Below are 106,100 nucleotides of genomic sequence, written 5' to 3' on the forward strand. Positions count from 1 at the left end.
TTTAATTATTGTGTAGGCCTAGACAAGACTATTCCAGTAATAATCCATTTGGTTAGAACAGGTTTTATTACAGCCTACGGTCAATTGGTCTTCCAACTGTCCTTTGCGTTGGTTCCCAAACCTATATTTAACCAAATAACATACTAAACCATCTTCGGAATAACTGTAAACACACACAAAGCGCTCCTCTGGCTTTGTTCATTCTCATCCAATTTCCCTGCCTCCTCATTGGGGCTAAGAGGATGCGGTGACTTCTGATTGGGTGAAAGTTTTTCTTCTGGCTTTAGCACTTGTGGAGTCGCCCACACCCCACTCAAAATATATCCGTGGTCCAGACGCTCTATGCTACCAGTTGTTTTTACAGCCAGTCAGTAACATACTGACTAAAATAAATCCTTTTTGTAGACTATTTGTAGCAACTTCCTAACTGAAGATCATATATCCTAAAGCGCAGCATCCAGATTGAGACGCGTTGTTAAACACAGAGGACAAATATTATTCTTTTTAAATCCGTTAAAAAGGAGCGAAGATGGTGTCCGCTGGACTGGAGATCCTTGGACTGGGACTGTGCGTCATTGGTTCGCTCCTGGTGATGGTCGTTTGCGGGCTGCCCATGTGGAAGGTGACGGCGTTCATCGAGGCCAACATTGTGGTGGCTCAGACCATCTGGGATGGGCTCTGGATGTCCTGTGTGGTGCAGAGCACGGGCCAGATGCAGTGCAAGGTGCACGACTCGGTCCTTGCGCTCGGCCACGACCTGCAGGCGGCGCGAGCCCTGACCGTCATCGCATGTGTGTTTGGCGTGCTGGGGCTAATGGTGGTGATCGCCGGGGCGCAGTGCACCAACTGCATCAATGACGAGAACGTCAAAGCCCGGGTGGTGAACGCCGGAGGGGTTATCTACATAATCAGTGGCCTGTTTGTTTTAGTCCCTCTCTGCTGGATGGCCAACAACATAATCTCGGATTTCTACAACCCACAGGTGCCCGCGTCCAAGAAGAGGGAGATTGGGGCTGCGCTCTACATCGGTTGGGCGGCCACTGCGCTCCTGCTGATCGGGGGCGCGCTCCTCTGCTGCTCCTGTCCTTCTAACGGGAATTCCGGCTACTCGGCGAAATATGCCCCGACCAAACGGGCCACACCGAACGGGACCGTGGACTATGACAAAAGGAATTACGTGTAGCCCTGCGTCTCACCCTCATGATGGGGTGGCTAGGCTGTGCTTAAATGTGGTCTGTGGTTTTTTGAAAAACGTATTTTTGCACCTGCAGTTTACTCTGAACTTTGAAATAAATGAAAGCGTCATTCCCTTTTGTAGTAACACTGACTTTAAACTAAACACAATATTGGAGAACATATTCATTCATCCTTTTTTTTTGCAAACAGAAGAAAATAAACGTTTGGAGACTATGCGTATAGCCTAAAGTGATAGCCAATGACAAAAAGGAGCGTCTTTGTTTTAGGTACAGTATTGTTTTAAATGTCCAAGGCTATATTTTCTATAATTGCTCATAAACCTTTGCATTTAGAAATGTTTACCGGAATTTGTTTTTCTAAAGGAAGTTCTAATGACAATATATCTGCTGTCTTTTTACTTCAGTGTAGGCTACAGTGACTTCAGAGTGGTTTAACTCCAAACCACTTAAAAGGTTTTTGGACAATGGATTTTTGCTGCATGAGACTGTGTGAAGATAGACGAAAACATGTTGGCCTATTTTCAAACCAATACACAACTCAGGCATTCTTACATTTGTCTATAACAGCGAGAAATCACATATTACACAAATTAGGACCATAGATTTAGATGTCAAATATAGGATGTCCACAACACCTGTTCTGGAGTCTAAATTATTTTAGGATAAAACAAAACATTTAGCAAACTTGTGTTTTATATATGTACATATTGTGCCGGATGTGTTTCTTTTCATGGATTTTTAGGAATATACTGCTGTTTTACTGACTGGTTTTGATGTAAAGATCCATTGTGTATTTGATGCAATATTCTTCTTTCCATTGTTACACTGACATTAAACGGATATTGTTTAAAGTATTTGTTTACGTGTTTATTTAAACTGATCGAAAATGTAGTTGAATTAATAGAATAAGGTACCAAAACATCAGAACATGTAGTTTGTAAGTCCTTAATATTATTTCTGGTTGGGCCTGCATGCAATGCATCCTGTTCCCACTGTGGTTCCCCAAACCCCAGCCTGGCGGTTGTAAACCCCCACAGCAGGAGAAAGTACTTTGGTGAACTATAAATCCAGATGACAATACCTATTCAGCTAGAATGGGGCTCTGCTGTTCAGCACACAATACTCCCCGACCCCATCCCCCTTTCAGCCAGCGCTCCCTCTACCCAATGCGCTGTTTAGCAGGCGTGTAAATTGAAGCTCGGGAGAATGTGCTAGAAACGTCTCCCCGCATGTCTGTCTTTCCACCACTATCACTCTTTCCCGCCAATGGGTGGGTTTGGTTATGTAGGCCCGAATTGTGATTGTGTGGTTTAAGAGTGGCTGATTGGGATGGCAAAACACATTTCCTGGTGGGATTAATATCACCAGACTTCATCAAAGAAATTGGAAATACAGACATAGAGGAGATGGACCCACTGGTTGCGCTCTAGGTTATAGAAAGCTAGTAGTCCCATCTCCTAAACGACCAAGTGTGAAACTGGGAAGAGACTCAGGGGGTATGTTAATTTGGTATAGAGCAGACCTAACCCACTATTAAATTAATAAAAACAGGAACATTTTATCTCTGGCTACAAATTAATAGGGAAATTCTCAGAGAAACATTTCCTCATGCGTGCAACCTATATCCCCCCCCAATAGAATCCCCATACTTTAACAATGACAGCTTCTCCATCCTAAAGGGGGATCTCAATCATTTCCAGGCCCAGGGACATGTACTAGTCTGTCATGGTGACCAACATGCCAGAACTGGACAAGAACCTGACACTCTCAGCACACAACAAACACTTACCTGGAGGTGACAGCATTCCCTCACAAATATTCCCCCCCTTGATACAACTATCACAAAACAACCAACAAAAACAGGTCACAACTCCTGCAGCTCTGTCACACACCTAAGAAGGAAATTGAGAAACCTATCCAACTGAAAACATAAAGACCCAGAAAACCTGAGTCTAGGCCTTCACTATGGTGAATCACTAAAACAATACAGAAATACACTATGGAAAAAGAAGGAACAGCACATCAGAAATCAGCTCAATATATTTGAAGAATCCATAGAATCTAACCACTTCTGGGAAAATTTGAACACACTAAACAAACAACACAAAGAGTTATCTAATCCAAAACAGAGATGTGATGAACCACTTATCCAAACTTTTTGGCTCTATAACAAAGAACAAACAGCAAAGGCATATACCTGATCAAATACAAATCTTAGAATCAGCAATTAGAAAGACCACCATAATCCACTGGATTCTCCAATTACATTGAATGAACTACAGGACAAAATACAAGCCCTCCAACCCAAAAAGGCCTGTGGTGTTAATGGTATCCTAAATTCAATTATAAAATATACAGACCACAAATTGCAATTGGCTATAAACATCATCCTCAGCTCCGACATTTTCCCAATATTTGGAAGCAAGGTGTTACGCTCGTCGTAAGGAATAGTGGACCAAAGCGCAGTGTGCTAAGTGTTCATGATTTTTATTTATCAAAACACTCAAACAAAATAACAAAGTGAAAAAACCAACAGTTCTGTAAGGCAAATAAACTATACAGAAAACAACTACCCACAAAACACAGGTGGGAAAAAGGCTGCCTAAGTATGATTCCCAATCAGAGACGACGATAGACAGCTGCCTCTGATTGAGAACCACACTCGACCAAAAACAAAGAAATAGAAAACATAGAAATAAAGAAACTACAATGCCCACCCTAGTCACACCCTGGCCTAACCAAAATAGAGAATAAAAACCTCTCTATGGCCAGGGCGTGACACAAGGACTGATCACCCCAATCCACAAAAGTGGAGACAAATTTGACCCCAATAACTACCACGGGATATGCGTCAACAGCAACCTCTGCATTATCATTAACAGCAGACTCATACATTTCCTCAGTGAAAACAATGTACTGAGCAAATGTCAAATTGGCTTTTCACCAAATTACTGTACGACAGACCACGTATTCACCCTGCATACCCTGACAAATAAACAAACCAAAACAAAGGCAAAGTCTTCTCATGCTTTGTTGATTTCAAAAAATCTTTTGACTCAATTTGGCATGATATTCTACTATACAAATGGATGAAAAGCAGTGTCAGGAGAAAAACATACAACATTATAAAATCCATGTACACAAACAAGTGTGCGGTTAAAATAGGCAAAAAACACATTTCTTTCCACAGGGCTGTGGGGTGAGACAGGGATGCAGCTTGAGCCCCACCTTCTTCACCATATATATCAATGAATTGGCGAGGGCACCCGGCCTCACCCTACTAGAATCTGAAGTTAAATGTCTACTGTTTGTTGATCTGGTGCTTCTGTCCCCAACCAAGGAGGCATACAAGAGCATCTATCTTATCTTCTGCACAGATTCTGTCAGACCTGACACTGACAGTAAATCTAAGTAAGACAAAATAATGGTGCTCCAAAAAAGGTCCAGTTGCCAGGACCACAAATACAAGTTCCATCTAGACACCAATGCCCTAGAGCACAAACAAAAACAAAAAAAATTATACATACCTCGGCCTAAACATCAGCACCACAGGCAACTTCCACAAATTTGTGAACAATCTGAGAGATAAGGCAAGAAGGGCCTTCTACGTCATCAAAAGTTTGACACCCCAATTAGAATCTGACAAAAAAATACTTGAATCAGTTATAGAAACCATTGCCCTTTGTGGTTTTGAGGTCTGGGGTCCGCTCACCAGCCAATAATTCACAAAATGGGACAAACACCAAATTGAGACTCTGCATGTAGAATTTTGCAAAAAGATCCTCTGTGTACAATGTAAAACACCAAATAATGCACGCAGAATAGAATTAGTATAATACCCGCTAAGTATCAAAATCCAGAAAAGAGACATTCAATTCTACAACCACCTAAAAAGAAAAGGTTCCCAAACCTTCCATAACAAATCCATCACCTACAGAGAGATTAACCTAGAGAAGAGTGATTGTAGGATCCCCTAAGCAAGCTGGTCCTGGGTCTCTGTTTCAAAATCACAAACATCCCCAGGACAGCAACACAATTATACCCAAACAAATCATGAGAAAACAAAATTATAATTACTTGTCACATTGGAAAGAATTAACAAAAAAATGGAGAAAACTGGAATGCTATTTGGCCCTAAACAGAGAGTACACAGTGACAGAATACTTGACCACTGTGACTGACCCAAAATTAAGGAAATGTTTGACTATGTACAGACTCAGTGAGCATAGCCTTGCTATTGAGAGAGGCCGCCGAAGGCAGACCTGGCTTGCAAGAGAAGACAGGCTATGTGCACACTGCCCACAAAATGAGGTGGAAACTCAGCGGCACTTCCTAACCTCCTGGCAAATGTATGACCATATTAAAGACACATATTTCCCTCAGATAACAGACCCACAAATCACATATCTATTAGGTGAAATACCACAGTGCCATCACAGCAGCAATATTTGTGACCTGTTGCCACAAGAAAAGGGCAACCAGTGAAGAACAAACACCATTGCAAATACAACCCATATTTATGTTTATTTATTGTTACAACACTGTACATAGCCATAATATGGCATTTGAAATGTCTCTATTCCTTTGAAACGTTTGAGTGTAACGTTTACTCTTAATTTTTATTGTTTATTTTACTTTAGTTTATTATCCATTTCACTTGCTTTGGCAATGTAAACATATGTTTCCAATAGGGTTGAATGGAGAGAACCCGGTTAAAAAGATTTACCAGGATTTACTGCCCAAAACCACTCCCTTTTCCCAGGATACATAACTGAGAGAAACCGGTAAATTATAATAAATTATTTATATGAACAGCATGGCATGAAATGGAACTGTTACATTATATGCGATGTCTAAATATGGTAACTCTACGGCCTCTGCATGACGAATCATCAACGCTCAGGGTGGGGGACAGACAGCCCATTTTAGTACGGAGAACAATTCACAATGCATGTAGATCTATCATCTCATCATGGTAACTTTTTTATTGCGACAGGTAGCCATGCATTTGCTGCAGCATAACCTATGCTACAGTAATATAAAGACAGAATTTAACCATCTACATCTGGTTTTGGGGGGTCATCTTATTTTTAAATTTGTTTTAAAATTGCATTTGCAGAGTTTTAAAACAGCCTATCACTCGAATATAGCTGCTTTAAATCAGTGCATGTGCGAGCACACGCAGTCTTTCTCTTTATACATCAACTTCATTAAAATTGCATCCAAAATAGATAATCGTGTTCTAGATTGATATATAGCCCTATATATAAACTCAGCAAAAAAAGAAACGTCCTCTCACTGTCAACTGCGTTTATTTTCAGTAAACTTAACATGTGTAAATATTTGTATGAACATTAGATTCAACAACTGAGACATAAACTGAACAAATTCCACAGACATGTGACTAACAGAAATGGAATAATGGGGGGGACAAAATCAAAAGTAACAGTCAGTATCTGGTGTGGCCACCAGCTGCATTAAGTACTGCAGTGCATGTCCTCATGGACTGCACCAGATTTGCCAGTTCTTGCTGTGAGATGTTACCCCACTCTTCCACCAAGGCACCTGCAAGTTCCCGGACATTTCTTGGGGGAATGGCCCTTGCTCTCACACTCCGATCCAACAGGTCCAAGAAGTGCTCTATGGGATTGAGATCCAGGCTAAACACACCAGCCAGCTGGACTACGCATGCTTTGTGAACGAGGCTATGGATACCATCTGGGCCGGCAGCCCTGCGAGGGTTAACACTCATAAATGACTTACTCAAGTTGGTCAAGGAGGAGGAGAGCCCACAGTCCTTGATAGCGGGCCGTGTCAGTGCCACTGTATTATCCTCAAGTGAGTGAAGAAGGTGTTCAGATGCAAGACGTCGGTCTCCGCGACGTGGCTGGTTTTCCTTTTATAATCCATGATTGTCTGTAGACCCTGCCACATACGTCCCTATACCGACGTTTAGCCTTTGCGGAGGCAATAAATACACTGTTTGTATTTTTCCATATTCCCAGTCTTCTTGCCCTGGTTAAATGCGGTTGTTCGTGCTTTCAGTTTTGCGCAAATGCTCCCATCTATCCATCCATCCACGGTTTCTGGTTGGGGTAGGTTATAATAGTCACAGTGGGTACAACATCTCCTATGCATTCACTGTATCGGTATATGTGTCGATATTATTTTCTGAAGCTACTCTGAACATATCCCAGTCCATGTGATAAAAACAATCTTGAAGCGTGGATTGCTATTGGTCAGACCAGTGTTGAATAGTGCTTACCACGGGTGCTTCCTGTTTGAGTTTCTGCCTATAGGAAGGGAGGAGCAAGGCGAGGGCAGGCGAGGGCCTTATATGCATTCTGGAAGGTAGTATAACAATGATCGAGAGTTTTAGCAGCGTGAGTACAACAAACAATATGTTGATAGAATTTCGGGAGCCTTTGTCTCAAATTTGCTTTGTTAAAATCCCCAGCTACAATAAATGCAGCCTCAGGATATGTGGTTTCCAGTTTGCATAAAGTCCAGTGAAGTTCTTTGAGGGCCGTCGTGGTATCGGCTTGAGGGGGGATATAGACCGCTGCAAATTCTCTCGGGAGATAGTACGGTCGGCATTTGAATGTAGGATATTCTAGGTCGGGTGAAAAGAAGGACTTCAGTTCCTGTATGTTATCACAGTTACACCATAAGTCGTTAATCATAAAACATATACATCCACCCTTCTGGTTCCCGGAGAGATGTTTGTTCCTGTCGGCGCGATGTACTGAGAACCCAACTGGCTTTATAGAGTCAGACAGTATATCTCGAGAAAGCCATGTTTCTGTGAAGCAGAGTATGTTACAATCCCTGGTGTCTCTCTGAAAAGCAACTCTCACCTTGAGTTCATCAACTTTATTATCCAGAGATTGGACATTAGCGAGTAAAATACTCAGGGGCAGTGGGTGGTGTGCACGCTTCCTAAGTCAAACAAGAAGACCGCCCGAGTACCTCTCCTGCGCCAGTGTTGTTTTGGGTCAGCCTCTGGAATAAGTTCAATTTCTCTGGGGAGAGCAAACAAAGGATCCGCTCCAGGGAAGTCGTAATCCTGGTTGTAATCCTGGATGATGCTCTAATATCCAATAGTTCTTCCCGGTTTTATGCCACAAAACAATTCCTTAGCTATTAATGTAAAAAAATAGTACATAAACAAAATACTGCAGAGTTTCCTAAGAGCTAGTCGCGATGCTGCCATCTCCGTCAGCGCCATCTGTGAAGCATGGTGGAGGTAGTGCTATGATGTGGGCATGTACGGCTGCCAATGGAACTGGTTCCATTGTATTTATTGATGATGTGACTGCTGACAAAAGCAGCAGGATGAATTCTGAAGTATTTAGGGCTATATTATCTGCTCAGATTCAGCCAAATGCTTCAAAACTCATTTGACGTTGCTTCACAGTGCAGATGGACAATGACCCGAAGCATACTGCGAAAGCAGTCCAATACTTTTTTAAGGTAAAGAAGTGGAATGTTCTGCAATGGCCAAGTAAATCACCTGACCTGAATCCAATTGAGCATGCATTTCACTTGCTAAAGGAAAAACTGAAGGCAAAATGCTCCAAGAACAAGCAGGAACTGAAGACAACTGCAGTAAAGGCCTGGCAGAGAATCACCAGGGAAGAAACCCAGCATCTGGTGATGTCTATGGGTTCTAGACTTCAGGCAGTCATTGACTGCAAAGGATTTGCAACCAAGTATTAAAACTCACTATTTAATTTATGATTATGTTAGTTTGTCCAATTACTTTTGAGCCCCTAAAATTGGGGGGCTATGTATAAAAATGGTTGTAATTCCTACACAGTTCATACAATAATTTTGACAAAACCCTTAAATTAAAGATGAAAGTACACTTAAAGCACTTGATTGTTTCCTTTCCAATCCATTGTGGTGGCGTACAAAGCCAAAATGATTCAAATTGTGTCACTGTCCAAATACTTATGGACCTGACTGTATGTATTGGATAAGGCACAATCATTTGGGCTTGGGCTCATAAAATGCTCATCGGGCTCAGGTATCATCAGGGTTTCATTTTTTTAATGAAAGCTCTAATCAAATCCAGACAGGTCTATTTACAGTATATGCTTTATAATACTTTTGAATGACACTTTCAGTTTTGGCGGTATATACTGAGTTACCGGGATACAAGGAAAATATTCAACCCTAACCCAGAAGTATAGCGATACCGCCAGCGTTTGGATTTACCAATGTGTTAGGTTGTTAAAATTAGCCCTTAGTGGGTCATACGCCCACATAGCTAGGGAATGTAAAGGCCATTCACGAGAACAATTCGGTCGAGGTAGCTATATGAGTTGGGCTGATTATTCTTTGGTGAAAAAATAACTATTAGCAGAGAGAAAATGTAGGTTCAAAAACGGCATGTATCCAATTGATAGTTTAGCCAAACGTGGCCAAGAGCCTGCCCACTTGATAGAACTCCATTTTGAATCTATGCATTGATCAACTTTCATAGTAACGTTTAGTCATTTTTCGCTATGACGACAAGCTAGGCATTGCATCCCTCCCTCTATTGGCATTCAGACTGTGGTGTGTATCTGGTGTTTGGGCACAAAGAAGCAGTCCCTGCTCTGTTGGAAATGGGCTGGCTCTCTGGGCTGTTATTGTGGGACTGTTAGTTCCACTCCTCCAGCCACCTCACAGAGGGCGACGAAGCCAGGGTGTGTGTGTAAAGTTGAGGGTGCACCTTTAAAATACCCCCATTCCAGAGAGAAAAGAAGCAAACAGGGCCAGCAATGTCACTCAATGGGCCCTTGCCATGTAATGGTTTAGGACCTGCAGTTGCCTAGCTACAGGATCTATAATGTGGTGGTATGGATGAGCCTAATAAAGGCCCAGCCTGTGGACACACACACACACACACACACACACACACACACACACACACACACTCCCCTGTCTGGGACAGGGAGAAGGGATTTACGAACAGCCAGTGATTCAGCAATGAACAAAGCATGAGTAACTATGTGTATGAGATGTAAGAATGTTTCTTTCTGTGTTTATGAACTATCACAAATGGTTTCTCTCTAAAAACGTTTTTGGAATGTCTTCACATGGAAAAAACAACAATCCAATCTGATCCAAAATGTTGATGATAAAAGCATGACAAGTAGGGATAAATAATGTAGATTAACTTTATTGAATTTTTCATATTGCTTTTCCAATATCCTACTCCATCTCAACACATTTCATTCTCAAACAGGTGACCAATGTAATACAATGATACAATATATCTATAATAATCTCAGTAGCATTGGGATCATCATGGTTTCTGACACATGGAGAAGCCATTTTAGTGAACAGTAAACTTGACCTAGTTGAGGGAGAGCGATTGGACCCGAAGAGAAGGGGGTGGGTTCTGGGAGCTAAAGAGTCCCCTGATTATTTTTGCACCCCACCCCCTGGTTAAGGTTAGGATTTGGGGAGGGTAAACCGATACAAAATCTGTGCTTTAAGGTAACATTAACCCAGTATGGTAGTTGGCAGTTGGGCTGGGTTGTTGTTTCTCATGACCTGACCTTTCACCTCTAACCTTGGCCTGTGGAGTGAGAAGTCACTTCCCTCTACTGATCACGCATGAGCTCATCTCCCTGGAACCCCCCACGTCACTGAGGTCACAAACCCTCTGACACCTCACATCTGCTGGAGCACTCAAAGCATTAAGGTCAGGTGGTCACTGCACACCTTATAGTGAAAAATAGACAAAGACTGAAAGACAGATACAGCGGGAGGGGAAAGAAAGAAGGAAAGATAAAGACCACTCACCTTCTGAATAACAAAATATTATACTTTATGTCATATCAAGCCTCTAAATCCCAGTTAGGGAGTTTCTATAAAGGAGTCTGGTAGGAGCATACTTTCTCTCTTAGTCAGATCTTTGATAAATAAAAGGTTAGGTGATTTACTTTAACAAGGTGATTCAGACAAAAAAAGAGAGAGTAAAATATGACTCAGTCAAAGCAGGTGCATCCAGACAAAGAGTCTCCAATAAAACAGAGTTTCAGTCACTCCATTCCCATGCTTACAGTAAAAGGACACATGGGAGTTTATCATCTTAACTGATGAGCAAGTACATAAGCTATTTTTAGAAGTGGTAAGTGGCACAATTCATGGCTAGATAGTTGTGGACCACTGAGACTTAAGCCAGCCCAGTAGCACGATCAAACTTCCTGTCGGACAACGGAACAGGGAGGGACATGTGAAATATGGGAGAGAGGGGGCTTAAACACTGCTCCATCACACATGTGAAACACTCCTTGTTATGGGCTCTCTAGTTGTTGTCTCACACTACTATCCCTCAAGCATGAACATACACACAGATGCACACACACATGTCCATGAACGTGCGCAGAGAGAGAGACACACACACACACAGTCTTGCACAGCTAACCTTGTTGGGACATACAATTCAGTCCCATTCAAAATCCTATTTTCCTTAACCCCTAACCCTAAGCTTAACCCAAAAACCTAACCTTGACCCTAAACCTAACCCTAGCTCCTAACCCTAAACCTAATTCTAACCTTAACCCCCAAGAAATAGCATTTGACCTTGTAGGGGCCAACAAAATGTCCCCAGTTGGTCAATGTTTTGTTTGTTTACTATTCTTGTGGGGACTTCTGAAACACGTCCACACACTTCCATACACACACGTCCACAAACACATACACACACACACACACACACACACACAAAAACCTGGGCCAGACAAAGTCACTCATTCCAAATCATTAATCTCATCTACCCTGCACTACACCTTCCTAAAGTGGTTGTGTTTGTGTTGGAGATGTTTTTGGACTTGTCAGCAAAAAAAACAGAGGCTACTCCCTCTGACATCCCACCCAAGACATTCCTGCTTTTGTCATCTAGATGGAACAACATGTTGTTCCTTTACACTAGAATGAGGAATCAAGACCCCAGTGAGGAGGTTATCAATTGCATTACAAAATATTAACATAGAGTGAAAAGATTTTGAGAACGGGAGTTTTATCCAATTTTCCACTCCACCAATCATCCAGAATAGATGAACAGATTCTAAACAACAGTCTGCCTACTGTATAGTACACCAATACAACACCAGTCTGCCTACTGTATAGTACACAAATACAACAACATCAGGCCACAACACAAAAAAACAACCCTGTTAAACACTGAAACAAACATGCCACAGAACAGACAACACATCCAAGAAACCACAAGGCAGCCGAACCAGACAAATTCCTGACAGCTCTCTGCTGAGATGAATGAGAGGGCCTGCAGGTTGTGGAATGTCAGAGTCGGCTCAGGAGACATTTTCTGAGTCTCTCTTCTTGTATGTCTGTCAACCTTTTCAGCTAAGAACCCACATTTGGGGGGAGGGGGGTTGAAGTGACCAATCAAGTAGACCAAACTATAACCCAGGAATTACATACAACACATCATTTGGAGAAACAGTGAGTATCCTAAGGTGTGAGTGCATGCCATGCCAGCGGTCCTCTATCTACTCTGTCTACATTCATGGCCAAATGGTTTGAGAATGACACAAATATTAATTTTCACAAAGTCTGCTGCCTCAGTTTGTATGATGGCAATTTGCATGTACTCCAGAATGTTATGAAGAGTAATCAGATGAATTGCAATTAATTGCAAAGTCCCTCTGCCATGCAAATGAACTGAATCCCCAAAATCATTTCCACTGCATTTCAGCCCTGCCACAAAAGGACCAGCTGACATCATGTCAGTAATTCTCTCGTTAACACAGGTGTGAGTGTTGACGAGGACAGGGCTGGAGATCACTCTGTCATGCTGATTGAGTTCGAATAACAGACTGGAAGCTTCAAAAGGAGGGTGGTGCTTGGAATCATTGTTCTTCCTCTGTCAACCAAGGTTACCTGCAAGGAAACACGTGCCGTCATCATTGCCATGCACCAAATTTTGCCTAAGAACACAGCCATGAATAAAGAATGGTACCAACACATCCTCCGAGAGCAACTTCTCCCAACCATCCAGGAACAATTTGGTGACCAACAATGCCTTTTCCAGCATGATGGAGCATCTTGTCATAAGGCAAAAGTGATAACTAAGTGGCTCGGGGAACAAAACATCAATATTTTGGGTCCATGACCAGGAAACTCCCCAGACCTTAATCCCATTGAGAATTTGTGGTCAATCCTCAAGAGGCGGGTGGACAAACAAAAACCCACAAATTCTGACAAACTCCAAGCATTGATTATGCCAGAATGGGCTGCCATCAGTCAGGATGTGGCCCAGAAGTTAATTGACAGCATGCCAGGGCGGATTGCCCTTGAAAAAGAAGGGTCAGCACTGCAAATATTGACTCTTTGCATCAACTTTATGTAATTGTCAATAAAAGCCTTTGACACTTATGAAATGCTTGTAATTATACTTCAGTATTCCATAGTAACATCTGACAAAACCTTGTGGAAATTAATATTTGTGTCATTCTCCAAAGTTTTGGCCACAACTGTAGTCAACCCAAGGTCTTTGTAATTAATGGACAAGGCTGTTTTTAGTATCAGCTGGGCCTGTTGGCCCACATATTTACATGGGAAATGGCAATCAGTACAAGGGTAAATAAACAAACAAGTTACAACACACACACAGGATCCTGTGGAGAGCATTGTTTTGACACTAATTGCGTCTTGCAGGAAACTCTGTGTTGCTTATTCCAGGCACTGGTGTGGATTTTCTCTGTTGACTGATGCTCACAACAGCACAGCTTGGGAAAAATAAACAACAAACTATTAGTTTAGGATTAAATTAGTGTTTAGATCATTCCTATGAGTGTGTGAGCCCCTATCAAAGTTTATCTTGGTACGAAGTAGCAGAAACAGTATGGTTTGAAACCCTCCCACTGGGCACAGATGTTAGTTCATGTCTAGTTTTGATTAACATTTGGTTGAGTTGTCAACTAAAGTGAAACCAACAAACAATGTCACCATGGCATATAGGTTATAAGTTGGGTGAAAGGAAATATGAAGTTCCCTTATGTTGATGACTTTTAAAAAAATATTTTGGGGTTGAAATGACATGGGCACAATGTTGACTCAACCAGTTTTGGCCCAGTGGATTCTGTTTTGAATACCCTCAGGACTTTACTAGGATAGTGTAAAGAATGTCCTTCCCTCTCTGTGAGGTTTCCAGGAAGTGCAGTGTGTCCATTCTCGTGAAAGGCTTTAATTGGCCTCAGGTCTGGCCTTCTGTGAGGCTGCCCAGTCATCTAAGACACTGGCCTCTCCATGCCGTGTATGTGTCTAAGCATTTGGTATAGTCACAGATCCATGACGGTGGGTAGGTGGTTAGACTTTCAGAAAGCAGTAGCAGTGGTAGGTCCTTTGTTCCCAACATGGTCTGTAGTTCGATGGCATCTCGGTTTTAAGAAGGAAAGAAAAAAAGCATGCACTGTAGTCAGGTTCATTGCTACACTACCAAATACAAAATAAGAAAAATGCACAACATTTATACTCTGTTTCAAGTGTTTGTTTAGAAAGAGGGTAGTGATGCCAGCTTTCGAGGCTGAACCTATAACTGTGAGAGGTCAGAGGATACTAGGATTAAGGGTCAAAAGGTAAAGGGCATTTGTAGACCCCAGCTGAAGTTTGAGGGAGCTAGTGACGATTGGCTCAGTAAATTCAGCACTGGGGAAGAGCAACTTATTTGTGTGTGTGTGTGTGTAACCCACTCACCCTCCTCAGCAGTGACTCGGTGAGACGGGCGACAGGGAGTAGGAGTCAGCTGTGGGCTTTTGTCCCTGGTCGTCCAGCCTGGCTAATCCCATCAGGAATCTGGGATTGTTAAATCGAGAAAGAAAGAGGAAGAGAAGTAGTGAAATGGCTTTAGATGGAGAGGGTTATGTGTGAGAAGTGATTGAGACATGCTGTACATATAATGTGCCTGAATGCTTCACAGCCACTGTAAAATAAAAAAAACAGTAAAGTAAACTGCCGAAGAGACCACAACTCATCTCCTTCACTTTGAAAGTGAGTTTGTTTGAGAGAATGTTAATCATTAAGCAACATTTTAAGTTTGAAAATGTCTTCCCTAAAACTTTCAAACATCTCTTTAAGTCTTTCTAACCAATAAACAAATATGTAATACTATATGAATAAAGAGGTAAAGAGCTGCAATGGTATTGACACAGTGACCCATACACACAATCGCACACAGTGCTCTTGGGTAAAGTAGTCACTGGGGTCCTTCTGTGAACAAAGTAGCAAAACCCTAAGGAGTAAAGGCGACACAAGTGTGTGAGACTGTAAGGTCATCTAATACTTTCTGTCCCACACCCTACCCCTCTCCTGCCGCGTGTGTGTGTGTGTCGTGGCGACCCGACCAGTGGAGTGTGTCATAATCCTCTGGAACAGAGCAGCGGAAAGACCAGTGGCTACACATCACTGGGGGTTGGATGGGTGGAAGATGGTAATCAATAAATATGATGGGGTTTGAGGGGTGAGGTGGTTTGGTTTAAAGGTGGAGTGAAATTATGGCGAGATGGAGATGAAGTAAAGATCAAATCAAATCAGATTTTATTTGTCACATACACATGGTTAGCAGATGTTAATGCGAGTGTAGCGAAATGCTTGTGCTTCTAGTTCCGACAATGCAGTAATAACCAACAAGTAATCTAACTAACAATTCCAAAACTACTGTCTTATACACAGTGTAAGGGGATAAAGAATATGTACATAAGGATATATGAATGAGTGATGGTACAGGGCAGCATACAGTAGATGGTATCGAGTACAGTATATACATATGAGATGAGTATGTAAACAAAGTGGCATAGTTAAAGTGGCTAGTGATACATGTATTACATAAGGATGCAGTCGATGATATAGAGTACAGTATATACGTATGCATATGAGATGAATAATGTAGGGTAAGTAACATTATATAAGGTAGCATTGTTTAAAGTGGCTAGTGATATATTTACATAATTTCCCATCAATTCCCATTATTAAAGTGGCTGGAGTTGAGTCAGTGTCAATGTCAGTGTGTTGGCAGCAGCCACTCAATGTTAGTGGTGGCTGTTTAACAATCTGATGGCCTTGAGATAGAAGCTGTTTTTCAGTCTCTCGGTCCCAGCTTTGATGCACCTGTACTGACCTCGCCTTCTGGATGATAGCGGGGTGAACAGGCAGTGGCTCGGGTGGTTGATGTCCTTGATGATCTTTATGGCCTTCCTGTAACATCGGGTGGTGTAGGTGTCCTGGAGGGCAGGTAGTTTGCCCCCGGTGATGCGTTGTGCAGACCTCACTACCCTCTGGAGAGCCTTACGGTTGAGGGCGGAGCAGTTGCCGTACCAGGCGGTGATACAGCCCGCCAGGATGCTCTTGATTGTGCATCTGTAGAAGTTTGTGAGTGCTTTTGGTGACAAGACATTTACATTTAAGTCATTTAGCAGACGCTCTTATCCAGAGCGACTTACAAATTGGTGCATTCACCTTATGACATCCAGTGGAGCAGCCACTTTACAATAGTGCATCTAAATCTTTTAAGGGGGGTGAGAAGGATTACTTTATCCTATCCTAGGTATTCCTTAAAGAGGTGGGGTTTCAGGTGTCTCCGGAAGGTGGTGATTGACTCCGCTGTCCTGGCGTCGTGAGGGAGTTTGTTCCACCATTGGGGGGCCAGAGCAGCGAACAGTTTTGACTGGGCTGAGCGGGAACTGTACTTCCTCAGTGGTAGGGAGGCGAGCAGGCCAGAGGTGGATGAACGCAGTGCCCTTGTTTGGGTGTAGGGCCTGATCAGAGCCTGGAGGTACTGAGGTGCCGTTCCCCTCACAGCTCCGTAGGCAAGCATTTCTTCAGCCTCCTGAGGTTGAAGAGGCGCTGCTGCGCCTTCTTCACGATGCTGTCTGTGTGAGTGGACCAATTCAGTTTGTCTGTGATGTGTATGCCGAGGAACTTGAAACTTGCTACCCTCTCCACTACTGTTCCATCGATGTGGATAGGGGGGTGTTCCCTCTGCTGTTTCCTGAAGTCCACAATCATCTCCTTAGTTTTGTTGACGTTGAGTGTGGGGTTATTTTCCTGACACCACACTCCAAGGGCCCTCACCTCCTCCCTGTAGGTCGTCTCGTCGTTGTTGGATGGGTTAGGACTGGAGAGGTCCATTTGAGGTTGCATCCCACGACACCTTATTCCCTATAAAGTGCACTATTGGACCCTGGTCAGATATCAGGGGAAGCTCACCCAGGTAGATACTTTGTCTTTACACAGAATTCTGCTAATTCCCAACTTTTTGCAACAGAGACCATGAGTGATGTTTCCCCCGAAGAATGGCCAGTGGGAGGGATACCATAATTGACTGGATGGAATTCACAATCTCTTCACATTCAGTGGCATCTGAGAGATGTGACCTCTGTATAGATTGGGGTGAGGCTATGAGAAGGTAAAAGGGTATGGGGGTGTTGAGATGGGGCACAAACCTGTTGTGATTTGGTGAAAAGGCAGACAGGAAAATCTCCAGAACATTCCTTGATAAGGATGAAGTTCACAATGTAAAGGAATAGTGGAATAGTGAAACCAGACCCTGACCAGGGTAGTCATGGCAGCTAAGTCCCACATCACAGTGGCCAAGTTCAAGGGACCATCTTCTCCCAAAGTAGAAGTAAACAATAATTTGTCCCTGTAAGCTCACTTTAGGTAATAACATCACTAGAAAATAAACAGGTTCCACCCAGTAATTGGTGGGGTGGTGTATGTGTGTGTGTGTGTATATATATACAGTTGAAGTCAGAAGTTAACATACACCTTAGCCAAATACATTTAAACTCAGTTTTTCACAATTCCCGACATTTAATCCCAGTAAAAAATCCCGGTTTTAGGTCAGTTAGGATCATCATTTTATTTTAAGAATGTGAAATGTCAGAATAATAGTAGAGAGAATGATTTCTTTCAGCTTTTATTTCTTTCAACACATTCCCAGTGGCTCAGAATTTTACATCCACTCAATTAGTATTTGGTAGCGTTGCCTTTAAATTGTTTAATTTAGGTCAAAAGTTTTGGGTAGCCTTCCACAAGCTTCCCACAATAAGTTGGGTGAATTTTGGCCCATTCCTCCTGACAGAGCTGGTGTAACAGTCAGGTTTGTAGGCCTCCTTGCTTGCACACGATTTCAGTTTCAGAATGTTTTATAGGATTGAGGTCAGGGCTTTGTGATGGCCACTCCAATACCTTGACTTTGTTGTCCTTAAGCCATTTTGCCACAACTTTAGAAGTATGCTTGAGGTCATTGTCCATTTGGAAGACCCATTTGCGACCAAGCTTCAACTTCCTGACTGATGTCTTGAAATGTTGCTTCAATATATCCACATAATTTCCTTTTTCATGACGCCATCTATTTTGTGAAGTGCACCAGTCCCTCCTGCAGCAAAGCACACCCACAACATGATACTGCCACCCCAATTCTTCACGGATGGGATGGCGTTCTTCGGCTTGCAAGCCTGCCCCCTATTTCCTCCAAACATAACGATGGTCATTACGGCCAAATAGTTATATTTTTGTTTCATCAGACCAGAGGACATTTCTCCAAAAAGTATGATCTTTGTCCCCATGTGCAGTTGCAAACGGTCGTGTGGCTTTTTTATGGCGGTTTAGGAGCAGTGGCTTCTTCCTTGCTGAGCGGCCTTTCAGGTTATGTCGATGTAGGACTCGTTTTACTGTGGATATAGATACTTTTTTAGAATCTTCACAAGGTCCTTTGCTTTTGTTCTGGGATTGATTTAGACTTTTCGCACCAAAGTACATTAATCTCTAGGAGACAGAACACATCTCCTTCCTGAGCGGTATGACGGCTGTGTGGTCCCATGGTGTTTATACTATTGTTTGTACAAATGAACGTGGTACCTTCAGGCATTTGGAAAATGCTCTCAAGGATGAACCAGACTTGTGGTGGTCTACAATTATTTTTCTGAGGTCTTGGTTGATTTCTTTTAATTTCCGATGATGTCAAGCAAAGACGCACTGAGTTTGAAGGTAGGCCTTGAAAAACAGGTACACCTCCAATTGACATCAATTAGGCTATCAGAAGCTTCTAAAGCCATGACATCATTTTCTGGAATTTTCCAAACCGTTTAAAGGCACAGTCAACTTAGTGTATGTAAACTTCTGACCCACTGGAATTGTGATACAGTGAATTATAAATTAAATAATCTGTCTGCAAACAATTGTTGGAAAAATTACTTGTGTCATGCACAAAGTAGATATCCTAATCGACTTGCCAAAACTATAGTTTGTTAACAAGAAATGTATGGAGTGATTGAAAAACAAGTTTTAATGACTCCAACCTAAGTGTATGTAAACTTCCGACTTCAACTTTATATACGGTCGTGGGAAAAGTTGAGTATGACACAAATATTAATTTTCAAAGTCTGCTGCCTCAGTTTGTATGATGGCAATTTGCATATACTCCAGAATGTTATGAAGAGTGATCAGATTAATTGCAAAGTCCCTCTTTGCCATGCAAATGAACTGAATCCCCAAAAACATTTCCACTGCATTTCAGCCCTGCCACAAAAGGACCAGCTGACATGTCAGTGATTCTCTCGTTAACACAGGTGTGAGTGTTGACGAGGACAAGGCTGGAGATCACTCGGTCATGCTGATTGAGTTCGAATAACAGACTGGAAGCTTCAAAAGGAGGGTGGTGCTTGGAACCATTGTTCTTCGTCTGCCAACCATGGTTACCTGCAAGGAAACACATGCCGTCCTTGCTTTGCACCAAAAGGGCTTCACAGGCAAGGAGATTGCTGCCAGTAAGATTGCACTTAAATCAACAATTTATCAGATCATCAAGAACTTCAAGGAGAGTGGTTCAATTGTTGTGAAGGCTTCAGGGCGCCCAAGAAAGTCCAGCAAGCACCATCTGCATGCACAGTGAGGCAAAGACTTTTGAAGGATGGCCTGGTGTCAAGAAGGGCAGCAAAGAAGCCACTTCTCTCCAGGAAAAACATCAGGGACAGACTGATATTCTGCAAAAAGTACAGGGATTGGACTGCTGAGGACTGGGGTAAAGTCATTTTCTCTGATGAATCCCCTTTCCGATTGTTTGGGGCATCCGGAAAAAAGTTTCTCCGGAGAAGACAAGGTGAGCTCTACCATCAGTCCTGTGTCATGCCAACAGTAAAGCATCCTGAGACCATTCATGTGTGGGGTTGCTTCTCAGCCAAGGGAGTGGGCTCACTCACAATTTTGCCTAAGAACACAGCAATGAATAAAGAATGGTACCAACACATCCTCCAAGAGCAACTTCTCCCAACCATCCAGGAACAGTTTGGTGACGAACAATGCCTTTTCCAGCATGATGGAGCATCTTGCCATAAGGCAAAAGTGATAACTAAGTGGCTCGGGGAACAAAACATCGATATTTTGGGTCCATGGCCAGGAAACCCCCCAGACCTTAATCCCACTGAGAACTTGTGGTCAATCCTCACGAGGCGGGTGGACAAACAAAACCCCGCAAATTCTGACAAACTCCAAGCATTGATTATGCAAGAATGGGCTGCCATCAGTCAGGATGTGGCCCAGAAGTTAATTGACAGCATGCCAGGGCAGATTGCAGTAGTATTGAAAAAGAAGGGTCAACATTGCAAATATTGACTTTTTGCATCAACTTCATGTAATTGTCAATAAAAGCCTTTGACACTTATGAAATGCTTGTAATTATACTTCAGTATTCCATAGTAACATCTGACAAAAATATCTAAAGACACTGAAGCAGCAAACGTGAGGAAATTAATATTTGTGTCATTCTCAATACGTTTGGCCACGACTGTACACACGTGGGTTCAGAGGAAACTAAATGCTAAAGAATAGAACTATACACTTTCTAACATTCAGTTGCACTGCACCAGAGCTCAGTAAGCAAGATGCTCCTTCTGGCATGTTTCCCTCTCACTGTGGAGAGCAGGTCAGCCTTTCCTGTGAAACTGCCAGCACCCTCTGCTCTGTGGGTCGTGGCTGCAGATTGATCAGAGAGAGAGGGGCTCACAGAGCAGGGCTTGGAGCACACCCATCCATCCAGCACAGTAATGAACAAAGCCCAAACTAAAACCAGGAAAGTGGGGTTATATTCCGCTATGTGGGCCAACGTGTATTAACCCATGCTCCAGATCAGTAGACTGGGGGAGATGGTTAAACCATCACAGTTTCTATGGTCCATATCACATACTGAGAAATTTTATTACACACCCTACTACAATGTTTCAAACGTATCCTTCCCCTAGTAGATGGTAGCGTCAACAATTATATGTGGATAAAATATAGTGTTACGTAAAATAAAAAAATAAAGACAACAGAAGAGAAAAAAAACTATTTACATGATTAAAAACATTTTAAAAAATAAATTTAAAAAAACTGTACAATATACACATGGAATTGGCATCAAAGTGTCCAGAGCTGAATAGACAAAACATTGGAATTACTGTTAGCTGAATAAAAGCGGTGAAGCACACAATCGAGATGTTCATCACATCGGGCATGAATCTAATTGTAATGTCAGTCTCTTCCAGCAGACAGCTTTCATATTTCACTTTCAGGAACTTTACCCAAACAGTGTGCCTTAGGACAGCAGGGTGATGAGGGCATTCAGAAACGTAGTCCCGTCCTCCATCTTTAGCTCAATGACTGCAAAGGGAAAACACAGGTAAGGATGTGTGTGTGTCTGTTTCCATGGGGAAATGGTTAACACCTGATGATGTAATGATTACACCTGTAAGAATGACTTGAGGCATTTGATGAGATCCAAAATCAAGTATTGAACTGTGTGTAAGAAAAAATAAAAAAAAGTGTACAGCTAACAGGTTCCATCTGTAATGTCTGCTCTCTTGTGGCCAATATATACAATGACAAGAACATTTTACTTACTAGAGGTGTCGAAGTGGTTGTGGAGAGTTCTGGAGCTGGTGCTCTCTGCTGCCTTATCAAACGCACAGCCAATGAAACCATTGGAGGGGGATAGGGTGAGAGAAATTAGAGGCAGAGTAAATGAAAGGAAACAAATTACAATGGTCATTTTTGGTTCCCACAAAATACAACCAAGAACATTCAAGTGCTGTAATCTTGCGCACGACCGACACACGTTATGGACTCACTTCTTCTTGTCGGATGTCTCAGACTCAGGTGGGATGCCCAGAACGATGACAGTTCCCTTCAAAATCCATGGGAGCAGCTATTACCAAGGGCAGTAGCTTACAGCACTTATTCCTTGTCTTTGAACAGGCATAGGCAGACATAAGCAAGAGCGATGCAAAGGACCCCAAAGGAACATCTAAAAACACATTTTCTTTTGAAACTAATTGAAGACAAGGGGCAATAAAGCTAGACGGGGTCTTGGACAATGGGTAGGTGAAACACAGTGAGGAACTCACGGAGTGTACGAAGGCTTTGAGCAGGTACTTGCAGAGCAGAGTCAAAGCCATGGGCTTGGAGAACAGCTTCACATCAGGAGTGCCATGCACAGAGATGGAGAGGAGCGTTAAAGGGGGGGGCATGTCACTCACACACGCACCTCCAAGAGGAAGCAGTAGAGGAAGGGTCCCTGTGACAGTATGAGGTTGGTGCAGATGCAGCTCTGTTGGATGGCTTTCAGCTTCTTCTTAGCCAGGTCAATGCCACCATGGAGACACTCAAGGTTACCCCTATCAGGATGGGATCATTCTAACACCTAGGGTGCATTCATTAGCGCACAGCATAGCAAAACATTTCGCAATAAATTAGATTCTATTGGACAAATTCAGGTAGGTCCTCTCCAGTCTCATCCCATTTGTATGGAGATAGAAATCTATTGAAATGTTTAATATAACCTTACTATAATACCTCCAGCATCAGCACCATGCAATGCACCCTGGATAAAAAAATGTGCTGGACTCTGCGTTAAATTACAAATTTCTCGAAGTAGGAATATCACAAAAATGTATCAATGGCTCATTCGAGAGAAGACATCCTCCTGAGTTATGACATCAGTCACTATTGAAATCTGACATGTACGATAGACGTTTTCACAATCTAAAAGTCGTATTATATTAACTTCCAGTGTAGTGAGAGAGTCTATCACGGTGCTACAACATACCGGGCAGGATTTCTGTCTGCTTGAACGCCAATACCTCAGATACACATGAAAAGACCCAGAGAAATCAATAAAACAAAAACAACATTCAAGATGGGTGAACCTTTTCTTTAATGATATGCATCCAGATGTATTAGTTTTATATTCATGTGTGTGTGTGTGCGTGCGCGCATGGATGCACGTGTGTACCTGGAGAGGAAGTCAAGGGCCTTGATGAAGTTGTCACCAGGGCTCTCATCCTTCTCAGTGTTCTCCAGCAAGGCGACAGCAGCGTGTACCACATTGGCCAGGAAACTATTCTTGAAGCCAAAGTGAATGCCGAACGTCTGGACACCGATGTCCTTCATACTGAAGGAACAGTGACAAGAGAATTTAAAATGATGGTTTTGGGTATATTAAGAGAGGAGAATATTGTATTCATAATATACAGAGTCAGACGACGGAATCCAGAGTCATTGATACCGGGGATTATTTACAGATACAGGTAACTGGTCAAATAAATTGTATAACACCACGTGCCAGAACAGCTTCAATGCACCTTGGCATAGATTCTACAAGTGTCTGGAACTCTATATGAGATGTGACACCATTCTTCCAAGAAGAAATTCCATAATTTGGTGTTATGTTGATGGAAAATTCTGTCTCAGGCGACACTCCAGAATCTCCCATCATTGGGTTGAGGTACGGTAACTGGGACGGCCATGGCATGTGTTTACATCATTTTCATGCTCATCAAACCAATCAGTGACTTTTCATGTCCTGTGGAGAGGCAATGTCATCCTATGGGGACATAGCTATGGTAGCCAAAATAATGGTATGCACAGGACTTTTATACACGACCCGAAGCATGGGATGTTAACTGCTTAATTAACTCAGGAACCACACCCGTGTGGAAGCACCTGCTTTTAATACACTTTGTATCCCTCATTTACTCAAGTGTTTCCATATATTGATGCACTAAAACAGACACTCTTACCTGTATTTCTTGGACAATTATTCTATGACTTCTCGCAGATTCTCTTTGATTGACATGTCCATGGAGTTGAACTTCTGCTTCACCTGCTTCAGGGGCAGGCTGGACAACACAAACAGAAAGAATCTTTAATAATCATTCAAACCACCCATCATCATCAATGAATCAAATGACAAACTGCTGCTCATTACTCTTGATGAAGTGACATTTGTCCTTCAGAGGCCACTGACTAATTGATTAGTAAATTATACTCAAGAATTTGAGTCCCGCATGTCCCTAGAATGATAATTTGCTTATTTGACAGATGATTCTAGTTGACAGTCAAAACTTGAGGGTAGCATACCCCATGTCAGCAAGGAACTCTTGGAGTTTCTTCTGGCCGTGCATGGACCAGAGCTTGAAGTTGCAGGAGGTATGAGTTACATATACTCTCATACAGAGACCAGTGTTGGTACAGGGCCAGACGCAGACTGAGACAGTGTTTCAAGGAGTTAACACACAAAGAATGCAGGACAGAGAGCAGAGGGTGACAAGCAGGCCACTTCACTTTTTCCACATTGTTATGTTAGCCTTGTAAAATGTTCCTCAAAACTACACATAATAGCCCATAACGATAAAGCCAAAACATGTTTAGACATTTTAGCAAATGTGAAATGAAAAACAGGAAATACCTTATTTACATAAGTATTCAGACCATTTGCTATGAAACTCAATTGAGCTCAGGTGCATTCTGTTCCCATTGATCATCCTTGAGATGTTTCTACAATTTGATTGGAGTCCACCTGTGGTAAATTAAATTGATTGGACATGATAATTTAGAAAGGCACACACCTGTGTAAATAAGGTCCCACAGTTGACAGTGCATGTCAGAGCAAAAACCAAGCCATGAGGTGGAGATGGGAGAACTTTCCAGAAGGACAACCATCTCTGCAGCACTCCACCAATCAGGCTTTTAATGGTAGAGTGGCCAGACGGGCCTTTTACAGAGGAGTGGCTTCCATGAGAGCCCGCTTGGAGTTTGTCAAAAGGCACCTAAAGGACTCTCAGACCATGATAAACAAGATTCTCTGGTCTAAGTTGAAGCATGGTGGCAGCATCATGCTGTGGGAATGTTTTTCAGCGGAAGGGATTGGAAGACTAGTCAAGATCGAGGGAAAGATTAATAGAGCAAAGTACAGAGAGAGATCCTTGATGAAAACCTACTCCAGAGTGCTCAGGACCTCAGACTGGGGCAAATGTTCACCTTCCAACAGGACAACAACCCTTAGCACATATCCAAGACAATGCAGGAGTCGCTTCAGGACAAGTCTCAATGTCCTTGAGTGGCCCAGATGTCAGTTTTTAATAAATTTGCAAAAATGTCTAAAACCTGTTTTTGCTTTGAGTCTTCTTGGGTATAATGCTACAAGCTTGGCACACCTGTATTTGAAGGGGTTTCTCCCATTCTTCTCTGCAGATCCTCTCAAACTTTGTCAGGTTGGATGGGGAGCGTTGCTGCACAGCTTTTTAAAGGTCTCTCCAGAGATGTCCGATCAGGTTCAAGTCCAGGGCTCTGGCTGGAACACTCAATGACATTCAGAGACTTGTCCCGAAGCCACTCCTGCTTTGTGCTTAGGGTCGTTGTCCTGTTGGAAGGTGTACCTTCACCCCAGTCTGGAGGTCCTAAGCGCTCTGGAGCAGGTTTATCAAGGAACTCTGTACTTTGCTGCGTTCATCTTTCAGAGTAGGTGAACTGATGATCTCTGCATGCGTGGTTCCCACCGTGAAGCATGGTTGAGGTGTAATGGTGCTTTGCTGGTGACACTCAGTGATTTATTTAGAATTCAAGGCACTCTTAACCAGCATGGCTACCATAGCATTCTGCAGCGATACACCATCCCATCTGGTTTGCGCTTAGTGGGACTATCATTTGTTATTCAACAGGACAATGACCGAACACACTTCCAGGCTGCGGAAGGGCTATTTGACCAATACGAAGAGTGGTGGAGTGCTGCATCAGATGACCTGGCCTGTACAATCACCTGACCTCAACCCAATTGAGATGGTTTGGAGTGAGTTGGACCACAGAGTGAAGGAAAAGCAGCCAAAAAGTGCTCTGCATATGTGGAAACTCCAAGACTACTGGAAAAGCATTGCAGGTGAAGCTGGTTGAGAGAATGCCAAGTGTGTAAAGCTGTCGACAAGGCAAAGGGTGGCTACTTTGAATTATCCAAAATATATTTTGATTTGTTTAACCCTTTTTGGTTACTACATGATTCCATGTGTTATTTCATAGTTTTGAGGTCTTCACCATTATTCTACAATATAGAAAATAGTACAAATAAAGAAAACCCCTTGAATGAGTAGGTGTGTCCAAACTTGACTGATACTGTGAGGATTAGATAGAGGACCCAGTTTCAACATAATCGATATATAATCCATACTCACTGAAGTTCCACGGTATTCATATTGGTCATAGTCAAACAAGATCTCGCGTCTGAAATGAAAATGTTTCAAAAAAGTCACAATCTGCACAACATCATTACTATTTAAACTTTTAAAACTCTAAAGAACCATCCCCTTTGTGCCTCCCACTCTTTGCTCTATCCTTCTCTCCACTGCCCCCTAAAACATGGGAACATGTTGGTATAAATAGCAATACATCACTGCAATATGATCGGCTTTGTCCGCTATTTGTGGAATCATCATTGTCATACACACAAATCAAATTACACCGGACATTTTTTTAAATAAGAACCATAAATATGAGAAAGATCCACCTTGGCTCAAATGGTTATTTACGTAGATGTGGGATGGGATAAATAGAGGGTATATTTTCTATGTCATAACTTTTGTTACATCAATATGGTAATACCTCATCGCATCGTCTCCGTTTCCCAGAAGGCACTGAGCCTCCATCGCTCTTATTCCCAGTCCTCGCTGCCTTCCTTTTCATCGTGGAAGATGTCATCATAGGAGGGCATTCCAAGGCCATCATCCTGCTTTATCATCAGCTTCACCTTGGGGGGGGGGGGATTGTGGGAGATTGGGTTCAGAACACTGGTTGATGGTGGTTATGCCATCTGGACAACAATTTCTTTGCTCTTTATCATCTCAAAGGTAGTATCCTCAAGGACTTTTCTCCTGTGAAGTCACCCAACTGCTGCCAAAGTCAATCAACCACTTGTGAATGACTAGCCCAAACTTAGACCTCTTTATTAATAATAATACAAGGTCTAATTGTATTCCAATAGCAAATGCTTTCGAGAACTCACAATCAAATGACTACCTGTATACTGGCAAATCTTCCACGTTGGAATGTATATCCATAGTCAGTTCTTAAAAAGCCCTCCCTTACATGACCACGTAGTGCACAAAAAACAATTAAATCCAATTGTTAGATGCTATCACCGCCCTCCAAATCAAAACATGCATTCCATGTTGTGTTCTCGCTTTGCGTGCACACCTGTCTGTTCCTCACACTTGTTTGTCCTAGCTAATCAGCCTTGCAATATAGGAGCCATGATGCCACAGACAAGAAGCAGAATGGGGCATGCACACACTGACATCAATGTTTTGATTTGGGGGGGGTCAAAAATTGGATTTAATTATTTCCCGGGCACAACAAGGCGATGCAAACAACGCATTATGAATCGAAACCGTCCACCAAAGAGCCACAGACAAACGGAGGTAAATAAGTGGGCTAGTGTTATACGGCTAGACATAGAATATAATCTTGGTCTAGAAGCTGGGCTAGTAAAGGACCGGTGTACCCTAAATAACAGACCTTGACTATGTCCCAAATGGCACCCTATTCTCCACATACTGCAGTACTAATTTGGGAGATAGACATTGACTGCTCACCTGGGTGTCATTGTAGACATTGACTACATCCACAGGTCTGTGTGTGTCACAGATGAAGAAGATGGAGTCTTCCTCTGGCTGTAGGGTTTCCAGGAGATCAACATTGGCTCTACAGTTGATCAGGACAAAATAGTGGAACTGAAATTAGAGCAAATAACACACCTGTCATAGATGTTTGTGTTCTTGATAGTCATATTTGACACCACAAGATTAACTCCAGGGCTATCAGGACTGGACAGGAGTGTCACACTATCTGCTCCTTGTGCTCTAGGAAGGCAGTACCAAGGTCTTGCCACCCTGTCACTGGCACCAAGGTGTACTGGACCTGGTCACAGTGAAACAGTGCCTGTGTAGAGGGTGGTGTAAGAAGCAATCAGAATACATTTGAATTACACAACTATGCAGCAGAACAGTTGACAACAAACAGTGCAGCTATGTCAGATAGTTAACTTATTTGACAGCAAACGAAAGGGCTCTAATTTACCTGTAACATCTTACAGGCGCAGAGTGCATCGATATCCGATGACACCAGGAGAGCAATTCTCTGAAAACAACGCAATTGAGAAACATAACAATATTCAAGTCACAGAAGCTTGTAAACATCGTATTCACTTGTTGCAAAATAGCAAAATTAACGCTACATTAACGTTAGCCGACTGAAAAATAGTCCTCTCCTCTCTATTGTTAGCTAAGTACGTTAACTAATTACAGTAGTCAACGTTATCTAACTAGTTAGCATGCAGGAAGCTAATTTCAGTTTCAGAAGCTCTCACCTGGTTGACAACAATGTCGTAGAATTCCTTTCTTATGTCCGTAATAAACAATTCACACTATTTTCGTGAGGTTGCATAAAAAAATATATATATATATATCTATGCGCTATTTGTTCTTTGAGCTCAAGTTGCAACACCAGGAGCTTTTTTGTTGCATGCCCAAAATTTCCTTGAGGAAATATCACGCCGAATTCGCACGTCAGCTGACGAAATTTAAACAGCCAATAAAACTCTACCTACCAGCATGCAATTTCTATTGTTCAGTTTTACATTAACTCTACAAAGTGGAGTTTTATTGGCTGTTTAAATTTCGTCAGTTGACGTGCGAATTTGGCGTGATATTTCCTCAAGGAAATGTTGGGCATGCAACAAAAAAGCTCCTGGTGTTGCAATTTGAGCTCAAAGAACAAATAGCGCATAGCTATAGGGTATCTATCCATCCAGCTCTGTGAGCCAATCCCGTAGGATGTGATCTTGTTTTCTGGATTATTGATTGCTGTTCATGCTTTGTTTTGTGATATTCGTCACTTCCTGCTGTCATCGTGGCTAAGCGGAAAACAACATTGGAGTTTCAGCCAGCAGTTTGCCGGAGCAGTAATAAGCTATTTAATAGAAGAAGAATAACAAATAAGCTATTTATTATAGCTTTATTCAATACATTTTGATATATAACGTTTTGGCGTACAGTAGCACATCATGGTAAGTACTCAATAACATTGGTTTTGACTGTTGCTTTTGTCAAATAGTACCTACACTAATAACATCGCATTCGAAATTCACTAGCTAAATTAACTACCGTTAGCGAGTAGGAAATAGGTAACGGTAGCTAGCTCCCTGGCTAGCCATTTAACTCAAATGACACATTGTCTCTATGCGATTTAAGACTAAATGAATAGCTACCTTGCTCAGATACTTTACTACTTTACTTGGGAATCGTACTGTTTTAAAACATCGTTATAGGGTGTCACTTGTCATCTAGTTTTACATTACGCAGGCTAGCTAGTAGTTATGAAGATGTTTGAAATTAAATATATATTTTTAAATAAATCAGGGTAAGTTAGCTGCAGTAACCAGCTGACTAACTGTCTCAAAATAGCTAATTGTAACCTAACAATACTGTCTAATTGTTTTTCGAAATATATGTTACAGTTTTCCTTCAACATGTTTGATCACCCAATCCCACGGGCTTTCCAAAACCGCTTCTCCACTCAATACCGCTGCTACTCTGTGTCGATGCTGGCGGGTCCCAACGACCGGTCGGATGTGGAGAAAGGAGGAAAAAGTAAGTAATCTATGTGATGGCTGTTCTATAAATGATACATTCGAATTTATTGTAACTATACAAGGAATGTATGGAGTTTAACACCTATGATTTGCACCAGTTCCCCATACACAAGTGAGAGATTGCAGTTACCCTCATCATACAGTCAATGTAGTATGTATTATCCTGCTCTAAGTGTTCTTCAGTGCTCATATCACTGTAATGTTTTCTCCTTATAGTTATAATGCCGCCATCAGCACTTGATCAACTAAGTAAGTATACTCTTCCTACATTATCCAGATTTAAACTCTAATCTACAAATGCCATTTACCCAGCAGATGTTTTTTTTTACCCTTCACTCTTTTCCCCCAAAGGCAGACTTAACATTACCTACCCCATGTTGTTCAAACTGACCAACAAGAACTCAGACAGAATGACACACTGTGGTGTCTTGGAGTTTGTAGCAGATGAGGGTATTTGTTACCTGCCACACTGGGTGAGCAGGGTTGTTTTATTTCAACACTTGTTTTTTATAAACTGGTGAGGTTTTAATAAACATAGTCATAGCCCCTGGCATATATCTAGTGCCATATTTCAGTTTTCTATCAAAGGATGTTTTAAATTAGGGACACACAGTGTAGGTTTATAAGTCACGCTCATTAAAACCTTTGCTCACATATAACCAGCTCTCTGTGGTCATGACCCTTTTTGTGTAGTGTGTCTGTAGTAACATGGCTGTTTGTGTGTTTCGCTGTAGATGATGCAGAATCTCCTGCTGGAGGAAGGGGGCCTGGTCCAGGTGGAGAGTGTTAACCTCATGGTGGCAACATACTCCAAGTTCCAGCCTCAGAGCCCAGACTTCCTGGATATCACTAACCCCAAAGCAGTGTAGCTACAGTTATAGACATATCTCTCTGCACATTTAAGTGCCATTGAAAATAGACACAAAAACTACTCTACTGAAATTATTCTCACATTCTGCTTGTCTGTCTCATAGGTTGGAAAATGCCTTGAGAAACTTTGCCTGCTTAACCACAGGAGATGTTATTGCAATTAACTACAATGAAAAGGTAACTATTTAATGTTATTGGTATGATGACTGGGTTACAAGGCAAAACTGTAATGGAATTTGACTTTCCAGCAGAATGTTGCTTCTAAATTGAAGGTGTGGCATACAGTTGTGCCTGACCTGTATTATCTTTCTAACATCTGTTTTTTTCTCTCTATACTGATTTCAGATCTATGAACTGCGAGTGATGGAGACTAAGCCAGACAAGGCCGTATCTATCATTGAATGTGATATGAATGTAAGATCCTCTGTACTGTCTATCATACCATAAATGGAGACACAACACTGTAGCTTAGATTATGGTACTGAATAGCTCTACCTCACCCAGCCATACCTGTTGTTGTCTCTCAGGTGGACTTCGATGCTCCGTTGGGTTACAAAGAACCAGAGAGACGTTACAAAGCACCAGAGGAGCCCACAGTAAGAACCACACATATTTAATATTTCTAATCTGGTCTCAGTGTTTATACTGTATGTTTGGATGAACTCTAATCACTCCTCACAACAGGAAGAGGAAGGAGACCCCAGCACTTGGACTGACATGGACATGAGATTCAGAGTGAGTTTGCTTATATTTTTCATACTTACTGCAGTTTATATACATACTGTATGGTTCACTTTCCTTTATTTGTATCTCATACACAGTCATTCGCAATTTAACCCATGAATGAATCTATGAATACTTATTCTCTCTATAGGCCTTTACTGGTTCAGGCAATCGTCTGGATGGCAAAAAGAAAGGCATTGAGCCTAGCCCCGTCCCCATCGATCCCAGTGACATTAAAAGGTTGGGAGCTATGACCAGTCTAAAACCAATCCCTAGCCCTTTCCCCATATCCTGTCACTTTTGTATTTGCAGATCAGATCTGCATTATCTCCCTGAATGCATATGTGACTAGGGTTGCAAAATTCTGGGAACTTTTAAAGTTCCTGGGATTTTGCAAAACTACATGTGACATGCTATGATGACACCGGCTCTGGTCTTAACCTTTAACCCCTCTCTGTCCCCATACAGAGGGATTCCTAACTACGAGTACAAGGTCGGAAGGATCACCTTCATCAGAAACTCCAGGCCTCAGCCCAGGAAAACAACAGAGGATGTAAGTACGATGGTCAAAAAAGTAAAATGTAATAAATCGCTCAATCCCTTTCCTGCAAAACTGATATTCAGAAAGGTATAAAAGCCATATTTAGACAGTTTATATTGGATGTGCCAAATTTGAATGCATTAAGCTAAAGCTGGTCTTTTATATTTACAGGAGGATTCAGAATTCATCGCCTTTTCTGGTGAGGGACAGTCACTACGCAAGAAAGGTGGCAGAAAGCCTTGAGGCACTACAGTATTCAACTGCAGAGACTGACTGACTTACTGTAGACTCTACATACCCACACATCCATCATAAGAAACCAATAAAAGCAAGTCATGAAAAGAGCTGGGTTCATTTTTCTGTCCCTTAGCAGGAATCGGCAAGGTTTTACTTTCTTTTGATGATATTGTAACGGTCTTGTCCATGGTCAGCATGTTAAAAGCTCTTCTAAAAAACGGAATGCTATTCGGACTGAGGTTAGTCAGTGGAGACTTCTGCGGGGAGAACGGCTCACAATAATGGCTGGAGCGGAGCGAATGGAATGGCATCAAACCATGTTTTTGATACCATTCAACTTGTGCTGTTCTAGCCATTACCGTCGTCCCCAATGATGGTGCCACCAACCTCCTGTGGTTAGAGTAAAGCCAGCTACCCTTTCCTTTTGCTACAATATGATGAATATTTTTAAAAATCTACCTTGTTTTCTCATAATGGGATTACCCTTGTTGATGATGGAGTGGGTTAGATTATTCTTTGAATATGTATCAAATTAAATAGGAAACGCTTCTGACATTGGAACCTGTTGAACTCGAACTTTGAGAGTGATGAGTGGCGGAGGTGGATAAGAGCCATTCCTTTGTTTGTTTATCAACTCTGAAATAAAGTACAGCGTTTTGAATAAAGTGCACTCTGTATAAATCTCTGTTTATTTTTGTCTTTAAATAATTGTGTGTGGAAGGATTTTAACATTTTGGTTCATAGAGCCCAAAGTTAATGTGTATCAGCAGGTATTGAAATGGCTACATATTGTAATTCATACGTGTGTAATAAGCACAGCAAAGGGATAGAGCAATTTATAGATGTGAATAATTTTCTTTGCATACTTCTGAAAATATCAGCTTCTTGTTCTCGAGTTCATTCATTGCCGGAAGTGGGTGGGTGGGACTCCTGCTTTTTCAGTTTTCTATTAGTTACCACAGCCACAAAGTCGTACATTTTTTAAAAATGAAAACAAATGTACTTGTTGCTCTTAATTTAGGGTTATGGATAAGGTTAGCACTATGTTTGAGGTTAAGTTTAAAATAACATTTTAAGAAGGTGAATTACATAAATAGGCGGGGTTTATGAATTTTTGGCTTAGGTAACTAGTGACGACCTTTTCACAGTGCTTGATTGGCTGTTTTCGTCCTCTTGTCAAAAGTCAAAACAACGGAGGTGATGATGGCAGATTCTGGAGCAATGTGGAGGGTAATGTACCAAATTCATGTATTGTTTATGATAACGTAAGGTCACCGTATTTCACTAAAGGCCCTAGTCACCAATGTAACTCGTTTGTAGCTAGCGAGCGTTATATGACTCGATAGTGTGCTCTGCTGTTCGAGGCTAGTGTAAATGTTAGCTAGCAAGCTAAAACCACATTGAAAGGGATAGCATGAATTTGAGGAAAGGTTTTCTTCCCTTGACTGATCATCCGATTTGAGAGAATATCGATGCTAGATAACCAATTAACCATAGATGAGTTAGTATCTAGCAGATTGGCACTTTGATAGGTGTTGTTTAGTGGACGGTCAACGCCTCACCATTATGTGTTTTTCTTGAACTCTGATTATACTGGAACGCCAGCTAGTTTTTCAGTTATCAAATGGCAATACAGCCATAACACAATGAAATGCTGCTGGCACATTTAGGAAATTTAGAACAATGCTCGAGGAATTGATTCATACTGTACATGTATCATCCTATGTACACAGAGCAAAAAGTTTAAAAAATGCAACAATTTCAAAGGTTTTACTTATTTTTTATAAATAAAAAATGAAATCAGTCAATTGAAATAAATTCATTAGGCAAGAATCTATGGATTTTACACGACTGGGAATACAGATATGCATCTGTTGGTCACAGATACCATTTTTTTTTAAAGGTAGGGGCATGTGTAATGGGAATTTTAATGTTTGCTTTTCTTATAACCAATTTCTGTGTTCTTGCAAGTGGCTGACAACAAATCACACCTATCAGTAGCTGCAATTTGGCAGTATGCCCAAATGTTGTTTTGAGAACGAACTGAAGATATCTCAGTTTCAAGGTCTCAGCTTAGAGAGGAGAAACCTCAAGAGGTGTTGTTGGTCTGTCACATGTTATGAAATCGTATTGTTCGGTCACATGAAACAAAATGGTAATGATTCATGAATTATTCAAAATCTTGCAAATATTACTTGTCTGTGAATAGCTGTATATAAGAAAACCGCTGGGTCTACCCAAGGAGAGCTCCTGATTGACATGTGTACTATGGTGTATTGAGTTGGTTGAAACCTCTCCAGTGTGATGACAATAAACAATGATTAATTTAATATTGACTTTAAATGTACCTGTGTAAGAATTGTTCCACAAAACGTGGAACAGAAAACCAGACAGTATCTGATGTGACCACCATTTACCACATGGAGCGCGACACATTGGAAGTTACGAATGTAACTATGGTTCTACGAATACCTGGAAGACCGTCAGTACGGTTGAAAGTATGGATTATATTCCTCGCGCTCTGTGCAGGTCGAGTAATAATAACAAAGTCATGCCGGTGACGTGACGGTGTGGGAGGACGTGCTCCCCGCGGTTCATATAAAATTGTACGTCAGACCACGCACCGTCTCAGAGAATCAGTGGAATTGTGTTGTGACAAAACTCCACATTTTAAAGTGGCCTTTTATTGTCCCCAGCACAAGGTGCACCTGTTTAATGATCATGCTGTTTAATCAGCTTCTTGATATGCCACACCTGTCAGGTAGATGGATGATCTTGGAAAAAATGAGAAATGCTCAATAACAGGGATGTAAACAAGTTTGAGAGAAATAAGCTTTTTGTGCATATGGAACATTTTTGGGATCTTACAACACATGTTGTTTATATTTTTGTTCAGTGTAAATATGGCAGAAGTATTAACCTCGATCACGTCATATGCTTATGTCTATTTACCTGTGATATGTGACCGCCATAGCCGCCCCGGACCTGTGATGACTACTGGAGTGAATTCAGACACTGCAAAAGCCTGTGGAACCGTTTCCATAACTACTATGCCCATGGCACATCCCCCTCCTGCGGGCAGTGGAAAGAAGACTACTACTCATGTAGAGAGTGGGTGAAGAACCCAGGCCCTGAGACCAAGGTACAGTTTAACACTCAATCATAATTTCTACTGCGAGGGGAAATGGCCTAATCAACGTTGGAACAGCAATACTGTATTTACAGGGAAACTGCAATCAAGGTCCAGAAATGTTGGCTACAGTTTGCTTCTGTACAGGATACTACATTTGTAATGTCTCAATTGTGAGAGATCAACCAACCAACTTGGTCTGTTCTCTCTCTTATGCTGTCCCTACTGCAGGAGTCTTTACAGCAGAGTGAGAGGAACCGGGAGGCAGAGCAGAGGAAGTTCACCCCTGTGTGGGACCTGAGACGAGATCCGCCCAGAGACTGGCACATGCCCCTGCACCAGGGAAAGTCCCCAGATTCCCAGTCCTAACCATCCCCTGGGTCAATACTGCCATGGCCCTAAACATGGGCAGACCAAGGTCAATGTGGCATCTGAGATCTGTTTCACTACACAAACTTAACCAATTATTCTAGCTTTAACTGTAGAGATTGTGGCTAGGGAGCCATGGTCCTGGGGTTATTCAGAGCAATCCATTGACATTAGAGCTAGAATTTTAAAGTACAAGTATTTTTGGAACAAGTCATAATTTTTCATGGCAGAATGTATGTTCTACACAGTGTATTTTTACTTTATGTTCTTGAACTTTTCTGAATATGCCCCTTGTAGAGGGTGTGAAGGCTTTTTCCCCAGCTAATATGCTCTTAACCACCTGACTCTTATTGGTTCAGTTGAAACCATGTTTAGAAAGGTGTTTTAGTGCTAGGCTTGGTTGGGGAAAAGCCTGCTCTCCAGGAACAAAACCACTCTGGCGCAGATTTTTTTTCCAGAGGTGTCCAATTCTCTTCACTGGTATTAGGGCGGTGTTCTCTACTGCTAGAAAGTTATACTCTAATCAAAAACACAATTATTGATAGTGACAGAGTGTTGTGCATTCTTTCCATACATTATGTGTGTACTGGGAAATAATATTTTGGGGAACAGCTAAAAGAGATACTGGATTAGGAAAAGGGTAAGCACACCATCCAGTATTCTGGCTTCCACCAGTAGTCTGACTGTTTTTGTCTCGTCATTGTGTGGAAAGAGACTCTACCTATTGCAATTGAGGCCAGTGTTTCTGTAACACCGTTACACAGGATCTTTGCCTTTTATTATTTCACATGATACCTTATCTAGTGTTACATACATAAAAATGCATTTCAAATAAAACAAATGTGAATCCTTTATTTTAACGCCCTGGTATGTTTTACTTACAGACTGTATTTAAACCTATGAGATCTATGAATGTAACATTACAGAGCACACACACTACAGAATGTGAATCACTTCATGAGTGTGAATAGAAACTTCTGTATCCATGCTTGGGCAGTTGTCAATACGATGAATAGGTCATGGTCAGTAAAGCAGTTAAATTACCCTTACTTTGAACGAGACATACACCCACTAATGGTGCCCGGGCCGTTGTTCTGAGCAAGCTTTAATGTCTCATCTTTTTTCATGAACATCCTTGTCAAATATTTTGTCTGTTTGTTCAAATCATGTGAAAACATGGATGAACATCCATGTCAACACGTATTACGCCCACAATGTGTTACACTCACTGGGTGTAAACTTTGGTGATGTTGCATTTGCTCTCAGATGCCTCGTGAAGCTGAATCCCTGGTGGTTGAAAGGGAAGAGCAGGGGGTTTGGCCTCAGTGATGCCTTGTAGAGCTCCTCTCACTCCAGCCTCAGCTCCTCCAGAGCATCCCACTTGGCCTCCACAGCCAGACTTACTGCCTCCATCTCAACCCGGTGCTGGGTCTGCTCATAGAGGGGCAGGGTGGAAAGAAATTCAAATGTGGCACAGGAACTGGTTATAACAAAATGTCTGCAAAGAAGGTACAGTAAATTGTCTGCTCACTGTTTATTGGCTTCTAAATAAGGATCTTTAACGGGGCTGTGGTGATGAAGCTTCGGCCAACATTGGCTTACAAGATCACATACCTGTTTGTAGCAGGACCACTCCTTCAGCAGTAGAGCCCGTTATTCACTCTCCTCAAAGGGAAGCTGAGGAACACAGCACACCCTAGAGGAAATGAACAAATAGAGTAAGGACCTGTTCAGGTGTACATTAGGACAGAGCAATGCATTTGGATTGCACTAATAGTGCTCTTTACGAGGGTCCACTTTCTTCTTCGACTCCGCCCTGTAATGGCACACATAGGCAGAATGAGTGAGAGTTGAGCCTGTAGTGCAATTATAACAAATGGTGCCAATAGCAAACAGAGTAGACGACTGAAACTAAAGTGCACCAGAGAACAAACTCTTTGTAGACAACAAGGACCTTGTCTGACTTGACCATTCACTCCAATCAAAGCTGTTCAGAACATAGCAAGTCAGAGGAAGGGGAGTACTAGTTAGCTCAATCTAGCCATTGTAACAGCACTGCAGTGAATAGATAACTTAGCTAGCTAACTGGCTCAGGTTTTAGCATACAACTGGACAACAACCATGAGAGAATTAAATACAATATATAGCTACATGTAGAATAAAGCATGTTCAACTGCTGTAACAACGTTGCTAGCTATGCACACGGTGCATGTTACAACTCACCTTGCCCCCGCAGTCTGTCGGGACAATACCTTACACAGCGTACGCGATACAGCCAGATACATGATTGCTATACTATATGACTCGTGTTTAAACACGTCAAATAACAGTTATTACCGTGTATCAACAAATGTGATCATTGCTGCCTCCTTGCTTGAAATGGAGAGAATGACGTACATTCATCTCGAGTTTCACATAGAAACTTTCGATCCCATTGTTGTAACATTGATCTGGTTACGTCAGATATATAACATTGGTAACATTAGAATATACATAGCTATATCACGGAATAAATATTCTATCAGTAACCATTTAAAAATGTCCTTCCAGTACCATCTGAACATGAAACGTTCGTTGTATCGAATGTTGTTGTCTCAATGATTAGTTACACATTATTTAGGTAAAAGGTCAAGATTTGCCAGGGTTTGGCAGAAAGCGCCCTTAAATTCACACAGATTCACTGACCTTCGTGGACGTGAGGAGGAATCAATATTATGTCACTTATCAGAAGTAAGTTATATTTTGATATTTAGCATAAATCACGCACTCACCACGAAATGCATGCTTTTCTATGAACATGCTTTTCTTGCTCTGCAAAATAAAGGCAGCTATGCATACTGCGTGGCACACGTTAACATCTGTAAAAATAATAACCAGGTGACTCCTGAAAATTGGTAAAGTATAGCTAGTGTTCATAGATTATCAAAACAATCCATTTTGAGCTGATTAATTTGTTCCTGTTTTTGGAGCTGTTGCTATTCAATGAACGAATGACCGCTGTCAGTCTGTCTTTACATGTAAACAAAGCTATTTAAGTGTTGTCTTGCCACATAGTTTAACAACTGTCAGCTATGCCTCTCTATCGTTAACGTTACATTTCTATCGGCTAGGTGAGTTGGAGATGAATGTAGGGTAAAGGTGACCGTGACATATCTTAGTTACATGATAATTACAATGGCACTGCAGTGGATTATGATAGGACTCTAAAGCAGTGAATCTAGACAAGGCAGCACTTTTCAAGTCAAATATTTGTATTGCTTTAGATATTCACATATATGATGTCATCAACAACTCTAAAGCTGCAGTAAAGCTGGATTAGTCACCTCGCACCCAAACCCTCTTCTTTCTCTCCATCCAGGTGTGTTTATTGTGTCTGCTAAGCGGACCCCATTTGGCACCTACGGTGGGGTTCTGAAAGACCACAGTGCAACAGACCTAGCAGAGCATGCCTCCAAGGCTGCTCTCGCCGCTGGGGGAGTGGCACCCGAGCTTGTCAACAGTGTCATCTTTGGAAACGTCATGCAGGTGTGCTTAACTCCAAAAAGCAAGCAGAGGCAAGGATAAACTCAAGGAAGGAAATGTTTGAGCTGACTATACCTCTCTCTCCCAATCTCTTCCCTTCAGAGCTCTGCAGATGCTCCATACATCGCCCGTCACGTGGGCCTGAGGTGTGGGGTGCCCATCCCAGTGCCTGCTCTCACCGTAAACCGCCTGTGTGGATCTGGCTTTCAGTCCATCATCAATGGAGCTCAGGTATAGTAGACATATAAACATTGAGACTCTACACCAGGGGTGTCAAACTCATTTTGCTACCGGTGCTGCATTAGGTCTTCAACAAGGTCCGGAGGGCTGCACTGAAAAAAGGTTTTATTTTCTTGCTGTCAAAATGTGCTAAACCTAGTCCTCTAGTGCTTTGGGAGTTTTCTATGCTCCCTGAGCTGGAGAGCCAAGAAACTTTGAATGTAGTTCCATTGACTGTGCACAGTGATCATTAGTGATCTACACAGTCAATAAACGGTATGAATATAGGTCCATTATCATTTCTACAAAGTTTTGAGTTGTTTTTGTCATTTTAAAGTATATTGAGGTCACCCCACGCCCCCATGTGTTTTTTATTTTATTTTTTAACTCAAACCACCATTTCATTGTTTGTAGGTCAATTGTAGGTGCATTGTTTCTGCTGATGGCATAGGAACATTAGCAGCCTTGTACCATTTGTCTTCTTTAAGACCCTGTCTGTGTCTGTAGGAAATCTGTCTGAAGGACTCAGAGGTGGTATTGTGTGGAGGCTCAGAGAGCATGAGCCAGGCGCCGTATGCTGTCCGCAACGTCCGCTTCGGAACGAAGTTCGGACTCGACCTGAAGGTATTGAATTAATAAATGAGGAGGGATAAAATACCAAATGGGTATAGATTTTGTCACTTTTGACCATAAGGGTCCTCTAACAGCTGCTCTGAACCAATGCCAAGGACTAAGCTAACGTGTTCTCTCTTTCCTTTGTCTCAGCTGGAGGACACTCTGTGGGCGGGACTTACTGACCTGCACATTAAGATCCCCATGGGCATCACAGCAGAGAACCTGGCAGTGAAATACAAGATCAGCAGAGACGACTGTGACAAATACGCACACCAGACACAGCAGAGGTGGAAGGCAGGTCAGAAATCAACCCTTACCCTAACTAAGCTCACATGTTTACAATCTCTGCCTTGATTAATCAGGGATTCCTGATTATCTGCCCTCAGAAATATTATGACAGTGAACTGCATATTACCATGACAATAAACTGTTTTTCCAGATTTCCATCTGAATGCTGACCACATCCCTGAGTTTGTCTGTGTGCTCTCTAAACCTTAGCCCATGAGGCGGGCCACTACACGGCAGAGATCGCGCCCATCGATGTGAAGGCTAAGAAGGGCAAGGTACCCATGACCCAGGACGAGCACCCTCGCCCCCAGACCACCCTGGAGCAGATGGCTAGGCTACCTCCTGTCTTCAAGAAGGAAGGAACGGTCACTGCTGCCAATGCATCAGTGAGTACTAAATAAGACCGATTCAATTCTGGACCCAAGCTCTTCCACCCAGTTCCTACCATCTTCTGCTAACAGAGTATCACATTCAATCTGTCCCCAAGCACACCGGTTTTAAATGGAGTGCAGACCATTTTAGTTTGCTGGGTGTAAATCCTGTGTGCTAGTTTTGAATGTACTGATCTTCATGTTCTGTTCCTATTCCACAGGGCGTGTCAGACGGAGCTGCTGCCGTGGTGATAGCCAGTGAGGAAGCTGTGAAAGAGCACAAGCTCACCCCATTGGCAAGAATAGTGGCATATCACGTCTCCGGATGTGACCCAAGCATTATGGGAATCGGTGGGTGACTGACAACAAATGGCTTATGTACTTGATGAAAACATGATACATCCCAATATATAGGCCTTTCTAGCATGGCCATCAAGTGATTTCTGTTTGTAAGGTTCTGTAATTCTCCCCCATCAGGCCCAGTTCCAGCCATCACTGAAGCCCTGAAAAAAGCAGGTCTCACCCTCCAAGACATGGATCTGGTGGAGGTATACTCGTCTGTTTAAGGTTCATAAATAGGAACTGATGCAGAAAGTGGCAGATATTTGGTTGCTCTGTTTTGGTATACTCTGGGTCATGCAGCTTACCTGATAGAATTGATTTCTTCCTTTTGTCTCCTTCTCACTTGCTCTGTCTCTCCCTGTCTTTCTCCTGCTCTGTCTTCTCCTGTCCTTCTCTCTATCCCCTCTGCTCTCTCTCAGGTGAATGAGGCGTTTGCTGCTCAGTACCTTGCGGTTTCCAAGGTGTTGGGTCTGGACCCAGAGAAGAGTAATGCCGATGGGGGGGCCATTGCCATCGGGCACCCCCTGGGAGCCTCAGGAGCACGCATCACTGCGCACCTGGTCCACAAGCTCAGGTAACCCCACCACACCAGTAGTCTTCTTACTACTCCGGATCACTTCTTATCACTCTGTATATATGTAGACAAAAATTGTCAAATAAAATCAGAACAATTCATTGTTGTCTCATGTGAAGTAACAGGCAAATGCTTTTAACTAGAAAAAAATAAGACACAATTCAATGGCTGAGGTATTCATGTTATGTCACAGAGAAGTGGTCTAATGATTCATTTGTGTTTTTCTTTCTCTCAGGTGGATTGGGGGAAAGTATGCTGTGGGATCAGCCTGCATCGGTGGTGGACAGGGCATCGCCATCATCATAGAGAACACTCACTGAGGAAGAGACCAAACCATGCACACTCAGAAGTGTACTACTGTACCATCCCCACTCAAAAGTGTACTTTCAATACCATCCACACTCGAAATACACCACACCCTACATACCCAATAGAATACATGCCATATACACACTCGAATGCGACTTAAGATTTTTGTCCGATGTGGAGTTTAAACACCGGATTGTATCGACTTGAACTGTAAGAATATCCACCCCTCAAGATTTTTGTATGTTTGATGCATATTTTGAAACATCCCAAGACTCTACCACCTACACTCGAAGAAATACACAAGATCTCATCAATTACTCCAGAAAATGATTGCTGTTTACCTAAACACAGAAACAAGGGTGTTTTGTGTATTTAGTAACCCACATGTCTGTGATAAACTCCCTTGTATACTTCATATTCCTTTTACCTTTTCTAAATGTTTATGTATGGAAACCATACTGTCTGTATCTGCTTAAAGAGGCCTTGTGAATCTGAAGGGCTAAATCAGTTTCTTTTTGTAAGGGACTGTCTTTGTGTTTGCCTTGATAACAGTGCTAGCTCATTGGATGTACTATTTACCTCTCGCTGTAGCATATTAACAATTGAGATGAGAAGTGTGGTTTGAGTTTGGGTGAAGTTGCTTTCTGTGGAAGGAGAGAAGCATCTCTGCCTCTTCCTTACAGCCTCTCTCTTGCCTTGCATTTTAATATGAATTATCACTCCGCAGGGATCACCATTGCCCTAGATATGTACGTGTGCTAACATGTAAAACTGCAAGGTTGCATTTAAGATCTGTTAGATTTTTCAAAATAAAAAAATTATCAGTACATTTGTGTAGGATTGTTGTTCATATTCTTTAAATAATATTAATGACGAGGCCTATTGCAATAATACTCCCATTTTGGGATGTCATAATGCCTGGAGAAGTATTTTTCTCAGGAACCACATCAGTATAGCAATGTAGGTGACCTGGAACGCCACTGTAATCTGGGTCCTGGAAACTGACCCTTTGAGAAAAACTGATATGAGTCTCTACAGATTGGTATGGATACATACAGTATATTTTCAAAGGCAGCTCATCATTATTTTATCATGAGTGCTAAAAGCGAACATAAAATGTACTCTATAAATTACAAATACGACTCAGTCATTAATCATTATTTTATCATACAAATACAGCATTTACGTGTTTTAATTAAGCAATAAGGCTCAAGGAGGTGTGGTATATGGCCATATTCCACGGCTAAGGGCTGTTCTTACTCACGACGCAAAGCGGAGTCCCTGGATACAGCCCTTAGCCGGCTATATCCAGCAATAATGCACGAGGGGGTGTGGTGTGGTATATGGCCAATATACCACGGCTAAGGGCTGTATCCAGGCACTCCGATTTGCATCGTGCGTAAGAACAGCCCTTAGCCGTGGTATATTAGTCATATATCACAAACCCTCGAGGTGCCTTATTGCTATTATAAACTGGTTACCAACATAAATAGAGCAGTAAAAATACATGTTTTGTCATACTCGCGATATACCACGGCTGTCAGCCAAGCAGCATTCATGTTTGATCCCTGAATGCTGATTGGCCGATATCAGACCGTATACCACGGGTATGACAAAACATGTATTTGTAATGCTCTAATTACGTTGGTAACCAGTTTATAATAGCAATAAGGTACCTTGGATGTTTGTGGTATATGGCCAATATACTACGGCTAAGGGCTGTATCCAGGCACTCGGGCTTTGCGTCGTACATAAGATCAGCACTTAGCCGTGGTATATTGCTTACATATTCGTGCCTTATTGCTTAAATATTTACTAATTACAAATTGTTGTATTTTATTGATTCTCTGAACTACAAGCCCCCAATATTTTTTGCGTCGTTTCTGCATCCTTACGTCGACGTGACATGCAACGTAGATATATACGTACCTTCCCCGGATGTCGGTCTTTTTTTCATAGCAAAGGTAAGATTGGTTTCTCCCCACCCAACTTCATAAATAAAATCGGTGTTCATCTGTGCAAAATGGACTAAATAACCATTTCCCATTCGCATGGGAATGTTATTTGTATCCTAAGCAGTTAATATGTATGACAATTGTTGTGTTTTGTGTGGTGACTTGTAAATAAATTGCTTTATGTTTCCGAAATTTAGGCCCACGGCTACATGCTAGCGCAACGCGTTGTAAACTTGAGCAGATTTCACGTTTGACCAATATTACGTTTATGTATCCTGGTTTATACGTTAGTGGCTTGTCAGCGGATATTACTTATCTATGTGTAATGGCATATTATAGAGAATTGCCGAAATAGTCAAAAGGTTAGCCAGCTAGACTGCTAGATGTAGCTACCGGCTAAGGTATAACGTCATGCGTGCGTGTTCACTCCCAGGTTTGAGGTGTTTTGGCGAACTCTGGCATATTGACAAGTCTGTCTGTTTAAAATGTCAGAGTTTTACCTGCACGCTGGCATGTATTTGTTTCTGTTATGCTAGCAAGTCGCAGATGTGATCTATCGAAATGTTTATGGCAAACTAACTACTTAATAACAATGGTTAAAAGGCCACCTGGCCTGCTGGTTATATTGTATTGGAATATGACAAACTAGTACTTTAGTTAACTGTTATTGAATATCTGTAGCCACAAATGTGCTTAACATAGTTTGCTAGCTCTCCTGACCTATGACCTGCAACCTCTGAGCATCATACCATCAAAGGATCTAGCTAGCCAGCATGATCAGTTCATGATTCACCAGTAATGCACCCAGTGATTTATATAAATATTGTTCAATAGTATTGTATCCATGTGTTTTAACCCATTCGTGTCCCCTGGTCTGTCCCAAGATGGCAGAGGGAGACAAGAAGAAGGTGGCCAAGAAGGCTCATTGCAGCCGGAACCCTGTCCTGGCCAGGGGCATTGGTCGCTACTCCCGCTCCGCCATGTACGCCCGCAGGGCAATGTACAAGAGAAAGACCAAGACCACTGAGACCAAGGTGAGAGAAGGGAGGCACAGTCTGGGGAAAGCTGTCCCCTTGGTTCTCTACATTGGACCTGTTAAGACTTCAAGTTTGTATGTGTAGTGTACTGAAGTGTCTTGCTTATTTCAGATTGAGAAGAAGATGGTCAAGACTCCATCCACAATCACCAAGACTGTTGGTGGAGACAAGAATGGAGGCACTCGTGTTGTCAAGATGCGCAAGATGGTGAGTCATTGGCTCAAACAGTTTTCCTTAATTGTAGTTGGTGTCATGTTGCGCATGGATCGATGCAATTGCTCTTGGATCGACAAAATTGTCTTGAGTTTTGCAGCGCACAATCATACAGCAGATTAACTTTTCACCATTTCAATATACTGCAGTGAGGTCTAATTGCGAGACATGGCTGGTGGTGTTAAATGGTTCTACACCTGTGAAGTAGTTTGATCCCCTGACTCTGTGCCCCCCAGCCCCGTTACTACCCCACAGAGGATGTGCCCCATAAGCTGAAGAACCATGGTAAGAAGCCTTTCAGCCAGCACAAGAGGAACCTGCGTGCCACCATCACCCCAGGAACCGTGCTTGTACTACTCACTGGGCGCCACCGTGGAAAGGTGAGATCACACACAGACTCGTGCGTGCACAAACGCACACATCACCTCTGAAACACTCATGCACCATCCCCGGAAGAGTCCTTGTCCTGCTCACTGGACACTAGTGCAGGAAGATGAACACTCACATGGCTACACATGATACTGCCATCACTCATAAATATACATAGCTTGAGCATGCGAAAGCAAACTCGGTAGCATTATTTAGCGACCTATTATATTGCTGAGATGGCGTGCTGTGCACACTATTCTAAACACCCTTGTTGCACTGCTACCCTCCTTAGAACTGTCCTTTGCTCTACATGCGATAAGCTGCACAATACTCCCACACTACCAACTCAGTTTCCTTTTTTCCCACAATGAAAAACACACGTTCAAGCCTCACACAGGCATATTACGGTAGTGCCCACACATAGGACTGCGCCCACACACTGAATGCACGTAGCAGGGCCTGCTGCTATGGTTTCAGCTTTAAGTGCTGCTCAATTGGCAGAGGACACTCACAGCGTTGTATTAGAAGCACATAAATGTGTGAAGTGGAGAATTTCGAGTTGATAAACAATATCTGAACAGATTTGTTTGATTTATGTATGAGTTTCCCAATACATTTTTAAAAGTCAGTGGTCTAGTACAATTGTGTTATACTAGTGTTGTGGATATTTTTCTTACTGTAACAAGTAGATTGATCAGCTCTACATTCTAGAAGACCAGCTTGTTTGGTTTAGGCTATAGCACTATTACCATTGGTTTTTCAAAGTCTTCATAGTTTTTCAGATCCAGGATTGGTTATCACTTCAGTAGCATGTACATGTGGTAGATGTTGCCCTGTGCAATGCAGTAACTGACTCTTCTCTCCCCTCAGCGTGTTGTGTTCCTGAAGCAGCTCTCCAGTGGTCTCCTGCTTGTAACTGGTAAGAACAACCAGTGCTTTGAAACATTCATATTAATCAGTGAGTTGGCCAAACAAGTGTTGCATAGAGTAGATCTGGTCGGAATGTCCAGTGAGATTTTATAGCTCACATTCACGTCTGTGCAGTTGCAGTAACCCGTTAGGTAGCCTTATCTTGATGTGATGTTTGGAAAAGTATGCTGTTCTTGCGTTTTCAGTTGTAACTCAATCACCCTCTTGCTTTCTCCATCCTCTAGGTCCCCTGGCCCTGAACCGTGTTCCCCTGCGCCGGGCACACCAGAAGTTTGTCATTGCCACAGCAACCAAGGTTGACATCTCTGGCATGAAGATCCCCAAGACTCTGTCAGATGCCTACTTCAAGAAGAAGAGGCTGAGGAGACCCCGCCACCAGGAAGGAGAGATCTTTGACACAGAGAAAGAGGTCAACCCCACACTACTAGATATACACAAGCTATACACACTTCCAAACCCTCCTGGGATTTAGACTAGTGGGAGTGAGGAGTAATGGTTACTATTGAGTGCTGTTATTGGACAAGTAGCATAAAAACCATGGTGCATTAATCCTACATTCCTTCGAATGTTATTTGGAGAATGCAGTCATTAATCACATTTCCATCCACTAGTAAAGTCATACCGTATATTTTAAAAAGGAATCATACAAAATCAGGACTGCTGTGATAGGAAACAGGAAGTGTCGGCACAATTTTATAAATGCCAACGTTTGTTCGAAATGGTGGAAGCAATGGCACAATTATTTATATAATAACATGTCGAAGAAAACTGAGTCACGCGTTGTCATGGTGTGTCGTCCTCCCACTATGCCTGTTAGGCTCCAGATAAATGTTGAGGGTCCTATTCTGCTGACACGATTGATGCATGACAGCCGTCTGACACAAATATCCTCGCTCTTATCCATAATAATCTCGTGTTGTAGACTAACCTTACCTGTATCTGTCTGTGAGCTGTTGGCTAGAGCGCACTTGCCAAGACCAGAGTTGGCACATTTGCTATTTAACGCAAGCAATCGTTTGGTAGAGTTGAAAATGCGATGGAAACACATTGAACATTACATTTCTTTCGGTACAGGAAAACTGAAGTGAAAAAGTAAATTTTGTGTACACTGTCATCACGCAGTGATTTTTATCCGCTGCAATTCAGTTTGGTGGAAAGACCGCTGGTGGGGAAATGTGCATCATTTATGCATATTTTTTAATATTCACATTAATCTGCCCCAATTGGTTGGAAATCTAGCTAATGTCCTGACTGCTCAAATCTTTTGATGGGGAGTGGGTCTTTTGCTTAATATATGGTGAATAACGGTTCTTCCCTCTGGTTGTGGCTAGAAAAAATGCTTTTAACTGGGATGTCACAAGCTATCTGAAACTCTTACCTCTACCTCCCCCCTACAGAAGTACCAGTTGACAGTGCAGAGGAAGGAGGACCAGAAGGCTGTGGACTCTCAGCTTCTACCCCTCATTAAGAAGGTTCCCCAGCTGAAGGGCTACCTGCGATCCTCTTTCTGCCTCTCCAATGGGGTCTACCCTCACAAACTGGTTTTCTAAATGTGTTGTAATAAAGAGTACCACCACAGTCCTATCTCACCTTGTGATTGTGTGTAAATGGGCTGATTGAGTTTCAAATACACAAAGCATTTGGGGACATTGTAGTTCAGTAGCTCCCCTGTAACTCAAACTCTTTAATGGGGTTCTATTGCAGGCTGGGCTGTCAAAGGCATTCAGGACACATCAGGTGTTTGGTTGCTGCTATTGTATTGACAAATCAGTTTCCTATTGGCTCACATCCACCCCCTACACTTACAGAATGAGTCGGTCTTCACTGACATTTAAGCTTTAAGCCATTCGGCTTGTATTTATGGAACAGTTTGGTAGGTTGTGCTAGACTAGTGAAACAATGTTAGGAACAGTTGCATGAAAATGCTCGGCACACAGCAAGTTACCATCTTTTGTTGGTGGCCATTTTTAGCATGGGCCAGACCATAGAATTATGATCCCTGGACCAGGTTTTTCTTCAAATAAAGGTCACTTTACTCTAGAAAACAGATGTACAGTCACTTGGCTGCATTGCCTACCCACAAGCAGTGGTCTAAAGTATTTTTGGGGGTGTCTGTATTTTACGTTTTTGCCTACATTTACTCCAAGTACTTGTGTCGGAAAAAGTGTTCCATTGACAAATTCACACTTAATATCCCTGGTCATCCCAACTGCTTCTGATCTGGCGCCTGTCTGGTTTGCTTAATATAAGGAACTTAAGTGTCAAGTAAAAACCATTAAGTATATGTTAAACCAAGTACATTTAGACTTTCTCTTACTGTTTGACTGGAGTCATTTTCTATTAAGGTATCTTTACTTTTACTCAAGTATGCCAGCTGGGTACTTTTCACCACTTCCCACAAGTCCTGTTTGCTGTTCTAGCTATAATTTACTCAAGCCATCTAAAGTTGTGGCAATGTATGAATTATTTGGATGATTATCACCTTTTCATTGTGACCAATATTTACCTGGGCTAATGTAATTCATTTTCAAGTGGGATGAGAATATATTTAAAGCCTTGTCCCACAGTTCCTGGTTATCAGGAGAAACCTGTTCCCCCTCCTTACAATCAGTGCTGTCAATCAATACATTTGGGTGATGGACCTCGATGCTTCATAGTAAGTGAACACAAGTAGCTAAAATAAACTACAACGGGTAAACCCAGAAAGCCAAACGATATCGCTTTTATTTAAAATCAAATTAGTGACAATCTACTGCAATAGAAAACATAAATACAAGTGTTTCATTTCTCTCACATGGCCAGGTATTTTCTTTAAACAAAGAGGAACAAAATGGTAGAAAGCAGCACAGAAAGGCAGTTCCCGTTGACCAGGAATGAAAGAGCCTTTCTGTCGAGTCAGTCAATATTTAATGGTCAGTTGATGTTAAAGGGGCTGGGGCGGCTGGCTCCTCAGCCAGACTTGAAGAGCAGGATGGCCACCTGGCCCAAGTAGAAGTAGATGAAATGCTTGGTCTCATGGGTCACGTAGCTGCCAAAGTTCCTCCCTACAATGCAATGCCAGGTGGGGTTGTACTTCTTGTCAAACTCCTGGAAGGGGCAGAGACAGGAATGCATGATTAACATGGATCAACAAGACAGCAGTGTTAATTTTTTACAATCCAGTGACCCTGCACCACTGTAGTAAATGTCATACAATTTTACTTAGATTTATAGTTAACCAGTAAATCAGGTAGCTAACATTATTTAGAATGAAGGTCGGACTACTTGAACTCAATGTTATACCAAAGCCTGGGGATAACATCCCTTTCCCCATGTATGCAATTCAACCAATTGTTTGAGCATCGAACACTATTTTAGACAATCATAAAATATGGATAGCCACAGAATTAATCGATTCCCACAGAGAGTAACTTTTGGCAAGAGTCACACTGCTCTGTATGGGAAATAGGCAGGGAGTCATTCAGCCACAGACCATGATAGTTATCGAATAGGTAAGTCTCGGGTGGGTACCTTCTTGATGTATGCGGCAATGTCTTTCTCGATGTTGTACTTCTCCAGAGCCTGCGTGGCGCACTCCACTGCATCCTGCTGCATCTCCTCTGACATGTCGGCATTTTTTATGACTGCTTTTCTGTCAGACATGGTTGCCCTAGGAAACCAAAAACATCACGGTATTTACCAACAAGGACAGACTGATAGGGTTCAACCTGGGCTCACCCAGCATTTTAAACGCTATTCACTAAACACTTCTAGAAAGAACTTGGCGTATTAAGACTCATCATCCAACAGCTAACATCTTCAGATCAGAGCTTAACACACCAAGCAGTAGCCAGAATAGATTCCGAACCCTACGCTTCCTTACTGGGGCCAGCAAGACACCGCAGAGCAGGTGCAGGATATGGCTTGGAAAACATACCTCAACCCAGGGGTGAGAAATGAGGTGTACTCCGAATTGTCCCATCATCCCAACTGTTACACAGAAGACAAAACGACTGCTAGAGTAGTATTCATTCAATCTTCTCGGTGTAACAGTGAATTGGACAAATCGAAGTACAATGCATTTCGCATCCCTGGATTGAGGTACGTTTTCCGAGCCATGTTTTGAGCCAGCTCCGCGGTGTCTTAATCTAAACATGCAGCCTGTCCAAACCTAGCACAGCTGTAAGCAAGCGTAGGGTCGGAATCCATTCTGGCTAAACAACCGTGGCTTACTGCTGTGCAAATACCAGTTAAATAATGACTGGCAAATGGCATGGCAACCGCGCTCTGTGTAGTTTCTATGGATACACTTCTAATATGAGGAGGAAGGGGAGCTCCGGACCCTTAGTGTCCGAAATTTATTTAGCCATTCATTGTAGGAAATGTGATCTGTATAGTTTATATATTTTCTTGAGATCTCACTTCTGGATTATTCATTAATAAAATGTCAGATTTAATCAACAAATACAATAGTAAATTGAAATAAGGTTACAAGTACAAGACTACACATCTGGCTGTGTCGGCAAAGCAATGATATCTTTCGCTACTGTTGTCTTACGACATTTATCTCAAAACAGTCATGACTATTCAACAAAACAATACATAATTGTAAAGTTTCTTTCCAGGTAATTTCTTAATTACATGATCGTATAACTACCAAATGAGTTTTGAAGTTGAGGGTACAGTATTTATGAAGTTTGACAATGAGGATGAAAACTAGCATAGTTCAGCAAGCCAGCTAGTTTAGCCAGGGAAAACGAGCGTAGGCGTAGTGCACATGTGAGTAGTAGGCTAATCAGGAGCTGGTGGCAAAAAGTTTGATTAAACAATTCAGAGTCTAAAACGAATAAATCAGATGACACACACTATAAAAATAGTTTGTCCTCGGTTGCAACACTCACTACCGAGTTAAAACTTGCCCCTGGAAGCAACATCAGCAAAATAACAGTTCCTCGGGGGCTTCATGAAATGGGTTTCCATGGCCGAGCAGCCACACACAAGCCTAAGATCACCACGCGCAATGCCAAGCGTCAGCTGGGGTTGGTGGAAACGCATTCTCTGGAGTGATTAATCACGCTTCACTATCTGAGTTTGGCACATGCAAGGAGAACCCTACCTGCCCCAATGCATAGTGCCTACTGTAAAGTTTGGTGGAGGAGCAGTAATGTTCTAGGGCTTTTTCATGGTTCGGGCTAGGCCCCTTAATTCCAGTGAAGAGAAATCTTATTGCTACAGCATACAATTACATTCTAAACGATTCTGTGTATCCAATTTTGTGGCAACAGTTTGAGGAAGGCCCTTTCCTGTTTCAGCATGTCAATGTCCCTGATCACAAAGCGTGGTCCAACCCCATCAAACACCTTTGGGATGAATTAGAACGCAGACTGCGAGCCAGGCCTAAATCGCCCAACATCAGTGCCAGACCTTTCTAACGCTCGTGCCTGAATGGAAGCAAGTCCCCGCAGCAATGGCCCAACATCTAGTGGAAAGCCTTCCCTGAGGAGTGGAGGTTGTTAAAGCAGCAAAAGGGGACCAACTCCATATTAATGCCCATGATTTTGGAATAAGATGATAGACAAGCAGGTGTCCACATACTTTTGGTCTGTTGTGTATTTAATTAAGGAGAGCAAATATATATACAATCTAAAAATCAGCTGTTACTCTCAATCATAAAACGATGTTTGAGTGTACCCTGAATACAGAAAATTAATGGTGAAATCACATCCGGACATGGTAGACTCCACCTCACCACTACTTATGTGTAGCTAGAATTCTCATCTTCTCCAATCTATTCAAGTTGTCAAGCAACATTTTTGTTATTTTGAACAAAACAAAAACCATAACTCACCATTTCCCCAAATTAGTCAAGTTAAAATTAGCATAATAACTTGACATTGCTGTTTGCAGCTTGCAAAGTGTTTCATTTAAATTCGTAAGACTGGTGCTATCATAAAATTAGGAATTACAATACTAGAAATGGGCTTTAACTTATGACTTATGTCTTATGATGGGCTAAAACTCAGCCATTTTGGTCAGGGAGTTGTTAACTGGTTACACATGGCAGGTGTAATATGTACATGCAGTTAGCAAGTTGGGACATTTTCGAGTTTCCGAGATCCAACTAGCATGTGAAAGCAGCATTGGACAAGTTGTAAAATAATGCAACAAGTACTGATGTTGTATCATAATAAACACCTTTCTAAGAAAATAAATGTATCCATTTATGGTCTGTTGATATAGATACACACAAATGTAGATATACAACCTGCATGATTTTCTATTAACTTACAATATTTTAGGTTGACACATTTTATTACACAATTTAGATCGAATGCTTTACTTTTATTTTCCTGCATAAGTAAAAGCAGGAGGATTATGCCTCTGCCATTCATTCCAATTAGACTGGTTTTGATTTCTCCCTGACCAATATGGCTGCCATTTTTCACCACATTCTGGAACTTTTTGGGTTCATATTGCCCCTCTAGTAATTTAATAGGATCTCCATGGGTGCCACCTTGCAAACAAGTCATTAATGATATTATGATAGATGTCGTAATGTAACTTGATATCTGGCTAGCAATCTAACATGAACTAGCTAGCTGCCGTTAGTAGACTAACGTTAGCTTGTAGAAGATTATTAATGACGCCTGTTGTGTGCCACTCAGACGCAAATAGCTAACGTTAGCGGGTTCAACTGTACTTATCAACTCAGATCGCAAATTATTCTTAGACCACCTACACTAATTTTAAAAATGAAGGAGAGCTCATAATGGCCTAACAATTTGTTTTTACCTTATTTTCCAACGCCGGTTGTCTCTGCTATATGGACGCTTGATTTAACAGCTACAACTCCCGCTAAGTGGTGGACAAAAAGTAATGTGGGTGTGTAACTGACAGAAGACACGATCGCACATATCTCCTATTGGCTAACCGTTATGCACACGGTGTAGTTATTGGTCAATCTCTCGCAGCTTTTGCTGGCATTTCTTGCTGCATTTTATTTCAGCCCATCATGCTTTGCGGTTCAAACGTCGTTGGTTTCCGTGGCAACCGCTGTGTAATTGTAAACAACATTAGCAAAGACAGTACTATTAGGCTTCTGCTAACGCTTAGCAGTACACAGTCAAAGTTAAATATAATACTTTTTTTTAATTACTCAAAAACACAAAATAAATAGTTTGCGGTTAGCTAGCACAGTATCATTTCACCTTTCTCGAAAATCTTCAGTTTTTTCTTTTTGGGGGGGATGATTTCATAAGGGTAGTTACAGGCCATCTCGACATGTTTATGTGCACCATTTATTCCCTAGAAATCATGCGGATAGGGCTCAATTACAGTGTTACATTTCCACCCATAAAAATTAATTTTAAAAAATCTAGAGAGAAAATGGACTCCAACTGCTCATGGGTACGGCTGGTTCTAAAAAGACAGAACTATATGTAACATAATATCCATTAATCACTCCAAGTGTCTTCATCTTGGAAGTAACTTCATCTCAAAAGCATGATACATGTCTCCCAGACATAATACATATAAAACTTGACAGTGAGTGAAGGAAACAACAATGTACAAAGATGCTACAGCAGTGACTAGTCAGGCATACTAAAAGATCTGGTAGTGTCCTAACACTAGCCCTATGATTTAGCCTGGTAGCCAGTCTGTTTCTGCAGTCAAGGTAACATTGTTGCCTAGCTAGCCAAACAAGATAGTGACACAGCAGTAACAGACTGCATTGCTGTTCGATACACAAATTATTTTAGCACAATAAAAATATATTTGGATGATTCTGCTGAGTGACAGCAATGTAAACAAATAATTCTGTCTTGGCATTGTCAGAGGGTAGAAATCTCTGGTGATGTCATCAAAAAAACAAACAGATCACGCATATCACAAGAGTTAGAGTGTTTGCAAGTATTTTTTAACTATACATGTTCTGTCAATCTGTAGGAGAAACCTCAGAACAACTTTAAAAAAAGACCAACAAGGTTGTGCTATTTTTCCCTCCTGGGAAAACACACCAAAATCAAAAGAAACCCTAAGACACATAGATAAACACAAACATACACAATTGTCAGCCTTGTTGGCAGTTAAATCATGTGGGGATAAAAAGTGTCTTTCATCCCTTTCACTCGCTGCGTTCTTTAGGCTCTCTGTACTTCCATTGGATGTAGTCAAAGATATCCTTCTCACTGTCCACCATCAGAGGTTCCCCGGCCATACCTACAACCACAGAAACACAGACATGAAATAACCTTGCTGTTTAAACTGACTTTACACAGTTGGCTAACCCAACTGTGACGGTGAGATGGACACATTGCTGAATTTCAGTAAATAAGATACAGGTGCCTAATAAATATATACATTTTTAAATCAACCTCCAGACACTTTGATCTGAAGGATTTATTACATGCCTTCCGAAAGTATTCACTGGCCTACACACAATCCCCCATAATGTCAAAGTGGAATTACGTTTTTAGGAAATTTTACTAATGAAATAAAAATGAAAATCTGAAATGTCTTGGGTCAATAAGTATTCAACCCCTTTGTTATGGCAAGCCTAAATAAGTTCAGGAGTAAAAATGTGCTTAACAAGTCACTATTACACGCCGCGTGCAATCGTGTTTAACATGATTTTTTGAATGACTACCTCATCTCTGTACCCCACACATACAAATATCTGGAAGGTCACTCAGTCGAGCAGTACATTTCAAACACTGATTCAACCACAAAGACCAGGAGGTTTACAATGCCTGGCAAAGAAGGGCACCTATTGGTAGATGGGTAAAAAAAAAAAAAAAAACAGACATTGAATATATCCCTTTGAGCATGGTGAAGTTATAAATGACACCTTGGATGGTGTATCAATACACCCAGTCACTACAAAGATACTGGCGCCCTTCCTTATTAAGTTGCCGGAGAGGAAGGAAACTGCTCAGGGATTTCACCATGAGGCCAATGGTGATTTTAAAACAGTTAAGAGTTAAATGGCTGTGATAGGAAAAAAACTGAGGATGGTTCAACAACATAGTAATCACTCCACAACACTAACCTAAATGACAGAGTAAAAAGAAGGGGGCCTGTACATAATACAAATATTCCAAAACATGCATCCGGTTTGCAGAAAGACACACACAAAAAAGTCTACAGTAACACTAATAAACTGCAAAAAATGTGTCTAAGAAATTAACGCTTTGTACTCGGAACATAGTTATGTTTGGAGCAAATCCAACATCACGGCGTACACCACTTCATATTTTCAAGCATGGTGGTGATTGCATCATGTTATTGGTATGCTTTTCATCATTTCCAACAGACACTGGGAGACAAATTCACCTTTCAGCAGGGAATAACCTAAAACACAAGGCAAAATACTGTATATACTGGAGTTGCTTACCAAGATGACATTGAATGTTCCTGAGTGGCCTAGTTAAAGTTGCCAATTTAAAAATAAAAAAGATTATTGTCTTGAAAATATTTGGCAAGACTTGAAAATGGCTATCTAGCAATGATCAACAACCAACTTGACAGAGCTTTAAGAATTTAAAAAAAGAATAATGTGCAAACATTGTTCAATCCAGGTGTGTAAAGCTCATTACCCAGAAAGACTCACAGCTGTAATCGCTGCCAAAGATGGTTCTAACATGTATTGACTCAGGGATGTGAATACTTACGGAAATTAGATATTTATGCATTTCACTCTGTATTCACCGAGGTCCATAGGGCCGCACAATTGTTTTTAAAGATTTCCTCGCCGTCAAATGTGTATATATTTCCCCCCCAAAATGATTTTGATTATATCTAGATTACATTTTTTAAAACTAAAAACGTGAGTCACATTTAATCGGCTCGTGGGCCCGTATGTTTGACACCCTGGTCTAGGAATAGGGGCAAGGAGTTGATTGTGGACGGCTGATATTTCAGCGTGACTCACCAGTGACCCCCACTGGACGGATGGTATACTCGTTGAGGGTGAAGCCTTTCTCCAGAGCGTGAGTTCTCATGTTCTTATTGAAGATGTCACTGCCAGTGAAATACAGCACACCACAGTAATACTGGTCCTTAGGAATTAACCTGCAGTGAGATAAGGGAAATTGTATTTCTGTTATAGCAAGGTGAAGGAAAAGATAATCAAATGTCGTTGAAAGTGCTCGATCTGACCATCCTCCAGGCAACAGAGTCACAAGAACCATGTGATTAGGTGTGTATGTGGAGGGTAACTAGCTACCCACCTGATATCAATGCGTCTGTGAAGATATTCCTCCTCGTCTTCATCCTTCTGCTGCAGCTGGCAGACTCCCTAGAAACATATTAATGACGATGTGGTAGAGGGGTAGGACACTTTTATAGCTAAATAAAGACTGAATAGATAAACTTTCTGACTGATGAAACTAATTCTGCTGACAGACCTCCTAGAGAGAGAGCAACAGCCACATAAATAACCAATCCATCTGCTTGAATGGTTCCTTCCGATTTAGTAAAGTACAGACCCTCTCGGCACAAAATACATCACCAATGACAACATAAAACATCTTAGTTACTAGACAGATTGAGCAACATTCCTTGCAGCTTGCTAGCCACAAAATGTCCTCACCATGTATTTGGTGTCTCCTTTGGACAGTGTGTCTGTAATGAACCCAATGGATTCAAAATGCTCCACCACGGCATGGAGAAGTTTGGGCTGGAAGAGGAAGAGCAAAGAATTATGTTATGAGTATATGCAAGTCATAAGAGTTATCTTCTGTTGAATGCAATGATGTTGGAACATTGCTGCGGGAACTTGCTGCCATTCAGCAACAAGAGCATTAGTGAGGTCGGTTCCAGTCAAGTTCTTCCACACCGATCTCGACAAACCATTTCTGTATGGACCTCACTTTGTGCACGGGGGCATTGTCATGCCGAAACAGGAAAGGCCCTTCCCAAACTGTTGCCACAAAGTTGGAAGCACAGAATCGTATAGAATGTCATTGTATGCTGTAATGTTAAGATTTCCCTTCACTGGAACTAAGGGGCCTAGAACGAACCATGAAAAATAGCCCCAGACCATTATTCCTCCTCTACCAAACTCTGCATTCTCCTGGCATCTGCCAAAACTTTTGAATCAACTACTCACCACATTTTATGCACTACAGTGCTAGCAAACTGTAGCTTATGCTTTCAGTACTAGATTCATTCTCTGATCCTTTGATTGGGTGGACAACACGTCAGTTCATGCTGCAAGAGCTCTAATAGGTTGGAGGATGTCCTCCAGAAGTTGTAATAATTACTGCGTAAGTCTATGGAAGAGGGTGAGATCCATGAGCATCCTAGATTTTGTACTGAAGTCAATGTACCCAGAGGAGGGCGGAAGCTAGCTGTCCTCCGTCTAAACACCATGGTTCTACCCTACAGAGTGCTGTTGAAGCTACTGCAAAACAGTGCATTTAATCAATTATTTGGTGACCTTAATATATTTTGTATAGTTTTACCTAAAAAGGATACATTTTTAAATAGTCCTCCCCTGCGTAATATATATGAATTCAATACAGTGCCAAAGTAGCAGTTGGCATTGTGGAGTTTGGTGGTTACCTGTTTCTCATCCACAGAGGTGTAGTTTGGGTGGGTTAGTAAGATATCAATATCCCCACTGGATTCAGCACCTGCAGGAGGGAATGCAGGAACAGTTAAACAATGAAGAAATTACCTAAAACAATAATCACATGCATAAAAATCTGTCTTCCCAGTGCAATCACTTCCTTGATACAACATGACAATTGCAAATATAAAACACTACACACAGTTAGTAATAGTAAAAACCACAGAGTACATGGTGGACTCACCTCTCCTGTAGCTTCCACAGATTGTCCCAATGTACTCAGTATCCACCAACTCCAGCTCCTGCAGAATGAGAGTCTGGACAAACACACAAGAAGCATAAGACTGAGGTAAGAGTAAATACAGGCCATTCTAACCACTTTTTTAAAAAAATCCATCCGAATTCGCTCTCTCGCAATTGTCATTTCACTCACCTCCATCTTCGTCATCTCAGATCGTGGAATCCTCTTCTCAAACTCTTCAAAGTACCTACAGCGGGCACAGGGCAGCGCCACCAAGCATGCAAAGGAAACTTACATTGGAATGTATGAGTCACCAACCAATGATGCACATACAACATCAGCAAAACACTTACATTGGTGCATGCAGACTGAGACACTGACATAGGAATTTCATACTTACTTGAGTCCAATCTGCTGATGATGATTGAGCTTGTGTTCGATTTTCTTCAGATCTAAAAGCACAACAGTGTTAATGTAGTCTAATAACAATTGAAGTTACTTTTGAAATTGCATGGCATTCCTACATATACTCAACCCTTCACCATATGCACTGCAGGCTACTCTGGTATCTTCTTCTAAATGTAAAAAAGAAAATAGCTTTAAAAGCTGAGCAAACCTTCCAGAGTCTTCACTCCCTCATCAAAGAACTTTCTGGCAGCAGCAGGACTAGCGGAGGAGAAAGAAAGAGTTAACTGCTCAGGTGTCTTAAATAAGGGCTGGAACAAAATCATGCAGAATGGTAGTTCTCCACAAGAAGGGTTTTGCCACCCAGGGGCTAGGGTCAGGGATTGGGTTTAACAAACCATGCAGAAGACATACCCAATACCAGTGACTCTGGTAAGGAAATTGATGGAGGAGCTGGTGTCATCATTACGAATCTGGGACAATAAACACAATCCATTAGCCTGCATCAAACTGAGTGAAATTAATCATCATCTTTAAAAAGGTCATTTGTGCATTTTGTATTGTGGTCACAGGTGACAAAGAAGTGACAGGCTGCAGAGTTTAAGTTTCACATGTCATCCCTCAAACACTTACCTTTTCTAACTTCTTAAGTGTTCCTGTTTGTAAAAACTCATCTATCTTCTTAGCGATCTCTTTTCCAACGCCATCCTATTTAAAATAGATGAACACAATAGAAAGTATAATGATAATATTGTTATAGTAAGTCACTGGTGAGCATTGGCTGTCATCAGATTTCAAGTCAATCAACTACAGTCAACCACCGCTATAACAGCGCTGTACTGTCTGTGACATCTTTCTCTCTCATCACTTATGTCCTCACCAGCTTCTTGGCCTCGTCCCCATTTTTGATCTTCTGGGGGTACTTGGAGATCACTGAAGCTGCTTTCCTGAAGAACAGTGGCACAACACATACAGTTATTTACAGTAAATGAGGGAGTAAACGGGGCGTAAATAAATAAAAATATGTTCGTATGACCAAGGACTGAATGAGCCACTTAAACAGATGTCTGTTGTAAAGGGACACTCACATCCCTCACTACACTACTCCCATCTCATACCTGTAGGCATTGTACTTGTGTATAGCTCTGTTGACATTCCTCTCATAGTTGGCCAATTCTGGGAGAAAGAAACAGATACAAAAGCACACTCACTCACAGGCTTCGCATATGGAAGAAACAAACTCATTGGAGAGATTAACAGGCTATTAACCATGAGCATCACAAATGCTCACATTCTACCTCACGAATGACAGGCAGTGTAAAGTAGATTTTTAAATGTGTGACGAGTTTGACACAGCCTCCATCATCACACACACACACACACACACACACACACACACACACACACACACACACACACACACACACACACACACACACACACACGGACGACGGGGTTAGATTTTAAAGATTGAACTAATAGCTAAATCTAGCTACCACACAACTAGCAAGTTTGCATTCGTGTTTCATTGCTAGCTAGTAAAAAGCTATCAATATTAAGTTGCGATGTTTGGTTGCAAATGAAGATAGCTAGCTAGCTAAACTATCTATTATGTGCTAGCCAGCTGTCGTTAGCTAGCTAGCCTTCAAGTCTCTTCCGGAGACACCTGGAATACCTAGGATAGATAAAGTAATCCTTCTCACCCCCCCCTAAAATATTTGATGCACTATTGTAAAGTGGCTGTTCCACTGCTTACCGGTAAGAAAGTCTGTTATTCCCTCGTTTGGGGATTCCTGTGGCGCTTTCCTTTTACTCATCTCTGTATTCAATCTTTTCCCAAATTATATTGTATTCTTATTTTACGTGCTTGCAAGTAGTGTAGCTAACACTGCCTTTCTTCTGCTGCTTCTTCTTCTTCTGATGGTTTTACCGCGGACTACAACCCCCAAATAAGTATTGCTGCCTCCAAGTGGACGGTTGAAAAACCAAAACAAGGTAAAAAGAAAATCCATACCCACCCAAATAAAATAGTACATTGACAAAAACAAAACAAAACTCCCACTTCTTCCTTCTTTCAAATCTCGATATCACCCTTTCTCAGGCTCTTAGGGCTGCTCTGCCGAGAAATATTGCAGAATCCACAATATCTATCTTCCTGGACCTTCTCTCCACCTTGGCAGTGCTATTAATCACCATAGCTATAAAGGCCTCAAAGTCCACCTTCTTAACCTTTAACATGTCAGGGTCCTACTGGTGAAACACATATGCTGCAGTCAGCAGTGAAGGCCTATCCACCACCATTCAAACCCTAAACCCATTTGACAGCTGCTGCATATGAAATGCTCTGGACAGCACTGACTTTGGACACCTCATTCTCTTTAACCCTTGTCGGGTAATTGAAATATGTAGCTTTTTGGTTCCAACCACATTTGCAATATGTCACATGAGCAAAAGCTTTACAATGATCACACTGCATTGGTCTTTGGATAAATGCTCTGACTCTGTAGTTTATATACCCCAACTGCACTTGAGTAGGAAGAGACTCCGTATAAAAAAACAAAAGAACATATAGACTTAACTTTTTCACTATTCATCATACGATTCATCCAACGTGCATCAATCAAACCAGGAATATTTTTAATCTCTTCAAAATCGACTTCCCACAAGATGTCAGATATAACCCCCTTGAGGGGTGCCCTGTTCGAAAGAAACACACAACACTTCAAACTTATCAAATTGGGTGAGACGCAACAAACGTTCCTTCTGATCCGCAGAAGCACAAAAAAATCAAACCCAGCACTCTCCACCAGTTTGGATATCTCAAATGATTTCTTTAAGATTGGTCATCTGCTTAGCTGCTCCTCATTAACAAACCATACTCCTACTGGATATGAAGGGACATTCTCATCACTGTACACTACTTTGCTCCGTTTTCCATTCATTTGGACCAGTGGTTCCCAAACTTTTTATAGTCCCAGTGGTTCCCAAACTTTTTATAGTCCCGTGCCCCTTCAAACATTCAACCTCCAGCAGAGTACCCCCTCTAGCACCAGGGTCAGCGCACTCTCAAATGTTGGTTTTTTGCCAACATTGTAAGCCTTTCACACTCACACTATATGATACATTTTTTAAACATACAGTGCCTTGCGAAAGTATTCGGCCCCCTTGAACTTTGCGACCTTTTGCCACATTTCAGGCTTCAAACATAAAGATATAAAACTGTATTTTTTTGTGAAGAATCAACAACAAGTGGGACACAATCATGAAGTGGAACGACATTTATTGGATATTTCAAACTTTTTTAACAAATCAAAAACTGAAAAATTGGGCGTGCAAAATTATTCAGCCCCTTTACTTTCAGTGCAGCAAACTCTCTCCAGAAGTTCAGTGAGGATCTCTGAATGATCCAATGTTGACCTAAATGACTATTGATGATAAATACAATCCACCTGTGTGTAGTCAAGTCTCCGTATAAATGCACCTGCACTGTGATAGTCTCAGAGGTCCGTTCAAAGCGCAGAGAGCATCATGAAGAACAAGGAACACACCAGGCAGGTCCGATATACTGTTGTGAAGAAGTTTAAAGCCGGATTTGGATACAAAAAGATTTCCCAAGCTTTAAACATCCCAAGGAGCACTGTGCAAGCGATAATATTGAAATGGAAGGAGTATCAGACCACTGCAAATCTACCAAGACCTGGCCGTCCCTCTAAACTTTCAGCTCATACAAGGAGAAGACTGATCAGAGATGCAGCCAAGAGGCCCATGATCACTCTGGATGAACTGCAGAGATCTACAGCTGAGGTGGGACACATAGGACAACAATCAGTCGTATATTGCACAAATCTGGCCTTTATGGAAGAGTGGCAAGAAGAAAGCCATTTCTTAAAGATATCCATAAAAAGTGTTGTTTAAAGCTTGCCACAAGCCACCTGGGAGACACACCAAACATGTGGAAGAAGGTGCTCTGGTCAGATGAAACCAAAATTGAACTTTTTGGCAACAATGCAAAACGTTATGTTTGGCGTAAAAGCAACACAGCTCATCACCCTGAACACACCATCCCCACTGTCAAACATGGTGGTGGCAGCATCATGGTTTGGGCCTGCTTTTCTTCAGCAGGGACAGTGAAGATGGTTAAAATTGATGGGAAGATGGATGGAGCCAAATACAGGACCATTCTGGAAGAAAACCTGATGGAGTCTGCAAAAGACCTGAGACTGGGACGGAGATTTGTCTTCCAACAAGACAATGATCCAAAACATAAAGCAAAATCTACAATGGAATGGTTCAAAAATAAACATATCCAGGTGTTAGAATGGCCAAGTCAAAGTCCAGACCTGAATCCAATCGAGAATCTGTGCAAAGAACTGAAAACTGCTGTTCACAAATGCTCTCCATCCAACCTCACTGAGCTTGAGCTGTTTTGCAAGGAGGAATGGGAAAAAATTTCAGTCTCTCGATGTGCAAAACTGATAGAGACATACCCCAAGCGACTTACAGGTGTAATCGCAGCAAAAGGTGGCGCTACAAAGTATTAACTTAAGGGGGCTGAATAATTTTGCACGCCCAATTTTTCAGTTTTTGATTTGTTAAAAAAGTTTGAAATATCCAATAAATGTCGTTCCACTTCATGATTGTGTCCCACTTGTTGTTGATTCTTCACAAAGAAATACAGTTTTATATCTTTATGTTTGAAGCCTGAAATGTGGCAAAAGGTCGCAAAGTTCAAGGGGGCCGAATACTTTCGCAAGGCACTGTAAGAATAAGTGTGAGTTTGTCACAAACCGTCTCTTGGGAAGTGACAGAGCTCTTATAGGACCAGGGCACAAATAATAATATAATCAATCATTTTGCTCTTTATTTAAACATCTTACAAATAAAACCTTATTTGTTCATTGAAAATTGAGAATAACTCACCACAGGTTAATGAGAAGGGTGTGCTTGAAAGGATGTACATAACTCTGCATCGTTGGATTGTATTGGAGAGAGTCTCAGTCTTAAATCATTTTCCACACACAGTATGTGCCTGTATTTAGTTTCCATGCTAGTGAGGGCTGAGAATCCACTCTCACACAGGTACATGGTTGCAAAGGACATCAGTGTCTTCACAGCGCGATTTGCCAATGTAGGATACTCTGAGCGCAGCCCAATCCAGAAATCTGGCAGTGGCTTCTGATTAAATACAATTTTCACAGAACCACTTGTTGCAATTTCGATGAGGCTCTCTTGTTCAGATATCGGTAAATGGACTGGAGGCAGGGCATGAAAGGGATAACGAATCCAGTTGTTTGTGTCATCCATTTCGGGAAAGTACCTGCGTAATTGCGCACCCAACTCACTCAGGTGCTTCGCTATATCACATTTGCCATTGTCCGTAAGCTTGAGTTCATTTGCACACAAAAAATCATACAATGATGGAAATACCTGTGTGTTGTCCTTGTTAATGCAGACAGAGAAGGGCTACAACTTCTTAGTCATAGCCTTAATTTTGTCCCGCACATTGTAAGTCGTTACTGAGCGACCCTGTAATCCTAGATTCAGATCATTCAGGCGAGAAAAAACATCACCCAGATAGGCCAGTCGTGTGAGAAACTTGTCATCATGCAAGTGATCAGACAAGTGAAAATTATGGTCCGTAAAGAAAACTTTAAGCTCGTCTCTCAATTTAAAAAAATGTGTCAATACTTTGCCCTTTGATAACGAGTGCACTTCTTCTGTCTGTTGTGAAAGCGTTTACATGGTCGCTGCCCATATCATTGCATAATGCATAAAATACACGATTGTTCAGGGGCCTTGCTTTAACAAAGTTAACCATTTTCACTGTAGTGTCCAAAAAGTATTTAAAGCTGTCAAGCATTCCCTTGGCAGCAAGAGCCTCTCGGTGGATGCTGTAGTGTATCCAAGTGGCGTTGGGAGCAACTGCTTGCACGTGCGTTACCACTCCACTATGTCTCCTTGTCATGGCTTTTGCGCCATCAGTACAAATATCATCATGAGCAGCAGCTACGTTTGGCTACATACGGACCATTAGTGGAATTCCTGCGAGAGAGTAACGGTTAATATGATTGGATGTTAATTATTTGACTAGGCTACCTGTATTTGACATTGTGTTGTTATTTCGATGAACACTAGATGGTTACATTTTATTTTTGGCAGTGAAACGAGGCTACTGAGGCGAGAAAAAAACCTCACCCAAATGTATAGCCCCTTTGGAAAATATAAATGTTTGAAAATGTGAAGAGGGAAAAAAAGCTGGAGGAGGGGGAGGGGAGGGGGAGGGGAGGGGGAGCGGGAGCGGGCTTGACAAGAGGAATGAAGAATTGCGTTTTAGCATCCTATTGGATGGTGTGTGCATCAAAGATGAAAAGAAATGCACTAATAATTATAGGAAGATATGTACCGAGCCGGCTTTTTCTCCTGCAAAAGTCAATTGGATTTCAACATTTAATAACATTAGTTGGAAAGTTGCATGGAATTTAAATAAGAATTGTGTCACTAACAAAGTCTGTCAAGTGTATTTTCAAAGGACACACTTAATTTATCCAGTTAAACAGGTACTGTCAAGATTTACAATTGCTATTGATGAAAAGTGTGTGTTTTGTCATGTTGAGAATTTAACTAAGTAATTTATTATATGATTGTATTTGTACTAATATTTTTTGGGACCTTTAGAGTTTCTTTTTTAGATCAACTGATGTCAAGGTTCAGCTTGATGGTAAGGATGTTTTACTTTTATTTAATAAATCAGTATTCATTATGAATCTCTATGTATGGTAAATATTTTATACATTTTATACATGAATGCAAGTGGGCTAAAGAAAAGCCAAGATTCATACATTTAAAAATAGATTTAAAAAAATAATATATTTTTTTTTTAAATGGTAAAGAACAGCGAACACTTAATGCCTGTGTAATGTTATTGTCACGCTCTGACCTTAGATATCTCTGTTTTCTATATATTTTGGTTAGGTCAGGATGTGACTAGGGTGGATACTCTAGTTTTTGTATGTCTAGGGTTTTTGTATGTCTAGGGTTTTTGTATGTTTAGTGTTTTTGTAGGTCTAGGGATTTTTGTATATCTATGTTGGCCTGATATGGTTCCCAATCAGAGACAGCTGTTTATCGTTGTCTCTGATTGGGGATCATATTTAGGCAGCCCTTTTTCCCACTTTCTGGTGTGGGTTATTGTCTATGTGTAGTTGCATGTCAGCACTTATCATATATAGCGTCACGTTCGTTTTGTTGGTTTATAAGTTTGTTTAAGTGTTCTTCGTCTTATTAAAGAAGATGTATTCATTTCAGGTCGAAGGTAGGATAGGAGGGAGAGTTTTTCCATTCTAAAAATCTGATTTTTATCTGATTTTTCATTTTTTGTTTATATTGGCTTCTGTGTAAAAGATAACTTTTTTTGTGAAGATGGCACAGAAAAATCCCCACATAGGGGTACCTGGGATTGGTCTGGTTAATACCGTGAGGTTCTCTTGGACAGATAAGGAGAAGGAGCCCTGGGGGAGAGAGACATTCGGGAGAAATGTTCTGATGGGATGCCTACAGCTGGAAGTAAAAGGTGTACTATGCCTTCAAGGGAATCCCATCGAGAAAGGATATGATGTGACGTTACAAGTGGAAGAAAAACACGACGAAGTTATGAAGAAGGTGAGAGAAGGAAAAGGAGCGAAACCCCTGTGCCATTACACGGTGACCAGCCTGGCAAGGAACAGCTTCAGGGTGGTCACCGTAACCATGTACAATCCGCACGTGAAGGATGAAGAAGTGAGGGCCTTTCTGGGGAGGTACATGGACAATGTCTCCTCAGCGAGGTACCTCAGGGACTCCCTGGGTTTCTGGAACGGGAGAAGAGGTTTCCAGGCGTTACTCAGGGAGTCCCCGAAGAGTGTGGATGGCTACCTCCATCCTCCGGCGATGTTCTCCCTGGGGGCTGACAGGGGGACGCTGTATTATGCCCGTCAGCCCCCGTTCTGCAGGCGTTGTATGGCCTACGGCCATATCCTGGCCTCGTGCAGCTCCAAGAAATGTTGTTTTTGTGGGTCGGAAGAGCACGAGGCCAAGGAATGTGACGAGCCCAAGGCTTGCCACGGGTGTGGCTCGAGAGCACACCTGTGGCGTGATTGCCCGGCTCGTCACAGGTCATACGCGTCTGCAGCTGGGGGGGGAGCGGGGGATGGGGGAGGAAAGAAAGGACGCGTGCGGATTGTACGGATGGCACAGGGGAAAAGACGGCAAGAGAAGAGGATGGGAAGAAGGAAGAGGCGAGAAGAAAGAGGAGTGAAGATGGAAAGAAGGAAAAAGAAGGAGAGAAGAAAAAGAAGGCGGAAGAACCGGAAGGAGCGGAGAAGAGGGAGAGTGGGACAGTGGTGCGAGAAGGAGTGGAAGAGGGAACGGTGACAGTGACGGGGACAGAGGGAGGTGTGGAGATGGGAGGGGAGGGGGTGGGAGGGGGAGATGGGGGAAAGGAGTGGGGGACAGCCTGCCAAGTTTCTTTGAGGACGAGACAAGGGAATTGGTGGAGGGGTTAGCGGGGATGGGACGTTGTGTCTCCCCGCTACCTCCTTCACCAAAGAAGAAGGGGAAGAAGAGGGAAGTTTGGCAGGTAGTGAGAGGGAGGGGGTGGCTAAGAGATCGGCGGGGGGGGTACATTGGCCTCCCTGTTTGCCTCAGCCCCTTTCATCCTAGTGGGGGATGACTCCAGTGAGGGGTCTGTGGGCGGTGTGCTAGAGGGATCCCAACTCCTGTGTGAGGAGTTGGGGTCCCCTACATACAGCCCCGAGGCAAACAGGGAGGGGGGGAGTGTGGGTGGTGGTGAGAAACCCAGGGTGCAGGGCACCCTGCCTAACACACTGCCTGCATCCTGGGTTGGAGAGATGGAGGAGGACGGGGGCGTCAGGAGTGGAGAGGACGTCCCGCCGGTGGAGATGGACCAGGGGAGCATCGGGTGAGTCTCCTGGTTTTTCTTTGGTTTTTGGTGTTTATTTGTTGTAAATAATTAAATGAATAGTTCTGTTTCTTTTTTTAGTCTAAATGTTAGGGGGTTAAGGGATAATGTTAAAAGGAGGGCGTTTTTTTTGTTATTTAGAGGGTGTGGGGTTTGATTTCTGTTTTTTACAGGAGGTTCACCTGAGGGATGGTGGGGATGTGTGTAGATTTAGGAGGGATTGGGATAAGGGGGAATCTTTTTGGGGCATAGGAGGGGTGCACTCAACAGGAGTAGGGATTCTGTGTGGGAATAGAGAGGTTAAGGTAGAGAGCACTTTTGTTATAATGCAGGGTAGAGTATTGGGGATAGATGTAAAGTATAGAGAAGCTAGATATAGGTTAATTGGGGTGTATGGGCCACAGGTGGCGGCAGACAGGAGGGAGATGGTGGACTGTCTGGCGCCCCTGTGTGTTACAAACAGGCACTTGGTGATAGGAGGGGATTTTAATATAGATTTAGGGGTAGGTGGTGATAGCAGTGCAGGCGCCATCACTGGGCTAATGGCTTGCCATGGTCTGGTTGATGGTGGCCTGCACACTACTCCGGCAATGGTCGGTCCTACATGGCGCAACTCCAGGGGGGTTGCGCGGAGGCTCGACTACATTTTTGTATCCAGGTCTTTGGGTCAGTTGTCTGGACGGCTGGTGCCTGTTTTCTTCACGGATCACGAGGGGGTGTTCCTGCAGGTAGGGTCGCCAGTCTGCCTCTTCGGTAGGGGGTACTGGAAGTTAGATCGGGATATACTGGAGGAGCAGGCTTTCGTTGACGCATTTTTTTGTTTCTTTCTGAGTCTTGACGGCCTCCGGTCCATGTGCGAGGGGGTGTTAGAGTGGTGGGATTTAGTTAAGGTGAGGATTAGGGCTTTTATAATAGGATATTGTAGAAGGAAAAAAAGATAGGAAAGGAGGGAGGTGGATCGTATCCAAAGGTTAATTGAACTCGAGTACGAGGCATGCAACCTCGGCGGGTCGATTGACTGGGAGAGATTCGCAGCCCTAAAGGCGCAGCTCAGGGAGCTGCAGGAGCAGAAGGCTCGAGCTTTCCTGGAGCGTGTGCATAGTGGCTTTCTAGAACATAATGAGACTTGTTCCGCTATGTTCTTTAAGTCGGTTAGGGCCAGGCAGAGTAGGAAGGTAATGCATGGAGAGGGAAGAAAATAGTAGTATAGTAAGTAAACCAGAGGAAATGGTCAGGGTGACAACTGATCATTTCCAAGGTTTATTTAAGGAAAGGGAAATAGATGTAGAGCAGGGAAACGTGTTTTTAGAACACTTGTCCCGGCGGTTGCCAGAGGACATTAGAGACGTGATGGAGGCCCAGATCTCACTAGAAGAGGTTGAGAGCGCTCTTAGGAGGATGGGAAAAGGGAAGGTGCCTGGGATGGATGGGCTGCTGTTTTACCTCAAGTTTTGGGGTATACTTGGACCAGTGGTTCTCGAAGTCTTGAAGGCCATCCTTGAGACGGGGGTCCCGGGGGGATCAATGGCTGTTGGTGTGCTGTCACTTCTTTATAAGAAGGGGGAAGCAACTGACCTTGGCAACTGGCGGCCATTGACCATGCTGTGCGTAGATTACAAGATTCTTGCAAAGGTTTTAGCAGACCGGTTGCGCACAGCCCTTCCCTACGTCGTCCACGAGGATCAGACGTGCGGGGTAGAGGGCCGCTCTATAAGATGGAACCTACAGTTGATCAGGGATTCCATCTCTTGGGTTGAAGATAGAGGGCTGCCTTTAATGGTAGCAGCGCTAGATCAGGCAAAAGCTTTTGATCGCGTGAATAGATCTTTTCTATTCAGGGTGTTAGGTAGATTAGGATTTGGGGAGAAGTTTATAGGATGGATTCGTACATTATATGTCGGAGCGGGGTGTCGAGTTAGTGTAAATAGTCACTTAGGTGACGTTTTTGACCTCTCGTCTGGGGTCAGGCAGGGATGCCCACTCTCGGCTCTCCTCTTCGTTCTGTACATGGAGCCTCTGGGGGCTGCCATTAGGGCAGACACAGGGGTGGAGGGCTTGTTGATCCCTGGGAGCAGTGGGCTGCGTGTTAAGATGACGCAGTACGCCGACGACACTTCCTTGCTGTTGTGCAAGGACTCGTGCCTGACAAGGTCTCTTGCCATCATTGGGGATTTCACCCAAGCATCGGGGGCGGTTCTGAATCATGCAAAGTCTTCCGTTAAGTATTTCGGAAGATGGCGCGGTAGGACGGATGTGCCCGGGGGGTTATCTCTCTGTGAGGGGGCCCTGAGGATTCTCGGGGTCCATTTTGAGACCTCTGGCTCAGCGACGCTGAACTGGAACATGGGTATCGCAGTGGTACAGAAGAAGCTAGCAATGTGGAAGGCTAGGTATTTGTCTTTTATGGGCAAGGTCCTGGTACTAAAGGTGGATGTATTGCCATCTCTTTTGTATTTGGCATACATCTACCCATTGCCGACTTGTCTGAGAAGGTCTCTAGTGAGGCTTGTGTTTCAGTTCATGTGGGGTGGCAGGTACGAGTGGGTCGCCAGGGCGCGCATGCTCTGTCCCATCGGGGAGGGAGGTAGGGGGGTACCACATCTCCCCCTCAAGCTGGACGCGATGAGACTGTGCGCCATGCCTTCTGGGACTGTGCCTTTGCCGGACTAGTATGGGCTAGGGCACGGGTGTTGCTAGGTGTGGTTAGGAGTGACTTTGAGTTGACATGGGCTAGGCTAGAGAGAGGCGTAGGGAGAGTGAGGGGAACGGATAGGGACAGGTTTCTGCTCTGGCTTCTCATGAGTCTCTTTAAAAGGGGACTGTGGGAAGCCAGGCAGAATTTAGTCAAGACAGGGAGAGATTGGGGGGTGGAAGGGATAGTGAGGAGGGTGGAAGGTGATTTGAGGGGGAGGATGAAGAGGGAGGAGAGGAAGTGGGGGCAGCATGCGGCACGGGAGAGGTGGAAGGGGGGATTAGGGCTGGGAGTGTTAGAGTGAGATTTGTAAGGGGATAGATTAGGGAAGGGGAGATAGGGAAAGGGTTAGGTATTGGTTAGGTATGACGGGGAGGGACGATGCTCCCCTGAGGTTTGTTTTTGTTTGATGTTTTTGTAAATATAATTAATTAAGAATGAATGAGAATTATGATTTTGTAAAGTATGAATGGTATAGATGGCAATAAATTATTTTTTCAAAAAAATAAATATTGTACAGCTTCATGTTTCTTTTGTTAGTTTGTTCGGTGTTCATTCTTTTAATAAAGAGAACGTACGCATACCATGCTTCGCCTTGGTCTCCTTCATACGACGAGCGTGACACTTATATACAGTGCATTCGGATCATCTACATTTGAAAAAGTCCAATAAATCCATGTAATATAGCCTACACCATCACAATAAATCCATGTAATATAGCCTACACCATCACAATAAATCCATGTAATATAGCCTACACCATCACAATAAATCCATGTAATATAGCCTACACCATCACAATAAATCCATTATTTATTTTAGACAGGTCTAAAGAAACATGATATGAAGAAAATGTAGTCAAATTCAGAAGAACAGAATAACATACTCTGTTATCCTTATGTTAGGCCCTGATCTGGCTATGCCAGCAGACAAGATTTGCTTAGAATTCCGTGGCATTATTTTATAGTATGAAGAATACAATTGAACATAGCTGAATAAAATAGAAAGGATATTTTCTCCCAACAATGAGGGAGTGCGCATATGCAGCTATTCTGTGTTGAGCGGATAACAAAGAAACAGGTACTCCTATATGCTTAATTTGAGAGTTATTTATGTCACTTTGGTTGGGCTATATGTTTACATTTTTCATATATGCTAAGGCTGCATGATGCAACTCTAATGATGACTTGAAAAAAGTTGCACAAAAGGCACGAGCTCTGCTTTGTTTTTTTGCACAGGCTGTACACACTTCATCATTATTAAGTACGTGTCAGTTTGACACGTACTTAATAATGCCTCAAATTTCCCAGCTGCATCCCCTTTCAGTGGCCGTAATGCCCCCTAAAAAATATATTTTTGCGACCATTGGCCGTTGTGCCTTTGGGCTAAATATAATAATTAGAATTCCCTTCTCCCAGCTGCGTGCCGAAGCACCTCTCACTCACATGGCTCTCAGTCACGTGATCAGGTTTTTCTCACAGTCAACAATTGAAGACAGACACATCGAGGCTTGAAATTCATTCCAGGTTATACCTTATGAATCTGGTTCAGAGAAATCCAAGAGTGTGCAAAGCTGTCATCAAGGCAAAGGGTGGCTACTTTGAAGAATCTAAGAGAGTATATTTTGATTTGTTCAACACGTCTTTTGGTTACTACATGATTCCACATGTGTTACTTCATAAATTTGATGTCTTCACTATTATTCTACCATGTAGAAACTAATATAAATTAAGAAAAACCCTTGAATGAGTAGGTGTGTCCATACTTTTGACTGGTATTGTATATGTGTGTAATATATTTTAATTTAGAAAGTTGCATGATAATGGTACAATCTCGAAACGGGCAGCGGAGAAAAATACATGTCATCTATGCACTTAAATAGCAAATGGAGGACACTGTTCCTGTATACTCCTGTTTTAAAGTGAAGCAATGTGCTTAAAGTTGAGAAATAAATATAGTAGTCCTAGCCTACAGAAAGCTGATGGGATCACTCTGTTTTCTCACACAATCGCATAGCCTATAGAGATGTTGCACAACATGAGGTCATGGGGTCTCATGAATTGTTTGATTAGATTTTTGATCACATTTGCATTGATGTCAGTGTGATTAGAGGAACAATAGAGTGTGGCGTACCAAGCAGTTAGCAAGTTTGGTAGGCTACTAATGACCATCAGCAGCATCAGAGCTTGGAGAAGCCTAATTACCGTGACTAAAGGTCATGTGGAATTTGACCGCCATCATGACTCGTGACCACCATAACAGCCCTAGTCAAGTCTGGAGGAAACCTGGCACCATCCCTACGGTGAAGCATGGTGGTGGCAGCATCATGCTGTGGGGATGTTTTTCAGCAGTAGGGACTGGGAGACAAGTCAGTATCGAGGGAAGGATGAACGGAGCACAGTACAGATAGATCCTTGATGAAAACCTACTTATTTTTTAATTTGCCCCTACTTCCCTCTCCCCTAGTTGGGTGACTTGGTGGAAAACATTTCAAATTCAATATAGTGTATCGGCCATTCAACCAGTCACTCTGATCTTAATTCCAACCCTCAGATGTCCACAGTCTAATCCATCTTTCCAAATTAACTACCATTTTACCATTTCCCTTTGCAATACATCCATCTATTTTACTGTGATGTCTTACGAGGGTCTTGAACCTCTTGTACCATTTCTTCTGAGATTGCATAAATTCTTTACAAATAGTTTTTGTTACATGCGCCAAATATATCAGGTGTAGATCTTACTGCCCTTAACCAACAATGCAGTTCAATAAATAGTTCAAGAAAATATTTACTAAATAAACGAAAATAAAACACTTTTTTTTAAAACAATAAAATAACAATAACTTGACTATATACAGGGGTACCGGTACCGAGTCAATATGCGGGAGGACAGGTTAGTCGAGGTCATTTGTACATGTAGGTTGGGGCAAAGTGACTATGCATAAGATAATAAACAGCGAGAAGCAGCAGTGTAAAAACAAAGGGGGAGGGTGGTAGAAGCTGTTAAGGAACCTTTTGTTCCTAGACATGGCGCTCCGGTACCGCTTGCTGTGCGGTCGCAGAGAGAACAGTCTATGACTTGGGTGGCTGGAGTCTTTGACAATTTTTTTGTCCTTCTGACATCGCCTAGTATATACACTACCGTTCAAAAGTTTGGGATCACTTCGAAATGTCCTTGTTTTTTAAAGATAAAAATAAATTAAAATAACATCAAATTGATCAGAACTACAGTATAGACATTGTTCATGTTGTAAATGACTATTGTAGCTGGAAACTGATTTTTAAATGAAATATTTACATAGGTGTACAGAGGCTCACTATCAGCAACCATCACTCCTGTGTTCCAATGGCATATTGTGTTAGCTAATCCAAGTTTATCTGTTTAAAAGGCTAATTGATCATTAGAAAACCCTTTGCAATTATGTTAGCACAGCTGAAAACTGTTGTTCTGATTAAAGAAGCAATAAAACTGGCCTTATTTTAGACTAGTTGAGTATCTGGAGCATCAGCATTTGTGGGTTCGATTACAGGCTCAAAATGGCCAGAAACAAAGTACTTTCTTCTGAAACTCATCAGTCTATTCTTGTTCTGAGAAATGAAGGCTATTCCATGTGAGAAATTGACAAGAAACTGAAGATCTCGTACAACGCTGTGTACTACTTCCTTCAGAGAACTGCGCAAACTGGCTCTAACCAGAATAGAAAGAGTGGAAGGCCCCGGTGCACAACTGAGCAAGAGGACAAATACATTAGTGTCTAGTTTGAGAAACAGACGCCTCACAAGTCCTCAACTGGCAGCTTCATTAAATAGTACCCGCAAAACACCAGTCTCAACGTCAACAGTGAAGAGGCGACTCCGGGATGCTGGCCTTCTAGGCAGAGTTGCAAAGAAGAAGCCATATCTCAGACTGGCCAATACATTTTTGTTTAAAGATTAAGATGGGCAAAAGAACACAAACACTGGACAGAGAAACTCTGCCTAGAAGGCCAGCATCCCGGAGTCGCCTCTTCACTGTTGACTAAGATCGAATCGTACTAGACCGGCTCTGACGCTCATCGGATGTGGCAGGGCTTACAAACTATTACAGACTACAAAGGGAAGCACAGCCAAGAGCTTCCCAGTGACACAAGTTTACCAGACGAGCTAAACTACTTCTACGCTCGCTTCGAGGCAAATAACACTGAAACATGAATGAGAGCATCAGCTGTTCCGGAAGACTGTGTGATCACGCTTTCCGCAACCTATGTGAGTAAGACCTTTAAACAGGTCAACATTCACAAGGCCGCAGGGCCAGACGGATTACCAGGAGCATGTGTACTGCGAGCATGCGCTGACCAACTGGCAAGTGTCTTCACTGACATTTTCAGCCTGTAGCCATGAAGTGCTTTGAAAGGCTCGTCATGGCTCACATCAACACCATTATCCCAGAAACCCTAGACCCACTCCAATTTGCATACCGCCCCAACAGGTCCACAGATGATGCAATCTCTATTGCACTCTACACTGCCCTTTCCCACGTGGACAAAGGGAACACCTATGTGAGAATGCTATTCATTGACTACAGCTCAGCATTCAACACCACAGTGCCCTCAAAGCTCATCAATAAGCTAAGGACCCTGGGACTAAACACCTCCCTCTGCAACTGTATCCTGGACTTCCTGGCGTCCGGATGTGATACAGTGATGCCTCTTGCACTGAGATGCAGTGCCTTAGACCGCTGCGTCACTCAGGAGCAAAGTAGAGTGCGATACAGTAGAGTTTAATTCAGTAGAGTACAGTACAGTTTAGTTCAGTAGAATAGGGTACATTTGAGTAAAGTAAGTAGGGTACAATACATTATACTGGGCTGTACTGTACTGTACTTTTCTTTACTGTATTCAACTGTACTGTGCTGTATTGTGCTGTCCAAACTTGTGAAAGATAGATGTCTATGATTGTTTCAGATTTGGTCCGTTCCAAATCTGAACCAATCTGAATATAGATGTCTCTATGTTTGGGCCAAATATAGGCTGGACCGGACTGAACCAAACATAGATGTCAATAATTGCCTCAGATTTGGTCCGGACAGGCCTTGATTTGGTCCAAACATGGAGACGAATCAAAGCCGGTCCACACCAAAAAAAGTCAGGACCAAATGCTCAGTGAGAGGCATAAGAGAAATAATTTAAATGTGTTTATGGTAAAATACCTACTCTCTTTGAGTGACTGCAGGGTCTCCTGTCTCTCCCTCTCCCTCTCCGGCATCAGGGTGTGGCCAGATTAAATGGATGGATCAGGAATGTTCCTACTCTTCTCCTCTGCCACTGCTTCTTCCACTCCTCAAAGCTGATAGACAGAGGGAGAGAGAGAATGAATAATAGTGTCACAAAAGAGTAAGCTTTGTTAACCGTGAGGCAGAATTATTGAAAAAGTGAATTTGATACTTCCAGTGACTTACACTTTTGAATGCAAGAGAGAGACCCATTTTTAAATAACAGAGGAGCATACTGTATATTGGTTCAGTGTACTCACTACTGAGGCACCTGTCCCTTGACTGCACTGGGCACAGGCTGGCTGTTCTTCAGATTGGTCAATGACTGGGAGCGACAGAGAACTGTCTTCCCTGCAGCCTGTGTGTTGTGGCTCACAAAGTCTACCGTCCTGCCCTGCACCTGTGTTGGGAAAATTATGATTAAATGACTGAACAAATCATTTTAAATGGAACTGTAACTAAGTAAACTTATACTCTGTTTTATTATATCTGATTAACAATATGAGTTCATAAGAAGGGATTGTGTGACACGGACAAGGAGTAATTAAAGTTAATGAACACCATTCCAACTAGGAAGAAAGAAATGGTTTGTGGATTAAGTAAACAGATAAGGTAGTTAACCTATGTTTGAACCGACGAAACTGAGCTCTGAGGTGTTTTAGATAAGGAAGTGAATGCATTCCTAGGTTTTCTGTTAATTAGAACTGTCAGCTAAGTGGTGATCGATAATGTTGAGGGGTCAAAAGTTACCTGGGAGTGTGTTAGTAAGTTAGAATGAACTTTTAACCTCACTTTGTCCCGGTCGAGAGGAGGGGATTCTGTTAAGCAATGAAATGACGTCATGTTATTGTATATAAACTGTTGCTCGTGGTAACGTGGCAGCGCGCTCCGAGAATACATTCTGTTACCTATTATTGAAATGGCTGGTCTCCGTCTATTTTATGAAAACAAGAATCTTACAAATTCTCATGAAATAGATTAAGGGTTTTAAATGATTGAAGACACATAATTAAATTACAGTAACAACCTGAAACTGGATGTACTGGATATATTCATTCATTAAGCATGCATTTGGGCTCATCATCAATCAATCAAATGTATTTTATAAAACCCTTTTTACATCAGTTGTCACAGTGCTTTACAGGTACACAGTCTAAAACCCCAAAGAGCAGGTAATGCACATGTAGTAGCACAATGGCTAGGAAAAACTCCCTACAAGGCAGGAACCTAGGAAGAAACGTAAAGAGGAACCAGACTCAGAGGGGTGGCCAGTCCTCTTCTGGCTGTGCCGGGTGGAGATTTAAGAGTACATGTGGCCATTTAAGATCGCAATCCCAGACGTTTATAGAGGACCAGCAGGGCAAATAATAACTGTGGTGGCTATAGAGGGTGCAACAGTTCAATAACTTAGGAGTTAATGTCAGTTGGCTTTTCATAACCAGGCATTCTGAGAATCAAGGTCAAAACAGCAGGTCAGAGAGAGAGAGAGTACACAAGAGATGCTCAGCCACATTTGGAGGAAAATGTAAGTTGAATAATATGCATCTCTTTGTTATCAAAAACCTTCAGCTGTGGAGGTAGATATGCCAATACACAGCTAATATCCTCATTGGAGGAATACATGTTTACATTTGAGCTGGAGTCAAAGTTCATCCATTCGTTCAATCAGAGGCTATTTTCAGGTGCCTATCTCACCCGTAAACCCTGGTTCCCTGTATGGTTTTGGGTGGCTTGACGAAGTGAGGGGGATCTCCCTCACCCGATGTACGTTCTCTTTTCCGTAGTCACACACCAGCTGCTCTGTGGGACAAACCGAGATTATATAGAACGTGAGAGAGGTACCACAGTCTAACCGTGTCTATTTAACCTTTTGAATATATTTTCCTGTATATTAAACAACAGCCTTGCATATAATGTACTACAATGAGATAAAGTCTAACTATTCAGGGCCCCTGTCACCCCTCTCTGGCCCCTCTCCAGGATGTATGTGGCGTTAGGGCTAATTCATTGGTGCTGAGGGATGCGTGTGCTGTAGCAGCCTGAGTACAACACAGGGTCCGGGGTAAGGGGACCAGAGAGAAAGGCTGGACTCCCATCAGCGTTCCTCTCCAGACGACCTGGACGACCTTAGCTGGGATAAGACTCACCCACAGAAGGATGGGAGTGTAAGGAAGACAATGAACAGTAAGACACTGGGTGACATGTTGTACCAACAATTATTGGGATTTTTAAAAGGTGTACATGTTAGCTATCATACCAGAGACAGGACGTTTGTAGTATTTGGGGAAAAAGGAGTGCTCTGGGGGTATGGGCCCAGATATCATGGAGGGACCCTCACACATCACTGAACATCTGTTGCAACAGAGACCAATACAGAAATTCTAAATTGGGTTAGCTAGCTAGCTAGAGGTTTTTCCACTGAGTTCAGATTTCAGAAAGTAGCGTTATGTCGGTAAAAAAGTAGCTAGCTTGCTAGCCACTTAGAAAAAAACACTCCGACTATGACCTGCTGTTAGAGAAAATGTGGTTGTTAGCTCTTAAACGTTAAGTCCGCTATTTAGCACTACGGTGTTGAACACTAAGCTGTAGTCGGTGAACAGCATTCTCCCATACAGTTGAAGTTGGAAGTTTACATACACCTTAGCCAAATACATTTAAACTCAGTTAAACAATTCCTGACATTTAATCCAGGTAAAAATTCACTGTCTTAGGTCAGTAAGGATCACCACTTTATTTTAAGAATGTGAAATGTCAGAATAATAGTAGAGAGAAGGATTTATTTCAGCTTTTATTTCTTTAATCACATTCCCACTGGGTCAGAAGTTTACATACATTCAATTAGTATTTAGTAGCATTGCTTTTAAATTGTTTAACTTGGGTTTCGGGTAGCCTTCCAAAAGCTTCCCACAATAAATCTGGTCAATTTTCTCCCATTCCTCCTGACAGAGCTGCTGTAACTGAGTCAGGTTTGTAGGCCCCCTTGCTCGCACACGTTTTTTCAGTTCTGCCCACAAATCTTCTATGGGATTAAGGTCAGGGCTTTGTGATGGCCACTCCAATACCTTGACTTTGTTGTCCTTAAGCCATTTTGCCACAACTTTGGAAGTATGCTTGGGGTATTGTCCATTTGGAAGACCCGTTTGCGACCAAGCTTTAACTTCTTGACTGATATCTTGAGATGTTGCCTCAATATATCCACATAATTTCCCTCCCTCTTGATGCCATCTATTTTGTGAAGTGCACCAGGCCCTCCTGCAGCAAAGCACCCCCACAACATGATGCTGCCACCCCCGTGCTTCACGGTTGGGATGGCGTTCTTCGGCTTGCAAGTCTCCCCCTTTTTCCTCCAAACATAACAATGGTCATTATGGCCAAACAGTTCTATTTTTGTTTCTTCAGACCAGAGAACATTTCTCCAAAAGTACTATCTTTGTCTCCATGTGCAGTTGAAAACCGTACTCTTGCTTTTTTATGGTGGTTTTGGAGGAGTGGCTTCTTCCTTGCTGAGGGGCCTTTCAGGTTATGTCGATATAGGACTCGTTTTACTGTGGATATAGATACTTTTGTACCTGTTTCCTCCAGCATCTTCACACGGTCCTTTGCTGTTGTTATGGGATTGATTTGCACTTTTCGCACCAAAGTACGTTCATCTCTAGGAGACAGAACGCATCTCCTTCCTGAGCGGTATGATGGCTGTGTGGTCCCATGGTGTTTATACTTGCATACTGTTGTTTGTACAGATGAACGTGGTACCTTCAGGCGTTTTGAAATTGCTCCCAAGGATCAAGCAGTCTTTTGGAGGTCGACACTTTTTTTCTGAGGTCTTTGCTGATTTCTTTTGATATTCCCATGATGAATTTGAAGGTAGGCCTTGAAATGCATCCACAGGTACACCTCCAATTGACTCAAATTATGTCAATTTTCCTATCAGAAGCTTCTAAAGCCATGACATAATTTTCTGGAATTTTCCAAGCTGCTTAAAGGCACAGTCAATTTAGTGTATGTAAACTTCTGGAATTGCGATACAGTGAATTATAAGTGAAACAATCTGTCTGTAAACAATTGTTAGGCGAGAAGGTTAAACTGGAAAACCCAACCTCCATCAAAATAAAAAGATGGCGGAGCCGCAAAAGTTCTTCTGTGCAAGGGTGTTAATTTACATAGTCATTCCGGATCAAAAACAACAGTACTGCCATCAAACGTATACCTTGTGGGGCCGCTAAAAACAATGCTGCCCCATCCACAACACAATCCAAAATGCCTCTCTATGAACTGAAAGAATGACATTTAAGAACAGGAAGCATAAAAATAGTGCACATAGAATAGATCTACGGTTTCTTCGACTTGCTTTCAATGAGAATGAACGATCTATAACTCAATTTGGTCTGGTCACCCAAAAAGTTACATATTGCAGCTTTAAAAGTAATCCTAGAAGTAATCATATATTTTTTCCCCAAAAGTATCTGTAATCTGATTACGATATATTTGCTGGTAAAGTAATGGATTACAGTTACAGTTTATTTATTTGTTTTGTAATCTGTTACTCCCCAGCCCTGAGCCTGAAGGCTACTGCAAACCATAGACATAAACAAGCTTTCGAAAACAGTTATTGGCTACCTCTCTCTTTGTTCAATGACAATTACACAATGACCCCGCCCTTTGTGTCAGAATGTTTGCGCATGCTCAGTCCGCAACTCTGTGCTTTCTCCTTCACTGTGCCCTAATTGCGCGAGACAGAACGTTCTGAAACTTCTCTCATCGCCCCATATATAAGGTAGGAAATTCATGGCACCTTCAGGGATATTTTATTGTGAAAGGCTCTGACGGAAAAGCCTGTCTATTGGATTGATACTGAAAATATATTTGACTCATTTGATTGATGTTTAAATGGCTTAGACGCGTAAAGTGTGGAAGCGAGAATAGTGTGGTTGGTAGGCCTCAGCATAGTAGGGCTGCAGGACATACAGGCCTGTCTGTCTATAAACGGTAGATATCGCAACACTTGAGGTATATTTAAGAATTATTCGGAAAAATTAGATTCCTATAACACTAGACTATGCAGGTTGATTATAAGATATACAATTTATTGTGGGCTATACAATGTAAAATAAACAGATTTGATTGCTAACTAGTGCGCATTACGCACAGTATTTCACTTTTAGTGCCAATTACATGTAGTCTCTGAATTTCAGCAGGATATTAAAATGGTTGAGTTATTGTCAATTTTATTGTAGATTCTGTATTTTTTTTAGAGACTGTCTATAGTTATAGCGCTATAGATTTTTGTTAACAGAGCAATGCATTGAAGTATGAACATTGGAGACCTAGGCTAGCCATTTGTCTATTGCAAAGGGCAATATATGTCATCCCATAAATTACACCCTGTATGATAGTGTCCGTGTTTTTGTAAAATGTTTTATAAAGTTGAAGGCCCATTAACAGCATGGTTTGTGCTGCAGAAACAAGGAGGGTTAGGTTTGTCTTCGGGTTGGCACGGTGGACTTTACGCACGCCGGGTTCTGGTGTAACATGCAGCAAATATATAATTCACTCTCGATTGTTGGAGCCACCTGACCTTCTACTGTGTTCAATCATGAGCGTAGTAGACAGTCGGCCCACCAACAGGAATGAAAGTGAAAAAGATTGGGGATTTCAAGTGAAAGTGAAAACATTGTGTGATCACACAATAGGTGTTTTGCTCTTCTTGAACCTTTGCTGCTCTCCGAAGTCCTGGAATCCTATTGCGCCGCCGCCTATGGACAACAAAGAATGCCACAAACCTTGCTTATTTTTGTGGTAGTAGTGTCTGAAGCAGTAGGCCTAGACCTAGTCAAATGCCTGATGAGAGAAGGCCTGTAGATAGTTCTAGTAGGTTCAAGTTTAGACTTGTTAAAAGAATGCTATTAATGAATGCTATTAATCACAATATAGGCAGTGGTGTAAAGTACTTAAGTAAAAGATACTTTAAAGTACTACTTAAGTCGTTTTTTCTGTATATATAGGTCCATGTACACGGGCTGAATATCAACCCCTATAGGAACATGGCTGTCCTGAAGTGCCTGGCGTTGGTTGGAAGGAATGCACTGTTGAGTAGGTCAAGATGTGATGCCACACTCATTGGGCAGGATTAGGCAGCCGCCTATGGCTGCAGATTGACACGGGCAGCATTTTCTGAGCTAAACTGGCCAAGGCGCACCTCCAACAACAATAATTCTGCCCAAAACAATGACAATTTCTCTCAATCAGTGGCATATGGGCATTTTAGGTGAGCGCTGATGCCGCCCTTTGATAAGCAGTGCCCACTTTGTCAAAGGCAGGGGTGCAAAATATTTAGCTTGTCCATTCCCAGCACACCTCTCCAGGGTGCTGTTGGAGAGATGCATCTCTGCAGCGCTCCACCAACGTTCCCTCAATTACAACAAAAATCAAACAGAAATCATGTATCAGATATAGGATATGGTAGAAATAGCATGTGGCCTTTTCTGTAGCCTACAGGCTGGACATAAGTTATGACAGTGTAATTAGACAGACACTTTTTACCAAATGCAGGTTTCTCCAATCAAATAGCCTAACCTAACTGCCGCTCAATCAAATAGAACATTTGTTGTCATGTTAAGAAACAACATATCCAAAAAACAGGACAGGTCAAAGTAAAATGGACAACGTAGAATGGACAATGTAGAATGGACAATGTAGAATGGACAATATAGAATGGACAATCACAACAGTGAGTTTCACCCCATTGTCATGATCAGTGGTTTCAGGTTTGTGTCCGTCAATCTTTGACAAGATGATCGTAGCAACAACAAAAAAATATTTCTGCATTTGAACACATTGCAAATAGGCTCGCGATAACTCCTGATAAAGTTGGGTAGCTGATATTCCGAGCTTTAAAAGCCAAATCGATGAGTCACAGGACTAATAAAGCCAATGCAATGGTCTGTTTAATAAACGGTGGTCCTACCACATGGATGGGCATTCATAACGTTCCATTGCGAGCCAACATGGTAGGCTACACCACAGTAAGCACGAGCCGACGTCTTTTTTTGGTCCTGTCTGGATGTCGTTTTTTTGTTACAAACGGTAGGATTACCACATAAAATGACATTTCAGGCAACGCTGTAGGCTACACCTCAGTAAGCACGGACCAACGCCGACACCTTTTGGACCTCTTTTTTTTGGGGGTGCAATTCCGGACCGGCCATGATTTCCGCATCCACGAACATTGGTCTCGTCTATGGCGGCAGAACGGCAAGGACATGGGTGCATAGCTAACCCATAGCTAACCCATGCACTACTGTACATTCAGGGTATATATTCACAAGGTGTAACTTCATTTCCCCCGACCTTATCTCACACATTCCACTACCAACATGCCACATAGGCCCGTCTGAGTTACACTGCATGTGAGGATCTGTTTTATTAATTGCTGAACATTATCAGCCTACATTGTTTGTTAAACATTGGATTAAAAATAGACCAAGGTATAATGGTTTAAAAAAGGTTTACTACTGAGTAACAAGCATATAATAATGGTTTGTACGCCGTTTATAAGCAGACCTTAAGTAAAGCCTCGCCTGTCGCTAGTCAGTCTCTATCACCAAACCAGTGTCTTTGGGCTGACATGATAATTTTTGCAGCTAACTGATCTCCCCAACAATGATGCTTATTTTGTTTGAATGGCATAAAGACTAAGGACTACTATGGTGAATGATGTCTGGTTGGTAACTACATTTCCCAGGATCCCACTGGATGTGTTATGCCTATCTGTTTTCAGTTGATTTCCTGTCCTGTGCGTAGCTGATTTATGAATGTCGTCGTGACCCCTAGAGCTAGTGAAGTTGTCAGAGAGGGGGCTGTACGTGGGGAGTGAGGAATGGGGGTGTGGGGGGATCAAGGGAGAGGAAAGTAGGGGTCGAGAGAGGATTTATGGGGGTGGGGGTTGGGTGGGAGTGACGAGGTGTCTGAGGTTAGGTTTGCCAGCGGTAGAGTAAAGCACCCATTTCAAAATGGCGTGGCCATATGAGGTATGGTGTTGAGTTCACCTGGGTTATTTATAGAACAGAGGGTAGGGGGAGAGGGAGAAGGGGGAGGAGAGTGTGAGGAAGCTGGGAAGAAGGAACTGTTAAGATATTTTATCAAGGTTTAAGATAAATTATTAAATAATTCTACCCAGAAACTTAACCATTAGGGATTAGAGGTTATGTAGCATGAACAAGGAGTAATTCAAAATAATAAACACAGCTCCAACTAGGTTGGAGGGGGAAGAGAGGAATGCATGTGTGTGCCTAACGAAAACAAAGAGGATCCTTAACCTATGTTTAAACCGACCCAGCTTTAACTCTGGAGAGATAAGATAGGACAGGGAGAGCCCCTCCAGGTTTCCCGTATCTGGGGGGGACTGGAACTGTCAGCTGAGTGGTAATAAACTATGATGAGAATTCAGTAGAAAAAGAGAGAATCCAAATGTTAGTGTGTAAGTATGTGCGTAGGTTAGACTGGTAAATAAACTAATGTACATGGTATTTTGAGCAGAACTCTCAGAAATAAATGCTACTGATTCATTTTGAGACGGATCTTTGTCTGTTTTATGCAAATAAGAACCTTACAAATTCTTAGAAACGGACAGTGTTTTGCTTTGATATAATTTAATTGGTTAACGAACATATAGGAATTAAATTCCTGTAACAGGAACTGAGTAAGGAGGGAAGAAAGGGGGGTGGGTGTGTGTCGGTGGGGTGGGGGTGGGTGGAGGGTGGGGGGGTGATTGATTGACAAAGACAGATTCCACACCATGCTGAGTCTGCAGAATGCCCCCCTTGCATCAGTCAGCTGACTATCATAAAGCCTTTGAGCATAGACAACAGCACTGAGACAGATAGAGGACAAAAGGTGTGTCCGTGTGTGTGTGTTTCTGCCTGTTTGCTAAATTCCCAGTGACACCAGGGTAATCACCACAAAAGCAAATCATCCACCTCACCGCTGTGTCCCCAAATCACCAGATGCTCTCGGTACCACAGTATTGTGTGTGTGTGTTACCAGATCACTATGTTCTCATAGATGGGCGTGTTCTTGTCATCTATAGAGCCTATGGCTTTGGGTGATAAACATGTCAGCCAACATGTCAGTCATACGGGCCATAGAACAGTGTTATTGTTTTTATTTTTAATAGCTTTTTACCCATTTTTCTCCACAATTTTCTTGATATCCAATTGGTAGTTACAGTCTTGTCCCATCGCTGCAACTCCCGTTACGGACTTGGGAGAGACGAAGGTCGAGAGCCACGAGTCCTCCGAAACACCACCCTGCCAAGCCGCACTGCTTCATGACACACTGCTCGCTTAACCCGGGAATTGTATTTATTTAACCATTATTTAACTAGGTAAGTCAATTAAGAGCATTCTTATTTACAATGACGGCCTACCAAAAGGCAAAAGGCCTCCTGCGGGGACGCGGGCTGGGATTAAAAATATAAAATAAAAATATAGGACAAAAAAAACACATCACGACAAGAGAGACACTACGTAAAGAGAGACCTAAGGCAACAACATTGTAGCAACGCATAACAACACAGCATGGTAGCAACACAACATGACAACAACATGGTAGCAGCACAACACATGGTACAAACATTATTGGGCACAGACAACAGCACAAAGGGCAAGAAGGTAGAGACAATAATACATCACACGGAGCAGCCACAACTGTCAGTAAGAGTGTCTGGAAGCCAGTCGCACCAATGTGTTGGAGAAAACAACATACAACTGGAGACCGGAATCAGCGAGCAGGCGCCCGGCCCTCCACAAGGAGTCGCTAGAGCACGATGGGACAAGGACATTCCGACCGGCCAATCCTTCCCCTAACCCGGACGACGCTGGTGCACAGCCTGGGGCCGAACCCGGGTCTGTAGTGACACCTCAAGCACTGCGATGCAGTGCCTTAGACTGCTGCGCCACTCGGGAGGCCCCATAGAACACTGCTTTATCCGTTTTGAGCACACACCCCTTGGTTCAATATTAGAGTAATAGTTGCAGGCCCTTCCCTGGAGACGCGTTCATGGGGAATTGATCATGTGTTCTGCCAAATGTGAAGAGCTCAGAGGAAAGGGACAGTTTGATTGTTTGTTTGATTGTTTGTACCTGGCTTTAGAGTCACAGTGCTACATGGACTGTGATGATAACCATGCCAGTATAGGGCATGCAACTAAGAGAACTTAAAGAGACTGCTTCGGCTATCCTTTCCAAAACCACTTCCAACAAAAGGCAGCACCTAAAACTCAATACAAATTCACAAAGATATCCAGTCCAGTTAAGCTGAAACAGACCAAGTACAGAGTACAGACACCACCAGCATTGTTGTGAAAACAGAGATTGCATGCCAAAGTCTTCTGTCCTTCCTTCCCCACATCTGAAGAGTCATGTCAGACAAAGGCGGAGAGAAGGCGAGCCTGGTGAGGAAGGAGGGGGAGAGTCCAGCAGCACAGGCCAGTCAGAACAAAGGAGCTCCCTGTGTGCCATGTTGCCACAAGGGTGAGTGAGGGAGGTGAGGGAGGGAAGGAGGTGAGGGAGGGAAGGAGGTGGGGGAGAGAGGGAGGTGCGGAGACAAAGATGTTATCAGGGTCCCCTCGGCTATCTGAATCGATTGATCAATCTACCGGTATCTGTCATTCCAGAGAGTAGGCTTTGTCCTAACATTCTTAGACCGCCTTGTCCTTGTCTCCATTCCTTCATGACTTCTGATTTGAAAGGACTTGATCGGTCACATGATATGTTCCATATGACAAGCCACTAATCTGAAAGGTAGGAAGGTATGTAGGAGTGTTGGGACATAGCCCCTGGACACCAGTAAGAGCGTGTCTCTTACACACTGCCATGGCAAAGTCACCTTCATGCACGCATGCACACACCGGTAATCTATCCTAGCAGAGACTCAGGGGACCCTGGTGACATCATAAAAGCTAGCATAGTGCAGTTGTGTGCAGTGGGGATAGTTGCTGACCAGCCAAACCCTGGCTTAGGCTTACTGTCGCTCAACAGCACATAGTAGAGCGAATGCTGTGGCGTATACTGTGATTGCTATATGTCATACATCTTCTTTCACTTCACGCTAACCGTTTCATTCCCAGGCAGCAAGCTACTAACAATGCTGACTTAGGCAAAAGAAGTGGCAAGATTTTAAAGGCACAGTTCACCCAAAAATCAACTAACTAATCATACCATGGCCCCATTCAGGCTGTCCCTAATATGGTGCCATGTGGTTTCCTGTTTAGAGAGATGATTACCTGGTATACCAGTGGTCAAAACACAAGTCAATACCATTAAGTTAAACCATGCTAGCTAGCGGTTCGCTAATGGACTGATGCCAGGAGAAAATGGAGTTAAACTAATTGGCTGGGCTAAAGTGGGGATGTAGGGGAAAGCGACAAGCAATATATCACAGGCTCAGTAGACCAGACCAGGCAGGGCCAGTGTAGCTGGCAAGGCCGTCAGTACTTCACAGTACGTTGGCTTTACAAAACACACCTTAATAAAGGCTTCAATAACATTTTGGATACTACTTTAGTATGAAGCAATGTATTGACCATTCATACTGAATAGCCTAGTATGCTAGTGTGGATATTATTTAGGACACAGTCAAGGAATGTACGAGGGACTTACCAAGGGTAAGTCATTAGTGGGCCTGTAGATCCTCTAGTTAGTAGACGCTGTGTGGTGTGTGTTTGCTTATGTTGAAAACCTTTCTAGAGCAGCGTGAGGTGTGTGTGTGTGTGTGTGACTGTGAACGCATAGATGGACGCTGTGTGGACACTGTGTGTATGCCTAGATGCTGTGTGTGTTTGCTTCAGTTCAAAGCCACTTCACTATAACACAGCAGTGTTCTGTGTGAAGTCATAGGCAGGTACTGTGTTGGACCTATTTTGCATAGAAGTAATGTGATGTTTTGCTTGTGTGCTGGAGGTCATGCTCCATTTGTACAGAATTTTGCCTCCTGTGACTCAGAGAAGTATTCTTGTACTATCAGAGATACACCCAAACCTGTCTCTCTCTCTCCACAGTCACCATGGCTGTTCCTCCTGCATACTCAGACCTGGGAAAATCCGCCAAAGACATCTTCAGCAAGGGCTATGGTAAGTCAGTAAATCCCCCAGACCCCCACCCACCACCACCACACGCAAGGAGAAAGGGAGGACACAATGACATATTTCATGTGTTTGTAAGCTCTTAGGATCACTCCAACCTATGTCTCTCACCTCTCTTTCGTTCTCTCTCTCTTGCTCTCTCCCTCTGAGACCATAAACCTCAGCTGGTCATCAAGGACTCTGTGACCTCTTACATTATTTACGACCCCATGGGTCAGCGGATGGGGGCTGGGACTCAGTGTGTGTGTGTTTTTAGACTTGTTTCATGCTCATTTATATTGAGTCAAACATTGCCTCTTGTCATCGTTGTTTCATACCATTAGATCTACTTTTCTGCAAATGTTCTTGTTTCACAACTGTAAAGCTTGGATGACCCTCAATGAAAACCGTCATGTAAATTATGCATCCAATAACGAAGGGCTACAGAGAAGTATCCCAAATCAAAATGGGGTCTGCTCCTCTATTTTTTATGAATAGAGACATGATTTTTCTTTTCCCCCTCTTTTCCTTCTACTCTTTCTCTTTTCCCCTCCAGGCTTTGGAATTGTGAAACTGGACCTAAAGACCAAGGCCCAGAGCGGAGTTGTAAGTACAACCTCTCTCTCGATCTCTCTCTTTCACATTTATTGAATTCCTCCTCTGTTTTATACATTATACCATATGTTTCTTGGAGTTTGGTGAGAGCGTGGTTGTCCTGTTTGTTTTGCATACAAACTTCCCACAACTTTCTGGGAATGGTGCAGGATACCCAGCTAGCACATGACGTTCTGACAACCTTAGGTGGGAATTTCAGTACTTCAGCATAACATTTTCTGCAGGTTTCCTCATGGTTCTATTTTAAAGTCATGTTCTCAGAACATTAAGAAAACTTTACATAAAAACCACAAGAAAACATTAACGTTCAAAGAATGTTCTAAGAATGTTATTTAAAAACATATACATTCTGTTCTCAGTGTCAACAAAAATGTCTATCTTCTACCTTAAGTGTGTTCAGGTGTGTTGACTGCATCCACTAATTGGCCACACCTGATCTTAATGAGTGCTTGTTTCCTTTGAAATGGGGTCTGTTTGAATAGACTGAAATGAACAGCTTTGTTTGAGTAAAAAAAAACATGGCATGCTAGCTCCATCATGGTGGTGTAATGGACTAATTCCATGGATAGAGAACAGAAGATGATAGGTTCTCAGAACGTTATTTAATTATCTTAAAATAACCTATAAAACCTCACAGGAAAACTTTCAGGGAACCATAGTAAAACATTCTCAGAACATCCCTGCAACCTAAAAATGAATGTTCCCAGAACATTTTCACTTCTATTCTCAGAATGTTTCAAAAAAGTTTTGCCGGTCAGGAAACGTATTGCTTCATTCCCAGGACCAATGGGAAACCAAAAACCCACAACTTCCCTATGAACCAAATGTGCCACCTGTGTGCCTCTCTAAGCTAAAATATATTTACCCGGGATTGCCATGCAACACTCATTGATCAGATGTGTAATATTTGAGAAACATTAACACACACATTCACATTACATTGTGGTGCTGGGGATGAAAAAAAACAAGTTTTCCAATTAATTTATCACAGATGTGTAACATTTACATTTAGGCCACTCTGGAACAGAGTGACCCATGCAATAATCTGTGTGTTTGTGTAGTCTAGCCTTACAGTATAAGCTGCATGTCTAGACCCTAACCTCAGGGCTGAACAGGAAAGTTGAAATGGCTGACTCACTGTCTGCTGGCAGTGTGTGTGTGTCTGTGTGTCTGTGTGTGTGTGTGTGTGTGTGTGTGTGTGTGTGTGTCTGCCAGAGAGTCTGACAAGCTGTCTAACCCAGTCAGCTTGGCAGATCACTGTCGGACTACAATCTACCTATACATTAGAACAAAATGGATACCGCCCATAGCATTGCTGCTCCCTAAATACTTTGTGTTATATTCTCTTAAAAGGTGTCAGGGGCAACAATACTGTGTGTATGATTATGTTGTTTTTTGTCATTGTCTTCATCGTTTCGCCCTGTACACATTTTGGATATGGTCGATTCCAGAGTTATGGACATTACATTTGCGGGCAAAATCACAACTTTAATGTCTCACAGAATGGACAAACAAAATGTAAATGTTGATGTGTATGTTTATAGTACCCCTTAGGGGGGGAGTGTATAGCCCCCCAGCAGACTTCTAAATATTGGCATGTTGGAGAAACAAAGCAAATAAGAAGAGTTGTTACATGAAATGGACAAGCTTTTTGGGGAGAGTGAACATATTAGCAAACGTCTGTGAGTTTGCAAGTATTAGGTCCAAACATGGATAGCCATTTTGAAGGAAAGGTTTGGTTGAACACAAAAATTATAATTTTGAAAATATTGTCATTTCCATTCTTACTTTAGAGAGGGAAAACTAATTTTATGGATGTTACACCCTCCATTATGCATGTTAGTCTGAAATAAACATTCAAATCGTAAAGATTTCATTATCAAAATCTATCATTACACATGTTGTCATTTGGATGGTTTTCCCAAGGTCAGCAGAAGGCATAGTACTTTAGGATTGCACAATTACAGGTAGCCTGAATAGGCAGGTCCTGATTTTTCCCCTCCACTTTATATATATCAAAATTAACCTTTACCAGTTAAATGTAGACATAAATATATATATATTTTTTATATTACACATTTTCTGAAATATGCAAATTAGACAATAAAAATTTGCCTATACTGCCAATCCACCTTTCTGGACACTGGATAAAGTCTGTATGTTTTGGGGAGCTTTCATTTGAAGAAGAAAAGAACACTCCAGGAATATTCAAAGATTGTTGAAAATCACTATTTTATTATCGTTCTATCTAAAAATAAAAATAAATTAAAACAGTACTGCCATGTATGAGAAATGCATTTCAGCATATATTTTCCGAGAGAATCTTAGCTAGAACACGTCATTTTCAAGATATCAACAATTGCTTCAGTACATCCCAGAACAACCACACAAAATGTGGTGAAGGCACAATCTTCTGAAGATCCATCCCATCCACCACCGTAATGGAAGTTATGGTTATCATAACAATGAAAAAGGACATAGACAATGAAAAGAGAGAAACCAATTATAGACCATATGCAACCGTGAAAGTTATCTTTACAGAGACAGTTTCAAGATGATCCGATGTAAGGTGCATGTTTTACAAAAACTTTTCCTTAAAACGTTATGGACGTTAGTTACATTGTCTGTGCCATTCACACCCCTGTCATTACAAGACTGTAGAAGACACAAACACAACTCAAGACACTTCAATTTAGTCTGTATTGTTTCATTAACATCTCATCTGAATCTCATCTGGGGGGGGGGGGCAGCTGTGAGAGGAAAAACAAGCTATGTGAGCCCTTTCTAAAAGCCATGAAATATGATTGACTGAAAAGCCTTTTTTGAGACTTGCTCTAAATGGTCAAAATTCATGCAATTTCCTTCTTAAACTTTTCAAATAAAACCTAAATTCCAACAAAACCTTAAGCATAATTATGAATGTGGTTTCATTTGGGCATGCTCATGTTGACCTTTCCATGGAATTGCCCGTATCTATATCAACCTTTTGGATAGCTCATCTTCCTCTCCCTGCGATTGAATTGAATCACAAAGCAGATTTCATGAAATACACTTTACTTGGACGATCATTTCCCCCAAAAGTCAAGCGTGTCCTGTAAATTAGATGTTGTATATCTATGATTCACAGTTCATACAAGCTGGTGCAGCTTTGGTATCTCTGGTACATACATTATGTGCATTAGAATCTTCTTTTCTGAAAGAGTGGAGAAGTGATTGAATGTGAATATCTGTATGGTTCTGACCTAACGATATCTGCCTCTCTCTTTCTCTGCCTTTTTTCTGCTTCCTCTCTGGACTTCATTGTCAGATGGTAAGGGTGTGAGGGTGTGAGTGTGTGTGTGGAGAAGGCTTTTCCTCCCTGCAGCCGTTCTTGCAGCAGTGTCCCAGCTGATTGATTGATACCATTCCCCTTGCACTGCTAAGCCCATAATGACAGGCCATAATGACAGACATTTAGACTGGTCTAACTGGCCCGGTTACTGGTCTACAGGTTACTGGTCTGCCAGTGACCAGATGACTGGCTTGAGCATCTACCACTACTCAAAACGGTAGCTGCTGACATGTCAGTCATGCAAACCTGAGAGGAATTGCTTGGCAGAGATGTGGTAGGGGTACTTATCTCTTTCCCTGTCTATTTATCTTCACCTCTATCCCCAGTCTCTTTCTCTCATCAGTGAGGAGTGTGCTAAGCTCTCTTTAGCAGCCTCCTGTAACAGTTCCCCATTCTCTTCTACCTTTTCTCTCCTATGCTCCAGTTTCTTCTGCTGTGCTCTTACTTTTCTGCTGTTAACCATCCCTCATTTCCCTCTTCCTCACCCGCCACTCTCCTTCCATCTCTCAGGAGTTTGCGACCTCGGGCTCCAGTAACACAGACACAGGGAAGGCAGCAGGTAACCTGGAGACCAAATATAAGGTGAAGGAGCTGGGCCTGAGCTTCAACCAGAAATGGAACACAGACAACACCCTGACCACCGAGGTCTCCATAGAGGACCAGGTGAGTTTGAAACCAGTTTAGCCCAAAATCAGGTTACACCGCACCAAACCAGCTCCTGACAGCACTTGATGTTAACTCATTGAACACCAGTATGTAAATGCATCCAATAGACTCTGGACATTAAACCCAAAGTTTAGTCAGTAATATTATTAGCCCTATTGTTCTCATTGTTCTGTGTCTGCTGTTCACCAATATGTAATCACTGGAGGATGCTGACGGGAGGACGGCTCATAATAATAGCCGGAACGGCGTTAAATGGAATGACATCAAACACCTAAAAAAACATGTGTTTGATGTATTTGATACCATTCCACCTATTCCGCCCCAGCGAGGAACCACGAGCCCGTCCTCCCCAATTACGTTGTCACCAACCTCCTGTGTATGTACTGCATCTCCTTCTCTGTCCTGTGTTTCTGTAGTTGGCTAAGGGCTTGAAGCTGGCTCTGGACACATCGTTCGTGCCCAACACTGGGTAAGTTAATCACTCGCTGGTCAATCATTACCTCCCTCCATATGCCTTAGTGTTGCACACGAACATGAAGGATTTTGAAATAAACAGCACCAGTAAAGGGAGTAAAACGGTCACTTGGGCAGTTTTTTTTCATCCGTTGTCAAATTGGGGAACATAATGTCACAGCAATCCCGACACCCTCTCTACGTTCCTCCTGTCCCCTTCCCCTCTGTCTGCAGTAAGAAGAGTGCCAAGCTGAAGACTGGTTACAAGCGGGACTTCATCAACCTGGGCTGTGACCTGGACTTTGACATGGCCGGCCCCACGGTCCACGCTGCTGCCGTGCTGGGCTATGAGGGCTGGCTGGCTGGGTACCAGATGGCCTTCGACACAGCCAAGTCCAAACTGTCCCAGAACAACTTTGCCCTGGGATACAAGGCTGGGGACTTCCAGCTCCACACCAATGTGTGAGTACCACTATACCTAACCCTGACTACTGTCCAGCAGAGATTGTTTTGTGTTTGCGCAGAGTTGTTTTCTCCATGCACAATTTTTGTTGTCATGATCCACAGGAAGTTGATTTAAGAGCTATGTAGTACCCTACTGATGAAGCCCATGGTGTTTTGTCCTCTCAGTAACGACGGTACAGAGTTCGGTGGCTCCATCTACCAGAAGGTGAACTGTCACTTGGAAACAGCCATCAACCTGGCCTGGACGGCCGGCAGCAACAACACACGCTTCGGCATTGGAGCCAAATACCAGCTGGACAAGGACGCTTCCCTGTCTGTGGGTACCACAACCACACATACAGAACCACATACCAGTCCATAGTGCCAGAACAAGAACCACACAACCATCCAAATACATGCTTGTCTCACCGCTTTGTGTCTGTCTGTCTCCCCCTGCAGGCCAAAGTCAACAACGCCAGTCTGATTGGAGTCGGATACACACAGGTCCTCCGGCCAGGTAACTCAAAACCGACCTTTACACCAGATGACTAGCTGCATTTGTCTATATCTACACACCTTGCCTATTAGTACCACAGGAGTTGGTTAGAAGAAAGGAAGAGGTGATGTCTATGCTCTATATATGAAAAGACCTGTACTTTGTGTGTTAAGACTGGTGTCTCTCTCTGTAGGAGTGAAGCTGACTCTCTCAGCTCTGATCGATGGGAAGAACTTCAACGCAGGCGGCCACAAGGTTGGCATGGGCTTTGAGCTGGAGGCATAAGGATGGAGGGGAGAGGAGAAGAGGGGGATGGGTGAAGGAAGGGAAAGATCCCGAATCTGACAAAACACACACACATACACACGCACAGAGAGAGTGTGTCTTTTGGCCTTAACCCTACAGCCCTTAGCACCCTCTGAGACCCCCAGTACTATATTAAAATGGACAGACTGTCGAGAACCAAGTTGTTTTTTGGTTAGTTTTAGGTTCACCATCTCTCTGTATTATCTCCTTAGCAATACCACTACGTAAGGGACATCTGTCATGCCATGGCACTGGAGCAGGCAGCCAGTGAGCAAGTCTCAAATAACACTCTATTCACCAGGAGTTTACTAATTCACATAGGGCTCTGATCAAAAGTGGTGTACTGTATGCAGAACAGGGTGTTTGAAACAGACAAGGCTGAAGTCAACCTTTTGTTCCACTTCCTCCCCATAAGCAGACATATCCTCTTTTCTGTGTGTGCACCTTTTTAGTAGGGTTTGATTGTGTGGTATACTTTCCCTTTGCCTGAGATCATGTGTTTAATCTACTTTTGACTTGTGACAAAAAAAAAAAAAAAGAAAGATTGACAGTGTACTTCGGTTTGTGTATTTGTGGTACACTATTGATTCGATCAAAGCCAGAGGGGAGTTGTTTTCAAGGAATAACTTATTTTTTAAATGTCATGATGTTCCGTTGTCCCAGACCTTTTACAGGCCTGTTTGTGGATGGATGTCCACTTTCAGTGATACATAAACAGGGACACATTGACACGAGCATACTGCAATAAAATGGGTGGCTAAGAACTTGAAAATGAGACCGGTTGAGTTTCTGTTTCCAAATCAGGGAAATATCTGTAGTACAGAGAACTTGAAGATTCCACCTTGACAGTAAGATTTGTTGACTGACTTGTATTCCCATTCCAGAACATAAAGCAATGTAACAATGGCTGAATGTTCTGCCCAGAGCCATACGTTTAGAAAGTTAGGCCAACATTCTGTTACATAGCATTGTTTAAATATTCCCCATGTAATGTTAAGGAAGCTAACATGGCTGCCATAGAATGTTTAAGTGTCATGTAAATGCATCATGATGCAGAAACCGCATTGGCCTACTAAATACATGGTTCTGGTTCTGCCTAATGTCCCACTGTTTTCTCAATGTCTCTTGTTACTTCTGTTTTGACCATTTCAACTCTCTGTGTGTAAGCATCTCTGATTGCCAAACTAATACCCCATACATTTCTCCATCTCTTCTTTTGGTTTAGAGTTTTGAGAAGGCATACAGGCATGGTGGATATTTTCCTTACCTCTTCGTAATTAAATTTTTTGTTGTATTTTATTTTCGGAACTCTACCACTATCATGCAATTTTGTGTCTGCTGTGCTTGGGAGAGGGAAGGTTGTCAATAGTTGAAACCTCAAACTGGAATTCATGGAATAAAGAAGAATTTCAAAATCTTTGTTCTTGTTTTCATGCACATTTTGTCACTTGACAAATACTGTACCAAACGTCTTGGTTAGATGTAAGACCTTGGCAAAACCGGCAAAATCAATTACAGATTTCTTGAGTTATCTTGGATTAAATCAGGACTATTTTGACAAAGTGTACTGGCTACGGCGTCAAACAGTAATATTGCAGCTTTTTCCTTGTTTTTCAAGCAAAGGTATTTTAAGGGAGTCTGCGAGCAGACGTTCACTTCGCCTAGCCTGCTAGGAGCAAACCGAACCTATGTATGCGGACACCTTTACAGTTTGTTACAATATCTGTCAGGCAGATCGTTCCTTGGTGGTTGAAGTTCAATTCAACCAGATACACGTACTTACACTTAACAACAATAAGACCACAGTAAAATACAACGAAATCAAACAACCAAATATTATACTGCAAAATATGTTGAAACATCAATAACAAATATACAGTATACACAAAACCCCAGAGAATATGTAAAGTGAATTTGGAAAGTATTAATTCAGAAAGAATATGAAAGCTACAGCTAAAACTTGTCAGAAAATATTTTGTGGCAAGCATAAAATAAAATGTTTGAAAGATTAGGAATCATCACCAGAGTTCAGTCCAGACCAGACCTGACCCCTTTAAGGACCAGTATCACCAGGACCTTAGTCAAGAGGACAGTTTGGATCTGACTAGGCCACTGGTTTAAATACAGCTATGTCACCTGGTTCAGTAAATACATTTTACCCCATTCAAATCTACTGGATTACTCCAATGCACCATGGTGTAGATTACAGGGGGTGTTGGATATGTTCACGTGGACACCCCTATAAACCTGGAAAATATCCATTTTGGTTCAATACATTATTTTAGGGGAAACTCCAAGAGTCAATATCAATGTTAAATGGCGCAATGCACTCTGTTGCAGTAAGTCTTCCCCACCACACAGCAGCAGCAGAGGACCACGGCAGGGAGTCTGGAACGGGACAACGCTTCTGTTCGACATCAGCTTGAGACACACCACATTAACACACTATCTGTCCACCTGAATAACAACGAAGGATACACACTGATCAGGAGATCTCTCTCGCACACACACACACACACACGAGTAAAAGTAAAGGTACCTTAAAAGAAAATGACTAAAGTAAAAGTGAAAGTCCCCCAGTAAATTACCACTTGAGTAAAAGTCTAAAAGTATTTGGTTTGAAATGTACTTAAGTATCAAAAGTAAAAGTATAAATCATTAAACATTTCTTATATTAAGCAAAACATGTTTTTCTTTTTAACGGATAGCCAGGGGCACAGTTCAACACTCAGACATTATTTACAAACGAAGCATTTGTGTTTAGTGAGTCTGCCTGATCAGAGGCAGTAGGGATGACCAGAGATGTTCTCTTGATAAGTGTGTAAATTAGACAATTTTCCTGTCCTGCTAAGCATTCAAAATATGACAAGTACTTTTGGTTGTCAGGGAAAATGTAAGGAGTAAAAAGTACATTATTTTTCTTTAGGAATGTAGTGGAGTAAAAGTAAAAGTTGTCAAAAATATAAATAGTTAAGTAAAGTACATATACGCCAAAAAATTACTTATGTAGTACTTTAAAGTATTTTTACTTAAGTACTTTACACCACTGCATATTACCTCGACTAACCGGTGCCCCTGCACATTGACTCTGTGCGGGTACCCCATATATATAGCCTCGCTAAAGTTATTTTACTGCTGCTTTTTAATGACATGTTACTTCTATTTTTTATTTATCAATTTTTTACTTAACACTTATTTTTCTTAAAACCGCATTGTTGGTTAAGGGCTTGTAAGTAAGCATTTCACTGTAAGGTTGTATTCGGCGCAAGTGACAAATAAAATTTGATTTGATCTTACCGCAGGGAGAGAGTGAAAACGCAAATGTGTGTATATGTAACGGCATCTGAGGTGTGTGTAGACTCGTGTGTGTGTGCATGAGTACCTGAGGTGTGTGTCGAAATATTTGAGTTCTCTCGTGGAACTGGAATGCCTAGACTACCAGACGCACTACCTTCTGACTGCCCCCCCCCCTCCCCCTATACTTCTGGTCTGGAGGGAGCGAGGGAGGGAGATCTGGAGACAGAAGGAGATAGAGATGGAGGAAGGGGGAGGAAAGTGAGAGGGGAGAGAGGAGAGAGCGGGAGAGTGAGAGGAAGAGAGAGAGAGAGAGCTTGTTTTCCATTCTATAATGACATGTTCTCAGAATCACAAATAGACATCAGGTGTCTATAATCTATGTGACGGTAAATGATCATGAAGGGAGAAGTGGTAAACCAACCTCTGGGTTTCTCTCTGAGTTTGCGGAACAACTCCTTGGCCTTCCCCCTCACTGTGGCCCGAAAGAGGTGAGAACAGAGAATGAACATTTACAGTATTAGCACACTAAAGGCCAAGCATCAGCTGACACGATGAAACTGGTTAGATGTATTTATAGATCTTGCTCTGAGTTAACTGGACTGTTGAGATGTTTCTGTCTGTCTCTTACAGTGTGTCCAGGGCCTCTCCACTCATCCACAGTTGTCTCTTGAGCTCCACAATGTCTGTCTGGAGGAGCATCATCTCCTCTCGCGACACTGCGCAGCTCGCGGCTGGGTTTCCCTTTGTAGTCCATAATAGTTTGCAAGCCCTGCCACATCCGACGGGCGTCAACAACCGATGTAGTAGGATTCAATCTTAGTCCTGTATTGACGCTTTGCCTGTTTGATGGTTCGTTGGAGGGCATAGCGGGATTTCTTATAAGCATCCAGATTTGCGTCTTGATCCTTGAAAGCTTTAGCTCTAACCTTTAGCTCAGTGCGGATGTTGCCTGTAGTCCATGGCGTCTGTTTGGGATATATACGTATGGTCACTGTGGGGACGATGACGTCGATCCACTTATTGATGAAGCCGGTGATTGAGGTGGTATACTTCTCAATGCCATTGTATGAACCCCGGAACATATTCCAGTCTCTGCTTGCAAAACAGTCCTATAGTGTAGCATCTTATAGTCCTATAGTGCTTACAGTCCTATAGTGTAGCGAAAGCATCTGTCCACTTCCGTATTGAGCGAGTCACTGGTACTTCCCGCTTTAGTTTTTGCTTGTAAGCAGGAATCAGGAGGATAGAATTATGGTCAGATTTTCCAAATGGAGGGCGAGGGAGAGCTTTGTATGCGTCTCTGTGTGTGGAGTAAATGTGGTCTAGATTTGTTTTCCCTCTGGTTGCACATATGACATGCTGGTAGAAATTATGTAAAATGGATTTAAGTTTGACTGCATTAAAGTCCCCGGCCACTAGGTGCGCTGCTTCCGGATGAGCATTTTCTTGTTTGCTTATGGCCTTATACAGCTCGTTGAGTGCAGTCTTAGTGCCAGCATGGGTTTGTGGTGGACGGCTACGAAAAATATACATGAAAAGTTGGTAGATAGTGTGTTCTACAGCTTCTACAGCTTCTACAGCTTATCATGAGGTACTCTACCTCAGGCAAGCAATACCTCAATACTTACTTCCTTAACCTCTTACCTCTACCTGGGACGCTTGCGTCCCAACTAGAGCTCTGGAAATGCAAATGCGCTACGCTAAATGATAATAGTATTAGTTAAAACTCAAAAGTTCATTAAAATACACATGCAGGGTATCAAATTAAAGCTACACTCGTTGTGAATCCAGGCAACAAGTCAGATTTTTAAAATGCTTTTCGGCGACAGCATGAGAAGCTATTATCTGATAGCATGCACCAATACACTACAACAGAAAAGCACAGCAGGGGACGTAAACAAAATAATTAGCATTTCGGCGTTACACAAACCGCACAATAAAATAGAAAACAGTCATTACCTTTCACCATCTTCTTTGTTGGCACTCCTAGATGTCCCATAAACACTATTGGGTCTTTATTTCGATTAAATCGGGCCATATAAAGCCAAGATATCGTTATATGTAGACTGTGTGATAAACGAAAAAAACAGCGATTTCACAACGTAACGTAATTTTTTAAAATTCAAAAAGTAGACGATAAACTTTCACAAAACACTTAGAAATACGTTTGTAATGCTACTTTAGGTATTAGTAAATGTTAATAAGCGATAAAATTCATCCGTAGGCGATGTACATATCATTAGCTGTCGTCTGTTGACTCGATCCCTCCGATGTCAACAACTACAGACCAGTATCCCTTCTTTCTTTTCTCTCCAAAACTCTTGAACGTGCCGTCCTTGGCCAGCTCTCCCGCTATCTCTCTCAGAATGACCTTCTTGATCCAAATCAGTCAGGTTTCAAGACTAGTCATTCAACTGAGACTGCTCTTCTCTGTATCACGGAGGCGCTCCGCACTGCTAAAGCTAACTCTCTCTCCTCTGCTCTCATCCTTCTAGACCTATCGGCTGCCTTCGATACTGTGAACCATCAGATCCTCCTCTCCACCCTCTCCGAGTTGGGCATCTCCGGCGCGGCCCACGCTTGGATTGCGTCCTACCTGACAGGTCGCTCCTACCAGGTGGCGTGGCGAGAATCCGTCTCCACACCACGTGCTCTCACCACTGGTGTCCCCAGGGCTCTGTTCTAGGTCCTCTCCTATTCTCGCTATACACCAAGTCACTTGGCTCTGTCATAACCTCACATGGTCTCTCCTATCATTGCTATGCAGACGACACACAATTAATCTTCTCCTTTCCCCTTCTGATGACCAGGTGGCGAATCGCATCTCTGCATGTCTGGCAGACATATCCGTGTGGATGACGGATCACCACCTCAAGCTGAACCTCGGCAAGACGGAGCTGCTCTTCCTCCCGGGGAAGGACTGCCCGTTCCATGATCTCGCCATCACGGTTGACAACTCCATTGTGTCCTCCTCCCAGAGCGCTAAGAACCTTGGCGTGATCCTGGACAACACCCTGTCGTTCTCAACTAACATCAAGGCGGTGGCCCGTTCCTGTAGGTTCATGCTCTACAACATCCGCAGAGTACGACCCTGCCTCACACAGGAAGCGGCGCAGGTCCTAATCCAGGCACTTGTCATCTCCCGTCTGGATTACTGCAACTCGCTGTTGGCTGGGCTCCCTGCCTGTGCCATTAAACCCCTACAACTCATCCAGAACGCCGCAGCCCGTCTGGTGTTCAACCTTCCCAAGTTCTCTCACGTCACCCCGCTCCTCCGCTCCCTCCACTGGCTTCCAGTTGAAGCTCGCATCCGCTACAAGACCATGGTGCTTGCCTACGGAGCTGTGAGGGGAACGGCACCTCAGTACCTCCAGGCTCTGATCAGGCCCTACACCCAAACAAGGGCACTGCGTTCATCCACCTCTGGCCTGCTCGCCTCCCTACCACTGAGGAAGTACAGTTCCCGCTCAGCCCAGTCAAAACTGTTCGCTGCTCTGGCCCCCCAATGGTGGAACAAACTCCCTCACGACGCCAGGACAGCGGAGTCAATCACCACCTTCCGGAGACACCTGAAACCCCACCTCTTTAAGGAATACCTAGGATAGGATAAAGTAATCCCTCTCACCCCCCCTCCCCCTTAAAAGATTTAGATGCACTACTGTTCCACTGGATGTCATAAGGTGAATGCACCAATTTGTAAGTCGCTCTGGATAAGAGCGTCTGCTAAATGACTTAAATGTAATGTAAATGTCTTGGAAAAATTTCAGGAGAGAGCTCTTCCGGAATGATCTGGGCGGAGACCGGAGGTACGTCGTGCCCCTCTTTCGGTTCAACCAAGAATCAAAGAGGATTAAATTCACAAGATACTCGACTACATGGGGATGCTGTGGGAGTTGAATGCTCGGTCTTATCTAATTCGGCTCACTGTTAACAATTGCTGGAAGTGGCGCAAGGATATTTATTTCCATTTTCTGTGATCAGGTTTTCCTGCGCTTTCCGATGTAACGCACGTTATGTAATAGCCACAGTCGTGATTTAACCAGTTTTAAAAACGTCCGAGGGTTTCCTATACACACATTCTAACCATATGAACGTACTATATTCCTGGCATGAGTAGCAGGGCGCTGAAATGTTGCGCGATTTTTAACAAAATGTTCAAAAAAGTAGAGGGTAGGAGCAACTAGTTAAACAACTTCTTAGGGATCAAATCCCGTTAACGGGATCGATTTGACAACATCCGGTGAAATGGCAGAGAGCCAAATTCAAATTAAATTATTAGAAATATTTAACTTTCATACAAGTGCAATACACCAAATTAAAGCTTTATCCAGCCACCGCGTCAGATTTCAAAAAGGCTTTACGGCGAAAGCAAACCATGCTATTATCTGAGGGACAACATCCCATCAAACAAACACAGGCAATCATATTTCATCCCGCCAGGTGCGACACAAAACTCAGAAATAACGATATAATTCATGCCTTACCTTTGAAGATCTTCTTTTGTTGCCAATCCAATATGTCCCATAAACATCACAAATGGTCCTTTTGTTTGATTAATTCCGTCGTTATATCTCCAAAATGTCCATTCATTTGGCGCATTTGATCTAGAAAATCACAGGTTCCAACTCGCACAACATGACAACAAAATATCTAATAAGTTACCTGTAATCTTTGTCCAAACATTTCAAACAACTTTCCTAATACAACTTTAGGTATTTTTTAACGTAAATAATCAATAAAATTTAAGACGGGATAAACTGCGTTCAATAATAAGTAGAGCGAGCTTTCAGGTCACGCGCCCCAACCACAACAGTACACTACACTCGACCCTCGTTCTGAACAGCCCTACTTCTTAATTTCTCAAAGGAAAAACATCAACCAATTTTTAAAGACTGTTGACATCTAGTGGAAGCGATAGGACCTGCAAGCAAGTGCCTTAGAAATCTAGATCCCCATAGAAACCCCATTGAAAAGAGAGTGACCTCAAGAAAAAAAATCCTGGTTGTTTTGTCCTTGGGGTTTCGCCTACCAAATAAGTTTTGTTATACTCACAGACATCATTCAAACAGTTTTAGAAACTTCAGAGTGTTTTCTATCCAAATCTAATAATATGCATATCCTAGCTTCTGGGCCTGAGTAGCAGGCAGTTTACTTTGGACACGCTTTTCATCCGGATGTGAAAATACCGCCCCCTAGCCTAGAGAGGTTAATATTAGACATCGCGCACCAGTTGTTATTGACATATAGACACACCCCCTCCCCCCTCGTCTTACTGGACGTAGCTGTTCTGTCCTGCCGATGCATAGAAAACCCAACCAATTGTATATTATCCGTGTCGTCATTTAGCTACGACTTCGTGAAACACAAGATATTACAAGATATTATGTTTAATGTCCCGTTGGAAGGATAGTCTCAAACGGAGCTCATCCAGTTTATTCTCCAGTGATTGCATGTTGGTCAATAGAACGGATGGTAGAGGCGGGTTACCCACTCGCTGGTGAATTCTCACAAGGCCCCCGGATCTGCTCCCCTTGTATCTCCATCTCTTCTTCATGCGAATGACGGAGATTTGGGCCTGGTCCAGGATAAACAGTATATCTGTCACGCCCTGATCTGTTTCACCTGTCCTTGTGCTTGTCTCCACCCCCTCCAGGTGTCGCTTATTATCCCTGGTGTATTTATCCCCTGTGTTTCCTGTCTCTCTGTACCAGTTCGTCTTGTTTGTCAAGCCAACCAGCGTTTTTGTGTCTCAGCTCCTGCTTTCCCCAGTCTCCCTTTTCTCGCCCTCCTGGTTTTGACCCTTGCCTGTCCTGACTCTGAGCCCGCCTGCCTGACCACTCTGCCTGCCCCTGACCTCGAGCCTACCTATTGTCTTGTACCGTTTGGACTCTGACCTGGTTTATGAACTCTCGCCTGTACCCGACCTGCCTTTTGCCTACCTCTTTTGTTATAATAAATATTGGAGCTCAACCATCTGCCTCTTGTGTCTGTATTTGGGTCTCGCCTGGTGCCCTTATAATATCCCTCACGTCAGACTCATTAAAGAAAAAATCTTTATCCAGTTTGAGGTTCTGATATCCAGAAGCTCTTTAAACAGAGTCAATAACACCTGAGGAAAGAACCAAGGCGAGTGACAGATATAGGGAAGATAATCAAGGAGGTGATGGAGTCCAGGTGAGTGTCATGAGACGATGGTGACAGGTGTGCGGGATAATCAGCAGCCTGATGACCTAGAGGCTGGAGAGGGAGTGGACTCACTAAACACACATGCTTCATGTGTAAATGGTGTCTGAGTGTTGGAGTGTGTCCTTGGCTATCCGTAAATTTAAAAAACAAGAAAATGATGCTGTCTGGTTTGCTTAATATAAGGAATTTGAAATGATTTAAACTGTCACTTGTACTTTTGTTACTTCAATATATTTGAGCAATTACATTTACTTTGGATACTTAAGTATATTTAAAACCAAATACTTTACTCAAATAATATTGTACTAGGTGACTTTCACTTGAGTCATTTTCTATCAAGTTATCTTTATTTTTACTCTAGTATGACAATTGGGTACTTTTTCCACCACTGCTCATCGCTTTGGCACAATAGGCATCAGGTCACTTGCCGATAATGTTGCATGCAACGATTGAAAGGTCTATCATTTTCATTGAACACAGTCAAGGTTAACATAAGCCTTCAATTGCACAATTTATAGGCCTGCCCAATTTAGGCATCTTTTTTTTAACAACATGACGTTGTGCTCCAAATGGATACTAGAAATAACATAATGTAGGTAATTGAATAATCTAAAGAAAAACATGTTTATTTATTAGCCTAGTGGTTATTAGTATTTAGGCAACTCATGTGAACTAGGCGTCATGTGAAATCATTGTCAAAGGCGCAAGAGATACTGTTGCACGTAGGTCTAGATTATTTATGGATTGAACATATAAAACATAACTTTAATAACTCCAAAGCAATTGCATGTGGATCAGGAACCACTGACTCGCTGCATTTGTATTTATTAAGACACCTGCTGGTAACTCTTAACTGGTTAGGACAGTTCATGAGGTCTCCTAAATATCAGTCGACTAGGTGTGACTTACAGTATGACAGAGGCTTAACATAGCTTTTCTTTTAACCCGTAAGAGTGAAATGTCTATTCTCAGCACTTAAAACCAATTTTCTACTCCGAGACACTTTGTGGATACGGGCCAAGTACAACCAGAGAGAGATACACAAATAGAAAAATAGTAGTAGTGTTCGCCACAGTAGCACCACGCACGAGGTATCGCAGTGTTTCCGACGAATGAGGTACACAAACTGTTCTGGTCCAGCTCTTTGGCATAGCCCAGATCTATGATCGTATGTATCAACCACAGAGAGAGGGAGAGAAAACAGGATAATGATTTATTACACTGTATGGAGTATTCTTAGTATTTTCTAAGAAATTACATAGCAAAACAGTAACTACACATAACATACAATTAACTACTAAATATCAAATCTACTTTGGGGCTCTACTGCCTTTAAGAACCCCTTCATTTAATAGTTCTACAGCCCCTGTCTCTCAAAGCAAGCACTGAACTCCAAACACACCTTCACCAGGAGGGCATATAGTATTGCTGTTCGCCGATGAGTGAAACATTTCACAATAAACATTTTTACGGTCAATTTAATCCAGACAGAAATATGTGTTTTGTGCTGTACCCTCCATGTAATGTTATAAAACAATACAAGGGCATGCAGAAACACATAAACACAGCAAGAACTTGTTTTAATATGTCTGTCTGGCCTTCGTTACAGAACTCTATTTGTGTCCATGCAAACCTATTTAGGAGTTTAGGGATGGATGGTATATTGCATCATTGACAAGATGGGGACATATTGGGCAAGGTAGGAACTATTACAGAGGGTGGGTGTCTGTCTGCATTGAGGTTTGCAGTGTTTGTGCTTCTGTGGTTATCCAGGTATTGTCTGTGTGATTCAAAATCATGTTAGCTTGTTGAGCTAAAGCCTCAGAATTTGTCAGGGAGCAGGAGTGCAATGTCTTCAATTCCTAAAATCACACAGGGAGACCCACTCTCTTCTCTCCCTGCTGGAGGACGATGTTCTCTAGCTTCAGATCTCTGTGGATGATCCTGTTCTTATGGAGGTAAGTCAGTGCAGATAATAGGGGGGCTAGAGAGCGAGAGAGAGAGAGACAGAAGTCTGGAAAAATATCCTCTGTGTACAACGTAAAACAACAAATAATGCATGCAGAGCAGAATTAGGCCGATATCTGATAATTATGAAAAATTCAGGTAAGAAGTGTTAAATTCTACAACCACCTACAAGGAAGCGATTCCCAAACCTTCCATATCAAAGCCATCACCTACAGGGAAATGAACCTGTAGAAGAGCCCCCTAAGCAAGCTGATCCTGGGGCTCTGTTCACAAACACAAACAGACCCTACAGAGCCCCAGGACAGCTACACAATTAGAACCAACCAGAGTTGGAGAAAAC

The 106,100-nt window shown here is 42.4% G+C and overlaps 8 protein-coding genes, 1 long non-coding RNA gene and 1 pseudogene across 12 annotated transcripts; 6 read left to right on the top strand and 4 right to left on the bottom strand.

The window, feature by feature from the left end:
* Nucleotides 1-300: 300 nt before the first annotated feature.
* On the top strand, nt 301-2,047 carry LOC115111715 (claudin-4-like). The gene has a single exon (XM_029638064.2). It carries the CDS (start codon nt 530-532, stop codon nt 1,181-1,183), a length of 654 nt encoding a protein of 217 aa, XP_029493924.1. The 5' UTR covers nt 301-529; the 3' UTR covers nt 1,184-2,047.
* Nucleotides 2,048-10,345: 8,298 nt separating this feature from the next.
* LOC115111216 (cell division control protein 45 homolog) lies at nt 10,346-29,187 on the bottom strand (annotated as a pseudogene).
* Nucleotides 29,188-29,273: 86 nt separating this feature from the next.
* Nucleotides 29,274-33,220, top strand: LOC115111717 (ubiquitin recognition factor in ER-associated degradation protein 1). The gene is made up of 12 exons (XM_029638065.2): nt 29,274-29,583; nt 30,034-30,166; nt 30,385-30,417; nt 30,520-30,641; nt 30,903-31,033; nt 31,143-31,215; nt 31,384-31,452; nt 31,566-31,634; nt 31,723-31,773; nt 31,913-32,001; nt 32,230-32,314; nt 32,474-33,220. The coding sequence occupies exons 1-12, from the start codon at nt 29,581-29,583 to the stop codon at nt 32,543-32,545; spliced, it is 930 nt and encodes a 309-aa protein (XP_029493925.1). The 5' UTR covers nt 29,274-29,580; the 3' UTR covers nt 32,546-33,220.
* A 439-nt stretch (nt 33,221-33,659) lies between these two features.
* lg27h22orf39 (linkage group 27 C22orf39 homolog) lies at nt 33,660-36,892 on the top strand. Its single transcript, XM_029638071.2, has 3 exons — nt 33,660-33,769; nt 35,514-35,681; nt 35,901-36,892. Exons 1-3 carry the CDS (start codon nt 33,740-33,742, stop codon nt 36,036-36,038), a joined length of 336 nt encoding a protein of 111 aa, XP_029493931.1. The 5' UTR covers nt 33,660-33,739; the 3' UTR covers nt 36,039-36,892.
* LOC115111723 (uncharacterized) lies at nt 36,871-38,473 on the bottom strand. Of its 3 annotated transcripts, none has more exons than XR_003860833.1 (3): nt 38,376-38,473; nt 37,653-37,734; nt 36,871-37,469 (listed from the first exon to the last, which is right to left on the bottom strand). It is a non-coding gene; the product is annotated as an uncharacterized LOC115111723 (long non-coding RNA). The 3 variants fall into 3 exon arrangements; XR_010461506.1 differs by having other exon boundaries at nt 38,262-38,448; XR_003860832.2 differs by lacking the exon at nt 38,376-38,473 and having other exon boundaries at nt 37,653-38,255.
* Nucleotides 38,474-38,645: 172 nt separating this feature from the next.
* Nucleotides 38,646-43,105, top strand: LOC115111718 (3-ketoacyl-CoA thiolase, mitochondrial-like). Its single transcript, XM_029638066.2, has 10 exons — nt 38,646-38,768; nt 39,397-39,563; nt 39,663-39,791; nt 40,287-40,403; nt 40,545-40,692; nt 40,893-41,068; nt 41,275-41,404; nt 41,531-41,601; nt 41,815-41,969; nt 42,205-43,105. The coding sequence occupies exons 1-10, from the start codon at nt 38,753-38,755 to the stop codon at nt 42,287-42,289; spliced, it is 1,194 nt and encodes a 397-aa protein (XP_029493926.1). The 5' UTR covers nt 38,646-38,752; the 3' UTR covers nt 42,290-43,105.
* A 1,987-nt stretch (nt 43,106-45,092) lies between these two features.
* On the top strand, nt 45,093-48,360 carry LOC115111720 (large ribosomal subunit protein eL6-like). Its single transcript, XM_029638070.2, has 6 exons — nt 45,093-45,267; nt 45,382-45,477; nt 45,720-45,863; nt 46,723-46,771; nt 47,007-47,191; nt 48,180-48,360. Exons 1-6 carry the CDS (start codon nt 45,118-45,120, stop codon nt 48,330-48,332), a joined length of 777 nt encoding a protein of 258 aa, XP_029493930.1. The 5' UTR covers nt 45,093-45,117; the 3' UTR covers nt 48,333-48,360.
* Nucleotides 48,361-49,488: 1,128 nt separating this feature from the next.
* dynll1 (dynein, light chain, LC8-type 1) lies at nt 49,489-53,663 on the bottom strand. The gene is made up of 3 exons (XM_029638072.2): nt 53,554-53,663; nt 50,293-50,431; nt 49,489-49,869 (listed from the first exon to the last, which is right to left on the bottom strand). Exons 2-3 carry the CDS (start codon nt 50,422-50,424, stop codon nt 49,732-49,734), a joined length of 270 nt encoding a protein of 89 aa, XP_029493932.1. The 5' UTR covers nt 50,425-50,431; nt 53,554-53,663; the 3' UTR covers nt 49,489-49,731.
* A 227-nt stretch (nt 53,664-53,890) lies between these two features.
* LOC115111719 (polymerase (DNA directed), beta) lies at nt 53,891-60,910 on the bottom strand. The gene is made up of 14 exons (XM_029638067.2): nt 60,736-60,910; nt 60,098-60,155; nt 59,860-59,926; nt 59,613-59,687; nt 59,394-59,452; nt 59,191-59,240; nt 58,975-59,026; nt 58,767-58,821; nt 58,578-58,650; nt 58,327-58,397; nt 57,353-57,439; nt 56,991-57,058; nt 56,693-56,832; nt 53,891-54,981 (listed from the first exon to the last, which is right to left on the bottom strand). The coding sequence occupies exons 1-14, from the start codon at nt 60,794-60,796 to the stop codon at nt 54,887-54,889; spliced, it is 1,011 nt and encodes a 336-aa protein (XP_029493927.1). The 5' UTR covers nt 60,797-60,910; the 3' UTR covers nt 53,891-54,886.
* A 19,658-nt stretch (nt 60,911-80,568) lies between these two features.
* LOC115111724 (voltage-dependent anion-selective channel protein 2-like) lies at nt 80,569-94,832 on the top strand. Of its 2 annotated transcripts, XM_029638074.2 has the most exons (10): nt 80,572-80,654; nt 86,294-86,409; nt 87,936-88,007; nt 88,555-88,604; nt 92,455-92,607; nt 93,027-93,079; nt 93,298-93,525; nt 93,694-93,844; nt 93,967-94,024; nt 94,197-94,832. In XM_029638074.2, the coding sequence occupies exons 2-10, from the start codon at nt 86,298-86,300 to the stop codon at nt 94,286-94,288; spliced, it is 969 nt and encodes a 322-aa protein (XP_029493934.1). In that variant the 5' UTR covers nt 80,572-80,654; nt 86,294-86,297; the 3' UTR covers nt 94,289-94,832. The 2 variants fall into 2 exon arrangements, with proteins under 2 accessions (XP_029493936.1, XP_029493934.1); XM_029638076.2 differs by lacking the exon at nt 86,294-86,409 and having other exon boundaries at nt 80,569-80,654.
* Nucleotides 94,833-106,100: the final 11,268 nt, after the last annotated feature.

The sequence above is a fragment of the Oncorhynchus nerka genome, linkage group LG27 (genome assembly GCF_034236695.1).
Source record: "Oncorhynchus nerka isolate Pitt River linkage group LG27, Oner_Uvic_2.0, whole genome shotgun sequence".
NCBI lineage: Eukaryota > Metazoa > Chordata > Actinopteri > Salmoniformes > Salmonidae > Oncorhynchus > Oncorhynchus nerka.

What these genes read in the sequence shown, in the direction of transcription:
- LOC115111715 (XM_029638064.2), top strand. Translation starts at nt 530, where the DNA reads ATGGTGTCCGCTGGACTGGAGATCCTTGGACTGGGACTGTGCGTCATT.
- LOC115111717 (XM_029638065.2), top strand. An exon ending in ATCACTAACCCCAAAGCAGT is followed by an intron (nt 31,034 to 31,142) that starts GTAGCTACAGTT and finishes TCTGTCTCATAG; the next exon opens with GTTGGAAAATGCCTTGAGAA. An exon ending in TCATTGAATGTGATATGAAT is followed by an intron (nt 31,453 to 31,565) that starts GTAAGATCCTCT and finishes GTTGTCTCTCAG; the next exon opens with GTGGACTTCGATGCTCCGTT.
- lg27h22orf39 (XM_029638071.2), top strand. Translation starts at nt 33,740, where the DNA reads ATGATGGCAGATTCTGGAGCAATGTGGAGG. An exon ending in ATTCTGGAGCAATGTGGAGG is followed by an intron (nt 33,770 to 35,513) that starts GTAATGTACCAA and finishes TGACCGCCATAG; the next exon opens with CCGCCCCGGACCTGTGATGA. An exon ending in ACCCAGGCCCTGAGACCAAG is followed by an intron (nt 35,682 to 35,900) that starts GTACAGTTTAAC and finishes TCCCTACTGCAG; the next exon opens with GAGTCTTTACAGCAGAGTGA.
- LOC115111718 (XM_029638066.2), top strand. An exon ending in TCTTTGGAAACGTCATGCAG is followed by an intron (nt 39,564 to 39,662) that starts GTGTGCTTAACT and finishes TCTTCCCTTCAG; the next exon opens with AGCTCTGCAGATGCTCCATA. An exon ending in CACCTGGTCCACAAGCTCAG is followed by an intron (nt 41,970 to 42,204) that starts GTAACCCCACCA and finishes TCTTTCTCTCAG; the next exon opens with GTGGATTGGGGGAAAGTATG.
- LOC115111720 (XM_029638070.2), top strand. Translation starts at nt 45,118, where the DNA reads ATGGCAGAGGGAGACAAGAAGAAGGTGGCCAAGAAGGCTCATTGCAGC. An exon ending in TGGTCTCCTGCTTGTAACTG is followed by an intron (nt 46,772 to 47,006) that starts GTAAGAACAACC and finishes TCCATCCTCTAG; the next exon opens with GTCCCCTGGCCCTGAACCGT. An exon ending in TCTTTGACACAGAGAAAGAG is followed by an intron (nt 47,192 to 48,179) that starts GTCAACCCCACA and finishes TCCCCCCTACAG; the next exon opens with AAGTACCAGTTGACAGTGCA.
- dynll1 (XM_029638072.2), bottom strand. Translation starts at nt 50,424, where the DNA reads ATGTCTGACAGAAAAGCAGTCATAAAAAATGCCGACATGTCAGAGGAG. An exon ending in TTGCCGCATACATCAAGAAG is followed by an intron (nt 49,870 to 50,292) that starts GTACCCACCCGA and finishes TGCCCCTTCCAG; the next exon opens with GAGTTTGACAAGAAGTACAA.
- LOC115111719 (XM_029638067.2), bottom strand. Translation starts at nt 60,796, where the DNA reads ATGAGTAAAAGGAAAGCGCCACAGGAATCCCCAAACGAGGGAATAACA. An exon ending in CACAAGTACAATGCCTACAG is followed by an intron (nt 59,927 to 60,097) that starts GTATGAGATGGG and finishes ACTGTTCTTCAG; the next exon opens with GAAAGCAGCTTCAGTGATCT. An exon ending in CATCAGCAGATTGGACTCAA is followed by an intron (nt 58,822 to 58,974) that starts GTAAGTATGAAA and finishes TGCCCGCTGTAG; the next exon opens with GTACTTTGAAGAGTTTGAGA.
- LOC115111724 (XM_029638074.2), top strand. Translation starts at nt 86,298, where the DNA reads ATGTCAGACAAAGGCGGAGAGAAGGCGAGCCTGGTGAGGAAGGAGGGG. An exon ending in CATCTTCAGCAAGGGCTATG is followed by an intron (nt 88,008 to 88,554) that starts GTAAGTCAGTAA and finishes TTTCCCCTCCAG; the next exon opens with GCTTTGGAATTGTGAAACTG. An exon ending in CCAAGGCCCAGAGCGGAGTT is followed by an intron (nt 88,605 to 92,454) that starts GTAAGTACAACC and finishes TCCATCTCTCAG; the next exon opens with GAGTTTGCGACCTCGGGCTC.